Source organism: Panthera tigris, chromosome A3, assembly GCF_018350195.1.
Source record: "Panthera tigris isolate Pti1 chromosome A3, P.tigris_Pti1_mat1.1, whole genome shotgun sequence".
In the NCBI taxonomy this organism is placed as follows: Eukaryota; Metazoa; Chordata; class Mammalia; order Carnivora; family Felidae; genus Panthera; species Panthera tigris.
The window spans coordinates 45,946,287-46,090,465 of NC_056662.1; the positions used below are offsets into that span (position 1 = coordinate 45,946,287).

Here is a 144,179-nt window from a genome sequence, read left to right on the forward strand (position 1 = left end):
CTTCCAAGCTTGAGCAAATGGACATAAATACCTCCTCTTCCAGACCTCTCTTTTTATATGCTGGAAAAATGTATTTGAAGCCACCACAAAACAAAGGATAAAAGTATCCTATTAGAGCAAGGATAGAGGATTACATGATCTTTAGTTGGACTGAAACAAAAACTGTGTGAATAAACAGGTGACTAAATCCCCCTACAAATTGACTTTCTCATGTTACATAAAGATAATAGTACCTTAAGGCTCGAGTTACGATTAGATGAGATAATCCCTTAGCCAATGCTTTAACACAACGTAAACGCTCAAAAAAAAAAAAACAAAAACAAAAAACAAACCCCACTAGATATCAGCAATTGCACTCATAAATGTACCTGGAAAGTTGAATTAAATGCTGAACTCCGGTTACATTCCATTTTTTTAAGTATTTAGAGTGAACTTATGCAAACCAGTCATCATGACGGCATAATATTAAAAAGTACTCCTTTTAATAGTCCAGGTATGTACAGTATCACAAAACCGAGAAAAACCAGGAAGCAGAAATAACGAGTGGGTTTACATGCTGTAGTTCTACTGTGACTTGAGATAGGTTTGAAAGAGGTGATCAAACCCGCAAAGAGCTCCCCTGGGATCTGCGGAGCGCCAGGACTCAGCTATCCCGGGAGCCGGGATAGCTCAGCGGGAGCCGCGGCGAAGTCACCGCCTGGGCCCCTCCCACGACTCAGACGCGTCACAGCTCTGGGACTGGCCCCACCGACCGCAAGGGCTGTGAACCCAGCAGGGCCACCCCCTTCACCTTCCGGCCGGCGGCCGAACCCCGCCCCCAACAACAGGCCAGTTTACGCACCAAGCGGCGCAGCCGTGACGTCACTTCCTGTCGCCGGCGCGCACGTGGGAGGAAGTGCTAGTGCCCGCGGTTGCCGCTGCTGCTTGTGTCTCTGGTTACGTTCGTCCGCGGGTCCGGCGGCCGCCTCCGAGCTGGGCAGCTGCTATGGGAGTCCCGGCTTTCTTTCGCTGGCTCAGCCGCAAGTACCCGTCCATCATTGTCAACTGCGTGGAAGAAAAGGTGAGGAGGCTCCTGACGGCCACCCCGCTAAAGCCTGGCGCTCCGGCACGTCTAGGCCGCGGCCCTTGGCGCCCGCCGCCTGCCCCTGGGTCACGGTGCTCGGTCCCGCGCGGCTCTTTCAGCCCTGCGGACTGCGGTGGCCCGACACGCGGTTGGGCGCCGGCACCCAGAATCTGGACCCGGGCCAGCGGGAGGGGCGGGGCGAGGGCCGAGAGGGATACGAACTCGCCGGAGGGCTGTTACTCTCTCGCCCGCTTTCTCCCCCCGGACCGGAAGGCCCCGCCCATGGCTTTGTTTCCTCCGGCACCGCGCGTTGTCGTTTCTGGAGAGACTCAAAGTCTTTTAGGCCACTTCTGGCGAGTCCGTTGAGTTAGCTGGTTAGGGCTGCACGGATGCTGATCCCGGCCTTTAACAGCCTTGTAAAGTAATACCCGGCGGCGGATTTTTGTTTACTGTTCGTGACAGAAAGGTTTTCTCCTAGTGTGAGAGGCTATTTGTTGCTGTTTAACCCTACGTCGAAAGCAGCACCTTAGAAACGTCTAGGACAAGATAGAAGTCTGATAAGTGCCCCCTTCTCTAGGCAGTATGCTTGTAAAAATTTTCGGAATTCCTGAGTGCACTCGAACAATACACTTTTTGTTGTTACTTTGTTAATATACATGTAGACTTGTGCTCATTCTTTAGTTTTGTGTTTACTGTTTCCGTGTTTCCAGTCCAAGTTTGGTTTTGTACTCTGAATTAGAATTTCTGGATTGGGAAGATTCAGGGACACATCATGCTTCTCACCCCTTCGTTTTTGAAGGAAGTACGCATCCGTCACTGTGAAAACATTTCTTTTGCTAAAGCTGTTGAGGTCTTGATTTTTGCTGATTTTCTATCCAAGGAGGAATCGAAAGCTTTGTTTTGATGATATTCCTTGTGTTTTTGTCAGAGAAACTGTTAAACCGAATGCTCATTTCCTTTGTTTTTAAAACTTTCATCAAGCTTTACTAACTTGGATCTTACTCCGTTTCTACTCTGCAGTGATAACCACTTTTAAGTGTTTTCGTTCTAAGTATCATGTTTATACCTGATTTATTTGTTTTGGATCTAGCTGTGGAATTCCAGCTGTGATAGATGAGGGTTTAGGCGCTCATGCAGCACCCCCCCTGCCCCCCCCCCCTTCTAATATTAGTACGTCACCATGTTTCTTCTATGGGTAAACTTGATAGCTTTAATATGCCTTTTTTTTTTATTGGCTCTCCTATATAAAGTATACCTTGAGTTTTCATCATCTAAGCTTAAGTATTAGCTTTTCTACCCCTGCTGCCCTTATTCTTTACCCCAAGCCTGTCAGCTACATTTTTCCCTTATTGGCATCCAAAATTAAATTGTCAGGGCATTGGCTATACTGGTTTGTTTTAAAAGCTGAAAAAATCAAAAAGTGTTGTCGATTATTGTCACGATGCTGATTTAGGTTATGTGCTACTTTTGTCTTAGTGTTGCTAAGTTGCTTCTCTCTTTTCCTGTTTATATGGTTCCTCATCCAAACTGCCGGTTGTCTCAGGTATTCTATCAAGTCCTCTTCTTGGAGACTGCTTTTTGAGGTCTTTTATTTCTGTGCTGTCACACCTGGTTATTTATTTAGGCTTGCTGGAAAACTGCTTCTTGAGATTTTTAAAAATTCCTTTCTTCTGTTGGAGGTAGTTTTCTGGTCATCATCTTTGTTGGCTTAAATCCTTCCTTGGTTTTTATTTTTAGTTGAATTCTTAAGAAATGTTATGTGAGATGTGAGTTTTCTGAGGCCATTCTATCCTTGTACACATCATTAGCTAAGCATAGTTTGAATTTGAAATTTTGTTTCCCTCAAAACTTTGAAAGCATTGTTCTTTTGACTTCTGTCATTCATTGTTGTTGATGAGAAATTCGATGTTAATGTGATTTACTTATTTAACCAATACTTATGTAGTGTTTTACATGTACTAAGTGCTGTTCAAGGCACTATACAGAGAAGTTTATTAAATCCTCATAATAACCATATGATTGCTACTGCTTATTATTATTACTTACTACCGGTGAGAAAACTGAAGCACAGAGCACTCAAGGTCACTTGGCTAATGGGTGTTTAAAGCCAGTGTCAACTGGGAAAGACCACGTTCTTTATTTCTATGTTCTGCTTTTATTCTTTTGTAGTTGATCTATTTTTCTTTCTGGATTTTTAAAAAATCTTTATCTTTGGTAGTGTAAGCTTTCATGATTATGTACAGGTTTTTTTTTTTAAATTAAATTCATTTTGAGCAGTACTTGGTTGACTTTGAGTCTGGACACTTGTGTTCTTCAGTTCTAGAGAATGCTCTTTGATTTTTTTTTTTCTTGGCCTTTTCCTCAGCCCTCTGAATTCTGGATACTGGTCCTCTGATTGATTTTTCTTTTCTCTCTGTTCTCCACTTCCCCTCTCCCTTTTGCAGCTTTATTGAGGTGTAATTGACCTACGGCAAACTGTGCATATTTAAAGTATACAGTTTAATAGATTGACAAATGTGTACGTCTATGAAACCATCACCACAAGTAAACATAACTTTAAGACATTCCATCTGCCCCTTTGTTTTTTCTCCTTAAAACCCCTCCCTGTTGCCAATCTTTTTTTTTAATTTTTTTTAAAACATTCATTTTTGAGAGTGAGAGAGACAGCACGAGTGGGGAAGAGGCCAAGAGAGAGGGAGGCACAGAATCTGAAGCAGGCCCCAGGCTCTGAACTGTCAGCACAGAGCCCAACGCAGGGCTCAAACTCACGGACCTGGAGATCATGACCTGAGCTACAGTAAGATGCTTAACAGCCTGAGCCACCCAGGCGCCCCTGCCTTGTGAATCTTTAATCAACCCTGGTGTCTCTAAGTTTTCCTTTTCTACAATTGTATATCATTGCTTTGATACATTGTTTCTTCTCATGCAGGTATGGAGTGCCTGCTACCTTACATACCGCAAATATTGAGATACTGTTTTTCATTTTCATTCAGTAACATTCTAATAGACTCTTTGGCTTCTTTGGCCCATTAGTTATTTATAACAGTGTTACTTAGTTTTCAAATATTGGGGATTTCCAGACATTTTTTTCTGTTCTTGATTTCTAATTTAGTTCGCTGTCAGAGAACATACTTCGCATAATTTTAGTCCTTTTAAAGTTTATTTGCTTTGTTTTATGGCCCAGAGTCTGGTCTTGGTAAATGTCATTTTGCCTTAAAAGAGATACAGGTTCTGCTGTTGTTGAATGGAGTGTTCTATAAATGTTATCATTCTGGTTGATGGGACATGGAAGACTTGAATAACATTTACTGATTTTGTCCTTTCAGTTACTTGATAGGAGCATGGAAATCTCCTGGTATATATAATTATTTGGATTTGTCTGTTCTTGTTTCAGTTCTGTTGGTTTTTGCTCCTTGCATTTTGTAGCTTTTTTATAAGGTGCATAAATGCTTAACATTGTTATGTATTCAATGAATATGCTCTTTTATCATCATAAAATTATCTTTTTTATCCCTGGTAATATTCTTTGCTCTGAAATCTTTGTTCAATATTAAGATAGCCAGATCTTCAGACTAGGGTAGCATGGTCTATTTCCACTCTTTTTTAGTCTCTTTGTGTCTTTATATTTAAAGTGTTTGTGTTTACTCACGCCAGTCAGAGTGGCCAAAATGAAGAAATCAGGAGACTATAGATGCTGGAGAGGATGTGGAGAAACAGGAACCCTCTTGCACTGTTGGTGGGAATGCAAATTGGTGCAGCCGCTCTGGAAAGCAGTGTGGAGGTTCCTCAGAAAATTAAAAATAGACCTACCCTATGACCCAGCAATAGCACTGCTAGGAATTTATCCAAGGGATACAGGAGTACTGATGCATAGGGGCACCTGTACCCCAATGTTTATAGCGGCACTCTCAACAATAGCCAAATTATGGAAAGAGCCTAAATGTCCATCAACTGATGAATGGATAAAGAAATTGTGGTTTATATACACAATGGAATACTACGTGGCAATGAGAAAAAATGAAATATGGCCTTTTGTAGCAACATGGATGCAACTGGAGAGTGTGATGCTAAGTGAAATAAGCCATACAGAGAAGGACAGATACCATATGGTTTCACTCTTATGTGGATCCTGAGAAACGTAACAGAAACCCATGGGGGAGGGGAAGGGAAAAAAAAAAAAAAAAAAGAGGTTAGAGTGGGAGAGAGCCAAAGCATAAGAGACTGTTAAAAACTGAGAACAAACTGAGGGTTGATGGGGGGTGGGAGGGAGGGCAGGGTGGGTGATGGGTATTGAGGAGGGCACCTTTTGGGATGAGCACTGGGTGTTGTATGGAAACCAATTTGACAGTAAATTTCATATATTAAAAAAATAAAAAAAATAAAATAAAAATAAAAAAAACAAAAACAAAAACAAAAAAATAAAGTGTTTGTGTTTATAGGCAACATACAGTTGGGTCGTGTTTTTTAATGCAATTTGATGATATCTGCCCCTTTTTTATTGTGGCAAAATACACGTAACATAAAACTTGCCATTTTAACCATTTTTAAGTGTAGAATTCAGTAGCATTAAGTATATTCACAATATTATGAAAGTATTGTCATTATTAATTTCTATAACTTTTGCATCATCCCAAACAGAAACTCTGTACCCATTAAACAATAATTCTCTGTACTTCCTCCTCCCCTACTTCCTGTCTTAAGAATTTGCCTACTTTACGTACCTAATGTAAATGGAATCATACACTTTTCATTTTGTGTCTGGTTATCACTTAGCATAGTGTTTTCAAGATTTACACATGTTTGCATGTATCAGAATTTCGTTCCTTTTTCAGGCTAATACCCATTGTATGTATATATCACATTTTGTTTGGACGCTTGGGTTATTTTTACCTTTTAACTACTGTGAATAATGCTGCTGTGAACATTGGTGTACAATGATCTGTATACATATCAGAGCTTAAGGTAGATGTCCATAAGTGGTCCCTACTGTCAGTTCTTTGGGGTGTATACTTATGAGTGGAATTGCTGGATCTTTTGGTAATTCCTTTTACCTTTTGAGGAACTGCTTTTTCTAGTGTCTACCTTGTAAGCGAGGCACTTAGGATATTTACGTGTATGGTTAGATTTAAATTTGTCATGTTTTCTGACTCATCTGGTCCTTGTTTCCATCTTCCAATTCCTCTGCTTCTTTTGGATTGAGTATTTTTTATGATTTCATTTTTTCTCTTCTTTTGACTTTTTAACTACACTTTATTCATTCAGCCATCAGTTTCTTCACTTTGCATCCTTGGCTTATACAGTCCTCTGTTCATTAGATTTCTCATCTTGAAAAAGTGCCTTAAACTCTCCTAAAGTCTAAAGAATTAGTGCTTCTTGCATTCCACTGCACTGCTCCCTACAGTCTGGTCATTTCTGTGTGAGAGCTGAAACCAGGCAGAGTGTTGCCTTGTTTGACCTCAGTTGGGAATGTGCATGTTGGTGGACTCAGATTTTTTACCGCTCTGCTAATGTTTGTGAATGAATGTGGGAGTGCTGCAAATACTGATTTGGGGGTTACCAAAAAATGTTTAGTAAGGAGGTGAATTTGCAAATACGAAATTCATGAATAATGAAGATCAGTGGTATGTATATCACACAGGGTGGTTGTGTGAATTAAATCACTTTAATATAAGTGCTTCAAACATTGCTTTGTACAGAAACACTTGATATTTCAAAATTTTATTGCTAAATTAAGTTTCAGGAGTTTGTATGCCCAGGTAAAAGTGGGGATATTTTTGTGTCTAACTCTTGTGTAGTGTAAAATTGTGCTCTGTTTTCACATAGTGAAATCCAGGTTTCCTACCCTGCTTTTTTTCTCTTCTGTATGATTGAGTGAATACTTTTTTTTATGACAGGCACTACTTTAAGGGCAGGAAGGACAATAATTAAGGAGGCTATTGGTCCCTGACTCTGCATTCACTTTTCATCAGTGTAATATTTTGGGGGGAGATGACTACGTTTTTAGGCAGCTTTATTTAGATATGATTCACATACCATACAATTCACCCATTTAAAATTTAGAATTCGGTGCGTTTTTTGTATATATTCACGGATGTGGGCAACCGTCGCCACAGTGTTAGAACATTTTCATCACTTCAGAAAGAAACCTGTACCCTATAGCTACCAACCCACTATTCCCTGCCCCTACTACTCCTATCCCTAAGCAACCACTAAGCTATTTTCTGTCTCTAGATTTCTCTACTGTGCCTTTCATGTGAATGGAATCATACAGTATGTGTTTTTTCTGGCTGACTTCTTTCATTTACTAGGTTTTCAAGGTACATCCATGTTGTATCATGTATCAGTACTTCATTCTTTTTTATGAGTAAATAATGCTTCATTGTGTGGATATATACATATACCACATTTTATTTATCCATTTGTGTGTTGATGGACATTTGGTTTGTTTCCACCTTTTGACTTTTGTGACTAATGTGCTACGTTTGTGTACAGGTTTCTGTGTGGACATGTTTTCACAGGTATATACTTAGAATTCCTGGGCTACGTGGTAACTCTGTGTTTGGTTATTTGAGGAACTGCCAGACTATTTTCCAAAGTGGCTGCAACATTTTAATTACCACCAGCAGTGTTTCAGGGTTCTAGTTTCTCCACATTGTGGCTAACATTTCTTATCTGACTTTTTTATTTTGGCCATTCTAGTGGGTATGAAGTGGTATTTCACTGTAGTTTTGATTTGTGTTTCCATTAGGACTGAATGATACTGAGCATCTTTTCATGTGCATGTTGGCCATTTGTATATCTTCTTTGGAGAAAAGTCTATTCCTGTTCTTTGCCTGTTTTTAAATTGGGTTGTCTTTTGACTGAATTATAAGAGTTTTTAGAATACATGTTCTGAACACAAGCCCCTTAATAGATATATGACTTGCAAATCTTTTTCCCCATTTTGGATTGTCTTTCCACTCTCTTGACAGTACACTTTGAAGCATGAAGTTGTTAATTTTGATGAAGTCTAGTTGCTTGCACTTTTGGTGTCATATCAAAGAATCCATTGCCAAATCCAAGGTCATGAAGATTTATGTCTGTGTTTTCTCCTGAGAGTTTTATAGTTTTAAGTTTTAGCTCTTAAATTTAGGTGTATCATCCATTTTGAGTAAACTTTTGCATGGGTCTAACTTCATTCTTTTGCATGAATAAACTATCCAATAGTTACAGCACCATTTGTTGAGAACTATTCTTTCCTAATTGAATGGTCTTGACACCCTTTTTAAAAATCAGTTGACCATAAGTGTATGGGTTTATTTCTGGTCTTTCATTTCTATTCTGTTGATCTCTATGTTTATCCTTGTACCAGTACCATGCTGTCTTTGTTACCGTTGCTTTGTAGTAAATTTTAAAATCAGGAAGTATAAGTCCTCCAATGTATTCTTTTTGAGGATTATTTTGTATATTCTGGCTTCCTTGTAATTCCATATGAATTTTAGAATCCACATCAGAGTACAGACTTTATATTTCTTTGGTTAATTTTAGTTCTAGCTTTTGGATACTGTTATGAATAGAATTGTGTTCTTATTTCTGAGTTCATTACAAGTGTGCAGAAAGTATTTTTTTTAATATCATATCCTGTAACCTTGCTGAACTCATATATTCTAATAGTTTTTTAGCAAAGTCCTTAGGATTTCCTATATACAAGGTCACATCATGCAAACAGATAGTTTTATTTCCTCCTTTCCAATATAGGTGCTCTTTTTATTTTTCTTGCTTAATTGCCCTGAGTGAAACCTCCATGACAATTTAGAATACAAATGACAAAGGACATCCTTGCCTTGTTCTTGACTTTAAAGGGAAACCAACTACTTCATCACCATTTAATATGTTAACAGCTTTTTTATAGATGCCCTTTATAGAAGGAACTTACTTTCTATTACTTTCTACTTACTTTCTAGTTTGTTGAGTGGTCATTTGGTTTTTGTTTTTATCACGAAAGGGTATTGGATTTTCTCAAATGCTTATTCTGTATGTAATGAGATGGTCATGTTATTTTTGTCTTTCATTCCACTCTTGTGACGTATTGCTTTAATTGATTTTTTTATGTTAAACCAACTTTGCATTGCTAGGATAAATCCCATTTGGTAATGGTGTGTAATTATTTTTATGTATTGCTAGATTCAGTTTGCTGATATTTTGTTGACTTTTACATCGTAAGAGATACTAGTCTCTTACAAAACCAGTAGTTTTGTTTTCTTGTGGTGTCTTTGTCTAGTTTTGGTATCAGGATAACATTGGCCTCATAAAATGTGTTGGAAAGTGATTCTTCCTTTTTTGTTTTTTGGAAGAATTCGTGAAGAATTAGGGTTAATTCTTTGAATGTTTGGTAGGATTCGGTGAAGAAACCATCCAGACTTGGACTTTTCTTTGTGGGTATATTTTTATTACTGGTTTTACCTCATATTGTAGGTTTATTGAGATTATTTCTTGTGTCATTTTTGTAGTTTTTCTGTTAACTTGTGCATCTCATCTAAGTTATTTAATTTGTTGGTGTACCATTTATGATAGTTTTTGTTTCTGTAAAGTTGTCAGTAATGTCCTCTTTTGTTTCTGATTCTAGTAATTTGAATCTCTTTTTCTAGGTCAAACTGGTTAAACATTTGTCAATTTTGTTGATCTTTTGAAAAAAACAACTTTGGTCTCATAGATTTTTTTTTTCTCTTTATTTTGTGTTTTGTTAATGTCTGCTATAATGTAATTTTTTCTGGCTGTCTTTGGGTTTAATTTGCAATTGTTTTTCTAGTCTCTTATGGTGGAAGTTTAGGTTATGGATTTGAGGTCTGTCTTAATATAGACATTTACGGCTATAAATTTTCCTCTGAACACTGCTTTGGCTCTATAGCATAAGTTTTGGTATGTTGTATCTTCATTTTCATTCATCTCAAATTATCTTCTGATTTCTCTTTTAATTTCTTCAACCCATTGGTTGTTCACGAGTGTGTTGTGTAATTTCCACGTTTATGAATTTGCCAAGTTTTCCTCTGTTATTTTCATTTCATTGTGGTTGGAGAACATATTTTGAATTATCTCTCAAAAAAAATTTTTTAAAAAGCTTCATGTATTTAAAAAGTATTTTTTACAATAGCTTTTTATTTTGTTTTATTTTATTCTATTCTATTTATTTTTTAAGTAGGCTTTACGCTTAATGTGGAACCCAACGTGGGGCTTGAACTCAGGATCCTGATATCAGGGCCTGACTTGGGATCAGTAGTCAGATGCTTAACTGACTGAGCCATCCAGGCGCCCCTCTTTTATTTTTTAATGGAAGTATAGGTAACATACAGTGTTGTATTAGTTTCGTGTGTACAGTGTGATTCAACAATTGTATACATTACTCAGTGCTCATTAGGATAAGAGCATTCTTAACCCCCTTTATATGTTTTACTCATCCCCTCATCCACCTCTCTCTGGCAACCACCAGTTTGTTCCTGTATTTGAGTGGGGTTTTTTTTTGTCTTTTTGTCTTTGTTCATTTGTTTCTTAAATTCCACAAATGAGTGAAATCCTGTGGTATTTGTCTTGCACTGTCTGACTCATTTCACTTGGCATTTTACCCTCTAGGTCCATCATGTTGTTACAAATGGCAAGATCTCGTTTTTTTTTAATGGCCAGGTAATATCTCATTGTGTATGTATACCACAACTTCTTTATCCATTAATCTATGGATGGACAGTCAGTTCACTTCCATACTTGGCTGTTGTAAATAATGCTGCAGTAAATGTAGGGGTACATATATCTTTTTGAATTAGTGTTTCTGTTTTCTTTGGTAAATACCCACTAGTGGAATTAATTGGATCATATGGTAATTCTGTTTTTAATTTTTTGAGGCACCTCCATACTGTTTTCCACAGTGGCTATACCAATTTGCATTCTCACTAAGAGTACACAAGGTTCCTTTTTCTCCACATCCTCGCCAGCACTTGTTTATCTCTTGTGTTGTTGGTTTTAGTCATTCTGACTGGTATGAAATGATATCTCATTGTGATTTTGATTTGCATTTCTCTGATAATTAGTGATGTCGAGCATCTTTTCACGTGTCTGTTGGCCATTTGTATTCTTTCTTTGGAAAATGTCTATTCAGGTCTTCTGCCTATTTTTAAATTGGACTATTTGGGTTTTTTTGGTGCTGAGTTGCATAAGTTCTTCATATATTTTGGATATTAATCCCTTATAGGATGTATCACTTGTAAATGTCTTCTATAAAGTAGGTTGCCTTTTTGTTTTGTTGATGGTTTGCTTCACTGTGCAGACACTTCGGTATAGTCCCAGTAGTTTTTCGTTTTTAAATGTTTATTATTTATTTATTTTGAGAAAGAGATAGTGAGCAGGGGAGGTGCAGAGGAGAGGGATTCATTCATTGGTCTGTTCTATTGATTTTTTAGTCTTTATTTCACTTATTCCAGCTGTAATCTTTATTCCTTTCTTGCATTGGGTTTGGAAAGCTTCATGTATTTTGATGCTCTGTTATTAGTTGCACACTTTTTTTTTTTTTTTAATTTTTATTAGTTTGAAAGAGAGCATGTGCAGAGTGTGTGCAAGTGGGGGAGAGGCAAAGAGAGAAGGAGAGAGAATCCCAAGCAGGTCCATGCTGTCATTGCTCCACGAGAGACTTGATCTCACAAACCAGGAGATCATGATCTGAGCCAAAATCTAGAGTTGGGCACTTAACCCACTGACCCACTCAGGCACCCCTATGCATGTATGTTTTTAATTATTACATTTTCTTGATGGATTGACCATCTTACCACCATAAAATATCACTATTTCTGGTAACTTCTTTTGTTTTAAAGTTTGTCTGATAACTAGTATAATAACCATTCTAGTTTTCTTGTGGTTGCTGTTGCATGGTATCTTTCCCCATCCATTGACTTTCACTTTTTCACAAACTGAGATCATGAACTGAGCTGAAACCAAGAGTCAGATGCTTAACCATCTGAGCCATCCAGGCAATGCCCAGCCACCCCCAACCCCCGCCCAGTAGTTTAATTTTGCTTTTGTTGCCCTTTTACTGAGGAGACATATCTAAAAAACTGTTTTTTGCAACCAGTGTCAAAGAATTACTGCCAGTGTTTTCTTCCAGGAGTTTTATGGTTTCAGATCTCACATTTAGGTCCTTAATCGATTTTGAGTTTATTTTAGTGTGAGGTGTAAGAAAGTGGTCCAATTTCATTTTTTGCATGTAGCTGCCAGTTTTCCTAACACCATTTGTTGAAGAGACTGTCTTTTCTCAATTGTATATTCTTGCCTTCTTTGTCATATATTAATTGACTGTATATGCATAGGTTTATTTCTGGACTCTCTTCTGTTCCACTGATTTATATGTCTTTTTGTGACAGTACCATATTGTTTTGATTACTATCACTTTGTAAGTATATCTTGAAATCTGGGATTGTGATACCTGAAGCTTTCTTAGTCTATCTTAAAATTGCTTTGGCTATTTGGGATCTTCTGTGATTCCTATCTAGCTCTGTAAAAAATGTTGGCATTTTGACAGGGATTGCATTAAATCTGTAGATTGCTTTGGATGGTGTGGACATTTTAACATTATTGGCATACTCCTCTCAAGTTCTACAAACATATTTATGATAGCTATTTTAAAATCTTTTCTGTTAAATGTGACATGTGGACACTTTCACAGGCAGTTTTTGCTGCCTGCCTTTTTCCTGGCGTATGGCTCATACTTGGTCTATTTTTCTACATGCCTAGTAATTTTTTGCTGCAAACAGGACATTTTAGATAATATAGCACTTTCTAGGTACTGGTGCCTCCTCCCTTCCCCATTCCAGGGCTTGTGTGTTCCTTGTGTATTTACTAGCTAGCTTATTGTAGTGAGCTATGTTTCTTTCTCATGGCATTATGCATCTAATATTGCTCCTTGGGGAGGTGCAGTTTGGGGCACGCCCATAACCACCCTGAGCTGACCGTGGTACAGGTAGGGCTCTCTCCCATCTATCTGATCACACCCAACAGTTAAACTTTACTAATTATGGCCCATTACTCTGTCAGTTTCAGCAGTGCCCTGGGTCATAAATTTCTCTACAAACTAATGCAGTCACACTGGATCCTTCCAGGGATTAGTTTTTGAGATTAAATTGGGTATTTGTCTCAGCCATCTTATTCCCTGGTTCTCTCCTGCAAACTAGCTGGTTTAGGAAATCTAACTAGTGGAGTCTAAAACTCAGTTCTGTAGTGTGGTATTTGACTTCAATAGTGGGAACTTTCAATACAGGGGAATCTAAGGCGTAATTCACGATTTTTCTGATGTTGCTGTTAAATGCTATGCAGGCTTAAACAAAAATACATCTACTTAACTATGACTAACAGTAGTGGTTTCTGCCTCACATTTGAGGAGCCAGAAAGACTTGTAAGGTTGGTATGAAATTTTTTTTGACGGGTTTACATTAAAGCTTATGGAATGTATTTTTATACGGACTCACTATTTGTGTATTTGTATCATCTTTACTTTTTAAAGTATATTTATCTTGATTCCTTGACATTTTTATCAAATATAGGATAATTTATCAACTGCCTGTTTAGAATGTATATACTCCTTTCTCCATGAAGTGGAGGAGGAGTGGGCATCCTGCTAGGCACAACTGCCTAGACTGCCAGCCCTCTGGGTGGGTGTGCCCCTTGTTCCTCCAGGGACCCACTGATCAGCCAGGGTACTGCATTGCCCTTCCTCTCAAGCACCCATCTTGCCTGGTCCTTGTGGAGCCTGAGTGTAAGCGAGGGGGTAGTGAAGGGTCTGAGTGAGCCTCCCAGCTGTTACTGCTGCTGGTGCTGATGGATCATCTAGAGGCTGTCCCTTGAGCTCCCCTCTGGGCTTGGAGCCCCTTGTGTTCTCCCACTTCTTGGCAAGAGCTCCTCCCTGCATTTTTCAGACTGTCAACCCTGAACAATACCAATAATTAGTCTGTTTTATACCTTTCTATAAATGGTACTATATATATATTCTTCTGCAGCTTGGTGTTTTTGGTTTTGTTTTTTGTTTGTTTTTGGCCCAGCAATATACTTGTGACCATCCTGCCCTATTTTTTGAATCTCACTTGTGTCTGGCATTTAGTATATGGACATCCACATAATCCATTCTGTGGGCTCTTTTTTCCCCCTAATTAAGTTGACCTTTCATTTTTATTTCTTTTTTTTTAAATAGTTTCGAGATGTAATTTATATACCATAAAGTTTACCTATTTAAAGTGTACAGTTCAGTGGTTTGGTTTATATACAGAATTGTGTAACAGTCAACATTATCTATTTTAGAACATTTGTATCACTCTCCAAAGAAATGCTGTCCCCATTTGCATTCATTTCCTATCTCCCTCAACCTTGCCCCACCCTCAGATTGAAACTCCTCTATTTCTGTCTCTATAGATTTATCTATTCTGGATTTTTCATATAAATGGAATCTTCTGTGGTCTTTTGTGACTGACTGACTTCCACTTAGCAGAATGTTTTTGAGGTTCATCCATGATGTAGCATGTACATGATGGGCTTTTAAGTTCACGTTTTTTTGCTATTACAAATGATGTTTTATGTGTGTTACGGAACTTTTTAAAAAATGATTTTATTAACAGTGATTTCATATGGTCTCATTTTTATCATTTGCTGAAACTGTTAGAAAAAAAAACAAAGGTAGTATTAATTACAAAGATACAATTGAGTGCCTCCAGGAGTGAGTAAGATGTAGTGCTTATCTTTTTAAGAACTCACAGTGTAGTTGAGTTAGAATGACTAATTGTAAAACCATGGAAGTGCTACAAGTGAATAAGCAAAATTCTGAGGAAATACAGAAGGAGGAGCAGTTTTCTGAGAGATCTGTCCAAAGAGTTATAAAGTAAGTGACATTCGATCGCAGTCTAGACCGTGGAAAATTAATAAGGTTTCAGGAAGTGGGTGTTGGTATGGAGGCAGAAGGAGAAGCAGTGTGCAGAGGCACTGAGGGATGCATGAGGGTTTTCCAGGAACTTAGAAGAGATAGGGTTGGTCTGAATGGTACTTTGGTAGGACAGAAAGCTAATAAGAGTCCAGGCTCATTGGTCTGTACTTGGGAATCATTGAAAACCTCAGGCAAGATGAAGATGCAGCCACATTCGTACTTTAGAATGAAAACTCTGACCGCTTGTGGGGTTGCCTGGAGACAGGAGAGTCTAAGGGTGAAGCAGTCCATATGAAGGCCATTCAGATCTTTGAGGTGAGTGATGCAGTGACAGCCATGGCAGTGGGGCTGAGAGGAAATGAAGTGGAGAGGCATCTTTTGGGTTAAATTGACAGGACTTTCTGATAATGGGTGGGAAGGGAAAAGAATTCTAAGATGACTCCCAGGGTTTCTCACTTGGACACTTGAATGATTTGAGAGTTTGATAGCTGCCCACTTTCCACAGACAAAATATCTGCTTCAATTTGCTTCAAGGAGTAAAATAACATCTTACAATGTAAAGATGACTTAAAGTGTTTTGTTTCCAATTCAGAGGTGAAACATGGGTTCATACTGACCCTAGGATGTGTTAATTTTAGACTTGAACAATCAAACTACTCTTATCACTTCCTCATAGCCAAAAGAATGCAATGGTGTCAAGATTCCTGTTGATGCCAGTAAACCAAATCCAAATGATGTGGAGTTTGATAATCTCTATTTGGATATGAATGGAATCATCCATCCCTGTACTCATCCTGAAGACAAGTACGTAACCCATTTTTGTCACTGGTACTAAAAGTTACAGAGGAGTACTGTATTAAATGACACCGTCTGCTTGTCCTTCTAGGCCAGCCCCGAAAAATGAGGATGAAATGATGGTTGCGATTTTTGAGTACATTGACAGGCTTTTCAATATTGTGAGACCAAGACGACTTCTTTATATGGCAATAGATGGAGTGGTAAGTTCACCTAGAATCCTGTTTTTGTTTTTGCTGGGTTTTGAGTGTGTAGAATGAAAGTCAGCTAAATAACAGTAAAGGTTGACTGTGGTGAATTTGAGACAGCCTGATCGTTCTGTCAGTGTTTTGTGCCAGATTGTGAGATGCTGGGGATTAGTGGTGACTGCTCTTGCTTTTGAAGGACTTAACACTAACAGGACAGAGATAAGCAAGGTTACTTACTTGTGGGCTTTAGGTACTAGATAACACCTGCAGGGTGCTGAGGGAAGAGGAAATCAGTGCTACTAAGGGAATTAGGAAAGAGGAGTAATTTTTGTCTCCTCCCCTTCCTTTCCGCCTGCCTGCCTGCCTGCCTTCCTTCCTTCCTTCCTTCCTTCCTTCCTTCCTTCCTTCCTTCCTTTTCCTTTTTAAATTTATTTTGAGGGAGAGGTAGAGGGAGAGAAAGAGAGAATCCTAAGCAGGTTCCACACTTGGTGCAGAGCCCAAATCTCACAGCCATGAGATCATGACCTGAGCTGAAATCAAGAGTCTGATGCTTAACCGACTGAGCCACCCAGGTGCTCCACTTTTGTCCCATTTCTTGAAGCATAAAGAATAACAGGTGGGGAGGGGAGTGGAATTGCTGGAATAGATGGGAAGAAAGAAGACCTTCCAGATTTCTCAAAGCCATGCCTTTAATCACACTGACAAATTTGGGAAATCATAGGTGTTTTAGATCAGAAAGGGAAATAGAGCAATGACTTGAGAAGGCCTTACTTCAGGAATTTGGGTTTTATCTTATAGGCAGTGAGCAGTCATCAGAATGCTTTAAGAGGGCAGTAACTTACTTACTGACCTAGGATGATAAACCAGCTAGCTTAGCTTCTAAATGACCACATTATATATCAGAGTTCAAGGAAAATTAAAGTAGATTATAACCCTAAAATTTATTTAGCTGTATACAAATAGACTCTCTTTCTTTTAGATTTAGTAATCCTAATAGATAATAGAATGATTTTGAAAATCTAGAAAACTTGGGGTACGAGAAGATGAACTTTTCTGTAAGGTTCTCTTTATTCAATGAAAAATCTTAGCTACTTGATAACTTATTAAGTTTCTGTTAAAGTGCAATAAAGAATAGAGGAGATAAGAATATCTTATTTGGAGCATATTCTAATTCATATTAGTGAAAATTCTTGAAGAAAATCTGTCAGTTTACATCCAGTGTATCCTTAACTGCTAGGTCAAGTATAAACTATGTGCATATCTGTATGAGTGTCTGTATGTCTGTATGTCTGTCTGCATGTTTGTTCACTCGTGTCTATAACATGGTTTTGTTTAAATATAAATGTAGATCAAAGAACTTGGTACTTAGATTAGGTGTAGGAAAGGGAACTATTTAAAGAGAATTTAATAGTTTTAATACAAAATAGAACTATTTTGTAGGAAAGGGAACTATTTAAAGAGAATTTAAAATAATTTATTTTATGTAGACAGGGTACTCAAGAGTTCCTTCCAACCCCAAAACGAAGTTCAGGAACTTAAAAACTTTAGAGTCCAGTTCACTTCATTCAAACTTATACAGTGATTTTAAATTACATTTGGTAAGAGTGATTTAAAAGTATTGCCTGTTAAAACCTTGTTCCCTCTCTACCTGCTTTGTAGAGATGGAGTGGTAATCATTCCTACCTTATTGTGGGAAATACAAAATAGAAGTGCCTTGGGGCGCCTGGGTGGCTCAGTTGGTTACATGTCCGACTTCAGCTCAGGTCATGATCTCGCGGTCTGTGAGTTCGAACCCTGCGTCGGGCTCTGTGCTCACAGCTCAGATCCTGGAGCCTGTTTCAGATTCTGTGTCTCCCTCTCTCTCTGACCTTCCCCTGTTCGTGCTGTGTCTCTCTCTGTCTCAAAAATAAATAAACGTTAAAAAAAAAAAAAAAAAATAGAAGTGCCTTGAGGTCCTACAGATTAAGAAGTAGTTTTCTGTTGCTTTCATGGGGCATGGTGAATCCCATGTGGAGACCATCCTTCCTTTTAGGCATGGATGTAAGGTCTTCCCAGTCTTTATGTACTAGTAACTACTCATCACATGCTGGCTGGGTCTTTGAATAAAGTGAGCTGCTGTTCTTGGGTGCCTTGAAGGACTATAACCCAGTGGAAGTGGCATTGGGTTGTGGGCTCTGCAGTATTAAGTGGCTTCTTAGGATGTTTGTCTGTTTGACATGTCACTCACCTGACTGAGGTCAGCTTTTAGGCTCTTGGTCCAAAATTTAAGTTCTCAGGAGTTATTATCTGTTATGAAAGGATAATGTATATTATTTTTCCACTTTAGTATACTATTTTTATAAGGACAACTGATTGAAAATAATGTACAGATTTAGTTGGACATATTTCCAATAGCATCACATGACTATGAAATAATGTTTTCAGGCACCGCGTGCTAAAATGAACCAGCAGCGTTCCAGGAGGTTCAGAGCATCAAAAGAAGGAATGGAAGCAGCAGTGGAGAAGCAGCGAGTCAGGGAAGAAATACTGTCAAAAGGTAAAGAATATGCATCTCGAAGTTGGATTTCTTACGAAATATATATAGAATGGGGAGGGTGTGTGAACTTTCCCTCGGAACAGGAATGATTTTAATTTAATTAGGATCCAGAATATCCACGGAAGATTTATGTTCACTGTCAAAAATAGTTAATGGACTCCGTCACTCCCACTAACAAACTTTTCTTTTCCAAACTCTGTAGTAAAAGGGAAACTTGGGAATAAAAAGGAAGGAATTCTGGTAGGGAAAGGAGATGGTCAATCCCTTTCAAGGTGAGCACAGCTCTTCAGCTAACTTTTATGTATCTGTAAAGGAGAGATACATTAAGAGTGCTTCTTACTTGTTTTTTCTGTGTGGGCTGGTAGAAAGCTACAGTTTTGCATACATTTTCCTCAAATCAGTCTTGGTAGCTTGCTTATTGCTTCTTTTTGGAACTCAGAGGTCTGTGAGAGGAGGCCCAGGATGATGTGATCCCTATTTACAGGCTTTCACACTTCAGTATAGGTGGATGCAACAGGCATTGAGGCAGTGAAGTACCCAGGGTTCCCTTGATTTGGGGGAGGTTTGGGGGATGATTTTTGTAGTTCCTCTAGAGCCTTGGAATTCCTAGTGGGTACATAAGGGAGAGAAGTGGGTACTAATGGGTAGAAGTTGCCAGAGTCTTGGAGGGGAAGGAAGGTCAGGGAGTCCTGATACTTAGTGGGACCGGTTCTCTACTGAGACACTTACCTGTGAACTGGGTGTGGCTTTAGCAGGATGATTTGTTTGGTGTTTTGTTAGGTAAGGCAATCTGATAGACCAAGAAAGGTATGATTCATTGGGTGAGGATAGTGTACTTTGCCAGTGAAAAAGGATACGCTAGTATGGTCAGCTCAGGCCTGCAATTATGATACATTTTCTGTTTGAATTTGCTAGACGTGTGCAGCTGCATAGTAACTATAGCTGCATCTTGTGATTACTATGCTAAAACGTGTTTGTATTTATGAAAGATACTCTTTGATTTTAAAGATGTCTTATTTCTTGAAGATGTTTTGAAATATATTTGTCTTGAAAAAAGTAATACGACAAATAGGACTTTTATATCCCAAGTGATAATTTTATGTCTTATCATATAAAGCTGTAATAAACTCAGCACTTTAATTTTGTTTTTCTAAGGTGCCTTTATCTCAGGAATTATCGTCAAAATGAGAACTCCTAACCTGTGTGTGTTTGTGGTGTGTTTGTGTGTGTGTTCTGCTGTTGAGGGCATCATGAAGAATACCATAATTTTCATATTTCTATATTATAGTATCTTTTTGTATACCGTATATTGTTTGATGGTCATGTTAAATGTTGTATTAAATTTGAAGGGATGAATCTTACTTTCTTCCCAAAATGGGGAACATTTATTCCTCGGGTGACAGCACTTCCCTTTCTTTTGTATTTGAACTGGTTGTTTTTCTTGTTCTGGTTTAATACTGGGTAATTTACCTCACTTTTTATGGGGAGAACAAAACATTGCCTCTTTTTTCTCTAGGTGGCTTTCTTCCTCCAGAAGAAATAAAAGAAAGATTTGACAGCAACTGTATTACACCAGTAAGTAGTCTCATACTTTGCCAGCTATTGCTAACTCTTAAATGGTAGGTTAATTTATTTCCTTCTATCATTTTAGGGAACTGAGTTCATGGACAATCTTGCTAAATGCCTTCGCTATTACATAGCTGATCGTTTAAATAATGACCCTGGGTGGAAAAACTTGACAGTAAGTTTCACATTTTAGTACTTGAGAAAGATAAGAGTGATCATTTTAGGCTGTACTTTGATTTGACTGATACTGTCTTTTTTTTTCCCCCCCTGTAAAATGCTGTTGACTGTCGGAGGAAAGAGAAGCTTCCAGGGTTATTAGAGATGGGGTGCCCTGCATGGTCCAGTTTTAGACTGCTGAATTTTCTCTCAATGCCAATTTTGTCCTCTTACCATCACTATGAAGCTATAAAATGGGACCTGTGATTGATAGATAGATAGATAGATAGATAGATAGATAGATAGATAGATGTGTGTGTATATATATATATATATACAGGAAAGCAATTTTTAAGTTAAAATTTCTGTTGTTATAAATTGAAATGCAGCAAGATTAAAGTTATGGGACTGCCTTTAAAGAATAGCTGTGTTCTCCTAAGTGTTTAAGTAAAATTTAAATGAAGAACTTTTATGTAATTTTAAGTACAAAGATGGTTTCACTATAAACTAGATATAGTAAATTACATTTAATGGGTATCTTTTATTGATTACTCCCAGGGCTTATATAGTTTGTGGCTATATCCTTGGGTAGCAGTGAGAATACTAGAAATTTATAAGCTGATCAATTCTTCCTTAGCTAAATTTGACCAAAACATTTCATTTTTGTAGTCCATGTAATAAGTTTACCAATGAAACAGTTTTGGTGTTTTTTTGTTTTTTTGTTGTTTTTTTTTTTAATGTTTATTTATTTTTGAGAGAGAGACAGCATGAATGGGGGAGGGTCAGAGAGAGGGAGACACAGAATCTGAAACAGGCTCCAGGCTCTGAGCTGTCAGCACAGAGCCCGACGTGGGGCTCGAACTCACGGACCGCGAGATCACGACCTGAGCCGAAGTCGGCCGCTTAACCGACTGAGCCACCCAGGCGCCCCCAGTTTTGGTGTTTAACACACACACACACACACACACACACACATTATGAAAATTTCCCAGTTAATGACACTATCTTAGTAGAATTATCCCAATTTATTTTAAGGTATTCAATTTTGATTTTTTTGTGCTAGAAAATTGGGGATGAACTGAAAGTGTTAAAAACTGTTTTTTATAGGTTATTTTATCTGATGCTAGTGCTCCTGGTGAAGGAGAACACAAAATCATGGATTATATTAGACGACAAAGAGGTAAAACTTCCTTATAAATATTATGTTACATGTTCTATTAAAAAGATAAACCACTGTATAGAAAATATATTCCTGTGCTATAAAACACATTTATAAAAATATAATACATCTTTCTCCCCCCTCTTTAGCCCAGCCTAACCATGACCCAAACACTCATCATTGCTTATGTGGAGCAGATGGTAAGTTTATTCTTTGGGTTTGATTCTCTTGGATTAAAGCAAAACAAGCTGATGGGTTTGTGTGTAGTAATGGATTATTCATGATTGCCTGGAAATTCTAAAATGTCTTGCTTATTTTATGTTTGAGAAGGAACTGGTATTGTTTAATCTGTGATTAATGTTTATTTATATATTTTTCAATCTTTTGATACTGCTGCACATACTGTTCAAATGGAAGGTTTCCCCAAGTGTTGACTCTTGAATGGTAGTCCACATTCTGTGCCCATGTGTCTGGAGGACAACTTGTTAGCTGAGAACAACTAAGAAGTTTTGGCTTTTTGGCTTTGCCACTTCTGTTTATGTGTTTGGGCTTTTCTTTGTGTTGGTGTCTTCTGTCATGGTGGTGTCCTCAATCGTTGTTTGTGGTAGGGTCTTCTCAAAGTGCTCACTGTTCAGTGTTTTGTCATTGTTGATTGATAGCTGATCTCATTATGCTCGGCCTTGCTACACACGAACCCAACTTTACCATCATTAGAGAAGAATTCAAACCAAACAAACCCAAACCATGTGGTCTTTGTAATCAGTTTGGACATGAGGTCAAGGACTGTGAAGGTTTGCCAAGAGAAAAGAAGGGAAAGGTAAGAACTTTGAGATGTTAGTTCTGTCATTTAAAATTTTTCTGTTTTATTTTTTGTTGTAATAAAGTCTATGTAACATAAAATATACTATTTTAACCATTTTTAAGTTTACAGTTCAATGGCATTAAGTATATTCAGGTTGCTTCATTTTTAAAATGGATAAAAAAAAGACTTTAAAGAGCACCAACTAGTTGATTCAGTTTTTACCTACTTGCTCTGTTACCCCTCACAGAAATGTGTCTTTTGGAACTCTTTAAAGGAAACACGGTTTGAAAAGCATGCATGCATTCATTCTTTCTACTCTCTCCGTTTTTTCTAACATAGCTTATTATATCTACACGAGTCTTAGGTCTCCTACTAATAACACTTCTTGCACATGATTTGTTTGTAGAAGTATTTGTTTCAAATGGTTATTTTTCTTAAAAAGAAGTATAAATCAAATATATTAATCTTGATACTTTTAAGTTACCTCTAGTTCCTACATATTTTGGGTTCACTTGTCACTTGATTATATTCAGTCCCCTTTGAATGGATTTTTATCTGATTTAAGAATATGGTGCCTCTTTAAAAGACATGCTGAGTGAAAAAAGAAGGTAAAAAATATACTATATATTCACAGAGGAGGGTCTAGAGGCATATACCTTGAAATGTTAATATTGTCTGGCTCTAGGTCGGGGTTGATAAGCTACAGCCCTCCAGATTTGACAAATGATCTAAGAATGGTATTTACATTTTTAAAGAGTTGTAAAAAGAAAAACATGAAAGAATATGCAACAGAGACCATGTGTGTGTCCTGTAGGCTAAAATGTTTACTATCTGGTCTTTTGCAAAAGCGTTTGCTGATCCCTGGTCTAGGTGTGATTGGGATTATGGATAATTTTTTAAGATGGTTTGGTGAGTTCGATTTTTTTTAATACTTGTAAAATTTCTCTTTAGAGAAAGTCACAATATTTATTGAGTTGGGAAAAATGAGAAGGTTTAGAGTATACTTGTTTAATCTTGATTCACTTTCCTGCAGCATGATGAACTTGCAGATAGTCTTCCTTGTGCAGAAGGAGAATTTATCTTCCTTCGTCTTAATGTTCTTCGTGAGGTATGTAGCAATAAACACTGGGATCGGTGCTCTGAAGCAGGGTGGCTTTTGATAGCTATAATGGCAGCATTTCTTTCTCGTTGTAGTATTTGGAAAGAGAGCTCACCATGGCCAGCCTACCATTCACATTTGATGTCGAGAGGAGCATTGATGACTGGGTCTTCATGTGCTTCTTTGTGGGAAATGACTTCCTTCCTCACCTGCCATCATTAGAAATTAGGTATGTGTGTTTGTGTAAGTTTTCACACTAGTGTTTTAGCCGTCTTGCCTTTACAGTGCACACTGGTCCTAATGCGTAATGTTTGTTTCCTGGTGGCAGGGAAGGTGCAATTGACCGTTTGGTTAACATATACAAAAATGTGGTACACAAAACTGGGGTAAGTTCACTCTTGAATAATTTCAAAACAGAAGTATTTGCTTTTATAAGAAGATCATTTTACATGTATTTTATCACTTACAGGGTTACCTTACAGAAAGTGGTTATGTCAATCTGCAAAGAGTACAGATGATCATGTTAGCAGTTGGTGAAGTTGAGGATAGCATTTTTAAAAAGAGAAAAGATGATGAGGTAAAGTGTTTCTATTGCAGTAGCTAAATTGCTCCTGTCTCTAATAGGCTATGATGATCCTGTGATTGTACTTTTAACCTCTTTGAGTGCGTTCTTATATTATTATAGTGTATCAAACACCAACATAATCATGAGTGGTCAGTGCTTTATTTTATAAAGGTTGTGATGCTTGCTGTGTGGAACTATGTATTGTACACTGTGTGAGTTGCATTGTAATTTTTTCTTTCTTCATGATCTTAAGATATAAATCTAAACACCTGTCTGATCAGTAGGCTATGAAATGAGGATGCCAACATTAGAAGAATGCTGGGATTGAACTTGTGGCTGCCATGTTTTATAGAAAATATTTATGCCCTGGAAGACAGGTTAAGACCAAGGAACTTTGTACTCTGGTAGTAGAGTGTAGGGAATCAGGGTTGGACTGCATCAGCCAAGGCAGAAGCACTTGGAAGCACTTGGAAATTGATTACATGTGATAGGGTAAATGCTTAGGTGAGAAGTCTGGGTTTCTGGCTCAGGCAGTTGGGAGATTCCTGGTGCCATTCACTGAGATAGCAAGCACTTGGGGTAGAGCAGGTTAGGGTGGGGACAAGGTGGAAATTGAATTGATTTTGGAGATACTAAGTTTGAGAGGCCATAGGACACTGGAGAGGAAAAAGTCCATGAAGCAATTAGATGGATTTGTGTAAAGCTCAGGGCAGAAGTCTTTTGAAAGGAGATTGGAGAACTATTAATTAGCAGGTGGGGGGTACTTCAAGCTATGGGTGTGAACTTGAAGTCCCTGGGAGCCTGTGTGGAGTGAAAGTGCCTCCAGCAGAAACCTTGAGAAACATGGACATTTAAGGAGGGAGAGGGACCAGTTCTAGAGAGGGGGGAGGAAATCCCTAAAGAGAAGAGAAGCCATTTGTGTTGTCTGAGGTGTCCAAGAAAAATGGACAGACCCCTCACTAAGGAATCTACTCCTGAAATCATTTTTGCACTATATGCTAACTAATTTGGATGTAAATTTTAAAAAGTTGAAAATAGAACAAGTTAATTAAAAAAAAAAAAAGGACAGGCCCCTAGTCTGTGGCCAGGGGTTTGGAGGCCCTCGGAGTCAGTGAGGAGGAAGGGCAGCAGCCTGAAGGCAGAGGGGCTTGGAGGATGGTTGTGGGGGAGGGTTAAGGGGGGCAAGGCAAACAGTGGGTAAAATGAGCAGATAATAGCTTCTTAGAGAATGAAGGAAGTCCTTTCAGATCTTAAGCAAATTCATAGGCCTATTTTGAGCAAATAGCAATATAGTAATATTGCTACGTTGCTTTGTGACCTCCTGTCAGAGTCAAACATGTCATTATATCTGACAATATTTTCTTCAACTTTCTTTACTGTAGCTGGTGATCTCTTTCTTAGAACTTTGGGTACCATTTTATGTAGCAAAGTGAGTGGACTTTAAGCATTCCTTCCAAAGCCTTTGGTACTTGGTAATCCACTGTGGTGGCAAGAAATTTTCACATGTAAGGTTCAAATAACAGAACTAACTTTGGGATATCAAATGTCTACCAGAATAGCCATTTTTAATTAAATCATCAACAATTACAGTGGCTCCACTTGACCCACTTCCATTTACGCTTAAGAAAAAAACCGTATGTACTGTGTACTACTTGATATAAAAACTTTTATTAAAACCGCGCTCGTACATGGCTTTAGCAGACTTTGTACTAATAAATATTGGTGATATTTGGCATTAGAGCAGGATTATGGGGTTTGATAGATACCAAAATACTTAATATGGTTTCCAACTGGACTAGCAGAGAGGGTATTTTACAGCTTTGGATCTTTTTTGGTGTTCCTTGACATCATACAGTGTTCATCAGCAAGGTTGGTCTTTGGGGAAATTTATGAACCCTCAGAAATTCAATGTAAAAGTATCCGGGTATATGTTTTTTCCTGGAAAGTGTGTCTGTGGCTTTTGACTGATTTCCAGAAGAGTTCATAGCACAAAATAGATGGTAGAAAAGTGATGCTTCAATATTTGTTACTAAAATTGAGCAGTTGAAGGTGATGCTTTTTATTTTATAAGCTTTTATGTTTGTCTTTTATCTCACAAATGCTCATTTATTCAGCAAATACTCAGCAAATATTTATTAAGTATTTATCATGTGCCAGATAGTATTCTGAGTGTCATTGATATAACAAAAAAATACAAAAAGCTGACAAAAGTTCCTGATCTTATGGAGCTTACATTCTTCCAGAAGTGGACAATAAGCACAAAAACTAAGTAAAGTATGTAATATGTTAGTGATGAGTGCCATGAAGAAAATTAAAGCAGGTGAGAAAATATCTGGGAAGGTGGATATGAGGTCATTGCAGTTCTAGAAAAGGTGATTAGAGAAGGCCTCACTGACAGATGAATTTGAATAAAGACCTTAACAATGTGAAGAAGTAAACTATACAGGTGTTTGTAAGAAGAGCATTTCAAGCCGGGGGGGAATAGGCTGTGCAGAAGCTGTAGGGAGTGTACCTAGGATGTTGACAGAACAGTAAGGACCCAGTATGTCAAGAGCAGAGGAAACAAGAGGGAAGTGACAGGAGAAGAGATCAGAACAATGATTCAGGGCCCATTCTGGGAAGATCCTGTAGGTCATTATGAGGACTTAGCTTTCATTCTACATCAGTGGAGGGCTTTGAGTATAGAAGTAACAAGATCTGGCACATGTTGTGAAAGGATTGATCACTCTAGCTGCTGTATTGAGACTATATGGAAGTAGTGAGCCTAGGTAGGAGGCTCTTTTGCAGCAATCCAAGGGAGCCAGCATGGTGGCAGTGGAGATGATAAGAGGTAGTTGAAATTTGAATATGTTTTTTGGTAGAGCCACTGGATTGGCTGATGTTAGGTTGAGAGAAGCAAAGGTATCAAGAATGACTCCAAGGCATTTTTGTCTGAGCAGTTGAAAAATGGTCTGAGTAACTGATAAAGAAGACTAGGAGGTGGTGGAGAGGTCCTGGTTGGAGACTCATCACCATTTAGATGGTGTTTAAAGCCATGAGACCAGATGACTATTCTCATGAGAGTAGAAAAGTCCAAGTATTAGGCACAGAGGAACACTAACATTAGAGGTTGGGGAGTCAAGGAGCAAAGGCGTGCAGCAAGAGTGAAAGAGGAGAACCAGGTGAGTGTAGTGGCTGGGAACCCAAGTGAAGAGCATGATTCACGATGGAGAGTCATGGTCAGATGTGGACTGAAAACTGACTAGTGAATTTTACAGTCTGTAGCTCACTGGTGCCCTAGATAAGAGACATTTCATTAAAGATGGAGAGGAAATCTTGTTTAAAGAAATTGGTGCATTTCATATCTTCGGAGGTTTTAAGGTAGTCATTCACCATATATCCAACATTCAGCTTCTCTTTTGACAGAAAGTACAAATTAAAGATCTTATTAAGGATGTTATTTTGCAGTTGGCATTACTGATCTGGAAGGGCAGAGAAGTGCAGCTAGTAAGGTGGCGGTCAGTACAGTAATTCTAGCCCCTGTTTTGGGCTGTCATAGAACCTCAATTGACATTCCAGTGCCTTGATTCTCACAGAATCTTGGGCATGGGGGGAATGCTGGGGCCAGGGAGGCCTTTGAATGGCCAAACAGTTAGTGGGAAACAAGATCAACCCCAAATCCTGTTTAATTGAAACCGTGACTACATTTTGAAAATGAGCAGAGGGGAAGAATCCATGCAGAGTGGACCCTTTCTTGTGGATTAAATTGGCTCAGAATGAGCAGGGCAGACATCTGAATTTCCTTCCTTTCTTTCATTAGATTGACTTCTTAGAACCTGGTGTGTGGGGCAGGGAGGTGATGTTTGTATAGAGCCCCACTTCTCTCTTTACCCACTCTGTGCCATGCATGCTACAGAATTAGGAACTGTCAAGCCCTTTTTAGGTAACACAAGCTCATTATTAAATTGTCAGTTTGTTTTTAAATGGACATCTTGGTTATTAACTGTATTCAGCTAAAACTTAGAATTATTTGTTTTCTTACTTGCATCTTCTCCATATTGACAGCCTATTTGCTCCAGGGTGAGACCAAGAGTCTTTGTCATGACTTGCATTCTTTCCTGAAATGATGTCAAAAGCTTAAGTGAAAAAAATTAAGAGGAACAAATTATATCTAAACTCCATTTAGAATGATCTGTGTCCGTCAAAGGTTCTGATAAACAGCACTTTGAACATATGGTCCATTGCCTAGTTTAATTATATATGTCTAGGTTTCTGGGGTCTTCCTTTAAAACTTAAATTGTTTCCCAAATCATTCCTGGTAATGTTTAACTCTGACATTTTTGTGTAATTATTTGACAGAATATGTGGATTTTATACTTTTAGGACAGTTTTAGAAGACGACAGAAAGAAAAAAGAAAGAGAATGAAGGTGAGTTTTAATTAATTTCGTAAGATGGGCAATAGCATAAGTTTACAGTTTGGGAGAAAGATGTTCATTGCAGTTGCTTTATTTCTTCTCTAATAGGAGTTGGTTAGGGATGTAATGTCTACCCAGCTGCTGTCTTGCCTAGAGAAAGAATGCTAGTGTTTTTTCTAAGCTCTGGAGTCTGAAAGGATGCACTTGATGGGCATGGGGCACTTAGCTATTTGAATTTTTTTGTCATTATCAGGTATTGTTTGTGTAATAAAAGCAGTCAACCCTTTATATCCTCTTAAAAGTTACTGCATTCTGTCTACATCTGTCAGGTTAATCTTCCTGAAACTGTTGTTTCTCTGCTTGGAAATGACCAGTGATTTTTGTAGTCCCCTCAGAACCCACTTCTGTCTCAGTCTGGCATGCGGAACGTACTCTGATCCGGTCTGATTGTAGCCGCCCGGCTTTTCCCTCCTGTCTTAATGTATCACGTCCCTCCTGACTCAGAGCATTGCCTGCACTTGCAAGCTCTGAGTGGATTTCTGACTTCACGACTCCCTCACATCTTAGCTTTTCCACCAGGGCCTCTCTTAAGGCCTCCACCCTCATCCAGGATTAGCAGTCCTTTCTCTGAACTCTGCTGCTTTTGCTTGTGATATTTGTTTTCTTACTTCTTGCATAATGCTCTGTAGTTACTTCTTTAGTTCTTCTTTTTCTTGCTTCTTTACTAGATTTTAAACTCATGGAGTTTAAGGACTGCCTTTTATTATTATTACTATTATTATTATATTTTTTAAGTTTATTTTTATTTATTTTGAGAGAGAGATAGAGAGCAAGTCGGGGAGAAGCAGAGAGAGAAGGACACAATCCCACAGTCTGTGCTGACAGCGTAGAGCCTGATGCGGGGCTTGAACCCACGAACCGTGAGATCATAACCTGAGCTGAGATCAAGAATCAGATGCTTAACCGACCGAGCCACCCAGGCACCCCATTTATTTTTATATTTTATTAGAAGTAAGCAAGTTGGGGACTCTGGAAGGGAGAAAAGTAGAGTTCCTTATTGTTAGAGGTATGTTCAAAACCACTAGATTCAGAGGGGCATATTTGATTTCTACCTTATGTATTGCTATTTTCTTTCAGTCAGTACTTGTGTAACAAGTGTGTTGTATCAGTCAGCCACAACTGTCACTAATTACAGCTCTAATTGGAAGTGAAGAGTTAAATTCTAGCAAGGTGAAGGGTAAATAAAAATGGTTTTTCCTAAGTATAGATTAAACTCTTGATTAGTTTTTTTAACCTTAATAGTTATATTATTTTCCTGTGCCTGAAATTGTTTCTTGAATGTGTTTTGAAATTGTCAGGAATTGTAGAATAGCTTAATGAGACATCAGTAGATTCTGTGTATCAGAACAATGTATTATGTACTTTTAAAACAGTTATTAAATGTTACAGAATATTGTTTACAGGGTGAGTTACCATCAGATCAAATTGTGCTAACAGTTTGTAAATGCTAACAGAAATCCAGTTCCTCCTTTAAGTGCTTACAGTGAGACTCCTGTTCCATTGCCTTCTTTTCTTCCTGTCATCTGTGTTGTGATGTAATTTTAATTTCTACATTTGTTTCCACTTATGTTAGAGAGATCAACCAGCTTTCTCTCCTGGTGGAATATTAACCCCACATGCCTTGGGTTCAAGAAATTCACCAGGTTCTCAAGTAGCCAGTAATCCAAGACAAGCAGCCTATGAAATGAGGATGCAGAATAACTCTGTAAGTGACTTACTTTCATGTGGCATTGAAAAGTGGTGACTATCAGAGGTCTCTTGCAGTTGTGTGTGAATTTTGTCACTCAGCCTGGAGTTGTTTTGTAGTTTTCTCAATTTCTTTTGCCTTGAGATATTTTTAACTTTGCTGAATCCATGATTATCAATATGTAAATATCTAAATAACATGAAAGAAAAGAAAATGCATGCAAATATAGATAGCTAAGAGGCTGTAGGGTTTCTGTAATGCAACCAAAGGTACTGGGTGCTAGAAGCTTGAAGGGAACAAGAGAGAAAAATGGGTTTTCCCCTTTCTTTCCAGGGATCAGTTATAGACATTTTACAGAATAATCCCAGTCTGTCAAATATAAGCACTTCTCACTGCCCAAACCCTTACCCTCCAACTCAGGCATGGAATAGATTTGAATATATATTTTAAGGTAGCTCTCGCTATCCAAATTCTGGTTGCTCTGTACTTAGAAACTCAGGAACTGAATGGATTTGCCACCTGCAGTCCTTCCTTGTTTAAACTTGGTGATCCAAACTGAAGAAGCAGATCATCTCACCCAGCAAGGCTGTACTCTGTCCAGTAGCTTCCTGTTGTTCAGTGGCAACACTGAGCACAGAGCACATGACAGGGCAGCAGCAGGGGTGAGGGAACAGACCACGAATTGAAGGACAGCAAATAATCAAAACGATTGCTTATTTCAGGTTGGTAGGCATAAGAGAGAAAATGTGTACTATAGAGAGAGGAAATATGTTTTGTAAGGCTTGAGATCTAATTAAATTTTTGTTATATATTCAAGGAAATTGTATAAGTTTTGATATTTAAGTTTCATTATTCTGTTATCCTATTGATGCTCAAATCCTTTATTACAGGGCAGTCCTGTTTGTGGAATCTTTGCCATACTAGGAGACTGATTTATATTCTCGCCAGTTTCCATTTTGAAGTTTTAGAACCTTAGATTTCGAAATTTGGGAACTGAGATTTTGCATCTCCTGAGAGAAGCAGCCTGGGTTTCTGTTCTGTTTTTTGTTCTGTTTGATTTTTTTGTTCTTGTCTTATTCCTTTCACCATTAACAGTGGGATATGGAGGGTCAGTGAAGGATTGCGATGAGACACTTGAATAGAACAGAAAAGGCTGATGTCCATCATTTAATAGTGACTGCCTTCTCCACAGAGTGGAACTAAGTGACTTGTATTGTCAGACACCATGTTGATGATACAGTGCTTTTTTTCTTAATCTCAGGGAGTACGGCAGAGTTAAACTTGGCCAGCTGTGATTGCTTTGAGAAGGATTCCAGTATCATACTAAAGCTCCACAGGACTAGACCCACCATTGATTAATAATGTCTGCCATGGGAGTAGGAGTAGGGAGATTGGTGATTAGGTTGCTTATTTGATCCTATCTTAATTCCCCTTGACACAGTTATTTCTGTTGGAGTCTTGGCGTAGAGGGTTTTCATCTAGGATGTTATAAATTTAAGGAAATCACAAGGCTGAATTACCAGTTCATTTAAAGGGTGCCTTTTGAGTTACAGAGTTTGTGCTTTTTTTTTTTTTTTTTTTTTTTTTTAAAGCTGTTGGACATGTCCAGTATTGAGTAGTGTCTACTTGATGGTCAACGTTGTTAATGTTTTACTAGCTGGCTTCTGTTTCCTCATAAATCTGTGTTTTTAAGTTTTGCATTCTGAAAAGTATGGTTTGACTCTATCTGCAGCCATTTGATAAGATTTGATTGCAAAAAGAGTTTTTTAAAAAGGAATTTGAATAAATTGGTATAAATCTGGTATGTTCAGGAAAGACTATTTTTGTTGGTAGAGAGCAAAAAAAGAGCAGTAGAGATTTTGTATTAAAGAACAAGCTACTTCTTTTTGTTTTCCGTTGCAGTTGTATTTGTTATCTAAAGATAGTTTTCTGTTTGTTTTTTTTTTATCTTGTTTGTCAGTTTGGGAAAGTTTGCTTTTTATCCAACTTCTTTGTACTTAGATGATTGCTATGAATATCATCTCATAATTTAATCCAAATGGATTTAGTGTTGGGTTTGAAAAATAAAAGTGATGACTTCTTGAAAGGTGACCCACCTTACGCCATGTAGGCAGCCTGTGTTGTTGATCTTTCATACGTATCGTTCATATCATTTTCCTTTAATCCTCGCAATAACCTCCAAAGAGAACATTATCCCATTTCAGGTTGAGGCTAACAGAGGTAAATTGTCTAAGGCTGTATAACCTGTAAAGGTTGGACTTGGTATTTCAAACTCAGATCTGTCTGACTGAAAATACCCATCTCAGTTTCAAGTACAACCGCACCTTCCTGAATTTATTTTTATAGTTTTGTGTGTTTTTTTAATGTATTGGCCATATAGTATCATGAAAAAAATGGAAATTATACATTTTTAAAAGAAAGTTATAAGCTCTGCTTTGTTGTAACTTTTTTTGACCTATGGTGTAAACTACATTCATAAAGTAATTTAAAAATAATTGAGTTTACTCACAACATCTAATATACTCTGTATAACAGAAGAAAAACCTTATCATTAAAACCTTTTCTGCCACTTGTGTTTTTGGTCATAACATTAAAAACTAAAGTTGCAGAAAATTTTAATTTTTTAATGAAATACTGAAATACTTTATAGAGTGTTCACTGTGTTTCCTGAGTTAGTTACAAAGGGAAGATAATACTGAATTTAAAGTGGTATCCAAGTCTTTGAAATACTAAATCTCCATTTTTCTAAGTTACTGATAGATTTTTACTTGTACATTGAATTTTAAAACATTATCAATAATTTTATCACTTACCTGGCAGAGTGTCTTTAAACTGTTGATTTCCTGATGGTTGCGTGAGGTTGAGCACTTACCATTTAACTTCGTTGTCTCCAGCATTGATTATATTGTATATTATTAATTTATGTATTTATATTTTCCCCCTCCCAACTTTGCTATTTGTTTGGTATAAAGTGGTTGTGAATTCATAATGTGAGGAACCACCAAAGAAAAAATAATCAAGCTCTATAATTTTTAAAAATTTATAAGATTAAATTCTTTTTTCTTCTGAAATAATTTTTATTCTAATAATGTTCAGATTCTTTTGAGTTTAAGCATAGGAAGCTTGGAACTATATTATTCTTTTTTGAAGAAGTGGCGTAGGCCAAGATAAGTCTTTGTATTTTCTAAATATGTTTACCATATCTATTTAATAGCTTTAAAAATGTATTATCATGAAACATGATTGTAACAGCAGTTGGATGTAACTTCTTGTGTGAAATGAATAATTAAATCCTTTCTCTGTAATGTTATAATTGTTTGCAGAGTCCTTCAGTGTCTCCTAATACAAGTTTCACTTCTGATGGCTCCCCATCTCCGATAGGAGGAATTAAGCGAAAAGCAGAAGACAGTGACAGTGAACCTGAGCCAGAGGATAATGTCAGGTGAAACCATTTTTTGGTAACACTTTGTTATCAAATTGCTGAAATAGATGCTGTCTAATTAATGCTATTTAGCTTAGAGCAGCATTGCCTTCAGATGCTTGCCTGTGATCTTTTTATCCACCAGTAATTAATGTGGAGGGTTAGAATAGTCAGTAAATTCCAGTGAGATGTGTAAGCTATAGCTGTTAAACCTAAGTATCTAGATTAGTATGCGTGCAGGTTTTTGTCCTCCAAGCCACTTTTCCCTCTGAGACCAGGCACTGGATCGGCTAGACATGAGGTGTTTAGCTCTGATTATGTGATCTGAATGTTACTGTTTTGAGATTAAATCTTCAGGCTGCTTAACACAGAAAGTTCAGTTACACTTGGATACTTAATATAGTTTGCTTTAATCTCAGTTGGAAAGGTTCTTCCTCAAATGAAATATGCAAAAGAGATAAACATGTGTATTTTTTAAAACCACAGACTTCGATCTGTACAATTACATTTCATGACAGGGAAGTTTCCCTTTAGCTGTATACTTGAAATTTGTAATGAGAAATTTTGATTCTTTATCCAGAGATTTGAGATCATTATGTAAGATTAACAGCCTCTCATGTAATTAAATCCGTATTTCAACCCTGTGTTCCAAGTGCAAAAGGCAAACAATCTGAATGATTGTAACTAATTAAGAATTTAGCAAAATGATATATTTCAAAGTTAAACAATAGTGGTCCACAACTCATGCTTCTTTTATAGGACGTGGATGGTATGTTTGCATTTATGATGAGAAACTTCTCAAGTGTCATATATGGTTCTGTATTTTCCTAACGTCCTTTGATGTCAGATTCTGAGATCTTTGGTGACTTGTGATTGAACATTTACCTGATCCTCTGTTTCTGCAACTCTGGATTTTCCTCTTAGAGTATGTTTTCTGTTTTATTGTGTAGCCATCTTGATCAATACCAGCTTAATAGTTAACTTGATTTATTAGTACTTTATTGTGTAATCCCGGTACTGAGAATAGTCAAGGTAGAACTGCTTCTATTAAGAAATGCTTGGGACCCTTAACATGTATTTCATTAATATTTTCTGTAAAACAATTACAGTCCGCATCATAGAGGGTATTTCTCCTAAGTGATGTCCTGTGAATCCTTGGGGCAGGTGGGAGGGAATTAAAATCGATGTGTATTCTGGAACATGACTGCAATTTGTAAGATGTGGCACATGGTAGAAAATAGCCCTTAATGAGAATCATCTTGATGTTCTTGATCTGTCTTGATTTGTTTTTTTAGTGTTCTTTGGCTTCTTTGTGTTCTTCGATAAAATGTTTAAATCTTTCAGAGAATGAAAAATGAGTATTTAAAAAAATATATATATACTTTTGAGTGAAAAACGTATAGTTCACATGTATTGTCAGTGGCAAATGAGAATTTAGTGAATTAGAAGTGAACCTACTTCTAAGTTTTACCAGAACATGCATATGTGTGTTTATGTGTCCTTCCCTTAAGCCAACAGCTCTTAGCTGAAAGAAGAATAAGGCCCACGGATGGGGAAAGTAGATATAAACATAATTTTCTGCCTGGTTCCTAGATTATCTTATAAACCATTTTTACCTTTCAAAAAATTACACATGCAACTCTTTTTTTTTTTTTTTAAGTAATTTGATTGACTTCCTTTATTTAGTTTAAATGTATTTTACAAACGGAGGACCTTGAAATATCTTCAGTATTTGAATCTTAAAATGTAGTTTTAGAATTGGTCCACAATCAAAAAACATGTAAAACAGTATTAACATTTGAGCAAACAAATACTCAGTATCTACTTTAATAGTTATTCTTTTTCCAAAATGTTGTTTTCTAATGGTCTTACTAGAATCATCATTTGGGTTTTTGATGTTTATCGCTTAAGTTGATAATAAGTCCTGTGTAAGTGGGCTTTTAGAAGTGATTAAATAATTAAATGAAGCTGTGTTAGCATTACTGCTTAACTCATTAACATTTCACCTGGATATTAAATATAAAATGGTTTGGGTGATAAATCGGTGAACAATTACTGAAAGTATTAATTCGACATGAATCGGCTTTGCCTGGATTTTAGGCTATGGGAAGCTGGTTGGAAACAGCGGTACTACAAGAACAAATTTGATGTTGATGCAGCTGATGAGAAATTCCGTCGTAAAGTTGTACAGTCTTACGTTGAGGGGCTCTGCTGGGTTCTTCGATATTATTACCAGGTACAGAGAATATTTTCCTCTAAACCTACCTAATCATTTAAGGAAGATAGTAATTTCTATAATCATGTGTATTATTGAGCTGTGTTATGAAATTAAATCCAGACTCATTTTTTTAAAAGCTTCTTGTTCAGAAATTCATTACCTTAAATAATATTTGTTTGTAAACCCTTTGAAGCTTCTCAAGTGTTAATATATAAACAAAGATAATTTTTGTTGTGCTTATTAAAGATTTCGGCGTCAAGTAGTATGGTTGAGTGTACTTTGTCTTTAATGTGATTAAACTATAATGGTTTTTTAATTGGAAATTAAAAATAACTAAGTAATTAATAGACAGTCACTAAATGACTGAACAAAGGACAAAGCCTAGAAAATACTAGTAAGAACTTGGAAGACATTTGAATGATACCATTTCCTCCGTGTAATGTAGTGATGTTACATGAAATGCATGATAATTGGAGTAATCTGTATCTGACTTTAAGCTTTTGATAATTGAGATGTCAGATTGTGAGAGATTAGGTAGACATAGAGGGGATTGTGACACTAGTAGTTAATACCTGGTTTTGTTCTTGGAGAGCAAAACAAGTTAGGTCTGGTGTGATCTGAAAAAAGAGGGAGTTTGTCATTAAGTGGAAAGTGTAATTTGGATGCATTAAATTAGGTTGTAAAATACTGCAAATTCATGTTTTACTTTTGTCCTCAAGATTTTAATTCCCTAGGCATAGAATCAAAACATATTAGGAGGACTTTTCTATCAGTAAAACTTATTGTTTTCTTTTTGATAGGTTTACTTAAATATTTTTTTTTTAATTTTTTTTTTAACGTTTTTTTTTTAATTTATTTTTGAGACACAGAGAGACAGAGCATAAATGGGGGAGGGGCAGGGAGAGAGGGAGACACAGAATCGGAAGCAGGCTCCAGGCTCTGAGCCATCAGCCCAGAGCCTGACGCGGGGCTCGAACTCACAGACTGTGAGATCATGACCTGAGCCGAAGTCGGACGCTTAACCGACTGAGCCACCCAGGAGCCCCTTAAATATTTTTATAGTAAAGAGAAAGTTGTCACAATGAAAATGTAATAGGGAATTGTAAAATGAAACTTTTGTTGGCAGTTTTACTCAGTCACTGTTTCAGTGATGTCCTTTACCATCTATATGCTATAGGTAAGTGCCAGCTACCACCGCTCTTCATTCTGTTTGGTGATGGCAGCTGTAGAATTGAAAAGAAATACCACCAAGCACATTTTAAGGATAAAAATCTTCACCAAATTTGTTTGTAAATATAAAGTTTGGTGTTAACTACTAATTATTAAAAATGCTTTGCAGTAGTTTGTGGGGGTTTTTTTGTGGTTTTTTTTGTTTTTGTTTTTTCCTGGTGGGGGTGCCTGGGTGCCTCAGTCAGTTAAGTGTCTGACTCTTGATCTTGGCTCAGGTCATGATCTCATGGTTCGTGAGATTGAGTCCCTCATCAGGCCCTGTGCTGATAGTGCGGAGCCTGCTTGGGATTCTCTCTTCTCTCCCTGCCCCTCCGCAGCTCATGTGCATGCACGCGTGTTCTCTCTCAAATAAACTTTAAAAAGAAAAAAAGATTTTTATTTTTAGAGAAAGCACAAGTGGGGAAGGGGCCAGAGGGAGGGAGGAGGGGAAAGAAAGAGTGTGTGTGGGGGGGTAGATCTTAAGTAGGCTCCACACTCAGCATGGAGCCCCATGTGGAGCTCAATCCCAGGACCCTGGGATCATGACCTGAGTCAGAATCAAGTGTCAGATGCTCAACCAACTGAACCACCCACGTACCCCATGCAGTAGTTTTTAAATCAAGGAGCCATTGATATAAAGTAAAAGTTCAGTTAATCAAAACAACTTTTAGGACTTATGGGAAAAAATTAATATATGGAATGTGCACTGGAAATCGTGTTTTACAAATAGAATATTATAGGTTAATAATACTCTAAGTTTTGTTTGCTTTACTGTGTCCATACTGAACATAGATTTTTGGGTTTGGGTTTTTTTGTTGTTTTTTGTTTTTTTGTTTTGTTTTTTGGTGATGATTCTAGGGCTGTGCTTCCTGGAAATGGTATTATCCATTCCATTATGCACCATTTGCTTCAGACTTTGAAGGAATTGCAGACATGCCATCTGATTTTGAGAAGGGCACTAAACCGGTAAGCCTAGTTATTTAGAGTCATAAAATTCATAGAATTTTGGCTTAGATAAAAATTGTGTATTTTATCTTAAACTTTTTTTCTTTCTTGCAGTTTAAACCACTGGAACAACTTATGGGAGTTTTTCCAGCTGCAAGTGGTAACTTTCTACCTCCATCATGGCGGAAGCTCATGAGTGATCCCGTAAGTGTCTTAGTACTGAGTTCTCTATACTTTTCACCTTTTTATTTTCTACTTTCCTTGGTCATCAGAACCCTTACCCAGCAAATAAAATTAATTTGTGTTGGGGAGAAATTCTTTTTTTTTTAACGTGTATTTTTATTTTTGAGAGCAAGCACACGTGAGTGGGGGAGGGACAGAGAGAGAGGGGAGCAAAGGATCTGAAGCAGGTTCCATGCTGACTGCAGAGAGCCCAACGTGGGGCTCGAACTCGCAAACTGCGAGATCATGACCTGAGCTGCAGTCGGACACTTAAATGACTGAGCCACCCAGAGGCCCCTGGGAGAAATTCTTGTAACAGTTACTTTGTTCTCAGCCTACCTGTAAGTTATTATTTTTATTTATTTCCACCATGTGTAGTGGCTTCCAGAGTTCAGACTGGGCTACCTCAGATCATCTCTGCGCTTGTTTTATCTGCCAGATAGAGAGCAGGGGAGACCCTGGCATGAAATAGGAATTATTAGAGTCTGTAAACTCTTCATTGACTGTCTTGGGTTCACAGTTGTCAGTTCTAAAATTTTTCTATAGTAATGCCTTCCCACCCCCCATTTTTTAAATAAAATTGTTAATTTTGTTTTACTACTGGGGTTAATGACTTGATATCTTAATAACGAGTTTTTGAAGGAATAAAACCTCATTTTCTCATCGGGCCTGATAACATGAATGAAAGAAATGTCAAATTCTTTATAACTCATGCATGTGTGACTTTTGTTTTGAATCTTTATTTTTCTCCCTGATACAGGATTCTAGTATAATTGACTTCTACCCTGAAGATTTTGCTATTGATTTGAATGGGAAGAAATATGCATGGCAAGGTAAAATTTAGACGTTATTCCTTTTTGTTAAAATAATTTTCTCTTTTTGGTAAACTGTAAGAAAACATGATTTATGGGATGAAAGAATTTCTGTGAAAGAGAAATATTTTGGGACACCTGGGTGGCTTAGTCAGTTAAGCGTCCAACTTTGGCTCAGGTCATGAACTCACTCATGGGTTCGAGCACCGTATCAGGCTCTGCACTGACAGTTTGAAGCCTGCTTGGGATTCTCTCTGTCTTCCTCTCTGCCCCTCCCCTATTCACGCTTTCTCTCTCTCTCTCAAAATAATAAAGTTTTTTTAAAAAGATAAATATTTTAGGGCGCCTGGGTGGTTCAGTTGGTTGAGTGTCTGACTTCAGCTCAGGTCATGATCTCACGATTCATGAGTTCAAGCCCTGTGTCATCCTCTGTGCTGACAGCTCAGAGTCTGGAGCCTGCTTCGGGTTCTGTGTCTCTGTCTCTCTCTACCCATTCCCTGCTCATGCTCTGTCTCTCTCTGCCTCTCAAAAATAAAGAAACATAACAAAAAATAATTTTAAAAAGTAAATATTTTAAGAATTACATGTGAAAATTTCATTTTTTTCCATCCAACCTGGGATTATCAGTGATTAGTAGTAATTAGTAACATTCTGATAAACAGTAAATTAGACTGAAAGAGATTAGTCATTCTGTCTTTTGTCTCTTTTGTGATTAAGGGGACTTGGGACTTGCTCATTGGCACCTTGTAAGATTGCTGAGAAATAAAGAAACATGGTTGTGTCCATGTGGAGATTCACTTATACCCCATGGAAATTTGAAGATGAAAAATGTATAAGAAATTTAGTTTTAAATACTTGACAGTAATCGTTTCCTGTTTGTTTAGTTAGCTGTTATTTTCTCATTCCTTCTGTTACAGTTTTTATAAGAATGTCAATTTTAAATTAGTACTACTAAATTTAAGGTGCTGTTTACCACTCAGCAAATGTCTGATGATGACTGAATGTAAAACACAATAAAGAATTCTGTCACACAGTAAGTCAACTATTATTTCATGCCAAAGCCCTTTTCAGCAATCATTTTAATCTTTTCTTCCCCCATATATTTTTCTAAGATAATCAATTTGGTAAGGTTATGTGTTTACTTTTTCCTTGGTTATTTCCTCTGGTGCAGATGACCAATAACATGACTCAGAATTGTGAGACAAAGGGGTATCATTTGAAAATCATTTTATGAGATTTTTAGGGTTGACTTTTGGTTTACGTAGTGAAAGACATTTCATTATTTCTTTAATGGAATGATAATGGGAAATGCAACCCATTGATTGAGGTTAGCAAGTATGCTCTGTGGTCATATTTTGTTATATGTAAATGGATTGGAGTCTTAGATTGTTTTTGAAGGTGCTTTGTGGAGAATGCTTTGATTACAGGGAGTGGAGGCATAGGAGAATAAAAGGCAGTGAAGTAAAAATATAAGTATATAAGTATACTTATGTAAATGTCAAGTAAGTAAGTATATAAGTGTGCAGATGTCTTGCTTTCTGTATATACCATTGTAGTATAAATCATCCGGAGGAAAAGTGAGGCAATGCACAATGGCTACAATTTCTTCACATCCTTGCTAACATTTTGTTATTTTCTTTTCTTTATTCGGTAAATGGCTTTTACGTATTTAGGTATTTTTTATTGAAGATAATTGACATACAATACCCTCTTTCAGGTGTACATCATTTGTACATCAGGTGTACAATACAAAGTTACTACAGTACTATTGAGTGTACTCCTATGCAGTATAACATACCCATGACTGACATAACTAGAAGCATATACCTCTCAATCCACTTCATCTAGTTTGCCTGCCCCCTCACCTGCTTCCCCCTCTGGTAACCAACAGTTTGTTTCCTATATCTATGAGTCTGTTGCTGTTTTGTTTTGTTTGCTCATTTGTTTGGGTTTTTTTTTTTTTTTTCTTTTTAGATTACACATATAAGTGAAATCATACAGTATTTGTCTTTCTCTGTTGGGACTTGTTTCATTTAGCATTATACCTTGTAGGTAACATTGATGTTTTTGGAAATGGTAAGCTTTCATTCGTTTTTGTGACTAATATTTCATTGTATACATCTTCTTTACCCATTCGTCTGTCTAAGGACACTTGGGTTGCTTCCGTATCTTGGCTATTGTAAATAATGCTGCAGTAAACAAAGGGGTGCATATATCTCTTCAGATTGGTGTTTTTGTTTTCTTTGGATCAATAGCCAGAAGTGGGAATTGCTGGACCATACATTCATTCTATTTTTAATTTTTGAGAAACCTTCATACTGTTTCCCATAGTGGCTGCACCAGTGTCCATTTCCACCGACAGTGTATGAGGGTTCCCTTTTCTCCACATTCTCACAAACACTTGTTATTTTTTTGTCTTTTTGGTAATAGGCATTCTTAACGATGTGAAGTGATATCTCATTGTGGTTTTGACTTGAATTTCCCTGATGATTAGTGATACTGAACACCTTTTTATGTGTCTGTTCACCATCTGCATGTCTTTGGAAAAATATCTGTTCACATCTTCTGCTCATTTTTTAATTGAGTTGGTTTTTTTGGTATTAAGTTGTACAAGTTCTCTATATATTTTAGATATCAACCCCTTACTGGATGTATGATTTGCAAATACATTCTCCCATTTAGTAGGTTGCCTTTTCATTTTGTAGGTGGTATCCTTCGCTGAAACACAAGCTTTTTAGTTTGATGTGGTCCCCCTTGTTTATTTTGGCTTTTGTTGCTCTTGCCTGAGGGCACTCGCCAAAAAAAAAAAAAAATTATTACTAAGACTGAAGTCAAGGAGCTTATGGTTTCTTCTAGGATTTTTTTTTTTTTTTTTTTAATTTTAACTTGCATCCAAGTTAGTTAGCATATAGTACAATAATGATCTCAGGAGTAGAATCCAGTGATTCATCCCCTACATATAGCATCCAGTGTTTATTCCAACAAGCATCATCCTTAAGGCCCCTTGCCCATTTTAGCCCATCCCCCCTCCCACAACCCTTCCAGCAACCCTCAGTTTGTTCTCTGTATTTAAGAGTCTCTTATGTTTTGTCTCCCTTCCTGTTTTTATATTATTTTTGCTTCCCTTCCCTTATGTTCATCTGTTTTGTATCTTAAAGTCCTCATATGAGTGAAGTCATATGATATTTGTCTTTCTCTAATTTTGCTTAGCATAATACCCTCTAGTTCCATCCATGTAGTTGCAAATGGCAAGATTTAATTCTTTTTGATTGCCAAGTGATACTCCATTGTATATATATATCACATCTTCTTTATCCATTCATCTATCGATGGATATTTGGGTTCTTTCCATACTTTGGCTATTGTTGATAGTGCTGCTGTAAACATTGGGGTGCGTGTGCCCCTTCAAAACAGCATACCTGTATCCCTTGGGTAAGTACCTACTAGTGCAGTTGCTGGGTCGTAGGGTAGTTCTATTTTTAATTTTTTGAGGAACCTTCATACTGTTTTCCAGAGTGGCTGCACCAGCTTGCATTCCCACCAGCAGTGCAAAAGAGATCCTCTTTCTCTGCATCCTTGCCAACATCTGTTGTTGCCTTAGTTGTTAATGTTAGCCATTCTGACAGGTGTGAGGTGGTATCTCCTTGTGGTTTTAGTTTGTTTCCCTGATGATGAGTGATGTTGAGCATTTTTTCATGTGTCGGTTGGCATTTTTTCATCTGATGTCTTCTTTGGAGAAGCATCTGTTCATGTCTTTTGCCCATTTCTTTACTGGATTATTTGTTTTTTGGGTGTTGAGTTTGAGAAGTTCTTTATAGATTTTGATACTAACCCTTTATCTGATATGTCGTTTGCAAATATCTTCTCCCATTGAGTCGGTTGTGTTTTAGTTTTACAGCTTGAAGTGCAGAATTGTGATGGACTTTGTTTTCTTTTTCAGTATTTCTTTGGCTATTTGGGGTCTTTTCTGGTTCCATACAAATTTTAGGATTATTTGTTCTAGCTCTGTGAAGAATGCTGGTGTTACTTTGATAGGGATTGCATTGAACATGTAGATTGCTTTGGGTAGTATCGACATTTTAACAATATTTGTTCCTCCAATTGATGAGCATGGAATATTTTTCCTTTATTGTGTGTCTTCTTCAATTTCTTTCATAAGCTTTCTATAGTTTTCAGTGTATAGATTTTTCACCTCTTTGGTTAGGTTTATTTTTATGGTTTTTGGTGCAATTGTAAATGGGATTGATTCCTTGATTTCTCTTTCTGCTGCTTAATTATTGGTATATAGAAATGCAACCGATTTCTCTGTATTGATTTTATATCCTGCAATATTGCTGAATTCATAAATCAGTTCTGGCAATTTTTTGGTGGAATCTTTTGGATCTTCCACATAGAGTATCATGTCGTCTGTGAAGAGTGAACGTTTGACTCCCTCCTTGCCGATTTGGATGCCTTTTATTTCTTTGTGTTGTCTGATTGCTGAGGCTAAGACTTCCAATACTATGTTGAATAACAGTGGTGAGAGTGGACATCCCTGTCATATTCTTGAACTTAGGGTGAAAGCTCTCAGTTTTTCTTCATTAAGGATGATAATAACGGTGGGTCTTTTGTATATGGCTTTTATGATTATGAGGTATGATCCTTCTATGCCTACTTTCTTGAGGGTTTTTATCAAGAAAGGATGCTGTATTTTGTCAGATGCTTTCTCTGCATCTATTGAGAAGATCACGTGGTTCTTGTTCTTTCTTTTATTGATGTATGATGTATCACATTGATTGAATCAGCCCTATATCCCAGGTATAAATCCCACTTGGTTGTGATGAATAATTCTTTTAATGTATTGTTGGATCCAGTTGGCTAGTATCTTGTTGAGAATTTTTGCATCCATGTTCGTTAGGGAAATTGCTCTGTAGTTCTCCTTTTTAGTGGGGTCTTTGTCTGGTTTTAGAACCGTCTTTTAGGAGTGTTATGCTTTAAGGTCTTACATTCAAGTCTGCAATTCATTTGAGTTTATTTGTGTGTATGGTGCAAGAAAATGGTCACTCTTTTGCATGTAGCTTTACAGTTTTCCCCACACCATCTGTTGAAGAGACTCTTCTTTTCCATTGTATATTCTTGCCTCCTGTGTCATAAATTAATTGACCGTATACGTGTGGGGGTTTTCTGGGCTCTCTGTTTTATTCTGTTGGTCTATATGTCTCTTTTCATGTCAGTACCATACTGTTTTGATTACTGTAGCTTTGTAGTATAGTTTGAAATCAGGGCGTGTGATACCTCTGGCTTTGTTCTTTCTCAGGATTGCTTTGGCTATTTGGGTTTTTTGTGGTTCTATGCAAATTGTAGGATTCCTTGTTAACTAGTTTGTGAAAAATGCTAGTGATATTTTGATAAGGGATTACATTAAATCTGTAGATTGGTTAGGATAGTATGGGCATTTTAACAGTATTCTTCCAATCCATAAGCATGGATTATCTTTTCCATTTATTTGTGTCTATGTTTTTTTGGTAATAGCCATCCTAATGGTTATGAAGTGGGATCTTACTATATTTTTGATTTGCACTTCCCTAATGATTAGTCATATTGAGGATCTTTTCTTGTGCTTAGCTACATCTTTGGAGAAATGTCTATTCAAGTTTTTTGCTCATGTTTGAATTGTGCTTTTGTTGTATTGCAGGAGTACTTTTATATTTTGGACACTAGTCTCATATAAGATTTTGCATTTATTTTCTTCCATTTTGTGACTGTCTTTTTACTTTGTTTGATAGTGTCCTTTGATGCACAAAAGCTTTAAATTTTGATGAAGTCCAATTTTTGTTGGACTGTTTTGTCATTGCCTGTGCTTTTGTTGTCATATCCAAGAAATCATTGCTGTATCCAGTGTCATGAAGCTTCCTCCTTGTTTTCTTTTGAGAGTTTTATAGTGTTAGGTCTTAACATTTAGGTTTGATCCATTTTGAGGCAGTTTTTGTCTACGGTGTAAAGTTAGGGTCCAATTTCATTCTTCTGCTGTAGATATCCATTTCCCAGCACCATTTGTTGAAAAGACTGCTCTTTTCCCATCAAATGGTCTTGGCACCCTTTTTGATGATCATTTGACCATGTATCTGAGTGCCTATTGATAGGCTCTCTGTTTCGCTGCCTGGTATTCCTAATCTTATGCCAGTACCAAACTGTTTTAATTCCTGTAGCTTTAGAAAGTTTTGGAATCAAGTGGTGGGAGTCCTTCAACTTTATTTATTTTTTTCAAGGTTGTTTTGGGTATTTGGGGTCCCTTGAGATTCTAAATGAATTTTAGGGTGGGTTGAAACTCAGGCCTTTAATATTTTTATATTTTGTGTAAGTATTTTCATTTATTAGACTGTAGCAAGAAAACATATTTTAAGGTAAAATTTAGTAGGGGTGCCTGGGTGGCTCAGTTGGTTGAGCGTCCTGCTTTGGCTCAGGTCGTGATCTCACCATTCGTGAGTTTGAGCCCCACATCGGGCTCTATGCTGACAGCTCAGAGCCTGGAGTCTGCTTCAGATTCTGTGTCCCCCTCTTCTGTCTCCACCCCACCCCTGCTTGTGCTGTATCTCTCTCTGTCTTTCAAAAATGAATAAACATAAAAAAAATTTTTTTAAGGTAAAATTTAGTACTATTACAATTTTTCTCATATGTCTTTAAAATTTATCCAAAGTAATGGTAACGTTTAAGTTCTTGCCTAACTTGAGTGCATCTTAAAATGATAGAAGATAAAATATATCTGGGTACATTTTCAGCATTTATTGAACGTGCAATGTTGTTCTTTTATAGTATTCATATAATAATACTCCAGCACCTGTGTGGCTCAGTCAGTTAAGTATCTGACTCTTGATTTTGGCTCAGGTGATGATCTCATGGTTCTTGAGATCAAGCCCTGCTTCAGGCTCCGTACTGACAGCGCGGAGCCTGCTTGGGATTCTGTCTCTGCCCCTTCCCTGCTGAGCTCTCTCTCAAAATAAATACACATGCTTTAAAAAAAAAAAACATTTGTTGAACATGTGTACTTTCAATGTTGTGTTTTTATATTTAGTTAATTTATATAAGAGAAATATAGCATAGTCATTTCGAATGTTGTGTATTTTATATATGACCAGAGAATTTAAGTATTTTGATCAAAGTCACAGAGCAATAGAACTAAGATCTGAACACAGAGAGTATGAGCACTATGTTTACCTAAGTTTTACTGCTACTTAGGTTACCTGTAAATAAGCACTCTGGAAAATTTTAGGTGTTAATGTCATTTTTACTATCAGCTCACTCAGGCTTTATCTTTATCACATCTGGGTGTAATGCATTTCTTCCCACCCTGGCCATTAGGGCTGATTTTTTGCTTAATAACCTTATTGTTGTCATTAGCTGCTGACCAGTTGGAGTTGGCTTTTGGAGTTGATGGAATGTCTGCTTGATAATTTGGGTTTTAAGTGTATGACTAAACAAAACTTGAAAAGCTCCCTACATTTTTTTTCTGTGTGGATGTTTACCAGTAAATGAAATAGCCTAACTCAGATGATAGATGTTAATATTGAAATCACTTTTCACACTAGAAGTTAGTTTCTTTTTAACTTTAAAAAAAATACATGTTTCCCTACTAGGTAATGAAATTGAACTTGTTTCCAAACTTTGAAAATATGGTAGCTAAGTAATTAATGACAACTTGAGGAGCCTTTCATTTCTCATTCTAAAGGGAACAATCACAAGTAGAGCAGTTTTGACTGTCAGTAGTTTCAAAATTATTTAGCTCTATTTAGCATTACTCTTTGCCATTTATTTTAAATTTTTTAGCCAAAAGACTATTTATATTGTATACAGTACAACATACACATTTGGTTGAATAACTTCATATATTTTTCTAGTAATAGACATTGTGCTACTGGTGTGCTTCTTTGAAAATTATGAATTTAGATTGAAATAAAACAATTACCTTAATTCTGGCACATTCCAGAGAACAGTTTTCAGCCTGAATACTCCCCACGGTTATTTAAGCAAGTCTCTAAAAACTTCTTGCATATAAATTAGTTATTAGGTTTTAAAATGTAAACAAAATACTGTGAAGTTTTAGAGCTGGAAGACATTCCATGTATTTATTCTAGTTGAGTATTTAAATGTTGAAAACCAAGTCAGAAAGATGAAAGGACAAACTCAAGCCCTTGGCAGATTAACTGGCTTGCCCAAGGGCATCCTCGTAAGTAAGGCGAGAACAAAGACTCGTGTCCAGGTGGCTACTTGTTCAATTAATTTAAAAATTTTATCATCATAGAGTTAAGATTCTGCAAATATGGCTCTTACGAGCCATTTTAAGGGTGGAAAATATATAGAACTTTTGTCTTCTCTCACCACATGGGAAGTATTTGCATCTGAGATTTGACCAAATAGAGTTCAGTTTCGAAGTGTTTTTACATCAGCAAGGATATTCTACTAGAAATGTTTATTTGGACCAATGATAAATGGAATTTGGATGATCCTAATAGCTGGGTGGTTGGTGTGCATTTTTTCCCCCAGGTGTTGCTCTGTTGCCTTTTGTGGATGAGCGAAGGCTGCGAGCTGCTCTAGAAGAGGTGTACCCAGACCTCACTCCAGAAGAGAGTAAGAATTGTACTTTCACTTGATCTCAACATTGAGTCTGTATCATACAGACTTTACATTTCCCTGTGAAATTAGACTCTTCTTCCACTTGTCAAATTTCACATAAAGGCCTAAACCTTTGATGTTTTCTTTATAAGGAAAGTCAGCTTCTTAGAATTTATTATCCATAAATTGAATAGTAATTATAATTTTTTTAACTCACAAGTGTTTGTTAGATTTATTAAAAAGCAACACTTCAAGAATATCCTTTGACTTTTTGGTTCTTGTATGATATGTACACACAAAAGTTTTTTTCCATACTGGGTTGTATTAGTTTCCTCCATCCTCCTTCCCTTCATCTCCCCTCAATAACAGTTTGCTTGAAAAGTTAGATTCAAACAAAGGCATTTTCTCTCAGATTGCTAACCTAAAATGTTATTTTATTACAAACAGTGGCATTTTGTCATTAATACTGATAGTTAAAAGTATTGGGAAATTGGGAAGCTAGATTCTATTGGGAAATTTATTTAACACCAGTATGATAAACCTATAGAAATAATTTCTCTGTCAGCCATCCTTAGAATAGTCTTTGTTATCAGATGGTATAATTTGTTTGGGTTTCCTCATGAAATGGTTTTATATTTCTTAACGCAAATGAGTTCTGTACAGATAACTTTGTCCCTTACCTTACAATACTATATTCAGATATCTTTTAGTGATAATTTTTTCCGAGTCATTGATCTTTGAAACCTTATTGTCAAAAATTATTTTTCTTTCATAGAGGCTTCACACATTTTGGCCTATAACTTTTAAATTATTTTTTGTAAACTTTATACTTAAGTTTTAAAAATTTAGGTTTTTAGGTTTAAGTTTTAAAAAACTTAGGTTTAAGTTTTAAAAATTTAGATTTCTTGGGGTACCTGAAAGGCCCAGTCGATTAAGCATCTGACTCTTGATCTCAGCTCAGGTCTTGATCCCACAGTTTGTGAGATTGAGCTCTGTGTCAGCCTCTGCACTGACAGCACTGAGCCTGCTTGGGATTCTCTCTCAAAATAAACTTTAAAAAATAAAACAAAATTTAGATGTTTAATTTTCTCATAAAAGTTGTGCTTGTAGATGTAATTGTTTGATCTTTATTCTTTCCTTACTTTCCTCCCAGCTAAAAGAAACAGTCTTGGAGGCGATGTCTTATTTGTGGGGAAACATCACCCACTTCACGACTTCATTTTGGAGCTCTATCAGACAGGTTCCACAGAGGTATGGTCTCTTTTTCCATCATGAGGTGTTTTTAGACAGTGTAATTATTTGATTAATCAGATATGCATTTTTTAAATTTTGATAAAACAGAAACAAGTGTACCATTTTAACTTTTTAAAAACCCTTAAAAAGTGTGTGATTTTTTTGGCATTAAGTCTGTGTACAGTGTTGTGCAGCCATCACCACTGTCCAGTTCCAGAACTGGGTATCCATTAAACAATATTAAATGATACATCTCCATTCTCCTCTCCTCTTACTTTTGGTAACTTCTATTCTACTTTCTAAGAATTTACCTGTTCTTGGTAACTCACATAAATGGAATCATGCAGTATTTGTCCTCTTGTGTCTGACTTACTTTACTTAGCTTAATGTTTTCAGGGTTCATCCATGTTGTAGCAGGTGTCAGAATTTCATTCTTTTAATGGCCATTGTGTGTATATACCACATTTTGTTTATCCATTCATCTGTTGATGGGAACTTAGGTTGTTTCCTCCTCCTGGCTTTTAAGAATAGTGCTTCTATGAGCATTGGCATACAAGTAGACGTGTGAGTCCCTGCTTTCCATTCTTCTGGATATATGATCAAGAATGCATTTTTCCACAGCCAGTGGATGTACCTCCTGAACTATGTCATGGAATGCAAGGAAAATTTTCTTTGGATGAAGAAGCCGTTCTTCCAGATCAGTAAGCATTTATTTGTGTAAATTGGTACAACTGGGAAGAAGTTTAGTTAGCATTTTGTCTTTGTTGCCTACATGTTTTATTTTCTAGTAATAGTGAGAAAACAAAACAGAAAACCTGCTGCACTATGAAAAAGACTTGGGGTGAGAGCCCAGCTCTTCAACCCAGTGGCTATGTCACTGTGTATAGGGAGCCCTGGGGTTTCCTAAGGCCCTTTCAGGAGATCCATGAGGTCAAAATTATTTTCATGATAATACTAAGATGCTGTGATATATTTGCTTTTCTCACTCTCTTTCTGTCTTGAGTGTACAATGGAGTTTTCCAGAAACTGAATGTAGTGTGATAGATATCTTAGGAGATTAAATCAGAAGCAGATAAGAGAATCCAGCTATTGAGATAGATATTAAACCAGATATTAAAGAAATTTTCAGAAATGTAAGACAATGACACTTCTCATTATTTTTCTTTCATTTTGTAAAATATAGTTTTTCATTAAAATGTTATTTATGTTATAGGTTTATTATTGTTATCTTTAAATTAGTATTTTAGAAATTTTGTAGTTTTAATTTTTAAAAGGTATATATTGATAGACGTAACCAATGTAAGCAAAAGCTTTTTGAGGTCCTTGATTTTTAGGAATGTTTTAAAGGCGTTCTGAGATAAGAGTTTGGGAATTCTTGGTCACAGAGTATGTGTATCTTCTTTTCTACATAATATTGGATGGTTTTCCAAAGTGATTACACTATTTTATAATCTCAGTGGCAGTTTGTGAGAGGTGTTGCTCTGCATTCCTGTAAACCTTTGGAATTGTCATGACTTTAATTTTTGTCAATTTAGTGGATGCCTGTTGGCTTACAGTTGCCTTTCTCTGATTACTAATGAAATCAAATGCCATATGGTATATTTATTAACCAGTTGGTTTTCCTCATTTATAAAGTACCTGTTCTATTCTTCTGTTTGGTTATTTATTCCCCTGACGCCCCTTTTTTGATTTGTTTGTATCCTTTACAAATTCTGATACGAGCCTTTTGCAGAAAATAGTTTTCTGTTAAGGAGATTGCAAACAAGGAAGACAGGGTCCTTTTGAAAGCTATAATTGGTTATGTTGTTTTTGTTGGTACATTTTAATGAGTTCTCTTTCCTAAAGTAATATCTTACTTCCACATATCCAGAAGGCTACAACTTAACTGTCTTCCTTGTCTTTAGAATAGTATGTTCTCCTGTCCCCATGTTACGAGATCTGGCACAGAACACTGCAATCAGGTAAGTCTTCCAAAATTCACGTCATTTGACCAAAACACAGCTCTGTAACTTGCAAATAAGTCTAAAAAGACCTCTGAATCACAAGGAAATGGCAGCTATTAATCTACCAATGCTTTGAGATTCGAGAGTCCCTGTGTTGCAAACCTTGGAACAGAGCCTCTTGACTTTAAATTATGTATATTGTTAAAGTTACTGATTGAACAAGCTTGCTTCTCGGCTTTCTGGTTTCCCTTGACAACCTCTAATTCTTCCCGGATTAGTAAGTGGGAGGTAGAAAGTAAGAGTTTGTAGGAGTAGTTGTATGTAGGAGCAAACAGACCTCTACACCCCAGAGGCCCACACAGCTTCACTGTGTTACAGCAGATTATTTTAATTATATTTACAGTTGTGGCTCTGCAGAGTTTAAAAACAAAACTATTACATCCTTTACTTTGGTTGAGATAGAATGATTTTATAGAAATTTTTACCAACAATTAATAGATAAACTTAAAGGGCTAATTTCTGCTACCTGGAAAACTTACTTATATTTCATTTCTTACATGATGATAGCATTTTCTGTGTGTAAAATATAATATGATTGTTTAGAATTAAAAACCAACAAATTACTATTTGCTTAATTAGTGTATGTAATTACTAATCTTGACAACAGGGTTTTTGTTACTATCATTTTCTGCAGTCTTCAGGCAAGACTAAGGCAAACACATCTTAGTGAATCGAGGATTTTGTAAAAGCCTGTGTGGGAAGGCTATTTCCCACTCATACTATTTCTCTGATTCTTGGGAAGCATTTTAGATTTATCATTATAAAGTGAAAGCATGTTCATTTTCCTATCCTTAATGGATTTAGGTAGCACCTGCAATTTTAGGAGGTATGTATGTATGTATGTATTTATTGTGGTGATAGACTGAATGTGATGTTTTCTTTTTCTTTTTTCTTTTTTATAATATAATTTGTTTCCAAATCGGTTTCCATACAACGCCCAGTGCTCATCCCAACAAGTGAGAAGGACTTTTATTTAAAAAAAACTGTCATGAATTTGGAAAATCTTTCTAGATTAGTTGCTTTTATTTATCTTTACGCACATGTTTTGTTTATCTTTACACATAATTTGTTCTAGCTCTTTGTCTTTGAGCTCTTCTGTTATGGGTGGAGTTAGAATTGTGAGCCAAGCTCTTCAGCCCTTCATGAATAGTCTGGTTTGGGCAGATCCATTGAGGATGCTCTGTGTTCACCCTTGGGGTCTCTGCCTTGCAGTGGTGCTTCAGGTCATTTAATCCCACTGGATCCGTCTTCAGATTGTCACATGTTTGCTTGTGCTCCTCTGTTTTTCTGCATGTTTTCAAGAGCCTTTCTGCCCAGCCCTCTAGAAGTAGTTAACTTTACTTACCTTTCTAATTAGGATAGAGAAACTTGTCCAAGGGAAGAATTACAAAATTGACAAATCCTTTAGCTTCTGTTTGTATGGTGGTGTTAGTGTTGGTTGGTTATGAGCCTGAGGGGCCTTTGGTATTATTTGGTATCCATTATGTTCACAAGATTATCTGATGTATAAGATAAATCCCTACGTGTATATTCAGGTACATGTTGAAAAAAGCTTCATAATAAAATTGATTTGAGTTAATTTCCTAGAGATTTGTGAAAGATCAAATTAATTTTTACCTTATGAGGTAATTTTCATTGTTTCCCCTGAGGGGTAATGAGGTGGATCCAGTTTACTGCATATTTTTGTGTGTGTGTTTGTTTGTTTGGGGGCTTGTTGTTCATCCCAGTGTTGTGTTTGCTCTGTAAGGGAAAATCTACGAATGCAGCCTCCGGTGCCAACTGCAGTTATTTCTCTCTGTTTTGACTCCTGGCATCTTTTCCCTTCTCTGTTTGGGTGCATCTGGTATTCCATTCCACATCAGAGAAACCATTGAGTGTAGGTGGGTTCTTCCCATCGCATTGGTCTTACTTGTAGTAGGAAAGTGTATGAGAGAGGTTGTTGAAGTGTTTAAGTTCCTAGAAGGACCCTTAGAAAATAGAGGCGGCTGTGACCTAGGAAATCTTTTATTCTTTTCTAATTCTGATCCCATAAATCAGTCAGTATATTAGTAGCTTAACTTTGAATAGAACTGAGCTATCCCCTTTAATTTTCCTCATCCTGCATTTCACCATTGTAATTTGCTTAGCTGTAATATCTTTAGAATATTGTTTGTTAACTTTAAATATATAAAACCTCATAAGTATATACAACCTCATATGATTTTAAAATTAAAGGGAAGTTCTCTTCCACTGCAGCGGCACAATTTTCTGTTCTTCTGGAGTAGACACACACACACACACACACACACACACACACACACACACACACCTCTTTGTTTTACCTCACATTCAGTGTTCCGTACTTCTTTGTCCAGTGCCTGTCACTTGTTCTCCTGGCTGATCTCTCTTTTCTGTCTCTGAGCAGTTGCCCAGACTCAGGAGCCTCTAGTTCTATATTACATTCCATGTGCTTAGCCTCTCATTCTACAATAATCCCTGTATCTACACCACTGTTCTGGAATTTTTTTCCCCTGTTATTTTTTATCCCTGGCTCTTCCCAGTGGGCCTATTTTGTAGGGTTTTTTTTTTTTTTCCTTTATTTTATAGTTTCTTCTCCTGAATTACTATAGTGACTTCCCAGCTGATTTATTTGATTTAACCTTCCCACTGACTCTGTTGGCATATGCTATAAGTCTTCTCTCTCTTAAAAGCACTACCAGTCCTCAGAAATCTTTGCTCTAGAGTGCCAGTGGAATTAAACTTTGTCGAGGTCTGTCAGTTTGGCAGAGCCATTGCTCTGTGCTTAAATCCGCGCAGTTGCTCACAGACACGTCCCTCCTCCTTGTAACCATGCTCTTCCCATCACTATCACACTAACCTCTGTATCTTCCTCTCATTGTTTGGAATGCCCGTTCCTTTATAGCCTATCCTTCATAGCTTTTCTTCTGTTCTACAAGGTGATCTGTAATTTATATGATCTTCTTGTGTGTTATTTTCATCAGCAGCATTTAGTTTTCTTTTTTTCTCATAGCACCTAGCATAGTTCTGAACCTGTGTAAAAGCCCAGTTGTTCATAGTGTTCATAGTGTCAAAGCCCAGTGTTTTACAGAGCCTTCCAGGAGCCCTTATTTCTTCAAAGAAGTGTTTCTTAAACTTTCTGTAGTCACCTTTGGATGACTCAGGCAAGGGATAGAGTGTTTTATCTCTTCAAGGAGGTTTTTTAAAAATGTGAGTTTTTTAATGTAACTGTTACTGCAGTGTCTATAATGCTCATGGCTGGCAAGCAGGTGATTTGAAATCAGAAGCCTAGAGGAAGTGGAGTATATACAGTCAGTCACAGACTTGATGGTGAAAACTCTTGGAAGGGTTTATCTTCCACTACCTGGTTAGCCACTTCTGACAGCATGTCAGAAAAGACATCTTAAGTCCTATAAACTCTTTAAGTGCTTTAAAATGTCAAGTATATGAATCATGAAGTTTTCCCTACAAGAATAGTTTGCAGTGGTATGCTGATTTAGCATTAATTACAGAAGGTATCAGGGAAAGGTGGGGTAAAAATGGGGAGTGCAGGCAGTAACTTGATATTTAGAGTTTTCTGCTATCTTTGTGAAGTGTACTAGCACTCTCAAACAGTAATAGTACTTAAAATAGCATTTCTAAGGGTAATTCTTAAAGTGAATTGAGTTGGAAAGGGGTGTTGTACATTCCTTTCCTTTCCTGTTAAGACTTTGCTGTAGTATTTTCTTCTAATAGTGTCTAAAGTGCTACTTGTGATACAGATAAAAGCACTGCTCAATTTTGTTATTTTCAACCATGCTTAAGTTTACAATTTTTATATTTTTGTCCTTAGTGTGTTTGTGATAACAACTAGGTGATTATATGAAATAATAGGGAAGTTCCCTACCAAGGGAGGGGTCCATCATACTTCTCCTGGGGCAGGGCTTCTCAGTGGGTAGAAGTTTGTGCTGGATGAGTCAGCACGGTGCCACCTAGAAGTGGTGAAAAATAGTCCTGTTTACAGAATTAGATGAAGCTGGATGAAGCAGTGTACGTCTAAACACAGTTCTCTTACCTTAGCTGGACAGTCTGTTGAATGTATAAGCTGTTCTGTTAACTCATTTCCTCCCTGAAGCTGCTTCTGTCTTATGTCCCTGATACTGCTTTCCTTCCCCTGGTGCGCTCTACAGTTAAGCTCTTTTGTTTCTGGTGGTAGAAATTTGTCAGAGTAATCTGCATTTTTTTCTTTATTATTTCTATTATTTTTACTTATATATTTTATTATAATAAAATAATTTCTATTATTTTAGTTTCTCTGCCTATAAGAATTTTAATTACTTACATAAATAAACCTGAAAAAAATGAAGGAACTTTAAAAGCTTGGATCTCAATACAGTTCCCCTTTGGGACTTTGCCTAATGAGTTCCCGCCTCTTTGCATGTTTCTCTTTTTAGAGATGTTTGTTTAAGTTGCAGCTGATGTTATCACATTGGAAAAATACAGTTGAGTTGTGCTTTAGCTTCTTTTGTTCTTTAATTTCTAAAAATGTAATAGTTCTTAGTATATATTTTTGGGAACAAATTACTAAAAAAAATCTCAACCAGTGAAAGCTTAATTCATTTCGGAGAGAGTAAGTCTTCAAATTGTACTCAAAGGTCCAAGGGAAAAGAATGCTTTAATCTTTGAGGTCAAAAATAGTATCCCTTGTCCCTTCAATAGGGACCTCCAAACTTATTTTTAGATGCACCCTTTCTGTCTCCTAATGGTTTGTTCCCTCCCTATTAAGTATATAGATCACTTTGTGGAGTTTGGTTCTGAGAGGAAGTAGGGGAGATGTTGGAGATTTTTTTTCCTATTACCTTGGAAATGTTTTCCCTTTTAGAGCATGAGCATGAAGGATGGAATTTTTTTTAATGTTGATTTATTTATTTTGAGAGAGGGTGCAAGCAAGGAAGGGGCAGACACAGAGGGAGAGAGAGAATCACAAGCAAGCTCTGCACTGTCAGCACAGCACCCAGTGAGTGACAGGCTCAAACTCATGAACCTCGAGATCATGACCTGAGCTGAAACCAAGAGTCAGATGCTTAACTGACTGAGTCACCCAGGTACCCCAAGGATGGGATTTTTAAAGCAGTTTTGTTGAGGAACAGTTGACATACAGTAAACTGCATCTTTCATAAATAAATGGATTTGTTTTCTCAAACACTGATTTCAGCTGTCTTACTAAATCTCTGATTGTAACCATTGTCGTTCAGGAGAGATTATCCCTGTGACCCTGGGGTTATCTCCTTACCTTTGCTGTTTCCTTCACTTAGCTTCCAGTCTTCCTGCACATGACTTGCAGATCTTCATCTCAAGCCCTCACCTCAGTGTGTTCTTCATTCCACTTGCAGCCCTGCCATTTCTTTTGCCTGCCCAGCATTCTCATCTCAAGCACACATTGAAGGCCCTTGTCTAGACTGTGTTGAAGACCTTCTTTTGGTTCTCTCCCTCTGCTCTCTGACACACTGTTGCCAGGAGGTTCTGTTTGAATTGCCTCCTTGATTATATTTACTCCCTCACTGCCTGAAGCAGCTTCATGTTGTGTTCAGGACAGCCTCCTGATGACATTAACCCAGTTCAGGCAGCCTGTCTTCCTGCCCACTTCTGTTCACAAACTTTTTGGTCCAGTCTAGCTCTTTCCAACTGAGGTTCCACCTGGGAGTTAAGGCTTGAGAACTTAAAGCATTCATTGCGTGTAACAAGTTGGTTTGTGTCGTCCTGCTCCTTTAGAATGGAACTAGTTATGAATCTTTCTTGGGAGAATTGAGGATGTAATCACTCAGATCACTTTCATACAGCTGCTGTTCCAATTCAACTGAGCTATTCCTTGGTCCTGGGACCCCTTTCCACATCTTGGTTACATTTATTTCCTCTCTCATTTGGTAACCAGTCCTGTCCCACCTTATACCAAGGCCTCTTGGATGATGTTTTCCTTGGTCCCCTGTGAAAGAATACTCTTCCCTCTTCTCCATATGCACATGCTTTGATCCCACACAAAGACATGTATGGAAGGCATGTGCATACACATGCTTTGACTCAGCATCTTTTCTGCATGTGTTGTTGCCTTTTCCACTTTCCTTCCTTATGAAAATATTATTAAACATTTCTTATTTCCTTTAACAGAAGGGGAAGCAGGGTTGCTCCCTGGCCGCCATTTGTGCCCCCACACTACTCTGAGGCCATGTGTGCTGTGGGAACTCTTAAAGCTTGTTTGGTAAACTGCCGAAAAGCCCTGCTGACACAAAGATACCTGCTTTGAGACACTTTAGTTGCAAGTGTTGCTTTATTACCGATTTTCTGTCTTTACTTTGTACCTAGAAGGCCCTAATGAACTCCTGTACTTAACTACCATTTTCTCTGCCACCCTTTTAAACCTGTAACACTGCCCTAAGCCACCTTGCCCAGTAGAGAACATTTGAGATAAAGGCGGTTGCCAGTGAAGAGTGAGTTGTAAGAGGAATGGATTGAGTAAATGAAGTATTGTTCAGCTGCTCTTGAACTCCGCATTTTTATTATAAATGAAGTTATTTTTCTGTACTTAAAATATACAGTTAAATCCCAGTGCAACGAAAATAGACCCTAATAATATAAAGTGGCAGTATTTGAAGAAAAAAAAGTTAGCTGTCTCAAATGTCAACCAGTTCAATAAAACCTTTTTGAATAAAACCTTTTTCAACTGATTGCAGTCATGGAGGAATTTTGGAAATACTAAAAAAACACAGAGAAGGAAAGGCGATGATAATACAGTGAACATCACTGATAACTTTTTGGTGAATATATGTCTAGTCTGTTGTATATGTATTTTCCCCATGTCAGTGGGTGTTCTCTTACTAAATTTTTTGTAATGTCAATTGAGGATTCCGTTTTTAGGGAGAACCTTAGTTTCTTTAACCACTCCGCTATTACTCATACACTTCGGTTTTAGTTTTTCAACATGAATACTAATGTTGTGAATATCCTTAGGTATAAACCTTGTATGTATCCAGAGTCTTAACTGCTGTGTCAAAAGGAAAACTTGTGTACTTACCAGGCTTTGGGACACACTCACCCCACCAGAAAGGAAGCTTGATCAAGCTTATAATCACAGTCCAAGAGTACAGACTTATAAAAAAGTCACTCTGTAGTTTTCAAAGTGTGACCATTCCTGATGGAAGAGAAACATCCTAATAGAGCATGATACAGGGTTCCAACTGGGAAATTTAATGTTTTTTTCTCCATAGATTATTTGTGTTCACTTTCTGAGTTTGCAAGTGTTTCTGGTGGCATTTGCATCTTATTTTTGTGACAAGAGCCAATCTTCCCTAAGATGCTAGAGGGAAAGTCTTCGCCCTACACTAAACAGAATGAAAGGCGTTTTTTGAAATTTTTTGTTGTTGCAAACCTCTTCCATCTATCTCCAGTATCCTGTTGGTATTTCTCGAGAGTTGAGGCAGGGTCTGTCCTTTGTCTGTGGTCACCCACAGTTAGTGAGAGCATGGCTCTTCCCACACAGAAAATTACATGAAGGCTGTGTACTAGCGATTAGCTTGGGGAAGGAAATATTCAGCCATTTGATGAAACTATCAGTTAAAAGAATTTTTGGAGAAGACTTTGGAATTTTAATTACTCTTTTTTTAAAACATGAAAAGTACCTCAGTTTAAAATAGTTAAGCCAAGGTAATATTAAAATCACTAAATTGTATTTTGCTCTCTTCTAGTATTAATTTTAAAGACCCACAGTTTGCTGAAGACTACATTTTTAAAGCTGTAATGCTTCCAGGAGCAAGGTAACAGCGATGTGGCCATTAAATATAAACTGTCTAGTTTTATTTTGTATGAACAATGTTTATCCCAGTACTGAATATTGTATTTTCAAATGGTCAGAAAACCAGCACCAGTACTGAAACCAAGTGACTGGGAAAAGTCCAGCAATGGACGGCAGTGGAAGCCCCAGCTTGGCTTCAGTCGGGACCGGCGGCCTGTCCATCTGGATCAGGCTGCATTCAGGACTTTGGGGTGAGTGGTAGGTTGCTGTCCTTTGTATATTTTGCTTTTTTGGAATCATTCACAGGCATTAGGTCAATGTTTATGTCATAAATACTTAAGAAGCCTAGTTGGCAAATATTTTAATGACTTTGATGCTTTTATGCTCTTCTTCATTTTTTAAAATTCACTTCCGTTTCTTTGGTATATGTATTATGCTTTATGTATTGCTTGAGAATTCTGTTATTTTCCCTTAAGAGGTTTTGCTGTCTTTCTGACAGTTATTTCAAAGGAATAAAACATTCTCTTTACCCTCAAAGTTTTAGCTGAATTAATATGCGGCAGAATCTGTTTAAAGTGTTACTCAATATGTTACCATATATGTAATGCGTAATACATAACAAGTACGTAGTATGATACATGATCAATACAGTAACTCTTAACTTTGATCCAAATTCCTACTCCTTGGAATTTGTCCTGAGAAAATAATTTTAGAGAAGCATAAAGTTATATGCTCAAATCTCTAATGAATTGTTATCAATAATAGTAATACTCAATGAGAGGAATAGTTTAGTAAACTAGAAGATGTCACCATGGTATTCTGTAGGTGTACATATTATAATTTTGCAGACTATGACAACTATAGGGTAATGTTTGATATAATTGAAAATAGCAAGATACAGAGCAGCAATGTATACAGTGATAGCAACAGCATGGGTCCTTAAGGACAAAACTGAAATATGATACAAAAAAGAAAAGTAGACTCACTTTTTGCATGAAGTAATTAATAAATTAATTAATTTAGTAATTAGTAATTAATTAATACATACTTAAATAATTACCAATTAAGAATCTTGGTGTGGCAAATGAACATATTCTGTCACCATTACTATCCGTGGTACTATTTTGAACTTTGTTAATTATAAATCTTTTAAGGTTGTGTTCTCTTAATCACATCTAGTAGTAAAGAGACCACTACTAGCATTTATTTAATTTGTGTCAGCTATGATGTGGTGGCTAGATCTATAATTTGTTTTCTGGTTGGTGGGGTCCTTTTACAGCCATGTTATGCCAAGGGGCTCAGGGGCTGGCGTTTACGGCAATGCTGCACCACCACCTGCGACCTATCAGGGAAACTTATACAGGCCACTGTTGAGAGGACAAGCCCAGATTCCAAAACTCATGTCAAGTAAGTTTTTATTAGTTGATTATTTTACATGCTAAATTAAATATTACAACAAAGGTAAACCAACCTAATCTCATTGCTAAAAAGATTTATCAGGGCAGAGATAGTGGACTTAAAAAACATAATTTAGGAGAACTGTAAGAGAATGCTTCATGTAAATTTTGAAGATACTTTTATCTTGGCTGTGTATAGTTAATTGAATAATATGAACTGGATTTCTTATTTTCATCTGTAACTCTACTAGAGTGAACGTATGCAGAAAGAAATATGTGGAGAGATTGGCTACTTACTTCATTAATACAAGTATTGGGGCAGTTAAATCAGATGCTAGATATGGAATTGCAACCTCTTAATCAATTGAAAGCTGACAGTATCCCTTTCTCACGATGCATATTGTATCTCAGGATTCCTTAGGATAAAGCCAGGCATTGCTTTAGGTAGTAATACTCCTTTAACTCTGGTTCTATGAAAATCTTGGCCCTTCCCTAACCCCTGGTAACCAGTTTTGTGCACAGAAGTGGTCTGGAAATGTTACCCATTGAAAATAGTTACATGGCATTTGAATTGGCAGTGGACAGAGGGAAGAAAGAGTTAAAGGTTAGACTTTTCATAGATTCTGTATTAATTTTAAACTGTATTCCCATATTGTTATTTTTGAGTTCCGTGGTTGTGTTTGTTTACCAAGAAAGTAGAAGTCATGTGCCAGGTTCTCAAAACCATTTTCTTTGTAAGGTCATTCCTAGTTGTCTGGTTGCTACCCAACCAAACAATGGCAGCATGGCAGCAGGGGGATTTGACTGTAGCAAGATGCTAACATTTGTTAAATCTAAGTGTCATTTATTTTTCTTTCTGAATGCTTGAAATATTTCATGAAAATTAATTAACAAAAATAGAGGGAGCTGCTGTAAGAAATCTTTTTCAACCGAAGTTGTAGGGGTGCCTGGGTGGTTCAGTTGGTTAAGTGGTTGAGCACCCGACTCTTGGTTTCAGCTCAGGTCATGATCTCATGGGTTCAGGAGTTCAAGCCCAGATCAGGGTCTGCGCTGACAGCACGGATGGAGCCTCCTTGGCATTCTCTGTCTCCTTTCTCTGCCACTGTCCCATGTGTGTGCTCTCTCTCTCTCTCTGTGTCTCTCTGTCTCTGTCTCTCTCAAAAATAAACATTTTAAAAAATGTTTAAAAAAACGGGGGGGGGGGGGCGCACCTGGGTGGCTCAGGTGGTTAAGCGTCCAACTTCTGCTCAGGTTATGATCTCACGGTTCATGAGATAAAACCCTGCGTTGGGCTCTGTGCTGACAGCTCAGAGCCTAAAGTTGCCTTGGATTCTGTGTCGTGCTCTCTCTCTGCTCCTCCCCCGCTCACACTCGGTCTCTCTCTCCTTCAAAAATAAACATTAAAAAAAATTTTTTTTAAATAAAAAAATCAATCTTGGAGTTGTCAAAGAAATACCAGATTAATGTGAAGATTGTTGGGAAGTATTTATGATATGTGCCTACCACTGTTTGCATGCTAATTAAGTTATAAACCCATATTTTAACCTAAAGCCCACCCAGATTTTCCTAATCTAGTATCCAGGAAGAAATGGGTTCTAAAGGTGTCTCTCTCAGAGCCCTCTGTGTTCAGTGTATTCTGTCTCTCTTTCTCTGTATGCTATGTGGCTTGACATTGAATGGAGCATTATCAGACTCCATGAAAACCATGGAGTTCAGCGGTTTTATTCTATTTAATGAACACAGAAGGGGTACAGAATTTAATGGGTCTTGTGGGGATCTGCTTGGTGCAGTAATTTACTTAATTCCTTTCCCCCCAAGATTCAGCAAATAACATTTCTGTATATTTCCATATATATATTATCAAGCCATGCCACATACAACAAGAGTCTTGTCCCTTTGAAAGAGCTACCTATGCCCTGAAATTTTACTAGTAAATGCTGAAAGCACATCCAGCTTATTGGTTTTTTTTTAATGTTTATTTTTGAGAGAGAATGCATGTGCATGCTCATTTGGGAGCAGGAGAGGGGCAGAGAGAGGGAAACAGAGAGTCCAAAGCAGGCTCAAGTTGTCAGTACTAAGCCCAATGCAGGGCTTGACGGGGACTGAACTCACATACCTTGAGATCATGACATGAGCATAAGTCGGATGCTTAACTGACTCAGCCACCTAGGCACCCCTCCACAGTTAAAGCCAGCTGTTTATTGACACATTCCTTGCCAGTTCCTTTTTTCTAATGGCTCTTCACCATGCACTTCTATCCATAATGGTATCACAGCTTGCAGGTGGGGAAAAAAATTGAGACACAGAATGCTAGAGCCAAGTATAATCTCCATAGGTTCTTTCTCAAGATGATGGTTATGTGGCATTCCTGAGGTTGTTGCGTCTAGTAAACTTTGAGAGATTTGGAAAGAGGTTTGAGTAGCAAAGGTAAAAGCATGTGTTCTCCATTATGCAGCTTCCTTCCATTTCATGTTTCCTAAGGCCCAGTCACTGGGCTTGCTGCCACCATAATCACCCAGCTACTTACTTAAAACTTTTTAAAGTCTTTTTTTTTTTAACTTGATTTATTTTGAATACATAAATTACAGTACAACCTTAGTTTGCAAGTATAATTCATTCCAGAAACATGCTTGTAATCCAAAGCACTTTGTATATCAAAGCGAATTTCAAGAACCATTGGCTCAGTTGTGATCATGTGACATTCAGCATCACGTACTACTCGTATCAACTACTCATTTTATCAAGTTAAAATTTATTGGAAATGTTTGCTTGTCTTGCAGAACAGTTGCAGAACAAGTTACTCGCAATCCAAGGTTTTACTGTATATCAATACCGTGTGACATGAGTTTGATGTGCTAGTTGTATTTTTTTCAAATATATGTCAAATACATAACTGTAAAGACAAAAAGCTTGTTCACAGACCCCCAGAAATTGATTGTGTGTATCACTCATGGTATACACTTTGGGAAATGTTGCCTAGATCTTTTAGGGAATCCTAGGCCCACATGAGAATCTGTAAACAAAACATGGATTCCCTTCACAGAAAATCACTCACTCAGTGTGCAGTTTGTATAAATCTGAGTGCTTCATTCTCAGGTCCCCTATCAGTCTGCAGAATTCTTCTCCAACAGTAAGAGAAAGAAGGAAGTCAGAAAATTCTTTTATTTATCAGGGTCACACCAGAGGTAGAGAATTTCATGTCTTTTGGGGCCTGCAAGTTTATAGTTCTTAGTTTGCCTTCTTTAGGAACAGTTACCTCTTACGAGCATCTGTGCATTTTACTTCAAATAGTGGGTTCACCTCTCCCTTTTTATTACTTTGAGTAACTCCTCTTTTGCCATTGTTACAGTTCTTATGAGATCTAATTTGTTTATACTTAGAAAGAGACTTTAATTAGAATCTATTCCAGTTAGTCTCTATTTTAATTACATCATTAAAAATGGGAAATAAGTTTTATAAAGTAAGGATTGACTTAGAGCAAGAAGACACAAGTGGCCCTCTCTGCGTGGTGACTTGTAACATTGAGCTACCTGAGGATTAGTGCTGGAACTCTATACTTAACATCTTTTCAAAGGGGATGGGAATGGTAGGAATGAAAACGTTTATGGGAAAAAAATCAGGAAGAATACGCTATTTAAATTGAGCCTACTACAGTGGGGCATTTGGGCTTAGAAATACACAGCAAAAAGTCAGGTGGTATTAAGCTTAGAATAACTGGTGCAAAATTCCAGGAGCATAATGGGGACAGATTACAAGGGTGGAGAGGCTGGTTTTTTCCTCCATATTTGTAGTGGCATTTTAAATGAATTTTAACTGTAGTTCTTGTTAATTAAAATGTGGCAGGTAATAAAACAGGCTCCCATAATCCCGTGATCCTGCAATTTTAAAGCGGTAATTTTTTTCATTATATTCTTCTTATATGTAATTTTTGAAAATTGGATGATCATACATGTATTTTCACATATTTTTTTATTAAAATGTAACATATAAAGTTCTGAGTCACAAGTGTACAGTTTGATTAATTTTTATGAAATGAACACACTCATGTAATCACTACCCTGGTCAAGAAGTAGAGGGGTGCCTGGGTGGTTCGGTTAATTGAGTGCCTGACTCTTGATTTCAGCTCAGCTCATGATCTCACAGTTGTGAGATCCAGCCCTGTGTGGGGTCTGTGCTGCATATGGAGCCTACTTGAGATTCTCTCCCTCCCACCCTCTGCTCCTCCCCTACATGTGCGCGCGCGCGCGCTCTCTCTCTCTCTCTCTCTCTCTCTCTCTCTCTCTCTCTCTCTCTCTCTCTCTCTCAACAAAATAAAACAAAATGTAGACAGGGACCAGTCCCCAGAAGCCCACCCTTCCCCCCATCACGTGCTTTCCCAGGTGCCACTCTAGCCCATCAAAGGTAATTACTATCCTGACACAGGTGTCATAGATTTGTTTCATCTGTTTGTTTTAACTTTATATAATGGGACTCTTACTCCATTAACCTTTTAAAAAATTTGCCCTCTTCTGTTTGACATTTTGTTCTGAGATTTATCCATATTGTTGCTGCACATTTCATCACTTACACTGTTCCATCAGTGACTACATCACCATTTCCCTCTCCAGTTGGGGTTGTGTTTGGGTCGGTCAGTTTGGGGCTGCTGGAGTAGCACTGCTGTGAAATTCTTATGTTTCTCAGCACACATAATATAAACATCTCTGATTAGTATGGACTAGTAGTAGAATTGCAAGGTCAGGGTTCTGCACACATTCACCTGTAGTGAATAAGTTTCCCAAATTACATTCAGTTTATACCAGTTTGCATTCCTTTCTCAGTGCAGGGAAGATCCAGTTACTCCACATTCTAATCAACCCTAAATATTATTAGGCTTTTCACTTTTAGCCATTCTACTGGATGGGTAGTGGTCTCCCACTCAGATTTGAATTAGCATCTTCTTGATGCTTACTGTAGTTGAGCTTTTTTCACATTTATTGACCCTTGAACATTTGTGTGTGTGTGTGTGTGTGTGTGTGTGTGTGTGTGTGTGTGTAATATGCCTGTTTGAGCCTTTTGTCCATTTTTCTACTGGGTAATCTGTTCCTTTTGCTTTATTAGGAGTTCTTTTATATTCTGGTTATGAGATTATTTTTATATTGGGAATACCGTTTTCCACTATCACTGTTAGTTTTCCTTCTCACTTTAACTGGCATCAGGTGAGGAATAGGTTTATGCCAACATTTGGGAACTCTGGGTGAAGAGCAGTGGGAATTCTTTGTATTCTTGTAGCTTTTCTGTAAGTGTTGAAATCACAATAAAAATTGAGGACAAAAATATTCATAGATGTTTGATGTGTGTTGGTGTTTTTAGAAGTAATATTTTAAATGTCGTTTTCCAGTTGCTTGTATGTAGAAATGTAGTTGTTTTTTTAATTTTTTTAAATTTTTTAAATGTATATTTGTTTTTGAGAGAGAGAGGAGGGGAAGGGCAGAGGAGAGGGAGACACAGAATCGGAAGCAGGCATGGGGCTCAAACCCACAAGCCATGAGATCATAACCTGAGCCGAAGTCAGATGCTTAACCAGTTGAGCCATGTAGGCACCCCAAAACGTAGTTGATTTTTGAATTTGACTTTGTATCCAACAACCTTACTAAAATCATTTATTCTGAAAGTTTGTATATTCTGGACTTTATGCCTACATAATCATGTGATCTGTAAGTGGTGACAGTTTTGTTTATTGACTTTCTAATCTTCATGCCTTTTGGTCTTTTTTGCTTTATTGCACTGTCTAGGACCTCTGGTGTAATTGGGTAATGGTAGACATCCTTGTTTCATTCCTAGCCTTAAAGGGAAAATTGGTAATATTTCACCATTAAATAGTGATGTTTGCTGGGTGCCTGGGTGGATCAGTCAGTTGTGTCTGACTCTTGATTTTGTCTTAGGTCATGATCTCACAGTTTGGGGGATTGAGCCCCTCATTGGGCTCTGCACTACAGTGTGGAGCCTGCTTGGACGGACTCTCTCTCTCTCCCCCTACCCTGCTTGTTCTCTCTCTCTCTCAAAATAAATAAATTTAAAAAAATAAATAAGCAAATATGTGTACTGTAGTTTTTTTTTCTTTTAGATAAGAAATATTGAACCAGTTTTTTTCTGTTTCTTGTTTCTAGTGGGTATTGAATTTTATCAAATGCCTTTCCTCCATGTTGAGATGGTAATGATGTTGTTTGTCTTTCCTTCTGTTATGTGGTTAAAGCAACTTGGCATTAACCATTGGTAATGATATACCAATACCAGGTATTATCATTTTTTAAAAGTCCTTGCTAATTTGATAAGCAAGGAATAATATATCTTTGTTTTAAGGGATAATTTTTAAAATTGGTACTTTGATCCTAATTTTTACTAACCAGTTTTTCCTTAATAAATTTCCTATTCATGTATAAGAGCTTCTTAAAGCTCTTTTTAAAGTAGAAGAGTGCACAGTTACATCTCCTTTCTAAAACCACAGCTCTGTTGGTTATGGAAAAGACTTGGTGGTTGTTTTAGTTAGGGAAGGATGAAGATCTGAACTGATCTATGGCAAAGTGGATTCAAAGTGGAGAAGATAGGAGAGGAACAACTGAAGGGCTGGATAATTGAATATGTTACACGAGGGAGAGAAGATGAGGCTCACTTTTGCACTGTGGACACCTGGGTGACTACTGAGAATTTGGAAATCCAGGAGGGTAAAGGAATACGGAAGAATATGCTGAGTCTGATTTTTGTGCACGTTGAAGTACCTGAAGACATTGAAGTCATGTGCTGGTAGTTAGTAATACGGTCTGATTCTTGCTCAGCAGAAAGGAGAGGGTTTGGAGAGAGAAAATTGGGAATCAAGCCAGAACTGTAAAAGCTTTAGAAGGATTTGGATAAGTAAATGAATTTTAATTGCCCTTGGTTATAAGAAAACCTAGAAAAGCTTGGGGTTCTGAGAGTAGACTTCCTTGAAGGCAGCCATGTCATTTCACAAGTTATTCCCTGATAATAATTGTCCTAATCTAGAATGGTCACTGCAAGATAGTAAATTGGTCACAGTTAATATGATGAGCCCAGAGAAATGGTGCCTACTATCAAGAAAGGAAATCCCGGGGCCCTCGAGTGTCTCAGTCAGTTAAGTGACTGACTCTTGATTTTGGTTCAGGTCATGGTCTCATGATTTGTGGGATTGAGCCCCGTGTCAGGTTCCACGTGATTAGCGCAGAACCTGCTTGACATTCTCCCTCTCCCTCTCTCTGCCCCTCCCCAGCTCACACATGGTGTGCTCACTCTCTCTCTCTCACAAGAAATAAATAAATAAATAAATAAATAAATAAATAAATAAATATTTAAAAATAATAAATGATAGATCAGCCTTCTTTTTTTATAGAATCTCGAGCTGTAAAATTTGATCAGAAATAGTTTTAGTAAAATGGAAATCTAATAAGCCATTTAATTTTTTTTTAATGTTCGTACTGTCATAGCTGTTTTCTTCATGTGGTGCAAAATAACAAGAGAGACCACTTGGTCAAACTCTATCTGCTGTAGGTGTTTCTTACTGTTGGTTTGTGATTTGTCTTTGATGTGTCAGTTTTTGGCTGATGAGTAATTGGCTCGGGTACTGAAAACTTGTTGGAGTCAAGTGCAGTCTTGAGCATTCCATGTGAATGAAGCATTTCATTTCTCCAACCCAGAGAACCCAGTATGTCACTTCACTTCATTTCAGTTGGTAAACTTGTCAATTAGCCGCATTTGAAAAGTGATTTTTGATTAGTGCAATCAGTAAACATGGAATCTTTCCCGTGATTGCCATGCTGATTAGGTAAATTGTCACTTGAGGAGCTATTGGTGAAGCCTTGGTTTATATGGCCTTAGAGCTGTAGAAAAGAGATAAGTTTTTAAAGACCAAAGGAAAAAAATAACTGTCATTTTTCCTCTCTAGCCTGTGCCTTTCTGAAGTGCAAGTCACTGCTTCAGAATTTTTTTTTCTCCCTCTCAAATGGATCTTCTGTTAGAGCCATACAAATGAATGATAATAAGTTTGTTTTACCTTCTACTTCATTACTTATCAGCCAGGAAATATTTCTGCTTTATGAATACTTAAGGGCTATATATATTTCTCAGAGCCACACGAAGAGATCTGTTTAAAAGTAGCCTTAAAGGTTTTCTTTGATCCTTTTTATTTTTCTTTTATGGGTTGAAAGCAAGAGATGTTTTAATAATTGTGTTAGAATTTTTACGTCATAGGAAATTTGCTTAGATTTTAACAAAGAACTGTAGTTTTTGCATGTGCTGAGTTTGCTTATGTAAAAACACTTGTTCTGGAAGTGAGAAATAGTAAAAGCAAAGTAGAGTGGGAAGTACCTGTAATACTAAAAGTGATGGAATAGGGACTTTGGCCATTTGTCTAGGCACTTAGAGTTATATGAGTAGACTATTGAGAGGGTTCCTTCTTTCCAAAGAAAGTATTCATGGCTAATGAACTTTATATTCCAGTTCTACTTACAGATCTTGTGCTTAATCTAACCAGTAGCATATTTGAACCTAATCAACATGTGTTCTTGATCATGGTGACTTTCCCTCCATTGGTACTGTTTCTAGGAGAAGATATACAAGCTTTTTTTCTGTCTTTATTGGTCATGAAACATTAGGATAAGCATTTCTGAAGGTTTCTGTTAATGTAGATGTATCTTTCTGTTACCTTCACTTGATTTTAAATTTATTAGGGATCCCGTTTGGAAGCTTCTGTTAAGTACCATGCAGAATTTGTATTCTATGGAACCAGAATCACAGAATTCAGTCTTCATGGTAAAAAAAAGGTCATGTTTCCAGGGTTAATTACCACTGTGATCCTGGGACATGGACATATGAAGTACAGAGCTAGACAGGGATCAAATGAAATTTACTGTATTTCCTTTGACTTTTGTTAAGCTAATTTTCTATATGTAAGACACTTAAAATACTTCTGGAAACATTTAAACTAATTCTCACTAAACTAATTTGTGTGCAATATATGAATAGACCAATGGACTTCAAGTTTAACAAGGTAATGATCAGAGAAAGTGGCGCAAAAGTTGATTTTACTTTCAGTAGATCACTTTCTCATAAATGGTAATGTGTTGAAAGTCACGTATGTTTTGAGGTAAGTGTGTCTTATGTTTTTCCATAGGAATAAACCATACAAATGATGATTGCTGTTTTTGTAAAAATTTCTGGTTTTACCTCTTAGGATTATGATTTTTTTCTGATTGTGTTTGGTCTGTAGTAGTGATTCAGAAGTTATTCTGGGCCTGTAGAGATCCTTTTTGCCCTGTTTTCTGTGGGTTGTGTGGTAAGCCTCGTGAGTTCCCATTCAGGTTTGGAATTTCTAATGACCACTGTGAAAACTCCTCAGCAGTGTTCCTCAATTTGACCATTACTAGTCTGGTTTTAAGAGAAGAAAAGAGACTTAATTGAAATTGACTAGAGATACCACATTTTCATTCAAAATGGGTTTCTGCATGAAAGTAATGGTGGTGAAAGTTTCCTGCTCCTTTGTAAGAGAAGCATCTCTTCTGGGTTTGGCTGCTGGACACTCAGGCTGGCCGAGGAGCAGTAGGCTATGGTTGCACCCTGCCCTGGCCAAGGGTCACCTCTCCACGTAGGAAACTTCCTTCAGGTGGCATAGTCAACCTTGTCGAGGCCAGGGGAGTCCAAGGCAGTAGTAGTGGGTTGTTCACACTGGAATCATGTGAACAGCCAGGTCCTCTACTTGTACTTATTCCATATTCTCCTTTGTGGGGCTTTTAAGCACAATTTTACTTTTCTTTTTCTCCGTTTTTTGTGTTTTTTTTTTTAAAGTAAACCTAGACTGTGTTTTTTTGGTTCCTAACCAGAGATGAGCTTTCATTTCTTCTTTCCTTTAAGAAAGTAATTTTGGGGGCGCCTGGGTGGCTCAGTCGGTTAAGCGGCCGACTTCGGCTCAGGTCATGATCTCATGGTCCATGAGTTCGAGCCCCGCGTCGGGCTCTGTGCTGACAGCTCAGAGCCTGGAGTCTGCTTCAGATTCTGTGTCTCCCTCTCTCTGACCCTCCCCCGTTCATGCTCTGTCTCTCTCTGTCTCAAAAATAAATAAACGTTAAAAAAAAAAAAATTTTTAAAAAGAAAGTAATTTTGAAAAGCATGTTTCTAGTTTGTGTTTCCATTAAAATGTGAGCCTGAATACATTATGGTAAGCCTTGTTGTCCTTGGGTCTTGGGAGTCTGGAGGAGGTTACTGTCCTCACACAGTGAACTCATTAGACAACTCCTGGAACCAGCTGTTTTAATTAGGTCACACACGGACCCCACTAAAGAAGGGTGGCCAAGGTGACTGTGAGACTGGAGACGGGAATGGAGTGGCAGTTGGTTAACACTGACCTTCTGAGCCACTGAGTGCCTTCCTCACCAGTGTTTGGGGCTGCTCCTTTCAGCTCCTTTACGTGCAGAACCAGCAGCCATGTAATTGTTTCTTGGAGTTAGATATTGGCAATTCAGCTTTGTGTTAGGGGAAGAGGTTTGACTCAGAAAACAATAGGAAAGTGGGCGGTCCCTTTACTAGCATCTCTCTGGCCTGTGTTGGGAGAGATGTGTGGGCTACACTTTATAATAGCTAGGTGAAGCAGGGTTCCTTCCAGTTGCCGTGCTTAGGGGGAAAATTTCAGGATTTCTATTGAAGTTACTATTCTTTCAGTTTGTATTTATGGAAAAGAACCTAAATCTTTACCTTTCTTTTGCACAGTATTTAAAATAAAAAATGTGAAAAGTATATACCTTAACATACACATGCACACATACATAGGCAGGGAGAGAGAAATGAGAGTATAATGACCAGGGTTCCTAAAACTATGTTTCATTATCAAAGGAAAAATAATAAAGCAAAACATTTACTGACCCAGTTGATTTTATATCTTTGTACATTTGCATTGTGTATAATTATGCTAGTTTATTTGGTTTATATTCAATCTTAGATTTTTTTCAAGAATTTTTAATCACAAAAATATATAGGTAGCTGAATCATGATTACTTCTTAATTGGATTGTGTTTGTTGTTTTTGTTGTTTTGTTTTCTTTTTTTGGTGTTGAGTTGTAGAAGTTCTTTATATATTTTAACCCCTTATTGGATATATGATTTGCGAATATCACTAGGTTGTCTTTTTTGTTTTGTTGATTGTTTCCTTTGCTGTGCAGAAGCTTTTTATTTTGATGTAGTCCCAATAGTTTTTGTTTTTGTTTTTGTTTTTGTTTTTGTTTCCCTTGCCTCAGGAGTCATATCTAGAAAAAGGTCCTGTGTCCTTTGTCAGAGGAATTACTGCCTGTGTTCTCTTCTAGGGTTTTTATGGGTTTGATTACATCTTAAAATTTTCTGTTAACCCTTCCCTGTTTATTTTCCAGATATGAGGCCCCAGGATTCCTGGCGGGGTCCTCCTCCCCTTTTCCAGCAGCAAAGATTTGACAGGTAATACTAAAGCAGACATGACTTTTAAGTATTTTTCCACATCAACATTTGAGGTTTGGGCTTTCTCCATGGTTTGAAATGTACTTTGTTCCCTCCAAACAGTTTCTGTTGTATCTGTTCTTTAGACACAGATGGCTAACACGTTGAAGTAAAAGACTCCTGTTTATATACTTTCCTACTTTTCTTGGTCCTTGGCCTTTTATTTTATTGAATGTTTTAAGGTACCCTGAAAAATGCAACACAGAGAGCTTAAAATTGTATTAGATTTTGGTCAGGCTAAACAAATTTCTTTTTAGAAGGGTTGCGCAGCTTAATGAGGCATAACTAATGGTGTTCCACTTTTATCATTTCTGTGCAGGCAACACAGCATTAGTACAGACCTACCATTGATTCTTGCTACAAACCTCTTGAAGTCCTAATCAGCTTCTTTGGTACAACTTTTTCAGTGCTGACAAGCCTATTGTAGGGCAGTGTCACTGTAGGTCAGTAGTTATTAGTTGCCACTGAAAACAGTTTCTTTAACTACTTAAGACTGAACTGAATTAAACGCAGAAGGGACTCAGAAGAGGATTATGGGATCTGCAGTCTAATAAGTACCGTGGACTAGGAAGAGTGTGACATGGTTTAATAACGAGGGATGTTTGACTTGTGTTCTTTCATTGATAAGTTGTGTGCTCCTAAGTCAGGTGGTGTCTGCACAACAAGACCGCTAGGCATGTTATGAATAATTATAGTAACATCTGTAGAATAATTTTTTAGAGGGCGTCTTTAAGATCTATCATTTTATGCTGGTTTTGCCAGCATCAGTAAATGCGGAAACCAATGAAGCCCATAGTAAGGCTTCCCTCTTTGCCTTCCCAGTTCTAATCTGTTTTGTTTTTCTTGCCTTTACCGTTTTAGCATTCTGATGTGTTCATATCTGAAATGAATAAAATGTGTTAGGAACAGGGTTATAAATGATGCTCCCCTTTTAAGAAAACTTTCTTTAGACACTCTCAGACATCATTTCATTATTTTTTTCAAGAAGATAAAAGAAATGTTACTCAGTTGCTTTAATAGTATCAACTACTTGGTGCAAGCTGCTTTTTCATTTTCAGATGACTGATACAATGCCTGTATTTATGTTTTGTTCAGTATAAGTGCTCAGAGAACACCATATGCACTACTTCAGCATCCTCAGGATAGGACCATTTTCAAACAAATTAAATGAGCAAGGAGTAAATCTTTCCTAAATTACAAATGACCACATTAGAACTGATCTCATTTTAAATAACCATCCTTCTGCATTAAGTTTGTTGAGTTTGATTTTCAGGCAATTTCTCTACTTCTTTCCCATATTGTTAATAATCACTGACATTTATTGTCTGCCTATCATGTGTCTGCACTGTGTAAATATACCTTTAGAAACATGACTTCATTTATTCCTCCTAGCAACCCTTTGAAGTAGATCTTGTTTGTTTTTACAGATGAGGAAACCTAGGCCCACAAATCTGACAACTTACCTAAGGTTTCTCTTCTGTAGCATTCTTACTAAGAAACTTTCACTTGAATGAGCAGAGTTCATCAGAACACTGACTTGAGCATAATGTTATAGTAAAGCCGCCAGGACTTAGAGGAAGTAAAAGGTCTCCTTCCACTTCTGAGGAGGTGCTCATTTTTCATTCCCAGCGGCTCTCCTTCCCTGTGTACACTAAAAGATTCTCTAAGATCATCATCATTGTCCTGATATCCATCGGGTTTTTGTTCTTCTGCTCTAGCCAAGTACTGGTATTATCCTGACTGCCTTTGTGAACCCTGCAGATTAGGAGCAAGTTTTGTGGGGCATTCATTTTTGGTTTAGTTTTAGCCTGAAACTGGAAATCATACCTTAAGGCAAATGTTGAATGTGAGCTTAATAGAAGTCTGTCTTATGTCTTAGACTGTGGTCTTTTAAGAAACATACCATTTATTCCTAAAGAAAACAGTTTGAATTTGGCATTCCTAAACTTGTGCATTAGCCTGTTAGCAAATGCAGTGAGTACATCGCTCACTTCTGGAGCACTTACCAGTCTAACCATTCTGACTTCACAAGATGTAGAGGAGAAGATACACACCGGCAGTCACTTTGACTTTGCTGAGATGTCACAACTAGTAAGTAATAGAATTCTTACTGGAACCAGTTTTACTGATCCTTATTAGTTCAGTAGTTGCCTGCCACATGATTTTGAGTGTTTGGTTGAGAGCCCTACTAGAAAAGAAATACATGGTTTTTTTTATGAAATACATGGTTTCTTGAATTTTTTCTTACTTTGAGATAGTATCTGTAATCCATATGTTCATTTAAAAATGCAATAGGAACACTGCTTCTCCCCCCCACACCGCCCCCCCCCCCCCACACACACACACATGCACACACAGACAAGCCAGTGCTAACTTTGAGTTAATGGTAAACAGAGCATTCGAGTTCTGCCCTATTGTCTGTAATTCTTGCTAGTGGAGGCCTTCTCTTTTCTGGCCATAATCAAGGTGGCCATTTAATTTTTAACATATGGCCATTAAGTTTAGTTAGTCTTTGAAAATCTTTAAAAATTTTGCCATATATATAAATTAAAAATATCCAAAGTAGTTACTTCGCATTGCCAGCTACTTTCCAAAACAGAAATTTGGAAACTTAAGAATATTGTTGCCATAGACAAAAAGTAAGAAAGAGACTCCTAACTATAGAGAACAATCTGGTGGTTACCAGAGGGTACGAGGTAAGGGGGGAAATAGGTGATGGGGATTAAGGAGTGCGCTTGTCCTGATGAGCACAGGGTGATGTATGGAAGTGTTGAATCACTATATTGTATACCTGAAACTAATATAACACTGTGTATTAACTATACTGGAATTAAAATTTTTTTAAATAAATATTAAAAAAAAAAATAGAAAGTTGACAGTAATGTTAAAAAAAAAAAAAAGTGTTGCCATCCATGATGCCAAATGCCTCAGATAGGTTGCCTCAATAAATAGCTACTAATTTAAAATAGTTGAAATCTGTCAACCTCAATGCTTCTGTCCCAGATTTAAATAGAAGGCAAATTATACTTGTAACTATTTGCAAATTAATATAATTAATATAGAAATACGGTAAACTTGTGGAAAGTAAGGGATTCTCTGCCAGTAAAAAGGAAAAGAGGGTAATTCCTGTCCCTCTTACTGTTTTTTCTGTTTAATTTCAACTAAATTATTTTTATTAAAAAATGACTAAAAAATGTTTTAAGTAATTATTATGAACAAAGAGAGGACTTTGTGTTTTTAAATTTTGGCTTTGTTTCTAACCTATTTTTAGAACATAAAATAATGTAAAAATGCATTTATAATATATTCCATCCATGTGAGCAGATTTTCCAGAAGCTCAATTGAGTGAGTTTGATCATTGCAGAACTGAAAAAAAAATTGATTACAGTTAACACAATGTGTGAGTTGCATTTTTGGTATGTGGGTTTTGTGTGAATGGCCCAGTTTTGATGAGCCTCCTTGGTTATAGTACAAAACATTAACCCCTCCCTCATGCACAGACCAGAAGAGACCATTCCTATCTCTGTAGAGCTGTTCTTGCTAAAATATATTTGTATTAATAACAAACCTGAAAAATAATTAAAAGCCTGAATATATGGATATTCTTTCTGAGATACAGATTTTTTAATTTTATTTTGATTCACTTACAGCAAATTTTATATTTATTAGAGCTCTGGTTTCACCACTAACTAGAAAACAGTATTGGCTGGCTTCTCTGGAGTTCTTCAGAGTCGTTCTTTGAGCCATCACACAAAAAGAATTATCTTTGGTGTTTAAAAAAAAAAAGCAAGTTCCAAGTGAAGGCAAGGAGAGTAGGAGGGTGGAGAAGATGGACTGAGGCTTGAATAGCTGTGAGAAAATTGGACTACCCAGTAAGCCCAGCTCTGAGCTCCCATCCTCGAACACCTGGGAGGTGAAATTCTTGTGCTGGTATGGTTATCATTAATACGAGTCAGTGCTTTAGCAATTTTAAAGTTTGACTGTAATTTCTCCTAACATCTGTAATGGCCCCAAAGCATGTGGTGTTGAAATATATTGGAGAATTTTGCTTCTGTTTATTCTTTTTAGTGACTGTTCTATAAAATGGAAGTTGAGGAAAATGTCTCAAGGAGAAAGTTGTATCTTAAATGGTGATTGCCTTTCTTAGAAGGTGTATCTTTGCTACATTGTTTATGTGACGGTTTTAAATTATGATTTAATACAGCATACCTGTAGCTTTGTATCTGCAAAGTTAAAATAGGCACTTGAAGACAATTAAAACATTTCTTTTGACTAGTAATCTGGGCCGGCAAACTGGGTTATAATAGCTGTTGAATCTGTGTTCCCATGTAAACTGTACACCAAATGCCAGTCAGCCCATGCCAATTAGTGCTCATGTTGCTAGGTCACCATGGTCAATTGTAAGCTGCATCAATAGAACTTGAAAAGATTTCCTCCTGATCAGACCTTTTGACATATTGAGCAGAATAATGGATGGGAAAAAACAGCCAAGTCCCCTACCCTAGATTCAAAATACTGAGCAGTAAGAATTCATTTACAACCTGCAATTAACTAGAAAGAATGGACTCCAAGAACGAGTCTAGACATTTTTAAAAATCAAGCCCATTTTCCTATCTTGTACATGTTTACACTTCGGATAGCATCTTAAATGTAGCCACCTCGGTGATCTTGAGTCCAAATCTTTGGGTGACCAAACAGAAATTTCACAGTTGAAAATGAGCAAAATATTTTAAGTCCTACCTTTCTGATTCAATGGAGTTTAAGTACCTTTTTAAAAAATGGTGATACTTTATGAAACATGTTAGACTACGTTGAATATGAGGGACATAAATGTCACTCTAATACTGTGTGTCCCATTTGACAAATGGCAAATTAGGTTGTCCTAAGATGTGGAGATGATGCTGGATAGTTTGAGACAATGGGCTGTATAACAGATATGACTTCTAATGCCAACATGATTCTTCTCCACAGAGGCGTTGGGGCTGAACCTCTGCTGCCATGGAACCGGATGCTCCAAACCCAAAATGCAGCCTTCCAGCCAAACCAGTACCAGATGCTAGCTGGACCCGGCGGGTATCCACCCAGACGTGATGATCGTGGAGGGAGACAGGTGATACAGCGTGGGCCATGGGACAAAAAGCCTGCTGCTCACTTTATACTTAGCATGTTTTCTTAAAAACATTTCTGGAAAAGGTCACTGATAGAGTAGCTCAGCTGAACTTGGCTCCCTCATTGTAAAATGTATATAGGGTGGTAATCTGCCTTACTAAAATCTGTTACACCATGAAGAATTTTCATCCCCAAGGCTCTTTCAATCATAGCAGTCAGTGGTATTTAGCACAAATAGGGCCAGTTGCCAAAACCTATTTTTTTTTTATCATTTAAGGATGTTGTTCTTTAAATAGAAACTAGATCTCATGATAGATATTAATGTTCTAGAAACTGAAAGTAAGAATCTATCCTTTTAACCTTTTAACCTTATTCATCTTAGAAGTCTCCTATCTTGATTCATAAAATACCCTTTTTCATGGAATGAAATCTCTCCTTCATCATATGTTTTTTGTTTACTAAATTTAAATAGCCATACTTGATTCAGTATAATAATTCCTAGACAAATTTATTTGGTATGTGTAAGCTTCACTTTCTTCTCTGTAAAGCATCCGGTTTTAGCATATTTAAGCCAGAGGTCTGTTTGTCTCAGTCTATTTGTCCCCCAGCCATTTGACACCCTGGTCAGTATTTACATGCTCTGCAATCAAATCCTAGCCAGAGAACAGGGTCAGAATGCTGCAATTTAGTGTTTTAGTGTGTGTGGTGTTCATGGAGTTTGGCATCTGCGGTGATGTGAAGTGGTTTTAAAATTGCTTACCTGGTATTGCCTGCAGGTCTTTTGCAGTGCTTTGAATATTAATTTTCATATGCAGGTTCCTGCCATGCATCCCTTTATGTAAGACTGCTCTTTTGACAGCTAAGAAAAAAAAATTATACTTTTTTGTGTGTGTTCTTATAAGTGTTCACTTCACAAGAAAATAATCATTTTAATTATCTTCTGAGAGAATTTTGTTACAATCCATTAAAGTCTGTTCATAGACTTTGAACACTGTCAGCCCAAGATGTCTAAAAATCCCATCAATGGTTTGAGACTATTTATGTTAGAGAGTTGATGGGATGATACTAGGCAGTCTAAATAATGAGTATTATTGAAATGGGGACATACTTATAAACTAGAAAAAACCCTGGAGAATCTTCAGTCCAACCACCTCATCTTCCAATTCGGAAACTGAAACCACGTGGTGCCTGCACTTGGGCAACAGAGTTGGGGCCTGGCTGCCCTGTCCTTCTGATCCTGGTTCATCATGTTTCCCATCTCCTTCAGAGGCCTTCCTTGTAAGGGACTCTCTGCTGTTATAGCAGGTAAAATAATTATTCACTTAGAAGATATAAACTAGTTGGTAAGTTTGTAATTCTTTTAGGACCTTTTAGAAATATTTTCTCAATCTCTCTTTTCATGGAGATACTTTTTATTAAATCACAGGTTTTGAAACACTATTAATTGCAGAAGTTCATTGTTAAAAACAATGTTAATTATGATCCCCACTGTATTTTAGTGAGGTTTATATGACTCATAATTTAAACTACTCTGTGACAACATGGGGGCAGGACAGTCTGTTTCAGAATCCTGGAAGCCTAGAAAGGAATTTTGATGGAATCTTATGTTGTGCAGAAATGTTATTTGCAAGTCTACTAGGATATGTTATGAATGTCACCGGTAATTGTTCATGTAACAATCTAATGTGTTACTTAATACTCTACAATTTATAGCTAAAAAAAAAAAAAAAATCCCTAAAATAAGTAGTTCATTAGGCCTCAACTCACTTAGCAAGCTCTTGCCTTGGTTAAGCAAAAATGACTTTTCTAGTGTAATATGTCTAAAGATGATGTAGGCATCTTACTACAGTGTGGCTTGAATTAATGCCAGGGATGGCAGGGAAGATTGAGAACCACAGAACACTTAACTATAGTTCATTTGTGTACATTGTAGGGAATTTCTTAAGTGCCTGTTATGGCTCATTTGGGTAGTTTTCAGCAGTAGCATTTGTGCCAGAGTCCAGCTTTGCAATGAGCTTTGCATAAAACTGGGGGCCCAAAGCACCTATTTATGAGACACCTTCCATATGATATACTTTTAAGACCTATTCAGCTTCTTTATGGTGTGTTTTTCCAGAGCAATGTAAAATTAATTTCTTTGCAGAGGTGTTAATCCAGAAAATAAACTCTTGCTTTTGCTTATTTTCAGGGATATCCCAGAGAAGGAAGGAAATACCCTTTGCCACCACCCTCAGGAAGATACAGTTGGAATTAGGCTTTTGTAAAGCTTTCCCAAATCCTTTCATCGTTCTACAATTTTATGCTATTTGTGGAAAGATTTCTTTCTCAAGTAGTAGTTTTTAATAAAACTACAGTACTTTGTGTATTTCTTTTAACTGTGTATATTTCTACTGATCTGATCTCACTGTTTATGTTGCTTTCCAAAGATGTGTGTTGCATAATACAGTGGATCTGAATTTATTATTGCTTGTAAAACACATTTGATGGAATAGGAATACTGGTTTTTCATTATGGTTAAAAATCAAACCAGCTGTGGATTTTAAAACACAGTGTATTCTAGATCATCTGAGATCCATGCTGATTTTTAATGCACAAGAATTAGGTATGAACTCTTGAGTTGGAACCCTCAGCCAACTAGAGTATATATTGTTCAGTATTTCTTTGGAAACATTTCATTAATGTACTTGTCTTATGAAAATTTCTGAACTTTAGTAAAAAAAAAAACAAAAAACAAAAAACCTCTGGTCTCCTGTGTCCTTATTCTTTTATAAACATTGAAAATCTTGGCCAAATGTGTTTTTTTTTAAGTCATTTTTTTCAGAAAACTATTTCTATAATTAGATATCAAAAGAAAACCAATGTAGCAAGAAAACCCAGCCATCTCCTATATTAATAAGTATGTCAGCTATTGATTTGACTATACCTTCTCTGTGAGAATAAGTTAACATACATTTTATAAACTTCATGCAGACTTGTACTCCAGTTTTAAGGACTTGTTTTAAATCTTTAAGGTGAAAAGTTTAATTCATAGCTAATTAGTCTGTACTCCTTAGCATGTTTTTTACGTTATAATAGATTTGTTTTCACTCATTTTTTTTCTTGCTACTTAGCACACTGTTATTACTCCTTATATTTATGCTTGCATTTGACACATGGCACTTGCACATGCATTTTCACTTGTTTGCCAGGACAAATTTACACACACACACACACACACACATATACACACACGCGCGCACGCTTGCTGCTTTGTTTCCATTTGCCTGTTCTAGCCTAAGATTGTAGAAAAAGGCTTCTCTTTGACCTTTTGACTTAGGACATTTTTGCTTTAATATTTCAGCTAAGGCACACTTGTTACTCTTAGCCTATGTGGAAAAAAGGCCACCTTAACCTTGAATAGGAAGTTATTTTGAAGCTATTGAGTTCTTTGCTGGTGATGGGTGAATAGAGTAGGGTCCTTTATTGTTGAGACAAAGCATCTCTCTGCTGGGCATTAACAACACAACTATTGTATATTAACCTTCACAATACATTAAAGTGATAACACCTTCTGTTAAATGTCTCTATCTTCCAAATACTACAAATGAATAGCCATCTAAATCAAGTATTGCATATTCCAAAGGAGCCCATATAAATGTCTTCCTGTCTGTAGCTTTATAGATACCCCAAACGCACACTTTGACAGAACCTATATTTTCTCAGATCTTTTAGGTTTTAATTTTAAGCTATCATGAGCTTGTCTATAAAGTAATAGTTTTTGCTTGGCCTTTCAATTACGTGTAACTGTTAAGTTTGAAAACGAACGTTTAGAGTATTTTGAAGACATTTAAGCAAAAAAGCCTAATGGAAAAGCTGTGCCTGCCTCCTAGATTCCCTCTTAGAGGTTTGGTGCCCCGCAGTACACCTGCCAGCCAACTGAACCCTCACTTAACGGGCCTTCTCCGTTCCTTCGCCCTTGCCACCTCTTCTTGCTTACTCTTCCTCTCCTTCCCACGTCTGAATCTGCCAGAAAAAAATGCATTCTATTCAACAAGTGTAAACGCTTTTTAGAACTTCAAATAGAATATTTAAAGCTATAAACATTCCCTCCGCATTCAGGTATAAAAATAGTTAATGGGCCAGATTTAAATAATTATATTATCTTTCAGTAAGACACAGTAATTCAGGGTCTAATATTAAAGATGCTTAAAATCTTGGAACATGAAAACAGAGTGACTTTATTGTGGCGCTAAGGGCCCTTAATGCGCAGTTGTCTAACCTTTAAAGATCAAATGAGGTGATGCACGTTAAAATACAAAGCCGTCTACAAACTATTAGCCATTTGGCGTTACAAAGGCAAATTGGGTGTAATGAGCGAGAGGTTAATGTTCTTGCCAGGGCGCAGGGCGTCTGGACCGGCGGGGGTGCGGCTGATGGTTCCAAGCTCCGGTGTTCCCCCAGGCGCGTTGGAGGTCGGGCGCACCTCCGACCGCGTCGAGGGCCCCGGGGCGCGGCGATGTCGCAGCCAGACGGGGATAGAGGCGACGCCCGGGAGCCGCGGACCTGGCGTGGCGGGAACAGACGCGCCGCTTTTCCGAGGCAAGGTCCCCCAGACCCACGGGGGACTGGCGGGCGGGGGAACGCTCGGCCCTCAGCGCACGTGGGGGTTGCGCCTGGCGTCCACCCGCTCCTCTCGGTCCTCGCGGCCCCGCCCGCCGGAGTCCCCCGTCCCGCCACTCTCCGGCCCGCCTCCCCTCCCCCGCAAGCCGCCGTTTCAAGCAGGGCGGGCACGGGAAAGTTCAGACCCCCGACCCGCAGGGTGGCCTGTGTGTCGCGGCCCCCGCCTGGCCCAAAGCGGATCATTGCAGCAGCAGCAGCAGCCGCCCTCGGTTCCTGGAGGCGGCGCCGAAGCTTCCCCAACCAGCTCGTTTCGCCTTCTCAGTTCAGTGCACGAATGCAAATACCGGACCCGTGAAGAGATGATGGAAATCTTCTTCCAAGGCTGCAGTTTTAAGTTCTAAGTCTGAACGTAACAGAAGTGAGCTAAACTTAGAAATCTAAAATTTAGACGTTGTCTGATGAGTCAACACTCCCCATTCCGGACGGCAGAAAGCTGGCTGGTTCCGTCCGGCTAGTCCGGTACCTCTTCCCGACCGCCCCAGAGGATCATGGAGCTGAGATCCCGCCACACTGTTCCTGGCGATCGACTGTCCTACTATTACTGACCAGGAAAAAAGTCAACAAACAATAAAATGACAAACGGCCCGTTCTCGATGGATTTTTCCTCCACGCAGCGTAACGTTAACTGCTTGTGTTGCTTGTTTCGAATTTCGTATTTATGGAATGAGGGCCAAAAGAGAACATGGTATGATTTTTGTATTTGAAATGGGAATAGAGCTTATTCACTACTGCAAAATAACTCTAAGTTTGCACAACTTAGAGTTAGGCAGTATTAGTGGTTAAACCTTTATTAGAAGTCACTTAAACAATGACTGAAATAGAGGTTACAAGGGATTTTAAAAAATGGTCTTTCATTCAGTTTTGGGTACACATTTTATCCAATTGCAGATAAATGTATAAAGCAAAAACAGTGAAACCAAAAAAACCCTCCCAGAAGCTTCCACTACGTCCCAACTTTAAAATAATAAAAGTAATCTTGAAATTACAAAATTATCTCAATACTTACTAGGGAGAGGGAATTCCTGAAGGGATGTGAATGCAATTCCCATCTGCCATTTTCTCTGAATCTTCTCCAGATGTTCACCAGTTTCACTAGCAGTAAAAGGCTATTCCAAAAAAAATTTTTTTAATAAAATGTTTCCTAACTCTCTGTCTCATTGGGTTTGGACATGGAAGTAGCAGCATTTTAAAAAAACTGGACTGAAATAGTTAACATACAGGGGTTTGTCCTCATACGTTAGTGTTACATTAAACAGTTGGGCAACATCATTTATGCTTTGAACATCTGAAATTTGTCTTGCCACTACATAATGCATTATTTTATGCACAAACTGATATCTAACAATGCAGTCCGTGGGTCTTTATGTGATTGTGGTTCGCAAATTTATTCCAAAAGTCTTTCTAAATCAGTATTCAATGCAGCTAACAAAGCAACTCTTTGGAAGGTGCTTGCACTTAATGAACAGGATTCTCTGATTTGCTTTAAATTGAAAGTAAACAACTGATAGCAGGATGGAATTTGAACACAACATCTGTGTTGATAAAAGTCTGATTGACTACTTGCTCTGACCATTAGGTTTTAATTCTGAGCAAAGCCTTAAATAGAAGACAACTGGGTTACACCCTCCACGAGTTCCATATACAAAACACCCTTCCTGTGTCCTTTAACACTGCACTGTCACACACCCAGTGGTTCAATTTGCATCCCGACACAGATTACAAAAAAAGTACCTGCAATCCCTGCTGTTCCTTTCTGAAACTTTGATTCTGGGTTTTTGTTTCCGTGCATCAACTGGAAAAGATAAATTTGTTGTACAACCCCAAAACATTTTTTTAAAAAATACCACATCTGCAGTTAGCATTTCTGGAACCAAGTTTTGCTGTGGCCTCTGCTAAACTTTAAGGGGGCTTTGTTCCACTCAGACCCTGCGCGGGCCCTCCCTTTTGGTTGTGAAGACACTTATCCTCCTCTTCAGTTAATGAGTTTCACCTAGTCTGGCCATTTGTGTTGTTATAAAAGATCTGCAAAGCACTAATTGCAAAAGAAGGAAAAAAAGCTCTTGCTTTGCGCTAATCAGAATGTGGAATTCTTTAGCAAAAACATTTTCTATTTTAATGTTTCAAGAACCAAACCCTATCCTAATTTCAGGATGTGCACACATAAACTCAGTGCATTTCTGGGTGTAGAACGTCAAGCCATCTGCAGCAGTTAGTTCTTGCAGTGGTTCCCTTACTATTGAGAGCAATGCTGAAAGGAAAAAGATACGCCTACAGTAAATACACTTTCAGAAAATACTGTATAAAGGCGGCTGTTTTTTCTTTTCGATTCAGAGTTCACTTAGTCTAAGAGACTCTTTGCTCTAGAAATAAATTATATCAAGGGAAAAAACTGTCCATGAAGACTTATTTTCTTTGTTACTTGGAGCCTTTAGTCCATAAGCTATTATTGTTAAGTATTGGGCTGTAAAATATATATACATATTGCAAATCTTGTGGACTTTTGGAACATGTTTTCTGGAAGTAAAATTTCAAAATTCTGGTACTACTGTGAGGAAACCAAATCAATATAAACAAACATTTCGAAACTTGGCACATCAAAAATAGTTATGTTAGCTTGGCAAACATTTTAAAAGTTAATTCAATTAATATGCAAAAGCCCAAATTGGGAGAATTTTCTGTAGGTGTGACTGCACCATTTTCATAGTATTATTTTCTGCTCAAATTATTTTTCATGTAAAATGTTTTCAAAAAATTAGTTCTTTTCCAAAAATGCATTCACAGACTTTTGATAAAGGCTGATCCCCTTGTTTCTTCAGTGGTTGCTTTTTCCCCTCTGTCAAAGGGACTGGAGTTTTATGATTACTATTACTTATTATGTAAAATACAGTTTAAAGAAAGTGCATGTTTAATTTCTAAAACACCTTCCATAGGATTCACTTTGCACATTCAGAAAAAACACCTGAACAATGAAGTGAAATGAAATGTTTCAGCCTCAAACTAATTCTAAAACTTCAAATGTATAGGAGTTTTAGGGTCTTTGGCAACCACTTGTTTATCATTTATAAATCATGCTTTATCCATGTTATAATTTTCATTCATTTTATATAAACTAAAGTCCTTCAGCTTGCTTTTGGTGTTTTTACTCCAATACCAGTTATTTAAATTGTGAGTAAACTGAGCTGCACTGTCATGTGATGCCAAAAAGTGCAAAAAAAAAAAAAAAAAAAAAAAGCCAAACCAAAATAAAACCTGTACAACTTAGTGAAAAAGAAATGACCACTTGACTTTTACAAAAAAAATACTTCGGATTCTTTTAAGTTATATTTAAATATCCATTTGAAACATAGGAAATATAAATTGGCATATTAAAAAGTAAATACATTATTTGTACAATAAAACACCAACAAGATCGGTGTGCAACCCCTATTGAGTTCGAGATGTGGGAAGATTGTAAATATTTCTTATTCTTTACATTCTGATTACAATTCAATAAATCACTTTATTCTCCTTGACATGCTTTGAAATATAGATTAATTGATGTCAATTTTAGCAAATTTGCTTGCTTGTTCTAGTATTCTGGTAAGGTATTCAAATTCAGACAAGCAAATAATTTAAAGAAAATAATTTGTCTATGAAAGGATAGCGTGCATTTATTTTATCAGTTGATCTGTGAGACCAGATTTCACATAAAAAGTAGTTTGCAACCCTTCTTTCTTATAATGAGCTGCAATCTTACGGAAGGAAATATCCTCTTTCAGGGTAATATAGGAACACTAATTCGCCAAATAACGATTAAAACATTCTAAAATCAGCATTAAATTTAAAAAGCTGTTATCAATGCATATAAGCAATGTTTTGATTTTTATTTCATTTCTCTATTACCTAAATGGCAATGATTCCCCTGCAATAATGTTGCTATGTGCATGATCCACCTTGAGCTACAATTTACTTTCAATCAAACATTAATGAAATTGCACTTAAGGGGGAGGCCTTTGAAAATTAATCTCTCAAGTTCCACTCCAAAAAAGCATTCATTGTTAAAGCTGGGTTGGTTTTTAGAGCTACAAACACCAACAACGTTTCCTACTTTTAAAACTCTGAGAGCTTTGGTTAGGAACGTGGTGGATGTAGACACAGCCAGCTTTCGAATAATTTAGGAACTTCTGGAAAGAAGAAATCACCACTTCAGTCTCCTGGCGTGGTATTATTCAATTCCAGGGCCGTCGCGGTCCCCCAACCCCCAGCGGAGAGGTCCAGAGCGTGCCCCTCTCCTTGACCTATTCGTTAGTTTTTGATAGTCGCGTACACAAGGGTCCGCTTCGGTGTGTTTTCCCCAACCGTTCTCGAAGTTCCTTGCACACCCTCCGCGCCGCAGGCAGGACCCCAACCCGGGGCGCCCGCGCGGTCACCACGTCCTGCCATAGAGCAGGTTGGCGCCGAGCACGCCGCCGCCGTAGTCCCCTGCCGCCGCGTCCAGGGCCGCCAGACCGCCTCCCGGGCCGTGCAGCGCTGGCGGGCTGGGCGACAGCTCTTCGAGCTCGGGCGCCGGCGTCGGGGCCGGCGGCTGCGGTCCGGCCTGGCCGGGTGTCGGAGTGCCGGCACCGTTCTGGCACGGCTTGCCGTCCTTGACCAGCACGGGCACCGCCACGCGGCGCGGGGACGGTGGCGGCGGCGGTGGCGGCCCCAGGCCGCCCTCCTGCTGCAGCTGCTGCGCCGCCTTGTCCTTGGCCTGCCGCTTCATCTTGTAGCGGTGGTTCTGGAACCAGATCTTGACCTGCGTGGGCGTCAGGTGGATCATGCTGGCCAGGTGCTCGCGCTCGGGCGCCGACAGGTACTTCTGCTGCTTGAAGCGCCGCTCCAGCTCGTAGACCTGCGCTTGCGAGAAGAGCACGCGGCGCTTCCTTCGCGGCGCCGCCGCCGCCGCGTGCAACGGCGCCAAGGACTTGGCTGCGTCCGCGATGCCCGTCAGCGACCCCATGCCGGCCACATTCACGCCCGCGGATGGTCCCATGAACCTGGAGACTGGGGAGGGGCCCGAGGGGAAGCCCTGTGAGCGCCAGGCCCGCCGGGAGCCCGCTCCCGCCGCCGCCCCGCGCTCTTCACACCCCGCCGGCCGCGACGCCCGCGGGACCCCGGGTGGGTCCCGGCACCCTCCGCGCGCCCAGGGGCCTAGTGCCCCCCGCCCGCCGCCAGGTCCCACGACACCCCCCCCCTCCGCGCGCCCCCGGCTGGGTCCCAGCACCCTCCGCGCGCCCGGCGGCCCAGGGCCCCGCGCTGGGTCCCCGGACCCCCCGCCCCGCGCGCCCCCGGCCGGGAGCCCAGCACCCCCAGCCACGCGCGCGCGACCTGGGCGGTGACAGGCAAAGCCCGCGCCGTCCGCCTGCCCTCAGTCCCCGCGCTGCCCGCCCCGCTCACTTGACGAGTAGCGCGGGTCCGGGTTGGCGCCGTACCAGCCGGTGGCCGCGGCTGCCGCGCCGCCCCGCATGCCGTCGGTGTAGGCGGGCAGCTCGCCCACGTTGCCCAGGCCGCCGTTGCAGTAGCCGCCCATGGCGCCGTGCGGGAACTGCGAGACGCCCGGCGGCATGTGGTAGGTGGCGGCCGCCGCCGCCGCCGCGGCCGCCGCGGCCGCCGCCGCCGCCGCGTTGTGGCCCGCCATGGCGTGCGGCGGCTGCATGCCCGCCACCGCCGCCGCCTGCGAGGAGGGGCCGAGCGGCGGCGCGCGGTAGGCGGCGGCGGCCGCGGCCCCCAGGGGCGCCCCCAGGCCGGGCGGCGCGCCGTCCATGGCGCCGCCGAACTTCTTGTAGGTCTCCTCGATGGGGCTCAGGATGTCGGACACGGAGAAGGGCGTCGTGTGCTTGGGGCTCAACGACATGGCTCGGCGGACGGCCAGGTAGGGGTGCCCGGGGCGGGCGCGGGCGGGACGCGGCGGCCGCTCGTCGCCGCCACCCCGGCTGCGGCGGTAGCGCCTGTGACGAGGAGTCGGCGGCGCGGCGAACCCCCGAGCCGCGGGATCTGGGGTTTATTTTAGTCCGCCGCCAGGTTTACGACAGACTCGGGGGGCGGAGCAACATCCCAAACGAGCAAACAATGGTCATTGACATCTTTTTCTCTACCCTCCACCCCCTGTAATGGAGGCAAAAAAGGTAAAGGGGGCAGTTGGGTGTTTCTTGAGAACATCACCCCCCTTTGCTTTCTCCATCCTTCCCGCCTGGATCCCCGGCAGTTACCCCAGCCCTCGAGCACCAGAAATAGAAAACTCTGAGGTCGGCGTCCAGGCTTGACGTCGAGGACTCGGCGCTTCTTTCCATCCAGACCGCAGTTTTCCAAAAGGGACTTTGTAGCAAAGTCCGGTATATTGGGACAGCGGCGATGTGGTGCTGAGTTGGAGAGGGGTGTGCAGGGCTCTCCTGGTCCTCCCCGGTGACCAGCCTCTCATTCGCGCCATCATCTAAAGTGTTAAAAAAAAAAAAAAAAAAAAGGCTCTTGGGTCCCACCATAAGAGCGCATAAAGAGATGAGGTACAATGACCACCCTCTGCCTTTGTAAGGCTTCTAATTTATGCATCTTTAGACCCTTAAGCGTCATTTTGCGGGTAACCAAACAGGCACTTCTAAATTAGCTCCAAGTAGCCAAATCCAAAGAAGAGAGAAAACATGCACACAGAGACACCCACAAATACACAGATGCTAACTTGTAAGTATTCTGTTTTTATCTGTGGGGATGGAGGTTGGATAAGAAAAAGAGTACATTTTTATTTCTTGGGCTGTTTCGTCTTCAATTTGCACATGTAAAGTTCATCACAGTTTTCTTTCCCTTTGCTGTTGCTGCTGCTTTCTTCCTTCTCCCCTCCCTCCCGCCTTCCCTCTCTGGCTGTCAAGTAAATATCCAACTTAGGGTTTATTCTCCTATCACTACCATGATCAAAGAAAAAAAAAAAAAACCTTGAAAACCTAAATATTTCTAGTTGTTTGAAAGGGGTCTTTTTGTTGTCAGAAAATACATAACCTCTTCAAGGAATATGAAGTGGATACAGAAACCAGGTAAAAATGATAGTTTCTTTTGAAAAATATGAAACCATAGATAAACTGATTTAAGAAAAAAAACCAACTTTGTCACTCTTTAATTTGCAAATTTACCTGCAGAGCAAAGAACTTAGTCTAAGTTCTCTCCACCAAATGCTGAACATGGCAAAGAATAAGACAAAAGAAGTGTGTAAAGCATATTGTCTAAATTTTGAAAACAACCTTGCAGTTAAAAAAAAATGAAAATGGGGAGATGAAGATACTGTTTTTAAGTTTTCCTGGATACTGGTGGGGCAAGAGAAAGGAAAACAAGGAGAATGCTTTCTTAAGCCAGATTTTATTGTTTAAGAAGAAGAAAAAGATGTGTGAAAATGATTCCAGTTTAACCTAAGGGTACATGTCTTGAAGGCAAGAACAGTGCTACCTATTCCTTTTCCTGTTTGGCTTCAGCCCTTTGGTTGGAATGTCTTCCATAGCTTTGCTCTTATTGTTTTAATCTTTGTTTTGTTCATTTCAGTGAGTTTTGCAAAGAATCTGCCCTCTGTGGGGCTAAGGGGTATGGGGAGGGATCAGTATGGTCATCTATGAGGACAAAGTGTCAATCAGGCAAGTGTGTAGAGTAGTATTTTAAAATACTAAAAGAAGGAAAGGCGAAGTTACATGAATTGTTTGCAGTTGTCAGTTAATTGACTTGGCAAGATCAGTATTACTACAATTTAACATGATGTTACTTTCACAGACTTTTACAGGTCTTTCCTGAACATGAAACATTTGGGCTAGGTCTTCATCCTCACCTGCACTGGAATTGCCTATTCATTTTTTTAAATTAGTGACACACAAAGAAGCATTTACATATGTACTTGTGATTGCTGGAATCCTGAAAACTGCAGTTTGGCTTTTAAATTCTGGTTTAATTCAAATAGTATTGTTTACTTGTATTCGCTTAAATAAAAAATAGAAAATCTTTCATTTCAAACTTTTCTCAGCGACAACAAGGTAAGTAAAAATATTTGTGTTAGGGTATCTATGGATTTAAAAAGTCTGTTGTGAACCATTATGTTTTATTTTTCAAGTTCAAACATGTCTCAGAAATGAAACCTAGTGTCATAATGTTCATGTTGATTAGTTACCTACTTGAAAAAGTGTTTAATAAGATTTTTTTCCAGATAATTATTTACTCTTTGTTCACGCTGTATACTTCACCTTGTGTAGTTTGTTATAGAACCACAGGATAGCAGTTCACATCTAGTTGTTGCTTATTTTGTTTTTCAACTGTATTTGTTCCTACTACGGGTTCATTTACATATGGAAGGCTCCCATTTTTAAATAAAAAAACCCACTTTATCCTGTCTGGAGGCTCTCTGCTGAGAGTTACTTTCTGGCTGCTGGGGAACTTGATGCCCTGAATATTACTCCTTCACTAGAAGTCAGTAGTTGTGGGGTAAAAAAAATCCATAATCTTTAACATTTTTCTTTCTCAATTATTTGTGTCTCATTTTAGAAATTATGTACTTTTATGCTGGAAACACTATTTGGATATATGCAGATGATTCTGAAAGTAGATGTAGTCTGGAGGATGTATATGTACATTCATATACAGACAGATTAAAACAGTCCAATTGATACTCCATTAAAACTTTTCATCAAATTCACTTCATCCGATTATTGTCTGCCTAAGTTATGTATGGAAATTTATACTCGGTAGATTCTTAAATACTATTGACTAAATTGGATTTCACAGGAAATGTATTTTTAAGGATTTTTTTTTTTGGGGGGGTGGATTTTTCTTTCCTTAAAAACAATGCTGGCACACAGGGCAGCGGCGGGGGGTGGGGGGTGGGAAGCAAATACCACCAAAGGGAATACAGTGAAAAGAGAGGGCCCTCCCATTGCTCTGCTCTAGCCTCTCACTTTCTCTTTTCAGATGCATTGTTACCTGTTTCTCCTGGGGTAGTCTGTACAATTTGAAGCATACGACCATTTTACACACTAGAGGTAGCATGTTCTGTATGGTTTGGTACCTTGTCTTTTTCATAGTTTAGGTTTTTGTAATTTTACAAATCCCATTTAACACTGGCAACTTGATAAATGGGTTGTGGCAGAGAGAGAAAATTTTCTGGACAAAAAGTTTAAGATCTCTTGGCTTCTTGACAAAAATGTGGCATTTGTTGAAAATCTCTGATGTGTCCATTACCCTTAGGGCCAAAGATATTTGGGAAAAAAAAATCTGAAGTAGAAGCCTTTTCCAAATTTGGGATTTGCTCTTGTCAGATAGAAGCTCAGAGAAAGGGGCCTGCGAGCTGTTGAGAAACCGTCTGATATATCCAGCCAGTACTTAAAGGGAAATGTGTTTTTTCTAGGTTGTTGCTCTTCTGTCTAGCAAGTAGATTTCTAATGTGTCCCAAATTTCCTTATAAAGACAGACTGTGTTTGAAAATGTAACTTTTGCTTGACATTCAAGAAGATAAGTGACTTTTAGAAATAAGACACTTGCATTTGTGATTAGTTTAAAATAATTGTGAAATAATTTGGTTAATAGGATGCCTATTTTGTGGAGGTAACTTTAAAATGCCATCCTTGCAGTTGGGAAGGAATAAAGAAACATGTCAGGATAGTACTTTGTAGCAAAATTTGAGGTTATAAAGAGGAAACAAAACAGATAAAACATAAAAGTTTTTAAAAATTATTTTAACATTTTTTTTCTGAGGTACCTGACTGGCTCAGTCGGTGAAGCATAGGACTCTTGATCTCAGGGTTGTAAGTTAGAGCCCCACAGTGGGTGTAGAGATTACTTAAAAATAAAATCTTGAAAAGTGCTGATTTCATCAATTTCTGAAATTTAGTCCTCATTTCTTTTTAATCATAAAAATCTTTTGTTTTAGATGTTCATTTCAATTATTTTCAATCTTTTATGATAACTTTACACTTGGATTTATGCAACTTTGTTGCTTCTCTCCCCCTTTCCCAACGGGGTACCACAGAGGTAGGATTTTGCAGTACCTGTGTGCCTGCCTGCCATGCTTCCCTCTCCGAACCCTCAGCCCATCTCTCCACAGTACACAGAAATGCAGCTTGGGAGCTCGACACTAGGGCTGAGGAGAAATGGTAACCTCTCTCTGGGAGAACAAGAGGAAGAAACTAGAGAACTTGACACCCCTCACCTCATCCCTACAGTCACCCTTTCATATTTGCTTCACCAAATGCAAACTCTGCAATTAAAAATACCTTGAGTTACTCTTTGAGATTCAGATTTTTTTTTAAATTTTTTTTAACATTTATTTATTTTTGAGACAGAGAGAGACAGAGCATGAACGGGGGAGGGGCAGAGAGAGGGGGAGACACAGAATCCGAAGAGGCTCCAGGCTCTGAGCCATCAGCCCAGAGCCCGATGTGGGGCTCAAACTCACAAACCGCAAGATCGTGACCTGAGCTGAAGTCGGATGCTTAACCGGCTGAGCCACCCAGGCACCCCGAGATTCAGATATTTTAGATTGAAGATAGTTTTCTGACCAATGAATATATTTTAAATTAAGATGGTTATTAATACAATGTGAGAATGAACGGTAGGTGTTAAAGATATTGCTTTTGAAATAATCATAATAAGGAGGTCCGGTTAAATGATTCCTAAAAAGCAAAAACTAGAAGCCTCCCTTCCTGGGGTCAAGATGTACAACAAGGTTTTATAGTAACAGAGAATAACATTAGGCTACCTAGGGATGTAAATACATGAAAATTGACTAGTATGTCATAACTCTCTTACCCTAGGATTTTGAGCTTGAGCTAGAAATTTGAATTTTTGTGTGTTTAAAAAAATATCTTAGAGTAAGTAATAAAATACTAGATCAGGGAAACAATGCCAATATTGAAATATATTTTTTATTTCTGAAAAACAAGCTTACTTAGAATGTATCTTGCTTACATAGAATGTTTAAGACCTTTTAGAATATAATAGCATTTCCATTGAACAATACCTTTGACATATTTTCACATGTTTTGGAATGTCATTAAATAGCTTTTTTTATAGGAAAAAAAGAATCCTTTGAATTTTAGGCAAAACCACATTTCTATTTATTATTTTGTAGGAGGAGCTAGTCATTATAAAGATTTAACCCTATCTCTACACATACCCCATTAGTGAATATATATATCTTTTTTAAAAATATGCACTTTTATAACTTTTCTCTCATATGCTCTCAGTTCTTCCATATCTAAGGAACTCAGTGAATTTAATGTAAAATCTCTTACAGCAAATTCCATTAAATGTGTATGTCACCTTACATTTATAAATTGAATTGTAATTATAAAGGAAGATATCAGTCTTTACACTTAAGTCAGGTAATTAGGTTATTTGTTGCCATCACTTGAAGGAGAAATTCCAATTTTTGATATTTTAATAAATGGTTTATCTGTTACATCTATTAATAGAGTTTTACAAAATACATTTTAGAAAAAGTAACTATGCCAGTAATATAATTTGAGAATAATCTGCCCAAGTTTGTCCTGTGTCCTGCTAATGATGAGCTATTTGACAGATAGTTGTATGTATCTGCATTCTAGGCTAGTGTTTGCTTCATAAATCAATATGAATTTGGGTAGATTTTAAACAACTTAATTATTGGTTCAGTAATTTGCTTTTAAAATATATATAAATAATTTCATTAATCTACTTTATCCAAACATTGAATGCCATAAAGAGAACTGAGTGATAAAGTTTGTGAAGTAAACGAATAATGGAATCTGACTCTTCAGTAAACCTAGTATTTGTTAAGTTCTGGAAAATGAAGTACAGCACTAAATTTAAAATGTAGTTTGATTTACCACACAGGGAATGACAACAGGTAAGACTGCAAAGGTCATTCAGACTGGTTCAAACAGAACTAGAAATAATAGAAGTTTTACAAAAGTGCTACAAGCTACAAACTGTTGGAATTCGGTGAAAAATGCCAAATAAGAATTGCTTGAGAAAATCAGTACCAGTTTGAATGAAAGCAACTTACTGATATATGGTATAATATATAATTATCTAATAGAAGAAATAGATTACTCAAAATCTCTTCCAAAATAAAAAGCATATATGTCCAAAAAAAAAAAAAAAGTTTAAAAAACAGAACTAACTTGGGGCACCTGGGTGGCTCAGTTGGTTGAGTGTCCAACTTCTGCTCAGGTCATCTCACAATTCACGAGTTGGAGCCCTGTGTCGGGCTCTGTGCTGACAGCTCAGAGCCTGGACCCTGCTTCACATTCTGTCTCCCTCTCTGCCCCTCCCCCGCTCAAGCTCTGTCTCTCTCCTCTCAAAAATGAATAAACGTTAAAAAATAATTTTAAAAAACCCCTAACTTAACCATAAGAATAAGTGGCAAACTTCAATGGCTGAAAGATTTTTAAAAATTACACAGTATAAAGAAAGGAAGTTTAAAATTGAGCTTATAATCGTTTAAAGTTCACTTTTTAATGGCATAAATAAATCTTGAACTGTGAAGCATATGTTAAGGCTGAATGTTGTGCATAGCACAACACATTGTGTTTATGCCCTGTTATAAAATATTCTGAAAGATCTGAATAAAACTTTCACATATGACATTTTATTTTTCTGTAAGTTCTCTGGTATGTGCAGTGATTTTTTCTATAGTTAATTCTCTTAAATGTAATATTTCTTTAGAATAATTGGTGTAGTGCATATATGATTGAGCTGCCATTGTGGACATAATTGATGGCAGACTGCCTTGATGCAGCTCTTATGAACAATTTACGGAGATTAAAAGGGTGATGGAAATGGTGGCTTAGGAATTGCTTTCTAAAGACACTGGAGGATCGAAAAGAAACCTGGGGTTTCCAATGCCCTCTGAAATCATTTTCACATAAAACCCTGGTTTAGTAGGTATAAGTGTGGTATAAGTGTTCTGCTCATGAAAAATAATATTTATGTGGGAAAAAGAGATTATTTGGTCATGGATCTTAAATGAACAAATTGGAGTGTCTATTCTATACCAATTTCAAAAGGGGGAAACAGAATATTCTGTATATTCGGTATTCCATGTGGGGTTGCCTTTCGCTTCTTGGCAATTAATGAATATATGTAAATACAAAAATCAAACACTTTCCATAGTCAAAGTCTAATCATGAATAGTCCTTAGCTTTCTTCCACATATAAATTGCCATATTTCTATGTGTTCAAGGAGTAAGTGGTAGCTCTCTTACATAGATATTTTGACATAGAGACTGAGGAGGAATTAATTATATGATGCAAAAGAGAAAAGCTTAATTATACATTTATTCTTCCTCTACATTGATTCATAAAGGATATGAGGCAGTTTATAAATAAATAGATTTATGTACTTTTAACATTTAGTGAGAATCTGAACTTCATAAATAAAGATCCTATAAGAGAAGGAAGTTAAGATCTAGGTGAAAAAAAACAACTATATAGGCCATGAAGCCTACTATGTTCCTACAGTTGAACTTCCCACTTGTCTCTAAGCTTCCTAACAGCCAATTTAAAAAGCCTGTTTCCACTCTTTTTATTTTTAGGGAAAAAAAACCCCTGTTTCCTCTAACACTTCACTTAGAAATTCCTCATGGGGTGGGGGGTTCACATAGGGAGCATAAAGTACTTAATAGTTCCGTAACAGATAGAGTTATTATTCCCTAAGGTTAGCTCATTATGGTGGCCATGCCTAAAAATTTGAGCCCGCAACACCAATCAGTTTAATTAAGGTAACTCTGAAGGGTGGGAGCAAAATAATATGGTCCAGATATGCAGCCTTCTGATATTCCAGAAACGAATTCCATACTTTCCAAAGAAGACCTCCTAAAAGCCACCACAGTGTTCAACAGTTTGGTATTAGAAAGTTCTTACACTGAGGCTAAGTTACTGTGATTTATACAAATTGAACCTACTTCAGTCTTCTCATGCCAAATTCTGTCTAGCCTTTTTCTGTAAAGCCCTCTAAATATAAGAAGGTATATTATTATGATATTATCTTATGTTTTCTTCTTTTCATACAAAAATAACCCCCAGAACAAAAATATCTGGAATGGACATGCACAACTGAATTAGCCAATAATTTGTCAAGTGATTACTATATGTTGAAGAGTATCCTGAGTGCTTTAGAAAATTGGGAAGAGAGTCCCTCTGATACCAGAGAGCAGAAACTTATTCGTGGCATATGTATCTAGATCTTGAAACAGTACTTTTAAATTATATGTACATTATGTATTTATTATTTTAAGTTATATGTACACATGTGTATGTTTATGTACATGTGAATATATATGTGTGTTTATGGATGGCTGTGTGTATGAAAATACATGTCAAGTTCTAAACAATTGACTTACTAATGAACTTTATTTAGAGTATAGCCCATTTGTAGGGTGGGGATAAGGCTAATATATTAAAACTCACTAACATTTATTAATCTTTTGCCAGTGTGCTAGGCACGTTTAGGTGTTTATTTCATGTAACAGTTACAATAGAAGAGAACTTAAAGTGTGATTGACATTGGCAGTGAATTCAAATGAAAAAATATTTTGAAAAGGAGTGGGGAAAGAGATATCAAAGAAAATTGTTTATACTGCTTTCCAGCATCTCTACAAGGTTGATGGATCAGAATTTATGCAATATTTGAGTAGCTATTGTTAATGAGACTATTCTTACATTGTTAGACTATTTTGATGGCTATCTAGAGAAGTTTACAAACTTACTATTCAACTTGATGTTTGTTTTGTATACATTTTCTCTATAAAGAGAGCAGAAAGTTTGGAAGCTTTAAGTGACTATAAGTAGGGTTTGTAATAGAGCAGTGATAAAAGGTGTTTCTTTCCTATACTTACTACAGAATAAAGTAATTTCCTTAGAAAAATTAGCAGTATAATTTCTCAGATTATAGTGAATTGTAAATATTTAATTTGCGAATTACAGGCATTAATTATTGATATCAGCTTAGTATTAAAATTATTAAAGGAACAAATAGAAGCTTGCTGCCAGACAAACTGAAAATAATATGTATGTATATAGAGCAATTCTGTCCAATAGAGATGCAATGTGAGCCACATATATAATTTTAAACTTTCTAATAGCTACATTAAATAAAGTAAAAATAAACAGGTGAGGTTAAATAAAAGTACATCTTATTTAACCCAGCATATACAAATGTCCTTTCAATAACCAACATAAAAATTACTGAGTTTTTAGTCACTAAATCTTTGTAATTTTACACTATGGAATGTATATACATATTTCTTTATGTGTCTAGACCTTATATTCATACTTTAAAATGATATAATGGTTATTATCACATATATATATTCATTTCCTTTCTTCATTCAATTATATTTTATTTCACTTTCCACATCAGTACCTATACGTATGTTCCTTGTCAGTACAAATATATGCTTTTATGGCATTGCACATAGATGTTAATTCCTTCTAATGATCATATCATATTCTGTGATACGGTTTTACTATACATTTCATCAGCCCCTGTTAATGAGTTTAGCCTCTTCTCGCCTCTCCTCTCTCTGTTCCCTCTCTTCCTCCTCTCTTCTCTCCCCACCCCTTTCTATTACAAACAGTGCTGCAGTGAACACACATGCAGATCTTTGTGTACCGGTACAAATATTTTTGCAGGCTATATTTCTAGAAGTGAAATTGGATCAGAGGTAAGTTTATTGTATAATTGACTTACTAATGAACTTTTTAGAATATAGCCCATTTATAAGGTGGGGATAAGGCTAATAATACACCTACCATTTTGGCAGGTGTTGTAATTGCCCACCTGGCTGGCTCAGTCACTTAAGTGTCCAACTTAGGCTCAGGTCACGATCTCACCGTTCATGGGTTCGAGCCCCACATCAGGCTCTGTGCTGACCGCTCAGAGCCTGGAGCCTGCTTCAGATTCGGATTCTGTGTCTCCGTCTCTCTCTGCCCCTCCCCTGCTTAGTGCTCTGACTGTCTCTCTCTCAAAAGTAAACATTAAAAAAGTTTTTTTTTTTTTTTTTTAAGAAAAGAAATTACCCTCCAAAAAGTCATCTCAGTTTACCTATCAGCAGTGTATGGTGTACTTACTCCTTTCTCCCTGCATCTCTCACCAGCACTAGATAATCATTAATTTTTTTTTTACCAATCTAGTTTTACATACATAATTTAGTATCTCTTTATTGTTATTTTTACTAAAGTACTACAGTTTATTTAAAAAACAAGAAAATTTGCCAAGAAATATATAAAGTGTGAAGGGAAAAGTCCCCTGAAATACATCCAGGGATACCCACTCTTAAATAAGTATTCGAGCTTAAAATTTTAGCTTACAACTCTAATATATTTGCATTTTTCTCCTTGTTGTGTTTCTTTGAGGGGGTATATGGCATAATACAAAATGATTATGCTTTAGAATTAGATTTCAGTTGAATCCTACTGTAATCCAAACTGTAAAATTTGGTTGCAAACTTTACTTGACCATTCCGAACTCAATTTTCTCATGTGTAAAAATGTGAAGGTTAACTTAAATGTGTTTAAGTAATAGATGGAATCACCTCTCAGTTCCATAAAATATTCACCTTATTGCTTTCTTTTGCTCTGCTTTCTTTCTGAGAACAAGAAAAGGACATATTTCCTAAAATACTATGTTTTATTGCAGCAGTTAGAAACCCACAATATGTCAAAGAAGATAACTGAGAAGTAACATTAGTATAGAAATGGATTTGGACGTGTGGAAAGATTTATTCCTTTGAGGACTGAGTGTTACCATCCTCCAGCACCTCCCCTTCACTTATTAATCTCTTCTTTTCCATGACGTCCTACAGCCAAAGTGTTGAATAATATTATCTTCTCTTTTGGGAAAACATGAATCTTCAGGCACAAAAGAAATACCTTTCTGTTCCAGAAAATTATCTGGATAATCCTGGAATCAACCAAACTGAAAAGTTTCTTATGCAGATAATTTCCCTTTGGGTAGTTCTATGTCAAGGTGGAAACATCTGGAAGGTTATGTCTAAAAAACCCTCGATGGGAACTCTCCAGTACAACAAATGGTATACTACTAAAGGATACCTCTGTAACTAGAACAATATTTTGCAAGTAAGTTTATTCCAGTATTGTTTGGCTGCTAAACTAACAACTACAGAATCTTTGTCTGGAGACGGAATGGCTTTTAGCCCTTTTCCACACATACATGAATATGTGCTTTATCCACTCAGTCCCTTATCCAATAAACATTTGAGAATTGCCCACAACATGCTAAGCTATAGATAACAAAGAAGAAGACAGGACAGGTTCTGTGCTCAATGAAGTCCTGTGGTAGGAGCAGGGAAGGGTGAAGGAGAGAGAGTGATAAGTGAGCAACATTTACAATTTATTTTTTATTTTAAAGTGCTTTGGTAGTTATGCATAAGGGGCTATGAAATTACAAAGGAGGAGCCACTAACTCAGTCTGAGGAGAGGAAAAGGGTTGTGGAAAATCAAGGAAGATTACCTGGCTGAAGTGATATATGGGATGAACTTTATAGATCAGTGAGTTAGAAGGTAGAAATGGTATTCCAGGAAGAAGAGCATGTTTGAAGAGGCGTTTTAAGTCAATGAACATTTAGTGAATGTCTGCCACGTCACCACATGTGAAGCCATCTCCATTATCCACCATTAGCAGTTGTAGACCTGTCAACTTAGTTAAAAAAAAAATACATAGCCCCATGTAGAAATTCATTCCACTAATTTGCATTTAAACCCATATTGTATTATTCACAACTATTTTTGGATTCATATTATAGGAACCTACCTTGAAGTAGCTTATGTGAAGAGGGGGATTTATTTGAATGATACTGGAGTTAGTTTCATAGGCCAGAGAAGGATAGGCATGCAGCTGGGTGTCAGAAATGGAACCAGAAACTTAAATGTCACTAGCACACTCATTTCCCGATATCTTTCTGCATGTTGGTGGTGTTTCTCCTACTGTAGATCAGTTTCCTCTATGTGGCAAGAAATGGCCAGTAACAGTTCTGGGCCTCCTGTTCTGTGGTTCCTTTCTCAGAGTCATTTCTACTTTAATTCTAATGTTGGCTTAGAGTGCTTGTCCACTTTGGCCACAATTCTAATAGGCAGCTACCACAAGAACTATCAGGTTCAAAATATGTGTGTGTTTGAGAGGAGGATAGAGAACAGCTCCCAACTGGAGGAAGGGGCATAATAGGCAAAACAAAACCTGGCCACCAAAACTTTATGTCAAATCCAACAGATTTTAACCAGTACCTTTTTTTCGACTTCTGTGCTACGGCTGATGCTACTGACCATCGTCACTTTGGGAGAAACTTCCTTAGTTTCTGGTACTGCTTCCCCTTTGACCTCATGCTCATTCTGTGATTCCTATACTGACTCTATCTCCTCTTCACACCCCTCACAACTAAAAAACTGTTCAAACCCAGTCCTTGATATTCTGATTAGCAGATCTCAAACTTTGATGGGTGGATTCTTAAGCTGGTTGCTGCCACCACTTTTTCTGAATATCCAGCAGGGAGAAGAAGAGTACAGTAGCTCTGCACTTCTCTTCCAGTTTACCAGACATCTTACCACCAGCTCAAATCTCTGTTCATCTTATGGGTAAAGGGAAGTAAAAAGCCAGTCTTTTAAAGAAGGACTGGATTCCCCAGCTTTACATTCAGAAAATACATTGTTCTTATAGCACTAGCAATATCTCTCTGTAGATGACTATTTCCTAACCATCCTACTTCCAGAATACATCTTGGGATGTAGTCAGCCAGTCTTATTATCCTGTGGATATTCCAAGGATAGTCCTGCCTCCTAACAACCCACATAACCATTCACACATCATGGCCCAGCTTAAATTCTCTCTTCCATAAAGACCTTATGGCCACTCCAGCCCTCTTGATCTCTGTACTGATGCCCTACCCCAACTTACAGTTCCTAGTGCACAATTAGATTTATCAATTACATTTATTGTCTTTGTTGTTATTTTGTCATTGTTGGAGAATATTATGTGGAAAGAGCTGGATTCTTTTTTAAAAAATTAGATATATTTGACACAAAACATTGTATTAGTTTTGGGTATACAACATAATGATTTGATATATGTATATATTGTGAAATGATTACCACAATAAGTTTACTTAACCTACACCACTGCACATAGTTACACATTTTTTTGTGATGAGAACATTTAATCTCATCTTAATCAACTCTCAAATATATAATACAGTATTGTTAACTATAGTCACTATTCTGTAAATTACACCCCCAGGACTTATGTATCTTATAACTGGACCTTTGACCACCTGTGTTTATTCCCTCATGCCCCCCACCCTTGGCAACCACCAATCTGTTCTCTGTATCTATGAGTTTGGCTTTTGTTTGTTTGTTTTAGACTTCATGTGTGAGATCATGCAGTATTTCACTTAGCATAATGCCCTCAAAATCCATCCATGTTGTTGCAAATGGTGGTATTTCCTTATTTGTTATGGCTGAATAAAATTCTATTGTATATATACATGTTTATATATGGAAATATATATATTTATATATTATAATATATATATACATATATGTGTGTATATATATATATAATTTTCTTTATCCATTCATCTGGTAATGGGCACTTAGGTTGTTCCCATGTCTTGACTATTGTAAATAATGGGGCAGTGAACATGCAAAACTAATTATCTTTTCAAGATAGTGATTTTATTTCCTTTGGATAAATACCAAGAAGTAGAATTGCTGGATCATATAATAATTATATTTTTAATTTTCTGAAGAACCTCATACTATTTTCCATAGTGGCTGCACCATTTGCATTTCCTACAACAGTGCACAAGGCTTCCCTTTTCTCCATGTCCTTGCCAGCACTTGTTATTTCTTATCTTTTGATAATAGCCATTCTAACAGGTGTGAGGTGATATCTCAGTGTGGTTTAATTTGCATTTTCCTGATGATGTTGAGCACCTTTTCATGCAACTTATACACAAAGGATTAATATTGCCACTATAAAAGTGCCTTCAAACAAGTAAGTCAATAGAGAATGGATAATTTACAAAATAAATAACACAAATGACTAATAACCACCTGAAAAGGTGCTCATTCCCCAGTAGTATTTAGAAACCTCCAAATTAAAAAGGCCATGAAAAGCCACTTCTCTCTCCCAGAAAGATTTACATTCTATCTAGAATTTGGAGAATTCCAAATAGGACCACAAAGGCACATTATTGATGAGAATATATTGGACAAGGACACACACACACACACACACACACTCACACACATATTCTGTCCTTATGGTAGCATAATTTGTAGTATTATAAATAATATGAATTCCCATCAACAGGAAAATGCCAGGTAGTCACTGAAAAGAGTGGGGGAGGGCAGCATTCAGCTGCATTCATAGCCATGAACAGATATCCGTGATTTTGCGAGTTGCAAAACCATACACTATAATCCAATTTTGTTAAAAAAAAAAAGATGGAAAGAAAGAAAATAATAAAAAAAGAATCATGTATTTAAATATACACTTAAAACTTCATCAATCTGTTTATATGCCTGAAACATTATTTGGAAGGAGGCACACCGAACAGTTACACAGAATTACTCCTAGGGAGCAGAAGTAGAGAAATAAAGTAAGGAATTTTCACTTTTAAACATGGCTGCAATTTTTTTTAATGTTTATTTATTTTTGTGAGAGAGAGAGAGAGAGAGAGAGAGCGTAAGAAGGGGACAGGCAGAGAAAGAGGGAGACACAGAAACCTAAACAGGCTCCAAACTCTGAGCTGTCAGCACAGAGCCCGACTCTGAGTTTAAATCCATGAATCGCGAGATCATGACCTGAGCCGAAGTCGGATGCTTAACCGACTGAGCCACCCAGGCGCCCCAACTTGGCTGTAATTGTTAAGATTACCTGTTTTTAATATATTAATCTTCTTTCTCCAATTAGTTAACTCTTTGGTTCCAGGTAATATCATCTCTTCCTCGTAGCACTTACCACAGTGCTGATTATATAAACTTGACTCCACTCTTTCTTGCTTACATGTTTCTGATTAGTAGTGTGCTGTATTTTTTATCCCTACTCCTCTATAATAACCTTAGCCCTATTCCCTTCTGGCTGTTTGTCTTTGGTTTTCTGCAGTTTTCTGTTTGTCTTTGGTTTTCTACAGTTTGAATATTATATGCCTAGGTGTAGATTTTTTTCAGTATTTATCTTACTTGGTGTTCCTTCAGCTTCCTGGATCTTTAGTTTGTGTCTGCCATTAATTTTGGAACATTCTTGGCCATTATTATTTCAAGTATTTCTTCTACTGTGTTCTCTTATGTCTTCTCCCTTTGGTATTCCAATTATGTGTATGTTATATATTTTTAAATTGTCCAACAATTCTTAGATACTTTTGTCTTTTTCATTCTTTTTTTTTTCTTTTTATATTTCAGTTTGGGAAGTTTCTATTGACACTTCTTCAAGCCCACTGAGTGGTTTTGATTTCTAGTATTTCCTTTTGATTCTTAGAGTTTCCATCTTTATGTTTCTCTTACCCTTGCATTCTCATTTATTGTGCATTTTTCTCCCTTAGATCTCTTAACATATTTATCACAGTTATTCTAAAGTCCCTGTCTGATAAAAAATCTGTGCCATGTCTGAGTTTGATTCTGATGCTCATTTTGTTTCTTCAGACTGTGCTTCTTCTTGCCTTTTAACATGGCTTTTAGTTTTTTTGTTGTTGAAAGTCAAACATTATGTGTTAGGCAATAGTAATTGTTAAACAGGCTTTTAGTGTAAGATGTTAATGTTAATCTGGCTAAGATTTGGGCTGTGTTTAATATTTTCTGTAACTATAGATGCTGGGGGCTTCAAATTTCTCTAGTGTCCTTGCTTTTGTCTCTCCTGTTGTTTTAGGGCTTAACTAAGGACTCTCTTAAATAGAGTCTGTGTCTTGAAGCTCTTTCGGCTATAATCCACTGCTTTTATAGTGGAGCCCTGATGGTGTGGTGGTAGAAAAAAAAAAATCTAATTTTCTTAATGTTTATTTATTTTTGGGGGGGGGTGGGGCAGAGAGAGAGGGTGACAGAGGATCTGAAAAGTGCTCTGTGCTGACAGCAGAGACCCTGATGTGGGGCTTGAACTCATGAACCGTGAGATCATGACCTGAGCCAAAGTTAGATGCTTAACCAACAGAGCCACCCAGGTGCCTCTCTATAATCTTATTAAATCTCAGCCTTTTAGTGGACCTCTGTCCCTGAGTGTGACTGTCAGAAATGTCTCTTAGCTCCCCACAATCTTTGGTGAGGCAGGAAAGCTAGAGAGGGCTAGAGTTGGAGAAATGTTCTTTCCCCAGGTTGGAGAAGTCTCTGGTAAAGTCCTTCCCACTGGAGAGTGGGCATTTGTAGGGGAATTCTCTGTGTGTATTTCACAATGTCACTTTTCCCCTTCCCCTGCCACAGTCTTGAGGGAATCTTTCTTGGTTTTTTACCATAAGAAGCTGGTTCCCCCTCCCCCCTCAAGAAGTGTAGATGCCCTCAAGGCTGAGCCCCCCAAGATATTCTCACTGTTACACTAGTCTACCCTCAGCCTCTAGAAGTTAATCAAATTTACCATTTAAGGGTCCCTACCAGTTTATGGCTCTAGCATTTCTGCTCCAGGTAAGCAGAGCTCAGCTGTGACATGCTAGGTTTTCTATCTTGCCAGATATCAAGGTGGCAGACAGCCTTGCATCCTCAATTCTCTAATGGGTCCAAGAAAAGCCTTTGGTTTTCAGTTTGTTCAGCTTTTTGCTTGTTGTAAAGAGGAGAGTGATGACATCCAAGCTTTTTACATGTTGGAAGTGAAGTGTGCTAAACACTTAGTAGCCACAAAGTAAACTTTATTAGACTGTAGAATTTTGTATATTTATTTTAACAACTTATTTTTTGTTCTGCGAATTGCCAGCTGACATAAAAGTTTTTAAATGGAAAATTAAAGCCACCTTCAAATATTTAGAGAGTTATAATATGAAAGAGAGATTGGATTTGTTCTTAATGGCACCAAAAGGTCTATTAGTGGAAATTAAAATTTCCATGTAGTCAAGTCTTAATTCAATGTAAGGAACTTGTAGAAAAAATATTTTATTTTATTTTTTTAAGTTTATTTATTTTGAAGGGGGCAAGGGCAGAGAGATAGAGAGAGAGAGAATCCCAAGAAGGCTTCCACACTGTCAGTGCAGAGCCCAACTTGGGGCTTTATCTCCTGAACCTGAGCTGAAATCAAGAGTTGGACACTTAACCGACTGAGCCCCCAAGGCGCCCCTGAAAATCCACTTCTAACTGTGAATTATTTTGGGAATGCCAGTAAGTTTTTCCTGCTCTCATGGGTGGGTACATGGAAGCATAAGCTAAGAGACAACTCCTCAGGTACTTGCAGTAAAGAAAAAACTATCTTGGATGAGAGGTGGTACTATATAGCTTCCAGTGTGGAGGTTCTTTGATTTTCAGTGTATCCTGTTAACCTCCCAAAGGAGAAAAACCTCCACTTATTTTTCAATTTTTGTCTAAATAGAGTTTAAATCAATTTGTACAAGTGTAATGGTGATGGCATGGCCTCTGAGGAAGCCGATGTACAGTGTCCTGAACCCCATTCCATGTATCTAATATGTGTATATCTAAGAGTTAGGCATTGGACTCCTCTTGTAGCAGGCTGCTGTGTGTGGGTTACCAGCCCTGCTGACAGCCATGCCTCCAAATGAAATGCCAGTGGGCACACTTGCATGTGTGCTGGGCTGTCATGACGTTGCTCACAAGTATGCCTGTAGAGCAGAGGAGAAAGAAAATGCCTTTGCACAAGTCTCCCCTTATGCAGGAACTTACGTGCAGGGAAGAGATGGGCTCAAAAGGTCTTAAAATTTTTATCTCCACTGTTGGGAAACTGCTGTATGTAGCATGCTTGCTGAAAATATAGTGCTTGTTTGTGGCATGGCTATTTTGTATTGCTTTTGCACTAAAAGCTTTATTGTTAATGATAAAGAGGGAAAGACCTTGGTTGGTTGTTTTACATCTTACTGTTATATTTTGAAGAAACATTCATGTTTCCAGGGGTTAAAAAACAAATCAGGTCTCTAAAAAGTTGTTTTCAAGGGCTAAGAAATATGATTTTGAAATAACAATGTTTCTGAATTGTATACAGTTCATGGTTTCTGAACTGTATACAATTCATTGGGGTTTTGTTTCCCACTAATCAACCCATGACATATTTATGAATATATTTTCTCATTTTATTTTTCATTTTATTTTCTAGGAACCACTTATATTGACTTCAGTATACTTATTAAAGAGATGAGAAAATTTAGGTTTTTATCCTGACTTAGGTCACATTTGATGTTAGTAATAGAGTTGATAGGTTTTATGTAAAGTGATCCCTTTCTAGCATTCATAATTAAAAAAAATTAAATTAAGTTGCCATTTGTAAACATTAAACTTCACTCTTTTTTGTATGTTTAGTTCTCTGAGCTTTGACAAATGCTTACAGTCATGTAATCACCACCACAATCAAAATATAGAATATTTCCATTAACCAAAAAAATTCAGTCATGCCCTTTTAAAGTTTTAAATTTTACTTTTAGGTCTATGATCCATTTTCAGTCCATTTTTGTGAGGATGTGAGGAAGTACAGATGTAGTTATTTTACTTTTTTTCTTCCTTTCAGCCTTCCTTCATCATTTCTTCTCTCTCTTCATCCCTCTCTCCTTCCTTTCTTTTCCCCTTTTTTCCTTTCAAAAGTGGATATTCCATTATTTGAGGACCATTTGCTGAATTGCCTTTTTTGTTGTTGTTGAAAATCAATTCACCATATATGTGTATATATAAAATTTCTGAGCTCTCACTTTTATTTCATTGATCAAAATTCTATAAATTTTAAATTCATTAGTGTGGTTAAGACCTAACACTTACGGCCATTGTTATCCCACTACTTGAGCTGTGACGTACCAAAAAAGTATAAAGCAAAGATTTGTATGTATATATATGTATACATTTTGACTTTTAAAAATATATTACTGTAACTCATTGACATTTATATTTCCAAGCTAAAATACTGAGATTACATTTGAATCAACACCTTTGGTACTTACATTCTGAAACTAATTATGTTGCCAGTATAATGAAATGAAAATGTTAACATGTTTAAATCTATCTTGTGAAACTATTTCAGATATCACAGTGAAACCATTTTTTGCCATCCTGGTTGTCTGGTCCCATAATTACTTTGTAATTTTGAGAAAATCTATTTCTTTTTTTAAAATATTAAATATAATTTATTGTCAAATTGGTTTCCATACAACACCCAGTGCTCATCCCAACAGGTGCCCTCCTCAATGCCCATCACCCACTTTCCCCTCTTCCCCACCCCCCATCAAACCTCAGTTTGTTCTCAGTATTTAAGAGTCTAATCTGTTTCAATATTAAAAGTATTCAAGAGTAAAACATTACTAAGAAAGTAGAGACATTTCTTTCTTTGAACTCTTGGCAGAAAGTCTCTTTGCTTTTGTCTAACTTCCTCTTGTCTGTCCTGGGTTCAAGTTGACGAGTATATCAAGATTGGTGGGACCCCAACTTCTCCCTTGCCTACATCCAAAGCAAGACTACTTTGGTTCCTTTGAGAAAAGCTGTATTCCACCAGATATTTTGTTTTTCAAGTACTCTCTCTTCAAGCCCATATTTAGCAGTAGATAGGTTTTGTCTCTATTGTTGGAGGTGGTGGGAGTACAGAGAGCAAGGGATGGAATGTCAACCACTAAAATCTCTGCTCTTCCCTACGTCTCCAGGGGTTGGGGCTCTAAGTCAGTCTCTCATTCTGTGAATAGCCGTGACTGAGGAAGGGAGAGGAATGAGAGGAGTTGTTATTGTTGTTGTTGTTGTTTACCTTGACCCAGAGAACTCTGATCTATTCTTTGCCCCAGTGACTCTTATTCTCTATCATTGGGTTGGCTTTCTATAGCCTTGGAAATGTTCCTCTGTCATGACACTGGATGAGCATGGTCACTCCCAGACCATACCTACCTCCCACTCTGTGTCATGCACATGACGAGCACAAGATTCCAGAAAGTTGCAGATGGGCTTACAGATAGGGATATTCACTGCACCTGCTAAGAGTCTCATTAGGTTGCTTCCACTATTCTGTGGTGTTTCCTGCTTACCGAAGCTTGGCCTTCTGTCTTTCAATTGACAACTTGCAGAGTGTGCCTCTGAAGGGACTCTGCCCCAGCATGTTCTGACAGCTCCCAGAAGGCAAGCCATTGCCATTTCCCTCCCTCCCTGATGAAGCGATTTGTTTTACCATCTCCTCTGCCTAGGCCAGGGCACAGCTCATTAAGTCAGTTTTGGTGGTTTCCAGAGTTCCTTAGCAATTTGTAACACCCCCCCTCCCACACTCTCACCCCATTCCAGTGTTACAACAGACCCTTTCATCTCCCTTTTCTTGAGGGCATTGAGGCCAGGAATAGCTAGCTCAGTGATGCTAAATGAAAAAGCATTCTAAGCCCCCTGATTTGGTTACACAAACCAATTGTGTTCATGGTGCCTTACTTGTAGGGACTGCTGTAATTGGAAGACATCTCCCTGCACCCTTAATGACAGAACACTTGGAGCAGCAGGCAGCTGGGGCCAGAGGCGAAGGTGACTTTACCTGCAGGCTTCATTATTCTGTTTTGCTTTCCAAATTTCAGTCTTCTAGGGAGGCATTTGTGCAAATGATCCTAGGGCCTTTAGTCATGCCTTCCCTGCCTTCTCTTCCAGGGCATAACTCCCAGAGTCAGCCATTTAAAGATTTGGTATGTCATTTTCCACTTTTCTTTATGCATTTTTCAAAACATACATGGGGTGATACCACACAGACAGTAGTCTTCTTTATTTACTCCTATGTTGATGGCATTGTCCATGTTTTCAACTGCATGAAATTCTATTGGATTGTTATAGCATGGTTTACTTCACCAGATCTTTATTGACAGGTGCTTATGCTGCTCCAATTTTCAGGTACTACAAATAGCAACCCCATGAACATCCATGTATGTACATCTTTGTTACCTGAACATGATTTACTCAGGACGTATACTTAGAAGTGGAACTGAATAGAGTTTATGTTTTGATACACATTACCCTTTAGGAAAGCAACACTATTTATGTTGCCAGCAGCATAAGGATCACCATTTCCCTACACTCTCACCAGCTTTGGGCTTTATTATTATTGTTTTTTATCTGTCTCACACCAAACCTATACCAGGGGAAACATAATATGTTATTGTTTCCATTAGCATCCCTTTGATTATCAGTAGAGTTGAGGATCATTTCATGTAGTGAATAGTATTTGGATTTTTTTTCTGTGAATTGTCTGTTCATATTTTTTTCTACTGTAATGTTCATCTTTTCTGTATTGATTTGTAAGACTTCTTTATATAGTAAAGATATTAACTCTTTGTTCTTGTGTATATATTGCAGATATTCCCTCCAGTTTGTTTCTCTTTTAATTTTGATTCTAGTGTCTTTTGCCAAATGAAATTTAAAATTTTTATGCAGTCAAATATGTTGGTATTTTCCTTTGTGGCTTCTGGTTTTTCAGTTTTCCCACTCAGTGATTATAAACATATTTAAATGTATTTATTGCTCCTAACAATTTTTAAAAATCTTCTTAACATGGAGAATTTGTTTTGTTAAGGGAAGGATTATTGTAGGATGACTTCCCATGCTGAATGAAAGAGGGTACTATGAAGTCACTTCTTCACAGGTTTGGTGAAATAGAATCTTATAAGCACCATAGAAGTTGAGTGCAGCCAAGAGCCTACTTTGATGACATTGGATATATCCACACAGTTTTAATACAATTGCCCCAAATGTTTCATAAGTACATGAAAGGTAGAACCCATGTTTCTCTTGTTATTAAGTTGAACAAATGTTTTGTTTCCAGTCTTGACCAAATATATAACAGCTTTATAATTTTTAGGCCACTAACCAATTGGCTTAGATTTTTCTGTATAAGGGAAAAGAAACCTGGGTAAGCAATATGTTATTAATTACTGTTGTAGCCACTCTGAGAAACAGTATGGACACCCTCTCAATATTTGTTTCATATGTTGAGACTGATGACACCACACACACACCAAGAGGGTATGGAAAAGTTAATCGAAATATAAGACAGGTCTCTGAGGAGAGTAGTGCAGGCATCCAAGAAGATCCAAAGTGGCTTGAGAGAGTAAGGAAAGGAGACTGGCATGCTATTGTGGTTGGGGCTGGGCCTGGGGCTAGGGAGAGGATTTCTGTGTGGGGCCAGAAGCTTGTTTGGTTTGAATCTTCTTTTGGAGTCAAAGGTTTTTTTTATCAGCTCTCCCAAATGTGGAGCAGAGGGGCAAAGGCAGGGATGTGTCTTACAGGCCCATAGTGTCAGACTCCTTAGTATAACCACCAATCACTGAACAGTAACATTTATATATCCTGAAAGGTGGGGACACCAGTATATTAAGGAATTTACACTCCCCCCAAAATGCTGGTTTATACCAAAGGTATTTATTTATGGAGTTGCTAATAGCCAAAACCAACCAAACACCTTCAAAAAAATTAAAATATTTGGGGTTCCTGGATGGCTCAGTCAGTTAAATATCTGACTCTTGATCTCAGCTCAGGTCATGATCTCATAGTTCATGAATTCAAGCTCTGTGTCAGTCTCTATGCTGACAGCTCAGAGCCTAGAGCCTACTTCAGATTCTGTGTCTCCCTCTTTCTCTGCCCCCCACCCCCCACTTACTCTTTCAGAAATAAACATTAAAAAATTTTAATAAATAAAAATAAAAATATTTGTGTCAGGAACTGCAGATAATCATGATGTCTGTGTTCACCACACCTAACCTAGGCTTCTTGATAGGTCAGTCATTTATGTTGACACAGATTTTAAATGATTTCCTCAGCCACATGGGCACACATGATCTTATACTCCTCTAATAATGCCTCAGTCCTGAGTTTTCCATTATTTGGTGATTTAGTTACTAATGTCCTATGAATCAGATGTCAGCAATACATTTATTTCTAGAATCCTGAATATCTAGAAACTGTGGCTATTTTTCTTTGTAAAAATTCTATTCATTGATATATGATTTTCTCATTTCCTCCTGAAATCACTCCATTATTCTCAGTAATTTTATTCTCTCTCTTTAGGCAGCAGTTACTGCCCTTGACTGCTTGCTTTTCAGATTTTCTGTCTTTCTTGGTAACCACTTTAAATAGTACAAACAGACATAGTGGAGCATTTACTTCTTAGATATTCCTGCTTTTGTTGTGAGTGTAAGTGGTTATTTGATGTCAGTGGGTTCTTTGATTTAGATTAGTTACATATATCTTTGTGAATCTATTTAGTTCTGAAATAAATGTGGTTTTATGTTCAATACTAATTTTCAGGGCCTGAATATTTGGTTGGGAAAACTGAAGAATCAAATGTTACTTATTTTTTCAACACTTAATGCCATGCCAGGTAATTAATTTTTGCCTTCTGTAAAAGCTTGTCAAACACCAAGATCTTGAGTCATGAATTCCACTTGTAGTTATTTGTTTTTAAAGAGTTAGTATTCTGTCCTTTTATTTTTATACTATGTTTTTAATCCTTTGATCATGCTTTCTACACAGGTTTTTTATTGTATGTACAAAAATTTTCTTTCTTTTTCAAGGTATTACTCAAACACCTTTCACTGCCATAAATCCTTTTTTAAAAAATATTCATATTTATTTTTGAGAGAGAGAGAGTGTGTGCACACATGTGAGCGGGGAGGGGGGGCAGAGAGAGAGGGAGAGAGAGAGAATCCCAAGCAGGCTCCACTTTCAGCACAGACCCTGACATGGGGCTCGATTCAAGAACCATGAGATCATGACCTGAGCCAAAATCAAGAGTCACATGCATAACCAACTGAGCCACTCCTGAATAAATCCTTTTTCTTCCATTATTATACTTGTTGGAATTACAAACCAGAGATTTCTGAGAGATCAACATGAATTTCACACTGAGATCAAGTTCATGGAGTTGAGGGATTTCTTTACTAGATGTATTTGGCAAATATAAAACTTGTTAATATAGAACTCTCAAAAATTAAAAATAGGAAAGTAATAGGTTTTGGTCCAGCTTTCTTGGAAAATGCTGAACAAATTTTACCTAAAATAGCAGCAATAATTTTCCAATAAAAAGAGTGATGTTGGCTCCCTGTACTTGAAATCAGAAACTCTTTAGTAAAATGCAAAGGGATTGTGCTATCAATATTAACATGGATTAGATTTGTTTCTTAAGTCCAATGGAATCAAATCACTAAGCTCTGGGGGCTCTTGGGTGACTCAGTTAAGTGTCTGACTTTGGCTCAGGTCATGATCTCCCAGTGCCTGAGTTTGAGCCCTGCATCGGGCTCTGTGCTGACAGCTCGGAGCCTGGAGCCTGCTTCAGATTCTTTGTCTCCCTCTCTCTGTCTGCCCCTTCCCCACTTGTGCTTGCTCTCTCTCTCTCTCCCTCTCTCTCTCTCTCTCTCAAAAATAAATAAACATTAAAAAAATAAATCACTAAGCTCTGAACTCAGAAAAGTTTCAGCAAGTACTGTACAATCCTGATATAATTTACACTATAACATGACCAAGGTAAACATAACAATCTTCTATTAAAATTGCATTCAACATACCGACACATTAATTATTGAAAGATAACTATATATTATCCCCTATAAAAATAAACATACTACTAATATGATGATGAAATAATGCTACATGGGTATAATCATGATGTTATCAGACATAGCTTCCAAGAAAAGGTTAAACTTTAATACAATATGATGATCCTCTAACATTACTATTTAATGTTCTAATTTATGCCTAAATTATGTGATCTCTTTCTAGATTCTATTCTGTGCCATTAGTTCATTTGTCTTCCCAAGCACTAAACCACCCTGTATTATTTACTGTAACTTTATAATAAATTTTGATATCTGATTAAGTCCTCCTATCTCACTCTTCTTCAATTATCTTGGCTATTCTTGGCCCTATACATTTCATATAAATTTTAGAATCACTTACTAAATGTTGATAGCATATACAAATGAATGACTAAAACCCTAAGAAAAGACCACTGGAAACTGCATGTTTCAGGGGTTCCTATGCTGTTCCACTAACTGGTTACTATGCAATGACAGATGGGAATGAGAATAGCAGGATACCACATCAACTGGTGCTCCCTGAGCCATTTGCCCTGTAACACCACCACCACTGCCACCACTAAGGAGAATACAACTGCCTGTTCTCACCACACGCAAACTTCAGATGACACAAAACTTCTGTGACTTCTTTCCCCTTCTAGGGGGAAAAAACCCTTGATTTTACCTTCAAAAAGAAATGCTGGAATGGAAAGGCAAGGGAAGAGGGCACAAAGAGTGTATTTTCATCTGCGTCTCAGCCCTAGCCCAATGGGAACATTCATTTTGTAGAAACAAGTTGTTGCAAAGCATGGGGAAGGCCTACACTGGAGTCAAGTCTATCTTCTCAGGTAGGAAATTAATACCATAATTGTATGGTTTATCACCACACAAACATAGCACACACACAAAACCCATCTTTAAACTTCAGTGTGAACAGAATACCTGATAGGTCCCAAAACATAGAAACAATTCAGGAAGAAACAGAATTAAAGATAAAAATCCTCAAAAATATCCTTTAGATTAAAATAAATGACTGAGCAGAGTTTAGAGGGGAGCCAGTTTAAAGGTGTTGATATAGTTTGGGGACTTTTTTAAAGTTTATAAGTGACATATTACATTATGTTAGTTTTAGGTGTACTACATAATGATTTGATATTTGTATACATTGTGAAATGATTACCACAGTAAGTCTAGTTACCATCCATCACCATATATGGTTACATTAGAATCACTTTGTCAGTTTCTCTTAAAGTTTTTACAGTATTTGGAATGGATCAATTTGGAAGAAGACTTATTTATAATGTTGGTTTTCCAATTCATAAGCATGGTATATCTCTCCATTTGTTTAGGTATCTCAGTAATGTTTTATAGCTTACAGCGTAAAGATCTTACACATATTTTGCTAAATTTATTTCTAGTAAAATGATTTTAAATGTTATTATGTATGGAATACCAAAAATTTTTATTTTCTGACTGTTGCTTATATATAGAAATATAGTTGTATACAAATACTTTAAATCCAGCAAATTTGCAAAATACACTAATTCTAATTTATTTGTACACTATTTTTAACTTTATACACACACAATCTGTGAATAAGGACAGTTTTAAATTTTATTTTTCCATCCTTATAATACCTCATGACAACACAGCCTAGTTCAAAATTTAAAAAATAAGTCAGTGTAATTAATTCACTGCATCAACAGATGAAAAAAGAAAAAGCATGTGATCTCTTCAATAGATATAGAAAGAGCATTTGACAAAATTCAATATCCATTCATGATAAAAATTCTCAGAAAAGTAGGACTGGAACTCATACAATTCAATAGAAAAAAATCCCAAACAATATGATTTAAAAATGGGCAGAGGATCTGGGTAGACATTTTTCCAGAGAAGACATATAGATGGCCTACTGTTGTATTCAAAGGTGCTCAACATCATTAATCATCAGGGAAATGCAAATTAAAAAAATCACCATGCGATATCACCTCACACCTGTCAGAATGGATATTACCAAAAAGACAATAAATAACAAATGTTGACAAGGATGTGGAGAAAAGGGAACCTTCATACACTATTGGTGGTAAAGTACATTGGTACAATCACTATGGAAAACATTATATTCTTCAAACAATTAAAAATATAGCTATTATATGAGCCAGCATTCTACTTCTGGGTATTTATCCAAAGGAAACAAAATCACTGTCTTGAAAAAATATCTGGAGCCCTATGTTCACTGCAGCACTGTTTACACTAGCTATATATATATATATGTGTGTATGTATATATATGTGTGTGTGTGTGTGTGTATATATATATATATATGTATATGTGTGTACCCACACATATACATATATATATACACACACACACACATATATATACATACACATATATATATACACATATATATGTCTTTTGCATATATATATATATATATATATATATATAATTCAGCTATATGAATAGAAGGAATTCTTGCCATTTATGACAATATGGATGGATCTTGAGGACATTGTGTTAAGTGAAATAAGTCAGACAAAGGCAAATACTATATGATCTCACTTATGTGTGGAATCAAAAAAAAAAAAAAAGACTCAAACTCTTAGAGAAGAGATTTGCAGTTACCAGAAGTGGGGTGTGGGAGTGGGTGAAATGAATAAAGGTGGCCTAAAAGTACAAACTTCCAGTTATAAGATAAATAAGTCCAGGCTAGGTAATGTACAGCATAATGACTACAGTTAATGTGTACTATGTTGCGTATTTGAAAGTTGCTAAGAGAGTAGATCTTAAAATTTCTTATCACAAGGAAAAAAGCTGGAAACTATGTGTGGTGATGGATGGTAAGTAAACTTAATGATAACCACTTTCCAATTTGTACATATCATCATGTTGTACGCCTAAAACTAATACAATTGTATATGTTAATTTTATCTCAGTTTTTTAAAAAAGCTACTAGAACTACTGAGTTTAGCAAGATCATAGGATACAAGACCAATGTTCAAATATTAATTATATTTCTATATATTAGTAATGAGCAATTAGAAATTGAAAATTTTAAAAGGTACCATTTATAATAGAACCATAAAAGAAATAGTTAAATAGAAATCCAACAAAATATGCTCAGGATCTGTGTGCTTAAAACTATAAAACATTGATGAAAGAAATCAAATTTCTAAATAAGTGGAGAGCTATATATCATGTTCATTGGAAGACTATTACTAGTAAGATGTTATTTCTCCCCAAATTGATTCAACACAATTTCAATCAAAATACCAGCAGAAATTTTTATAGAAATTGAGAAGCTGATTCTAAAATTTCATAAGGAAAGGCAAAAGACCTAGAATAGCCAAGATGATTTTGAAAAAAAAAAAAAAAGAGAGAGAGCGAAAAGATCGAAGTTGGAAGAATTAACATTACCTGTTTTCAAGACATACTATAAAGCTACAAGTCATCATGACATGAAAAGACAGACACATAGATCAGTAGAACAGTATAGAGTCCGTACATAAACCCACACGTATCCTGTCAATTAATTTTCAAAAAAAATACAAAGGTGATGGAATGGAAAAAGGATGGTCTTTTTAACAAATGGTGATGGAATAAGTGAACAACCATGTGTAATAAAGTGAACTTTGATTCATACCAAAGTCAAACACATAATAAAGGTAAATAAATGTAATACCTAAAAGTATAAAGAAGAAAACAGAAGATTTTTGTGACTTTGGGTTAGGCAAAGATTTCTTAGATATACATGATCCATAAAAGAAAAAAAAAACCACTAAGTTGTAAAAAACTGGAAACAGTTCTCACCTGGGGAATGTATAAACAAACTGTGGTACAGTTATACCACATGCAACACAATGGATGCATATCAAATGCACTGTACTAAGTGAAAGAAGCCAGCCTCAAAAGGCTATAATTCAATTATATGACATTCTGGGAAAGGCAACACCATAGTGAAAGAAAACAGATAAGTAGTAATTTTAGGGGAATGGTTTGACTACAAAGAGATAGAATAAGGGAATTTTTTGGTGAGGCGTAATGGACCTATTCTGTATGACTGTATACATTTGTCAAAACTCTACATGAAAAAGGGTGAATTTTACTACAAGTAAGTTTTATTAAGGGAAAAATAAACTTCTACAATGGGACAAATTCATAAAAGTAAAATTGCTGTGTCATCTGGTATGCATATATATTTTTAATGGTTTATTTTATATTTTGAGAGAGAAAGAGTGAGAGCAGGGGAGGCACAGAGAGAGAGGGAGACACAGAATCAAAAGCAGGCTCCAGGCTCTGAGCTGTCAGCACAGATCCTGACGTGGGGCTCGAACGCATGGGCGCAAGATCATGACCTGAACCAAAGTCTGACATTCAACCGACTGAGCCACCCAGGCGCCCCCATAGTTTTTATTCAATGCTAAACTGCCTTCTAGGAAGATGGTCCAATTTAGATTCTCTGTCCCCATCCTTGCAAGGATTGCTTATTATTCCTGGGCAACAATGGATTTTTAAAAATTATTTTAATATTTGTCAAACTGATAAAAATATCTTGATATTGTTTTATTTCATATTTAAAATTCATTTTATTAAAAAAATTGTTTTAATGTTTATTCATTTTTGGAAGACAGAGAGAGACAGAGCACAAGCAGGGGTGGGCAGAGAGAGAGGGAGACACAGAATCAGAAGCAGGCTCCAGGCTCTGAGCTGTCAGCACAGAGACCGACGCAGGGCTCGAACTCACAAACCATGAGATCATGACCTGAGCTGAAGTCGGACGCTCAACCGACTGAGCCACCCAGGCGCCCCTCATATTTAAAATTTTAAGTGAAACCAAACATATTTCACATGTTTATTAGTCATAAATGGTCTATTTTTCTGAGTTACCTGTTCATGTCTTTTGTTCACTTTTTTGTTAAGACATTTTTCCATTTTTTATTTATAAGTATCTTTTGTTTGCTAGAATAGTAACTTTTTTTTTGTCATTTGACTTTAGCTTTATTATTTTGGATTTTACTTTAAAATTTTTACTGACTATTGTCTTATTTCATAACTTTTGTGATTATTTCTTGTAGTGTAACATCACCAAAGAATATGCTTTTAATGTACTTATGTGTTTTCCGTAACCTAATATTCAATCAACTTTGTAGATGTTTCCTGGATGCTAGATAAGAAGGTAAGCTTTGTTATTTGAAAAAATGTTTAAGACTTTTTTTTAAAAGAGCAGTTTTATTAGGTTTACAACAAAATTAAGAGAAAGGTATGGAGATTTACCATATACCTACCCCCTGATCCTACATATACATAGCCTTCCCCATCATCAACATTATTCACCAGAATGGTACTTTTTTTTTTTAAAGATTTTATTTTTAAGTAATCTCCACACCCAATGTGGGGCTGTAACTTACAACCCAGAGATCAAGAGTTGCATGCTCTACCAGCTGAGCCAGCCAGGCACCCCCAGAAAGGTACATTTTTTAAACTGAGGATGAACCTACATTTGATACATCATAGCCATCCAAAGTCCATTGTTTACTTTAGGGTTCATTCTTTGAGTGGTAAATTCTATGGTTTTGGACAAATGTAAAATGACAAGTTTTCATACAGAATATTTTTACTTCCCTAAAAATTCTCTATGCACTACCTATTCATCTCCCTTTGTTCCCATCCCTGGCAACCACTGACCTTTTTGTTGTCTTCATAGTTTTGCCTTTTCCAAAGTGCTGTATAGTTGGAATAATACATTATGTAGGTTTTTCAGGTTGACTTCATTCATTTAGTAATATGCATTTAAGTTTCCTCTCTGTCTTTTTGTGGCTTGTTAGCTCATTTCTTTTTGGTGTTGAATAATATTCCATGGTCTGGATAAATAAAGGATTATTATCTTTTCACCTACTGAGAGACATCTTGGTTGCTTCCAAGTTTGAGCAATTATAAATAAAGCTTTTATTAACATCCATGTGGAGTTTCTTGTGTGGACATAATTTTAAACTCCTTTTGGTAAGTATTCCTTTGAGCACAGTTGGTGGATCTTAAAGTAAGAAACTGCCAAACTGTCTTCCAAAGTGGTTGTGCCATTTTGCATTCTCACCAGCAATGTATGAGAGTTCCTATTGCTCCACATCCTCACCAGTATTTGGTGTTTTCAGTACTCTGGATTTTAGTTATTCTGATAGGTGTGTATCTATTGTTTATTTTATTTTATTTTATTTTATTTTATTTATTTTATTTTATTTTATTTTATTTTATTTTATTTTATTTTTTGTTTTGAGATAGAAGGAAAGAGAGAGAAGAGAGAAGAGAGAGAGAGAAGCAGAGAGAGAGGGAGAGAGAGACTCCCAAGCAGGCTCTATGCTGTCAATGCAGAGTTTGACACAGGGTTCGATCTCGTGAGATCGAGTTTGAATCTGTGAGATCATGACTTGAGCTGAAATCAAGAGTTGGATGCTTAACCAACTGAGCCACCCAGGTGCTCCTCTTGTTGTTGTTTTCATTTGCATTCCTTGATGACATAGGATGTATGATATCTTTTCATATCTTCTTTGCTGAGGTCTTGGTATTATCTTTTGTGGAGCATAAGTTTTCAATTTTATTTAAGTCCAGATTATAAAATATTTCTTTTATGGGTCATATCTTTGACCTAAAAAGGCATCACGATACCCAAGGTCATCTGGGTTTTTTCCTTTGTTATTCTCTAGGAGTTTTATAGTTTTGTGTTTTATACTTAGGTCTGTGATCCATCTTGAGTTCATTGTTGTGAAAGGTGGGGGGGTCTGTGTCTAGATTCTTCTGTTCTGTTTGCAAACGGATGTCCAGTTGTTCTGCCACCATTTGTTGAACAGACTATTTTTGCTCCATTTTATGGCCTTTGCTCCCTTGTCAGAGATCAGTTGGTTGTATCTATGGTGGCCTATTTCTTGGATTTCTATTTCGTCCATTAATCTATTAACTTCCCATTATTACATAAATGCCACATTATCTTGATTACTAGCTTTACAGTAAATCTTGAAGTTGCATATCATTGGTCCTCCAACTTTGTGTACTCTGTGTCTTTTACCTCTCCATATGAACCTTAGAATCACTTTGTTGATATAAGTAAAATAGTGTTCTGGAATTTTTATTGTGATTGCATTGAATCTATAGATCAAATTGGGAAGAACTAATGTCTTGATAATATTGAGTCTTCCTATCTGTGAACATGGACTGTCTCTCCATTTATTTAGTTCTTCTTTGATTTCATTCTTCAGAGTTTTGTAGTTTTCCTCATATAGCTCTTGTACATGTTTTGTTAGATTTATATCTAAGTATTTCAATTTTGGGGGTGTTAATGTAAATGGTATTGTGTTTTTAATTTCAAGTCTACTTTTTCATTGTTGGTATATAGGAAAGCAATTGACTTTTGTATATTAACCTTGTATCCTGTAGCCTTGCTGTAATCACTTATTAGTTCCAGTTGTTTTCTTTAAAAAATTTTTTCTAATGTTTATTTATTTTGAGGGAGAGAGAGACAGAGTGCAAGCAGGTGAAGGGCAGAGAGAGGGAGACATGGAATCTGAAGCAAGCTTCAGGCTCTGAGCTGTCAGCAGAGAGCCCAACATGGGGCTCAAACTCACGAACCGTGAGATCATGACCTGAGCCAAAGTCAGACACTTTACTGACTGAGCCACCCAGGCGTCCCCATTAGTTCCAGTTTTTTTTTAATAAATTTTTTTTTTAATTTTCTGCCTAGACAATCAATCATGTTGTCTGTGGACAAAGAAAGTTTTATGTCTTCCTTCCAATAGGTATATCTGTCATTTCCATTTCTTGCCTTGTTGCACTAGCAAGGACTCCAGTATTGTGCTGAAAAGGATTGGTGTGAGGGGACATCCTTGCCTTGTGCCTGATCTTTGTGGGAAATCTTTGAGTTTTTCATCATTAAGTATAATGTTGGCTGTAGTATTTTTGTAGGTAGTCTTTATCAAGTTGAGAAAATTCCCCTGTATTTCTAGTTTCCTGAGAGATTTTATCATGAATGGATGTTGGATTTTGCCAAATGGTTTTCCTGCGTCTACTGATACATTCATGTGATTTTTTTCTTTCTTTAGTCTGTCTATGTGATGGAATCAAACATTAATTGATTATTGAATGTTAAACCAGCCTTGCATACTTGGGGGAAAAATCCACTTTTGGTCATGATGTATTCTTTTAATTCTTTTAATGCTTTTTAGGATTCAGTTTGCTAATATTTTGTTGAGGATCTTTCCATTCATGTCCATGAGATACTAGTCTGGTACTTTTCTTGTCTTGTAATGGCATTGTTTACTTTTGGTGTTAGGGTAATGTTGGTCTTATGCAATGAGTTAGGAAGTTTTCCATCTGTTTCTATCCTCTGAAAGAGATTGTAGAGAATTGGTATAATTTCTTCCATAAATGTTTGGTATATTGCATCACTAAGCTCATTTGGGCCTCGTACTTTCTGTTTCAGAAGATTATTAATTATTGATTCATTTTGTTTAATAGATATAGGCCCATTCAGATCATCTATTTCTTCCTGTGTGAGTTTTGGCATGTTATGTCTTTTAAGCAGTTGGTTCATTTCATCTGGATTATCAACTGCAGAAAGTCAAAGATAAAGTTATAGGTTGTTTTTTGTTTGTTTGTTTTGTTTGTTTTTTTTTGTTTTTTTTGTTTTTGTTTTTTGGCATTTATTCAGTTCTCTGAGCTTCCTGGACCTATGTTTTATGTTTCAGTAATTTGGGGAAATTCTTAGTCATTATTCTTTTAACTATTTCTTCTGTTCCTTTCTCTCTTATCCTTCCAGTGTTCCCATTATGCGTATGTTGCACCTTTTGCAGTTGTCGCACAGTTCTTGCATATTCTGTCCTGTATTTTTCAGTTTTTGTTCTCTTTGATTTTTGTTTTTGAGGATTCTACAGATACATCCTCTGGCTCAGAGATTCTTTCCTCAGTTGTGGCCATCAAACACATTCTTCATTTCTGTTACTGTTTTCCTTTTTAATCTTCAGCACCTTTTTTTTTTTTAGGCCTTTCATCTCTTTACTTACATTGTCCATCTGTTCTTGCATGCTGTACCCATTAGAACCCTTAGCATTTTAATCACAGTTGTTTTAATTTGTATTTATTTATTTATTTTGAGAGTCAGAGAGAGAGAGAGAGAGATTGAGAGAGAGAATACAAGCAGTGGAGGGGCAGAGAGAGAGGGAAAGAGAATCGCAAGCAGGCTCCATGCTGTCAGCACAGAGCCTGACACAGGGCTCAATCTTATGAACCATGAGATCATGACCTGAGCCAAAATCAAGAGTTGGACACTTACGCAACCGAGCCACCCTGGCACCCCAATCATAGTTGTTTTAAATCCCCACTCTGATCATTCCAACATCTGCCATGTAAAGTTCTGCTTTGTCTCTTCAAATTGTACTTTTTTGCCTTTTGGTGTGTATTATCATTTATTCTTAATAGCCTGACATGATGTACTAGTTAAAATAAACTGTGGTAAATAGGCCCCTAGTGATGTGGTAGTGAGGTGTGGGGGGACAGAATTGTTCTATAATCCTATGATTAGGTCTCAATCCGTTAGTGAGTCTGTGCCTCTTGTCTGTGAACTTCACAGGTGTTTCTCAGTTTTCTGAGTTTATTTTCCCCCCACTTTGTTGGGACAGGATGGCTAGAACCAGCTAGAGTTGAGTTCAGTATTTCCCTTCCCTGGGTCAGTTCATTTCTGATAATACCCAGCAGGTTACACTCCGGTTAACTAGTTTCCCCCGAGGGCAGGCCTTGTTAAGAACGGAATGGTCTAGTGTATTTCAAAATGGTTCTTTTCCCCCTGCTCCTCCTGGAAGAAGGAGGGGATTTTTCTCTGATATTTACTGTAGGAATGTGGTTGACTTGCCAGTGGCAAATCTCAGTGTTGTGAGCCTCTATGACAGGACCCACCTCTAGCTTTTAACTCTTAGAGTTGTCTGCTTTGGGCCTCCAGCAATTCTCCAATTGTAGTTCTGGTGTTTTTGCCCTGACAGTGGCTTCCACTCATGAATGTGTGCACCAGGAAGCCTTGACTTTGTCTATTCACCTGTCTTTCCAACCTTGGGGGCAATAGTTTGCCCTGTGTTCTTCCTTCTCTTATTGATCCAAGAAAAGTTGATTTTTCAGTCTGTGCAGCTTTTAACTTGTTAGGATGGAATGGTGATTTCTAACCTGAAGAAATTGTCTTCAGCTGAAGGGAGCTCTCTTGTCCCAAATTAAGTCCCCTCCCTGGGGGCAGTCTGTAGCCAATGACTGGTTGATAGATACAGGAGTACAAAGTTATGCTCCACTTGCCTCAATGGGGAAATATTTTGAAGGACCGTGACAGCTCCAGAGCTTTTTCCCAAGATCTGCTGAGGCCTTTGTTGTGACTGCAACATAGTTCAAGTTCTCCTTGTGCCAATCTGGTTTCCACCATTCCCTTACAGATGGTATTCCTGAGAAGACACTCCAGTAAACCTCTTGCATGCAACCTCTGTCTTAGGGTCTGTTTCCAAACCACGTGATCTATGAGAATTATCTTTTGTCAACTAAAGACAAAGAGATTCACTAAAAGATTCTTCCCTGTTCCTACCCTATTTCTTGCTGCCCCTGTTCATATGTAAATTTGATAAATTTATTCTTGCAAGTGCAAGATACAAATATATAACTTTTGTATGTTTGGCTGTAACTGTATTTAGAAAGTACCAGTTCATGAAACAAATTCACTTTGAGTTGTGCTCTTTTATCTGTTCTAATACTCTTTGCCCATTTTAATGTTTTGCCTTAAATTCTAATCTGTTTAATATTAATATTGTACTCTTGCTTTTTTATTTTTTGAATCTGTCTGACAGATGCTGACTCGACCTTTTAGACTTTTGGTGTCACACTGTTGTTACTGAATCAGAGAATTTGTCTTTTAATGTATTTTAACTATTATTATAATTAACTGTAATTATCATTGTTATATCTGATCTTGCTTCTGTCATCTTGTGTTTTCTTGTTTTTATCCTTTTTTTTTTGTCTCTTGTAGATGGTTCTCGATGTGCACAGTATGTGTTTTCTGTTCATCTTCAGTGATCAAAAGGGCATATATACTGTTTTAAATTCTGCTAATAATTACCTTTGAGTTTTCCAGAAGACGTTTTTAAACTTTATTTCTATAATCTTCAGAGATAAGAGGGAAACACCATATATTACTCTGTTGTGTTAAGTAAAAGATTTGGTATGATTTTATTCCTTTCTCCTCACCCCCATTTTTATGTTCTTATATTACTAAGTTTTAGATCTAAGTAACTGGTACATTTTTACATTATATTTTACAATAATTTGTTTGGAAGACTAGTGATGGCATAACTTTATTTTCATTTATCGGCCTTTGAAATTTCAAGTAGAATTTTTTCTATCTCATTTTTTTTTATTGTGGCAAGATATAATATTTTTTACATTTAACTTTGGTTTTATAGCCAAATATTTTGAATTCTATTTCAACTTTTTGGGGTGCAAACCATAATTTCTTATAATCTTTACCATCATTTCTTTCTTATTTTCTTTTCCTTATTCAAGATGAATTCAGGTATGAATTCAGTAGGTCTGTATGGGCAAAAACTTAAAGGATAAGTTATAAAATTAAAAATATACAAAATAAAGCAATAATCTGAATTGAGATGTTTCATTGTCAGATTATAAATATTACACATTCTTGTTGGACTGTGGTAATTTTCATTTCACATCACTGATGAGAGGAAACAAGTCCAGGATGGATTGTGTAAAATTCCAAGGAGACTGCGGCTATTTAAGAGATATGCTCAATTTCAACAAAACAATTAACTGGAATTTTGATTGGAATTTTATTGAACCTATATATTTATTTGTGGAGAACTGTCATCCCGACAATACTGAATTTTACAATTATGAACACTATTTAGATCTTCTTTAATTTCGAGGATTTTTAGTGTATACATATTACATACACTTAACTAAATTGATCTCTTAGTATTTTACGAGCTTCTTGCTATTGTAAATGATATATTTTCATTTAATTTTTAGATTGTCATCAGTGTATAGAAATACAGTTGACTTGCATATTAACCTTGTATCCCGTGACTTTGTGAAATTCATGAGTTAGTTCTAGTTCTAGTAGTATTTCGTAGACGTGTTTGAAATTTTTACATATATGCTCACATTTGCAAGTGCAGTTTTACTTCTTCCTGTTCAATCTTTGTGAGTTTATTTCTTTTTCTTGCCTTACAGCAAAGATTAGGACCTCTAGCCCAATATTGAATAGAAGTGCTGAAAGAAGACATCTTGGCCTTGTTTCCAATCTTAGGGGGAAAGCACTCAGTCTTTCACTGTTAAGTATTATATTAGTTGTACATATTTTTGCTGATGCCCTTTATCAGTTTGAAGAAATTTTCTTCTATTTCTAGGTTCCTGAGAATTTTTATCCTAAGTAAATGTTGAATTTCATCATATGCTTTTTCTGCATATGTTGAAATGATGTTTGTTTTTTTAATGTTTATTCATTTTTGAGAGAGAGAGAGAGAGAGAGAAACAGAGCACAAGCAGGGGTGGAGTAGAGAGAGAGGGAGACAGAATCCTAATCAGGCTTCAGGCTCTGAGCTGTCAGTACATAGCTTTATATGGGGCTCAAACTTATGAACTATGAGATCATGACCTGAGCCCAAATTGGACACTTAACTGACTGAGCTACCCAGGCGTGTCTGGAATGATATTTGTTTTTCTCCTTTATTCTGTGAATGTAGTAAATTACATTGATAATTTTTAAAAAAATATTTAGTCAGTCTTGCTTTACTGGGATAAATCTTACTTAATTATAATATATTTTCCTTTTTATAACATGGTTGATTTCATACATTTTTATGGAGTTTTTCATCTATGTTCCATTTCTCTATTTTTGAGCTCTGAGATTTTTTCCCTCTATTTCTTGGTCTACTAGTAGGAGTATATCTTTTAATGCTTCCTTTTTAAGGTATATTTTTAAAAATAACCACAATATTATAATCAGACATAAAGGTAAGCAATAATTCCATAATATTGAAAAGATCCAGTGTTTATATATGAAGACATATGTATATATAATATATATATATATATATATATATACACATAACATATATATATATATTTTTTAATATATGAAAGATAGTGATTTTATATTCTCTCTATATAAATGGGAGTGTATAATACACACTTATTATTCCTTTGCTTTTATCACCTAACAGTATATCCTGGAGGTTACTCTGTAGACATAGAGATATATTTCCTATTCTTTTTTACAACTGCATGATCCCCCACTGTATGGATGTACATGTATCAATTGATCCTCTATTGATGGAAATTTAAGTTGTTTCCAGTATTTTGTTATTACAAATGGTGCTGCAGTGAATAGCATGCATCATTTCATGCTTTAACCATTGTATCTTTAGGGTAGATTGCTGGATCATGGGTGTATCTAAAGTTTGGAGGGGGCACTGTGTTCTTCAAAAATGCCAATGTCATAAAGTCCAAAGGAAGTGTGTGGAAATGTCCCAATAGAAGGAGGCTAAAGAGACATGACAACTAAATGCAATACCAAACCCTAGACTGGATTCTATACTACAAGGGGGAAAATGCTATGAAAGAAATCATTAAATCAATTTACACATGGATGAGATAAAAGTGCTATGCTAATGAAATTCATGAAGTTGACACCTGTCCTGTGTGCATGTATTTCCCAATTTTAGGAAACACACATGTATTATTTAGGGATAAAAGGCCATGATGTATGTTAACCTTCATGGTTCAGCAAAAGGTATGTGGAGAGAGCAAGTAAGAAAGAGAAGAGAAATGATAATGCAAATCAGGTAAAATGTTAATAGTAGTTAATAATCTGGGTACAGAGATGCCTTTTGCTGTTTTTATTTTTGCTACTTTTTATAAGTTTAAAATTATTCCCAAATGAAAGGTTTGTGTCTTATTTTGAAGAATTTTCTTTATAAGTTTGTGGTGTTTAAAGAAACCACTTTGGAGTAAGGCCTTATTCTGAAAAGTGGTTGTTGCAATGCACTGTGTAGTTCTGAGAGAGGTCATACACATTCTCTCACCCATTCACATTAGTGTCATTTGGCATGACCAAACTCAGATAGGGGCTGGGATTCTATAGGATATAGAACAGGCATGTTTGGGGTGCCTGAGTGGCTCAGTCGGATAAGTGTCCGACTTTGGCTCAGGCCATGATCTTATGGTTTGTGGGTTCAAGCCCCGTGTCAGGCTCTGTGCTGAGAACTCAGAGCCTGAGGCCTGCTTCAGATTCTCTGTTTCCCTCTCTGCTCCTCCCCCACTCATGCTCTTTCTCTGTTTCTCAAAACAAATAAATGTTAAAAAAAAAAAAGAAAAAGAATAGGCATGCTTTGATGGGAGGAGGAATGAGGAATGACCAGAACATGGGAGTGACTTTCATGGTGGGAAAGAGATTGCTGCTGAGTCTGTGTGGAAGCAGGGACTTTGGTCAGTTTGAGAGTATGGGAATTAGGAGTAGAATGGAAGAAAAGGATGCACCAAAGATTAATAGCTCAGGTTTCATGGTTTTGCTTGGTCATCATCCCTCTCATCAGAATGACTCCTTTTCTTCCATCACTGATATATCAGTTCTGAGAATTGATTTAATTCTTCTTTGAGGATCTGCTGGCCACAATGGCAACCTTGCTCATTTTTTCTTATCATCTGAAGAACAAAATTTTTGCTCTTCCTTTTGCTGTTTTCTTCAGCTGCTTAGCTTCTGTTTAGCTTTGTAAATGCATTTCTTACCTCTTCAAAAATTTTTTGGAGACTATGGATATGCAGCAGGCAATAGTGATATATAGAATAGAGTAAATGGACACATTAAGAACAGATTATCCATCAGTTCATCAGTTATCCAGTTTCAGTGTGATGCTTAGACTGGATATGGATTTAGAAGGACAATTTATCCCTCCCTCGCTCCCTCCCAGCTTCCTTTCCCTCCCTCCCTCCCTCCCTCCCTCTCTCTTCTTTCTTTCTTTCTTTCTTTCTTTCCTTCCTTCCTTCCTTCCTTCCTTCCTTCCTTCCTTCCTTCCAACACTAAGCATCCACGGTAGGGCACATTCTCTGCTAGGTGATGCAGTGGTGATCAAAAATGGCCATAAACTATTACAGCAAAACTGTTGGTGTCCTGGTGCTGAAGATTTATTTATCCTCAGGACAGAAATACTGAGGGTTAATACCTTCCTACCCCAGCAGCCCTCAAGTTATGCCAGATGGGTGTTAGTTGGTATATAAATCTCCAAGGAGGGGACAAATCTGAAGCACCCAGAAGTTACCTGCCTAATAGTGCACCCTTTGTTGACTTCCTTCTTTTGTCTCTCACTGCTACATTCTTAGTGTGTGCTTCCTGGGCTCACCTTTCAATAAACCACTTGTAGTAAAATCTTCATCTCAGGACCTATTTCTGGAGGAACCCCAAACCAGAACATCTGTGCTTAATGGCACTTACTGATGAGTGAGAAAGGGAGACAAATCATCACACAAATGGCCATATAATTATACTCATATTAGGTGTCATTAAACTTCTGTTTGTAACTGGATATACTTTTAAATTCTGGGGAAGACATTTTATTTTGGGAATGGCTCAAGTATTGTTTAGAAGATTCCGATTTTTTAAAAATTAAAGCACTTAATTGTTGCCAAATATAAGAAGAAGAAAAAAACATTTACATGAGCTACAGAAGTATTACATTAAAGTGAAATCATAAGTAAATACTTTTTTGCCTTCTTTGATTTTTGAATTCTAAAGACAGAACAAATACAGATACATACAGGGAGGTTTGAATATAACATGTTCTGTGGATTTTTTCTTAATCATTGCTTTCTCTTTGTTGTCCTTTTATACTCAGAAAAAACCTGAAAATGGTTGTTGCTTATACAATCAAATGGTTGACAATAGTCCCAGGAAAATTATCCTTATCTTTCTTTTATATGAATTTCAGGAACAATCAGATCAATGGAGAATCATAGGTGCTGCTAAGAACTACCAATTTTGTGACAATCATTGAAATTGTGCTGCATTACAGCTTCTTTGAGGACATACACACAAAACAGGATGTAAATAACCCTCTTTATTTTTCTCATTCAACTTTGTTTTTTTCCTCCTTGTTAACCAAATCCAATGTTGTTGAAGACAATATGGCACAGAAAACTATATCTTATTTTTTCCCAGGTGCTTATTATTTTACAATATCTGACAAAATAAGGGCTAATATTTAGTCGATTTCCATATGCGAGACATTGTCCTTCTGCGTTATTTACAATACACAAAAACCTACTTGGCAAACATAGAGAAATATAATTCATTCAGCAATCAAAAATTGGAACATGACTGCCAGGTACTAAATAAGATGAGCTAGGGTTATGAAATGGGCTTTTACAGGGAGACTGTTTCACAGTAATCAGTGATGACATGTGAACTGCTCTTCACAGAGGTAATATGAGTGGAAAGAGCAGTGAACTCAGAAGGCTTCTGCCAACTGCCTAGAAGACTTTAGACAAGTCTGTTCACCTCTGAGTCTTAATTTTCTCATCTGTAAGTTGAAGGGTTGCTATTAGATGCTCTGTAAGGTCTCACGAGGAGCTTAACATCAATGTCTTTCTGGCCCACAGTCACCCAATACAGAGCACAGCTCATGTGACAGGGAATTGAGAATGGGACAAAAGAATAGAGTGAAAATCTTTGAGACGATAGAATGGTTACCTTTACCGATTCTTCTAAGTCAAGGTGTAATTCTATCTCTTCCAGAAGCTCAGGTTCCAGAGAAGAGGGCAGGCAAGAGGTAGATGCGACATTAGGGTAGTGCAGGATGCCTGACTAGCTCTCAGAGCAGGGAGGCACAGAAATGAGGACCAAAGCAGAAGCCAAGGCCTTATGCATGGAGCCAAAAACAAGCAATAGAGAAAGGAGTGAAGAGCCATAACTGGGCAACCACAAAGGCCTTTCAAAGTAAGATTGGCAGACTTTGTTAGACATGTCTCAGGGCAACTAGCATAATTGCAGCATGCAGAAATGAAAGTTCATTAAAAACATTTGTTGAAAGCCTACCGTGTGCTTAGGAGTTACTAGAAATAAAAAATGAATCATTTGGGGGGACAAGTATATATACCTCTAACTAGGCTATACTTTAGTTGCAGATAGCACTAAAACAGGAGATAAATCAAGTGCCATGGGAGCCCAGAGAATTATCTGGTTCAATTAAATCTGGCAAGAAGGATAATAAAAGGCTTTGTAAGGGGAGTGATATTTAAACTGGGTCTTGAGAGATGAGTGGGATCATCAGGTGGAAGATTAGGAAAGGGTGGAAGGAACAGCATGTGAAGATAGATACAAGAATGAGATGATACAATGTGCCTGGTGTCCAGCTAGAAGCCGAGTGTAACTGGGGCCTGAGGAGCACCATAGAGTGGTAAGAGGTGGAGCCAAGAGGTAGGTTCCCCTGGACTGAGAAGGGTTTTGACTCTCATGCTAAGGGATTTGGGCCATAGCCTAGTAAGAGGCTGGATGGTATCATTAATAGCAGCCACCCTAGCAGGTTTCTAGGCAGCTGGACCCAACCCCTGTTAAAGGCCAAGAGTAGAGGAGAGAATAGAGTGGCAGAGTATAGATGGGGAAGAAGAGTTAAAGCAGTCTTGCATTTCCAAGCTAGACTGAGTGGTAAAGGATTTTAGAGATCGAGATGTGGACAAACCAAAGAGGTTTGAGGGAAGAGAGATGATAAATTTTGGCAAAATTGGGAACCTACATGAGAAGCTCTTCCTTAGGCTATTGATATTGTGGTTATAGCATTTGGGAGAGAGCCAGGGCTGGATTTAACTGCTTGGGAGACAGCAGTGGGAATGGATGAGATGCTTAGAGAATGGTGAGTGGAAAGAAAAAAAGGTGAAGATGTCTTGAGGGAAAACCACCTGATGACGAGTCAGTGAACATTATCAGAAAGATGAGAAAAGTGGAGTAAAAACAAGAGAGTTTTATTGTGGAACCCACAGGAAGTTAAAATTTTACAGAAGAGTTGGGGGATTTTTAAAAAGCTCAATGAAGGTAAAGATGGATGAGAAGTAAAAAGAAGTACAGTAAAACCTTGGATTGTGAGTAATTTGTTCTGCAAGTGTTCCACAAGATGAGCAAACATTTCTAATAAATTTTAACTTGATAAATGAGCGATGTCTCGCAATACAAGTAGTATGTGATGCTGAATGTCACATGATCCCAACTGTGCCAATGCTTCTTGAAATTTGCTTTGATATACAAGTACTTTGGATTACAAGCATGTTTCTGGAATTAATTATGCTCACAAACCAACGTTTTACTGTAATTGGAACTGGAACTTAAGTGAACACAAAATGAGAACTTGGAGTCGGTATGAGAAGGCTGAGATCACAGGAGGAAGAAACAAGATGTTAGCTTTAGGTTAAGATAGAATCTAGGAAAAGTTTGGTGACTTTATATTCAGATATAATTTCAAACTTGCATGAAAATTGCAAAAATAATACTAAGATCTCCCATACACTCAGATTCACCATTCACCATCTGTGAACATCTTGCCTCTTTGCTTTATCATCCTCTCACTTAGTTTCTGTTTATGAATGATGTGAGTTGCAGATATCATGCCCCCTTTGCATCTAAATATTCCACTGTGTATTTTCTTTTTTTAAAGAGAATTTTATGTTTCTTTTAATTTTTATTTATTTTTGAGAGAGACAGAGTGCAAGCAGAGGAGGGACAGAGAGAGAGGGAGACACAGAATCTGAAGCAGGCTACAGGCTCCAAGCTGTCAGCACAGAGCCAGACATGGGGCTTAGACTTATGAACCGTGAAATCATGACCTGAGCCGAAGTTGGATACTTAACAAACTGAGCCATCCAGGCGCTCTTCGCTGTGTATTTTCTAGAAACAAGGACATTATTTTCCATTACAAACAGTACAGTTATCAGATTAAGAAATTTCACATGGATATAATATCATTATCTAATTTACATTCTATTTTCAAATTTCAGTAATTGTCCCCAAAATATCCTTTACAGCTATTCTTTCCCCATTCTGGGTCCAAACCACGATAGTATATTTCATTTTGTTGTTATGTCTCTTTGATCTCCTTAAATCTGGAACAGTTTCCAAGACTTTCTTTGTCTTTCATGGCATTAACATTTAATTTTTTTTTTTAAAGAGAGAGAGAGCATGAGTTGGGGAAGAGGGCCAGAGTAAGAAAGAAAGAGAGAGAGAGAGAGAGAGAGAGATTGAGAATCTTAAACAGGCTCCACACTCAGAAAAGAGCCCAACCCGGGGCACCATCCCATGACTCCAGGATCATGACCTGAGCTGAAATCAAGTTGGTTGCTCAACTGACTGAGCCACCCAGGCACCCTGGCATTAACATTTTTTGAGGAGTACAGACTGATTATTTTATAGGATGTCCCTCAATGTGGGTTTGATGAAGCTTCCTCAAAATTTGATCAAGATTACTAATTATTGCAGGAATATCATAGAGCATTATATCAGGAGGCATATGATGCCATTTTGTCACCATGTTGGGGATATGAACTTTGATCACTTGTCTGCTACATTTCTCCACTGTAAAGTATCTACTTCCCTTCTATAATTTGTAGTTCGTGGAAAGTTACTTTGAGACTATGTAAATATCCTGCTCATTAATAATCACCTCCTAGTTTCAGTATCCATTGATGATTTTTGCCTGAATCAATTATTACTCTGATGATTACAAAATGTGATATTTTTCTAAAAAAATTATTCCTTCTGCCTTTATTAGTTTGTTTATTACTATGAAGAAGAGCTCTCTGTTTATTTAATCAGGGTGGATACTGAAGGTTTTTAAACAGTGGAGAGACTTGAATTTTCTTGTAGATTGAATAAAAAGAGCCAACAGGTAATATAGAGAATATAGGGGATAATTAAAGCAACGAAGTCTAAAGAAAGGGTGGGATTAAGACTGCAGATTGAAGGAGCTGGTGCTGGACAGGTGTGGGAACTATGCAACCTAAAAACAGAAAGGAAGAAATGTAGGGACTATACTGGGAAGTTTAGGGACCTCATACCTGATGCCTCTCATGGCTTACATGAAGAGTGTGAATGTCAGCCACATAAGTGTCTGGTCCTATTCATAATCTCTGCCCTTAGGTGGCTGGTGAGATGAGTGATGACAAGTACCTTTAACGCCAAATACTGTGGTGAGCACTAGGTATAGGTCCATAATCCCCTATCCAAAACTCTGAGACCAGAGGCACTATGGAATTCAGAATTTAAGGCAATATAATACGCATACCACATTTTACATAACACCTCCACTAGGATCTTGGGAGCCACACAGTAATCATACTCAATTTTTTAAATTTCTAAAGTGAAATGTGAATTTTCACCCTGACTGTAAATAGTCTCATGTCAGTTTGGATTAGGCTAGGCCACCAAAAAAGTTTGCTTCAAAATCACAGAAATAAATTTTAGTCTTCAGAGCATTTTAAGTTTCTGAACTGTGAATAAAGGAGTGTGGACTTGTATGAACAGTCCAATGAAAGTGAGTATTCTAACTCAAGGTGTCAGAAAGCCTTTGCAAAGGAGATGGTGCTTGAGCAGGGCCTTGAAGAAAGCATAGGCAGAAAATAAGGATTAGAAGTAGGGTAAAAGAAAGGATATTCCAAATAGAGGAAAGAATTTGAGCAAAGGCACACAGTAGGGAAGTCCCAGCTTGTCTGGGTAATTTTATAATCTCAGGCTGAATCTCAGGTTACTATACCATAGGCTCTCAGGAGGGCATGGCAGACCAAGCTAGGAACCTGAACACCAAGAATTTTGAACACTGTTCTCAGGTTGTGAAACTTTACTTTACCATCAGTGGGCAGTAACATGGTCATGTCTCTACTTTTGTTTAGTGGAACCTGAATTTACTGGTTTCTTGCTTTGTGCCAATGCAGAGAATTGATTGGGCAGAGGGGAGACTGAGGCAGAGAGACCACAGTCACGGAGGAGAGAGTCAATGAAAGCTGGTGCAAGCCCAGCCATGGGGAGAATGAAGACTTGAGAGCCAAGAATGGGCAGTCTCAGGAGCCAACTCCGAATCAATGGGACTGGAGTAATTGAATAGAAGGAGTGGAGGAACGGGAGATTGAAAGGTTGGCTCTTGGCTGAACCTGCATGACAGAAAGCAGGATGGTGTATAAGTGATGAAGTTCGAGGGCTCAGGTATCCATTTGCCTGACCTTATACCCCAGCTCCCACTTCCTAGCTGTGAGAAGTGCACTTACCTGTAAATGAAATTAGTAATAGCACCTTCCCGAAAGGACACGAATGTAGTTTAATCCATGTAAATACTAATCACGGGGCCTGACACATAGGAAATACACCATACATGTTTGCAAATCTTGATGATTTTGATGATGATGGTAGTGAGTGAAATAGAGATCTCCAAAAGATGTTTTAATTCTGGAATTGTCTATAGACTTGTAGTTATAAGGTCATTGCAGGGAAGTTTATCATTTTCATGTCTTTACATATTTACTATCCCTGGTTTCTCCTAAAAAAAATTATGCAGGGGCAAAACAAAAATCTGTCAATGTTTTTCAAGCCATGGTAATAGAGAGATGATTCCTGACCTTAAAATAACATCTATACTCTATCCCTCTATTATGTGTCCTTTTTAAAAACCATCAATCACTAAAACACTGCTATTAACTGGGGGGAAAAAGATCACTAGAAGGGGTGGGGGCTGTAGGCTGTAAGTTGAAGGTGCAATGAAAGGAAAAAAATAACTGCTCATGGACAGAATATCAAGGTGAAATTCAGAAAATAGCCACAGATACTCCAAATGGTATTGATCAATATGGCAAATGTTGAAAGATGATTTGGAATTTCATTCTGATTAGAGAGCTGCCTGTCAATTAGGCTTTCATAAGAATCCTGGTCTGGTCTGGCCTTTTTAAAATTCTTAAAAGAATTGCTTAGTCTTCTGGATAAAAAATATATCAAGTAGTGTCCAGCCTTGAGCCAATATCAGGTGACTTGATGTTCAGCAATCTCTGTAGCAGAGATGTGACTGAGGCCTTCTTCAGAAAGCATTTGTTTAAGGGAAGTGGGCAGAGTTGATACAGAAGTTGATCAAGGTGTGTCTGAAATGGAACTTAAGCAAAGTGCTGAGGAACTTCAAAAGTCACTGACCACAATCAAGTACTTAATGAAGAAAGATTCCAGGTAGAAAATTCAAGTGCAGATTGAAAGTCACATGGGAGAATGTCTTTGTGCCAGTTAAGCTCTACAAATATTGAGTCATATATGACATAAATATTTGGTGTAAAAAACTAGTGTTATCCATAAAACACTTCTCCTATGTGCCATGTTGATTGTAAACTCTTTCACAGATCTCCCGTTATCTTTAGCAAAGATGTTCTGCATTTGGAAGACTTAGTTTCTCCTAAGTGACAATAATGAAAGCTTTCTAATATAAAGAACCATTATATTCTAAAGTTAAAAAAATGCTTGAGAAGACTTTTTTTGTGTGTCATTTTGGGATGTCATTCATGTACCTATCCTATAAGGAAGCCAGTGATGGCACTCATGTATTCAATATTAACAAATATGTGTGCCTGCAGTTCTCCAAGAATGAAATGAAGGAAACACCAGTTTGAAGACCCAATCCTTGGGACAATGAATCACGCTGAAACAAAATCAGTTTTTGGAATTTCTAATGCAATATACTAAAGCAAACATACAATGTTCTCTTTCCACGTGGACCCCTGCATTATGGAAGAAATGTATTCTTCAGCAGCTTTTATAGCAAAGAGTCACATTAACTCAAACTTGTCTCAGATGGTCCAAATAAGGCAAATCCCAAATGCATTTGAAACTACTTGTTACAGGAATTATTACCAGGAACCCAAAGACATCAGAAGGAGAGTTATGTTCAACTAGCACTTTGAATATTTAACTTCTTGCATTCTACACAGATGCATTGATATTAAACTAGAAAACCATTACAAAGTTAAGTAGTGGATGTTTTAATAAGGTATGTCTACTTATGGAAAGTTAAGGTAAGACCTGTACCAATGATCCAGTTGAAACAGGCAGCACTCTCCTTTTGTTCCTTTTATCTGAAATATCCATATAAACTTTGCTTTGGTCTTGAATTTGTTTCTTCATAATATATTGCCTGTATAGATACAACTAAAAGAGACAATTAAAAGTAGCATTATTGAAATTAATGTGAAAACACACCTACACATGCCAACCAGGAAAAAAAATCACCTTTTGAAAGTTTCAAGACTGTTCATATAACATCTAATTTGCAAATATTGCAGGTAACAGGATTAGTGTATTTAAAAATAAAATCTGAATTTTAAAACTAAATCTCTAATCTTTTTTTTAAATGCTTATTTATTTATTTTTGAGAGGGAGAGAGTACATGCACATGTGTGTGGGAGGGGCAGAGAGAGAGGGAGAGAGAGAATCCCAAGCCCTATGCAGGGCTCAGACTCATGAACCATGAAATCATGATCTGAGCTGAAATCAAGAGTCTGACACTCAACTGATGAGCCATCCAGGCACCACCTAAGTCTGTAATCTTAACAAGAGATCTCAGCAATGAGAAAAATATAAGAGGTGCCTTATATTCACATAGGTGAAGAACAAGAATAAGATAACTTTGCAACATAAATATGAATTAAAAATAAACATGTGAAAAGATTCAGACTCATCTGTAATGAAATAAATGCCAATTTAAACAGCTATGCAATACCACTTTGCTTATGAAATTACAAAACATTGAGAATCAGTGATGCTATTGAGGGTGTGTTGAGACTGGGGCTATGAAATGGCTGGTGAAAGTATGACTTACTATAACAAGCCCGGAAAAGGGCTCTGCTCTGTACCCAAGAGCAGGAAAAATGGTGATAGCTTTTGCCCCAGCCATTCCTCTTCTAGGAATGCATACTAAGAAATGATCCAAAGTGCAGTCAGAAATACAGAGTTGTTCACAGCAGTATTATTATTATTATTGTCATATCAGCAAATGTCATTGGAAATACAACATATCATCTGTTTTATCAAATACAACATATCATCTGTTTTATCAAATAGCAAATATAAAAAAAAATTGAAATTGCAAATTTTGGCTTAAGACTTACCAGGCATAGGAAGCTGAAAACCTCATTAAATCAACACTGCTTTACAATCTTTTGCATAGTGCCAGTTAACATTTAAAAATAAGTTTCCAGGGCACCTGGGTGGCTCAGTCAGTTAAGCATCCCACTTTGGCTCAGGTCATGATCTCATGGTTCATGGGTTTAAGCTTCATGTTGGGCTCTGTGCTCGCAGCTCAGAACCTGGATCCTGCTTCAGATTCTGTGTCTCCCTCTCTCTCTGCCTCTCCCCGGTTCTCTCTCTCTCTCTCTAAAATAAATAATCACTAAAAAAATAAAAAATAAAAGTAAGCTTCCATGTGTCCCTCTTCTTTGAATTCAATTTAATCAGTTAAGAGTAAAATGTATGTTTAAATCTAGACTAAAATAATTCTTCTAACCAAAGACAAAGATATACCTAGGTACCAACTGTATTACACCACAAGTTTTAAAAAATAGTGATATTTAAGAGTAGATAGAATCTCATTGTGGCCATTCCTAAATAGTGTAGTATTTCCTATTTTCCCCTTCCTTTGGATTTTCTCTTTAACCAGAGATGGGAGAAGGCATGAAAGGGGGATAAATACCCCACTCCTTTCTCCTTCTGCTCCCTCATCTCCTAACTGGAAGCCAGAGGGCACAGGAGCCCAAATAATGTAGCTTATAGAGGTCAGCCTCCCAGGACACAGAGCCAAGAGAAGTGTGGAAAATGGGTGTGGGGGAGGGGCAGACTGAAGATCACCAGCCCAAAAATGGACAAAGATTGCCTCTTCCATGTAGGTAAGCACAGTTACTGTTCCTTCTCTGCTTGATGGCACAGGTTCAAACCATGCATCTGATCATTTATGGCAGAAAGACAATGTTTGTGTCAGTGATCTCTATACTCCAGATCTCCCTCTCCTTTTCCTCCATAATATACTTTCCATAATACGCTCTTTCCCTCCTTGCCATATGCTCTTGTTACAGTGTGATCTTTATATTCCTTCTATCCAGTGGTGAGGTGTAAGTCTTATTCTGATGAACCTGAATGGGCTTTTGTGACTCAATCAATAGTGACAGTGTAAGACATGTCACATGATGTCTGAGACCAAATCGTGAAAATGCCAGATACTTCTGCTTTGCTGTCTTGACAGAGCCACCAAGTTATGAGGAAGCCCAAGCAGCTGGTGGAGAAGTCTCTGTGCAAAGGAACCAAGGCCCCTGGTCCACAGCTCTGATAACCAATACCAAGTTGCCCTCCATGTGAATGAGCCATCTAAAAGCAGATCCCCTAGCACCCAGTTGTACCTTCCAAGCTGGTAGTACATAGAACAGAGATGACCTGTCCCTGTTCAATTCGATACACATTGTAGGTTCCTGAGAAAAATAAATAATTGTTATTGTTTTAAACAACCAAGTTTGAAATGATTTTTTATGCAGCAATAGTAACTGGAACAATGATGAATCTTTGAAAGATGGAAGGCAAGTGGAAGTGACCGAAAGAAGACATTGTATCCCAAGGTGGGGGAGGCCTACTGCAGAATGGACATACCCATGACTGAATGCATTGAGTCCTGGGCAGGACCTGAGATTTAGGTAAGTTTGTAAAATAGCAGCAGAGTAGAAAGAAGTAAATAATGAAAATAACTTAATATAAAATAGGTAAAACAAAAACCCAGGAGAGTGGTTCAATACAATTAAAAGCTGGTTCTTTGGAATATTAATAAGATAGAATAGTGATCAAGAAACACAGACAAGGGGCATCTGGCTGGCTCAGTTGGTAGAGCATGTGACTCTTGATCTCAGGATTGTGAGTTTGAGCCCCACATTGGGTGTAGAGTTTACTTAAAAAAAAATAAAGAAACACAGAGAAGATCTATCGCAAATTATAGATGCAGAGAACATGAATTCTAAGACAATATCATGGGCAATTTCATTACAATCAATAAAAAACCATAAATGATATAAATATTTTCTATAAATAGATGTAAAGTTGAATGCATTTATATCACCATGAATCTCAGTCTTTATAGAAAATGCAGGGAATAGAGAAACAAGTTTAAAGATATCAACAAGGAATAAGCAGACAAATGAAGAGTGTGACACAGTATTTGGATAAATCAAAAGCAGGAAACAGAAAAGGGTGAGGACTGTCCTAAATAAAAGGTGTACACATGTAACAATTCAAAGGAAGTTCTGGTTCTTTTTGGATCCCAAATAAACAAACCAGTTATAAAAAAGAAAGTTTGAAACAATAGGGGAAATGAGATTCTGCACTGAGTATCAAATACAGAGCTGATAGGAGGGTACCCATTCTCAAGTGTTGACTGTACATGGATGGCATGGTCCCAAGAGCAATGCTTCCTTAAATTTTACACCCTTGGTGCCTTGCTTGCCTCATCTGAGTCTTGGCCTTGAAAATAATAATTTTGGGGGATGCCCGAGTAACTCAGTTAAGCGTCCAACTTCGGTTCAGGTCATGATTTCGAAGTCCGTGGGTTCTAGCCCCGCGACGGGCTGACAGCTCGCAGCCTGGAGCCTGCTTCAGATTCTATGTCTCCCTCTCTCTCCGCCCCTCCCCACTCGTGTTCTGGTTCTCTCAAAAATAAATCAACATTAAAAAAAATAATTCTAGACGTGATAATGGCATTATGGTTATGTAACAAGATGTCCATATATTTTAGAGATGTGTATTATGGTATAGAGGGGTGAAATGACGTGCTTAGGATTTAAAACACTTCAGCAAGAAAAAAAGTGGTTATAAAAAAGTACAGATGAGGCAAATGTGGAAACATCTAGGTAACTGTGAAAACTAGGTCATAACTATATGGGGGCTTATTGAATATTCTTCTTTTGAATGCTTGGAAATTTTCACAATACACTTTGCTTTTAAATTGGGTAACAGCGGTTGCTGTGGCAACATAAATAATGGCCTCACCCAATTGGACATATTTGCTGACCTGTCAAATCTTCCTGTTCATGGTATCCTTTATTCTTGGCCTGTGTCCCCTTCCCATGCCTAAATGCAGACAATGTGACACCCTCCCCACCACCAGTGTGCACTGTTAAGAAATTCAGGGCATCACAGCCCTAGGGTTTCTCCTGGTGAACTGGAAAAAGATGGGAACCACGGTGGATATTCTTTACTTGGAACTTTAAATTAAAAAAAAATAATGTTTATTTTAGAGAGAGAAACACACACACAGAATGTGAGTTGGGAAGGGGCAGAGAGAGAGGGAGACACAGAATCTGAAGTAGGCTCCAACCTCTGAGCTTTCAGCACAGAGCCCTATGAAGGGCTCAGACTCACAGAAGATGAGATTATGACCAGAGCCAAAGTGGGTTACTTAACTGACTGAGCCACTCAGGCAAGCTTGGACTTTAACCTTTTTAAAATAGAAATTATTTGAGGCCCCTAAAAAGAAACTGGGAGTTGAAGTGTGCTTCAGGAACACAGGGCCAGATCTGGGTTCAAATTCCAACTCTGCCCTCAACAAATTAACTTTCCTGAGCCTTGATTTCTTTGGCTGTAAAAATAGGAACATTAATATTTATTGCAAAAGGACTGATGTGAAGATTAAGAGAGGGGTGCCTGGATGGTTCAGTCAGTCCAACTCTTGATTTTAGCTCAGGTCATGATCTCATGATCTCAGAGTCATGGGATCAAGCCCCATGTCCAGTTAGTACTGGGTCTGGAGCCTTCTTAAGATTCTCTCTCTCTCTCCCTCTGCCCCTCCCCTGCTCATGTGCTATAAATAAGTAAGTAAGTAAGTAAGTAAGTAAGTAAGTAAATGAAGATCAAGAGAGATGCCATTTGTGATACTCCCTAGCCCCTTGCCTATGACATGGAAGGTGCTTTCCCTTCAGGGATGCCAAGATTCCCCTTGGCATCTTTAAGCTTCCATTCTATGTGTGAGAATTCTGTTTTCTTGGGATATAAGTGCTGCCCTTTCCAAGAAACTTGGGTTACCCTTATTTGTCTCACTCACTTGTAGCCTGAATGACTGTATTCTATACTTCATGACCCTCTGGGTCCAAAGTTTACCATGAAATTTTTCTCTGGGAGGATTCTGGCAGCATTTTTAACCACCAGGGTCCATACTTATTGAATTCCACCTTCCTCTGTCCTGTCCCCCAGGACTTGGTTCCTCACCTTGAGGTCACCTGCTTTCTCAGACCACATTCTCATGTTATCTGAGAAGACCTGACTCTATACCCAAACCAGATGAGTCACCCAGATGCAAAGTCACTTTGCTGGTGTCTGATTTCCCCTCTCCAGATCTTCCAGTGGAGGTCTTGCTGAGCCCTCTGGATGACGTCTTTGTGAGGACCTGATGGCTTGTGAGACATCTGGGGGCTTCTGATGTGCAGGCCAACTTCAGATATGGAACCTGTTTTCTCTAGCCACCAGCTCTGGGGCAACAAAAATTTCCTACTCAACATTCTGTTTCATGTCTGCATAAAAATATGGGCCTACACACAGTATGCATATTAACTCATATGGTTCTGAACCTAAAAAAATTATTGGAGTTCATAGGCTGGAATGGTTAGGGGTGGCCTCAAGGAGGAGGTGGTTTCAAATGAAGGAGAATTTTGGAGGTTGAACAGAATTTACATAAAAGAGAAGGGCATCTTGACTTACACACAAGAACCTGTTAGATTTTCTTTATAATTTTTAATCAGAAACCTCCAGAAGAGCTATCAGATGGGTTCATTTTACAGTAAGATGAAAAAGAATGTAATATTGGAAAACCCAGATGCAGTTCAGTGCATTACTGAGTGTTTGTGAGATAGAGTCTGCACAGCCTTGGACAGACCAGACTCATGATGCTGTAAGATGGGTTCCCTGCCATGCAGAAGGTACACCCAGAGGCAGTGTGGCATTTGTACCATTAGGGCAGATTGTATTTTCAATCTTCTTCATCACAATGAGCCAAGACCCTAAGCATAGACTTTGATGTGGAGATTTCTTCTTCAGGCTAGTGTATGACTGAAGCAGTTGCATGGGCAGTCAGCAGGGGCAGAGGTGGAGGGGGAGTAACTGGAGAAGCTTATGCCAGGAGAGAAGACTCAGCTCAAAGCTGGACAAGGTTGCTGAGGGGCCACTGGCCTGGGCACCTGCTTGGCCGGAAAAAGCCTCCTCCTCTCCCGAGGCTTCCCCTGGGCATCCTGTGATGCAGACACAGGCAGAAAGAGCTCCATAAGCAGGGGAGGTACTTTCAGAAAAGAACCCCAGTGCCCAGCCAAGGATATCAGAATCTCTGAGATGGGACCCAGGCTCGGTATTTTTTAAAGCCCTCTTGTTCATGTAGTGTGCAGCCCAGGGTGAGAATCTCTGCTATGAATATTTGTACTGTAGTCCTTCCAGACCCCAACTGCATACTCAAATTAACTTTGAAAAATGACCCAACCTTGTTGGCCCCAGCCTAGGGTTTCCAATATCATTGGTGTGGGGTGGGCTAGCCCAGGCATTGGGAGATTTCTTAATTAATCTTTTTTAATGTTTATTTATTTTTGAGACAGAGAGAGACAGAGCATGAACGGGGGAGGGCCAGAGAGAGAGGGAGACACAGAATCGGAAGCAGGCTCCAGGCTCTGAGCCATCAGCCCAGAGCCCGACGCGGGGCTCGAACTCACGGACCGCAAGATCGTGACCTGAGCTGAAGTCAGACGCTTAACTGACTGAGCCACCCAGGCGCCCCGGCATTGGGAGCTTTCAAAAGCTCTCCAAAGTGATCCTGATGAGCAACCAGGGTTGGAAACCACTGTTCTGATTTTCAAGAGAGCAGCTAACAACTAAGGACAGGACCCATCTCCCTACACCCTTCCCAGCAAGATCTCTTACAGGCAGCCCTGCCCTCTCCTCCTTTTCTGCTTCAGAGGTGCTCCGGGAGGCCAGAGCGGGCTTTGAAGAAGGGAAGTGTTAGCAGGATCAGCTCATCTTCTTCCTCCTTATGGTGGAGTCCAGCACTCTCCCTGTCCCCAGGCCAAGTAAGGAGTGAGGCTTCCATAGGACTGGGTTAGAGATGGGGCTTGCAAGAAAGGAGAATGACAAGCAGTTCCTAGCAGGGAACTTTATGAGAAGCCACTGCTGCTGGATGTCTCCCATATCTACCCGAGTAAGTGCATCATGAAAGCTAGTGCTGGGAGCCTGCCTTACTGAGGCCCTCAAGGACAAGTACTCCCAACCAGAAAAGCAATGACAGAGGGGAGAGATAATGCCAGCTGCTGCCATCTGAGAAAGAGATACATTCCTTCTGCTCTCTTCATCCTTGTCCTACCTTGTGTACCCTGTACCCCCACACTCGATGTATTCAAGGTCCCTGCTGAAACCTACACTGGGGATGGGAGGAAATGAGATTTCAGTAGAATTCCATGGACTGAACTTAATAACCAAAAGCCACTGGGGAAGTTTTCTTTCTTTTTTTCTTTTTTTAAAAATTGAGATAGAATTGACATAACTTTGTGTAAATTTAAGGTGTAAAACATGTTAATTTGATACATTTATATATTACAACATGATCACCACCATGACATTAGCTAATACCTCCATTACATCATGTAATTATTTCTTTTTTGTGAGAACACTTAAGATCTAGTTTTTTAGCAACTTTGAGGAATATAATACAATATTCTTTACTGTAATCACAATGCTGTGCATCATAGTTCTCCAGAACTATTTGCTTTATAATTGGAAATTTGTACCCTTTGACCCACATCTCCTGCCTCTTCCTGCCCCCCTCCCCCACTTAGTAACCACCATTCTACTCTCTGTTTCTATGAATTTGGCTCTTTTAGATTCCACATATAAGTGACATCATACAGTTTTTGTCTTTCTCTGTTTGACTTAACTCACTTAGCATAATGCCTTCGAGTTCCATCCATGTTTTGCAAATGGCAGGGTTTCCTTCTTTCTCATGGCTGGATAATATTCTATTGTGTGTATACACCTCTTCTTTATCATTCATCTGTTGATGGACACTCTTAGGTTGTTTCCATATCTTGGCTGTTGTGAATAATGCTGTAATAAAATTGGAGTGTAGATATCTTTCTGACATGCTATTGTCATTTCCTTTGGATATATACCCAAAGTGCAGTTGCTGAATCATAAGGTAGTTATATTTTTAATTTTTTGAGGAACTTCCATACTGTTTTCCATTGTTACTGAACTAGGGAAGTTATGTGATGAACCTAAGGATGTAAAGGATGAGAACAGAGGCATCTGATGCAGCCCACTTGGAAGCAGAGGCTAGAGAAATTTGAAACAATTTCTGTCTATGGCCTGTTGAATAGGGACTGCCTGATACATCAGGTACATATGTCTCATGCCTCTCCACTAGATTTTAAGGTCCTTGAGGACAAGGAATAAGCCTAATGCTTTTGGAGCAACCAGAATCCAGCTTTGTGCCAGGCATAGAGTAAGGCCTTCATGCATGCATGATGCTTGAGTGGGGATTCTCCACCTGAGTCCTGCCCCACTTCCAGGATAACATTTACATTCCCCTTAATCTATTGGTGGCAAAGATTTTTATTTATTTGTTTTAAACTTGAGTTTTTCATCTCAGTGGGGGAAGGGGAAGTTATTATAAAATAAATGCATCTCTCAGATAAGTTATTTACAGTACCTGAGCCATATGTCATTGGCAGCCACAGCGACAAAAAATGAGTTACTTTAGCAGGTTATATTTGGTTCTGATGTTGAACATCTATAAGTCCATAGATATTCCCTGTCTCCAGGATTTGATGCTCCTTGGCAGACAATGATAATGCTTAGGATATGTGAAGCACAGGTGTTTTGTATTGATCCTCAAAGTAGGAGCAGTCTGGAGATCTTTATTAATCCCTTAGGTCAACCAACCTTTCTCTACTTAAAATGCCAAAAGGAATCCAAGATGGAAAGGCTGTTATTATTTAGTACAGATTGCAATGACACACCCTGAAATCATTATGCTGACAAATTAATTAGGCAAAACATGGCAGCAGAATTCATTGTCTCAACACTCCTATGCTGACCTTCTTCTGAAAATCTTGGAATGGATGAAGGGACTTGTACACTTTGGTCCCCTCCTGAGTCTAGAGGAGAAACAGGTGTGCTGCTTTTAGTGTTGAAATGAGTGCTGATACAAACATTTACCCTTTTAGTCACATTGATGAACTTTTGAACACTCTGAAAATATGGCCAGAGGGAGGATGGTTGCCAGGAATGATAAGCATATAATAAAGTAGTTTAATATATAGACAACTGCCTCTGGATACACC

General features: G+C 37.6%; 2 protein-coding genes across 2 annotated transcripts; one reads left to right on the forward strand and one right to left on the reverse strand.

Annotated features, from left to right (window-relative positions):
- The first annotated feature begins 872 nt into the window (after positions 1–872).
- XRN2 (5'-3' exoribonuclease 2) lies at positions 873–78,788 on the forward strand. The gene is made up of 30 exons (XM_042980996.1): positions 873–1,060; positions 15,664–15,791; positions 15,874–15,985; positions 18,395–18,506; positions 20,023–20,081; positions 20,158–20,247; positions 21,336–21,408; positions 21,537–21,587; positions 22,047–22,204; positions 23,223–23,297; positions 23,384–23,517; positions 23,617–23,674; positions 23,758–23,865; positions 28,216–28,260; positions 29,882–30,013; positions 33,319–33,437; positions 35,517–35,652; positions 37,702–37,809; positions 37,903–37,992; positions 38,771–38,843; positions 47,343–47,426; positions 48,565–48,662; positions 49,266–49,345; positions 50,549–50,605; positions 58,363–58,431; positions 58,529–58,660; positions 59,689–59,816; positions 71,208–71,271; positions 76,282–76,420; positions 78,608–78,788. Exons 1-30 carry the CDS (start codon positions 986–988, stop codon positions 78,671–78,673), a joined length of 2,853 nt encoding a protein of 950 aa, XP_042836930.1. The 5' UTR covers positions 873–985; the 3' UTR covers positions 78,674–78,788.
- Positions 78,789–85,483: 6,695 nt separating this feature from the next.
- On the reverse strand, positions 85,484–86,962 carry NKX2-4 (NK2 homeobox 4). Its single transcript, XM_042979744.1, has 2 exons — positions 86,494–86,962; positions 85,484–86,100 (listed from the first exon to the last, which is right to left on the reverse strand). The coding sequence occupies exons 1-2, from the start codon at positions 86,948–86,950 to the stop codon at positions 85,484–85,486; spliced, it is 1,074 nt and encodes a 357-aa protein (XP_042835678.1). The 5' UTR covers positions 86,951–86,962.
- Positions 86,963–144,179: the final 57,217 nt, after the last annotated feature.

What these genes read in the sequence shown, in the direction of transcription:
- NKX2-4 (XM_042979744.1), bottom strand. Translation starts at nt 86,950, where the DNA reads ATGTCGTTGAGCCCCAAGCACACGACGCCCTTCTCCGTGTCCGACATC. An exon ending in GGACCCGCGCTACTCGTCAA is followed by an intron (nt 86,101 to 86,493) that starts GTGAGCGGGGCG and finishes GCCCCTCCCCAG; the next exon opens with TCTCCAGGTTCATGGGACCA.
- XRN2 (XM_042980996.1), top strand. Translation starts at nt 986, where the DNA reads ATGGGAGTCCCGGCTTTCTTTCGCTGGCTCAGCCGCAAGTACCCGTCC. An exon ending in TGTACTCATCCTGAAGACAA is followed by an intron (nt 15,792 to 15,873) that starts GTACGTAACCCA and finishes TTGTCCTTCTAG; the next exon opens with GCCAGCCCCGAAAAATGAGG. An exon ending in CAAGAGAAAAGAAGGGAAAG is followed by an intron (nt 22,205 to 23,222) that starts GTAAGAACTTTG and finishes ACTTTCCTGCAG; the next exon opens with CATGATGAACTTGCAGATAG.